The sequence below is a fragment of the Ranitomeya variabilis genome, chromosome 3, assembly GCF_051348905.1.
Source record: "Ranitomeya variabilis isolate aRanVar5 chromosome 3, aRanVar5.hap1, whole genome shotgun sequence".
Lineage (NCBI taxonomy): Eukaryota > Metazoa > Chordata > Amphibia > Anura > Dendrobatidae > Ranitomeya > Ranitomeya variabilis.
In genome coordinates, this window is record NC_135234.1 from 446,521,399 (window position 1) to 446,665,577 (window position 144,179).

Here is a 144,179-nt window from a genome sequence, read left to right on the forward strand (position 1 = left end):
CAAAAGTTTGGCAATTTCAAGACTGCTGCATCCCTCTGCAAGACATCTCATAATTTTGGACTTTTTAGAGCCCGTCAAATCTCTCTTCTGACCCATTTTGCCAAAGGAAAGGAAGTTGCCTAATAATTAAGCACACCTTATATAGGGATTTGATGTCATTAGAGAACACTCCTCCTCATTACAGAGATGCACATCACCTAATTTACTTAATTGGTAGTTGGCTCTCAAGCCTAAACAGCTTGGAGTAGGACAACATGTATAAAAAGTATCATGTGATCAAAATACAACTTGCCTAATAATTCTGCACACAGTGTACAACAAAAATACATATGATTTGTTATATTTCAGGCACATCCTCATTTATCCCCAACCTGCACAAACTCATGCTGCTATCAATTTAAACCAGAGGTGTAGATATGTTTTGGTTCATGGGGGGGGGGCAAAGCTTCTGAGTGGGCCCCTAACTAGGGAACCCTGATTACAGGTAGGTGGGGCACTCTAATAGTGGATGTACTAAAAAATCTCTATACAAAGACTAGCACAGATAATACCACCGTATGGAGACTATGTAGTGGTAGATACCAGTACTGCTGAACATATAAGGGATTACAGTACAGCTATTCATGCTGACTTACAGCGTATCTTCTTTCTGGTGGAGTCATTTACTTTTTCTCGTCTTTTCCATCTGGCCCAGACAGACATGACAACTACTCCAGCCAGGACTCGGCTGCAGAGATTACAACAAAAATACATATGATTTGTCACATTTCAGGCACCATCAACATCTAACCCCGAGCTGCACAAACTCCTTATCCTGTGATAACCCAATGCTGAGCCGCTGCTGCTGTATGTGTCCCTATTTTTGCACCTACTGCATGGTACTGTGTACCCTCTAATTTTCCTCCTATTTGAGCCCTAGATTCCCCTTTCATTGTACTCAAAGTATGATATCAAAAGGCGTGCCCCACCAACATTGTAAGATACCTCCACAGTGAATTCCTCCAAAATACCCTCCACACACACAGTATAATGACCCTACTGTACTCACCTCCCCTGGAAAAGTATGGTGACCACAAGATCATATGATCACCGATCTGTGACCCTCACATAGCCCTCCATACAGTGTAATGCAGTCCTCTGTATAGTATAATGCAGCCCGTATTACTCTGAATAGTATAATGCATGCCATAGTCCATACAGCATAATGCACCCCGTAGTCCATACAGCATAATGCACCTCATAATCCATATAGTATAATGCACCCCATAGTCCTGTATACAGTGTAATAAACCCCATAGTCCTCCATACAGTATATTTCCCACAGTCCATACAGCAACATGCAACCCATGGTCCATAGAGTATAATGCACCCCATAGTCCATAGATTATAATGCACTCCATAGTCCTCTGTATAGTATACTTCACCCTACAGTCCTCCATACAGTATATTGCCCATGGTTCATACAGCAAAATGCAGCCCAAAGTCCATACAGTATAATGCACCCCATAATCCATACAAGATAAAGCACCCCACAGTCCATACAGCATAATGCACCCCATTGTCCTATGTACAGTATACTGCAGTCCATAGTCCATACAGCATAATGCATCACATAGTCCTATGTATAGTATAATGCACCCTATAGTTCATACAGAATAATGTATCCCATAATCTTCTGTATAGTACAATGCACCACATATTCTTCCATACACTATTATGCACCCCATAGTCCTCTGTATAGTATAATGCACCCTACAGTCCAAACAGCGTAATGCATCCCATAGTCCTCCATACGGTATTCTAGCAACCACAATGTTCTAAAAAAAATAAAATAAAATACAATACTCACCTCTCTTCCTTGCTCTCCCACTTTCTCTGCAGCGAGCGCTCTGAATCTCAGGTTAGCAGGCGCCATGTACTGACATCATCGCGCCTGCTTTGCTGACAAGTCAGACGACAAGGAAGAATGATGGAGAGGAAGTGTCAGCTGACACTCCCTCCTTAATCATTGCTTTCAACTGTAGTGGAATATAGGATGCCAACGTAGTTGAAATGGAAATGACAAGCGGGGTGCCGGGTTCTAGTGCTGGCACTGGGCCTTCCTCTCGGCTCATGGCCCCATAGCGGCAGTGCATTGAAATTAGGTCTCCCTGCTCTTCCGGAGAGTTTAACTGTATCGGCGCACCACGCAGACCGATACAGTTAAAAATAGCATAGCTCAAAGTGAGATCCTCAGAGAGCCGGGCCCAGGACGACCGCCCCCTCTGCACCCCCTATAGCGATGCTGCAGGCTTAAACTTGTGCTCCATTTTTCATACATTTACTTAAGTATTTTTTTCTTTACCCAGATGTGTTAACTCAGAACACTTGACATGTGTGGTATCACTGTAATCGTACTGATGAGCAGATTCTTTCATGCTCTGAAGTCATAATTACCACAAAAGGTACACCATAAAACAAAAAAACAATGTAAGAATTACAAAGCTTTTTTTTTAACAATTTCTCCTCCCTTGGAATTTTTTTCCAGCTTTTCTGTATATTATGTGGTGAAGTAAATGGTGTCATTCAAAAGTACAACATGTCCTGCAAGAAACAAGCCCTCATATGGCTATGTGGACAGAAAAATAAAAAAGTTGTGAGTTTGGGAAAAAAGGAGGAAGAAACGAAGATGCAAAAACGGAGATTGACCTTGTTGTTGTAGGGGTTAAATAATGACTTTAAGGGAGTGAGAAAGCAGATGACAATTATTCTCTTACTCCATACACAATGGACGATCTAGTGAACATGTTACACCTCACACTTCTCTCTTCATATGACTTTGGTGTCATCATTATTACATGCGGCTTTCATTGCTGCCATTTCCCAAACATCAGTTAATAAATTGAATAACATGATAACTTCCTCAAATAACACTAATTGGAATAAAGAGGAAAACTACAAATATAGATATAAAAGTAATACACTGTATCTCCTTATAACATTACAAGAATGCGCTTTCCCCTTAAATTTAGCGCCGCAGGCATCATAATGTGCCTCAACCATCAAGCAATAGAATCGCAGGATTTGAACTCAAAGAATGAAAAAAACCGTCAGTTGGTGCCAGTCTACGATACCTCTGTTAGAGATAAGACAGGCTCCTTATTGATTCCCAGAAGCGACACTTTTTGGATTTGTACCCGGATCATTACCTGCTGATTGGGAGACAACCGCTACCGGCCGCTCTACAGAGGTGAGAATCATTGTGTGATGAATAAACTGCCGCTTTATGTCATTCCAGATACTGACAGTTGGGATCTATACTGAAAGCAATCACACATAAAAAAGCAAATGATTTCACCATAAATCCCAGATATAGATAACAGGGTGATTATGGATAAACGGGATAAAATTTGGTGACTTTGAATAAATATTTAAAACTAGATGGTGGCCCGATTCTAACGTATCGGGTATTCTAGAATATACATGTCCACGTAGTATATTGCACAGCCCACGTAGTATATTGCCCAGCCCACATAGTATATTGTCCAGCCCACGTAGTATATTGCCCAGCCACGTAGTATATTGCCCAGCCATGTAGTATATTGCCCAGCCACGTAGTATATTGCCCAGTGATGTAGTATATTGCCCAGTGACTTAGTATATTGCCCAGCCACGTAGTATATTGCCCAGTAACATAGTATATTGCCCAGTGACGTAGTATACAGCACAGAGCCACGTAGTATATTGCACAGCGACGTAGTATACAGCACAGAGCCACGTAGTATATTGCCCAGCCACATAGTATATTGCCCAGCCACGTAGTATATTGGCCAGTCACATAGTATAATGCACAGCGATGTAGTATACAGCACAGAGCCACGTAGTATATTGCACAGTTGCGTAGTATCTTGCCCAGTGACGTAGTATATTGCCCAGCCACGTAGTATATTGCCCAGTTACATAGTATATTGCCCAGTGACGTAGTATACAGCACAGAGCCACGTAGTATATTGCACAGCGACGTAGTATGCAGCACAGAGCCACGTAGTATATTAGCCAGTCACGTAGTATATTGCCCAGCTGCGTAGTATATTGCCCAGCCACGTATGTGACAGGTTAAAAAATAAAAAATAAACATATACTAACCTTCCGAGGGCCCCTTGTAGTTCTGTCACCCCCTTCTCACGCAGGCGCGCAGGACCTGTGATGACATCGCGGTCACATGACCGTGTCGCGGTCACATGACCGTGATGTCATGGCAGGTCCTTCTCGCTGACCATCCTTGCCACCGGAACCTGCCGCTTGCATGGACCGGTCACTGGAGCGTTGCGAGGAGCGGGAAAGGCGGCGGAAGGTGAGTATATAATGATTTTTTATTTTTTTTATTATTTTTAACATTAGATGTTTTTACTATTGACGCTGCATAGGCAGCATCAATAGTAAAAACTTGGTCACACAGGGTTAATAGCGGCGGTAACGGAGTGAGTTACCCGCGGCATAACGCGGTCCGTTACTGCTGGCATTAACCCTGTGTGAGCGGTGACTGCAGGGAGTATGGAGCGGGCGCCGGGCACTGACTGCAGGAGAGTAGGGAGGGACTAATCGGACTGTGGCTGTCGCTGATTGGTCGCGGCAGCCATGACAGGCAGCTGGCGAGACCAATCAGACTTGGATTCCATGACAGACAGAGGCCGCGACCAATGAATATCCGTGACAGACAGAAAGACAGACAGAAGGACAGACAGACAGATGGAAGTGACCATTAGACAATTATATAGTAGATGTGGATAATGATGTGTTAATATTAATCTGAAAACACGGGGCATCATATTTCTCCTAGAAATTCCCAGATCCAATATTTAGAAGTGCATGGCCATTATTAGCCTGTATATAATAGTTATATCATACATGTAGTGGAGATATGAAGACTATTGTACTGGATCATCAGTCACTATACAGGGAGGTAGCGGATATATGCAGAGGTTTATATGGCGGGTCACAATGCAGTCAGTATAATGTAGATATGTGTAGTCTTTCCTTATCATAGGACACGAAATCAATCTGGTAGGCATCAATGACCGATTATATATTTTTGTTTTTTTAAAGCACCACTGCAGCGGTTTTTTTTACTGCACCGCGGGAGTGGTGCTTTTTATGTAATCCTGCTGGCCCCTGTCTTACAGTCCCCTGCCGCCCCTTCATCCTTTTCCAGTGTTGCTCCTATCAGTCTCCGGTGAATTGTGACCGGCCATCGGCTCCAGTGATTCATGGAGCGGCGCAGACGTCACTTTTCAATACCTCTCTATGAGAGCCTCGTTCTGGCTCTCATATATTTGCATTAAACTCTTGTTACGTAACTTCTCACTTGCGGCTAGTCAGAAGCTACAGGCACAAGATGGCACCAAGTATAAGAATGTGGGCAGGGGGCTTACATTAAAAGTGCCACTCCAGCAGTACAAACAAAACAAAATGCTGGAGTGGTGCTTTAAGTAGAAAATAGGGTTTGTTTAGTTTATTAGCTACAGCGCCACTTCTGTGAATGGGTCATGTTGGGTATTACAACTCAGCAGTAGAGATGAGCGGTGTTCGAGTCGAACTGTTCGCCAATTTCAAATTCAAGCTGTTTTGGGCGGTGTTCGAGTCGTTTGACGAACCCGAACAATTTGCTTAAAATTCGGCTGTTCGAGTTTCTGTTCGATAACTGTTCGTTCACCAAAAGCCTAGCTTGATTTGCACATTAAAACTGTTTATCATTGTTAATGGACTGTTTCAGTGTATAGTGGGCGGGGGATAGATCTGTGCTGAAACAACGCCGATCTCCATTTTTTTTTTCTTTCCCGCATTTACAGAGGGGCGGTGCAGTCTCTCAGCCTATCAGCAGTGCGCACACACACAGCAACGTGCATGTGATGCACACAAGCAAGGGCATGTGTCATTGGCTGTGTGTGTCACATGTCCTTGCCCTATAAGAACCAGCCATTTGCCCCGTCACCACCATTTCCTCACTGCTGCAGCTTAGTGTTAGACGGCACCGCTGCTGCTGTGGGCGCTATACAGACTAAGAGTGTTTTTTTGGAGCGAATTGTCAGAGAGATAGGCTTAGGGAGTCTGGATGAGTCGGGACTAGTTGTAATATCAGCCCTTTTCAGGGTAGGTTACAGCAGTTCATAGCACTGTTTGCCAGGCAGGTCTGAGCCAGTGCTGTGCAAGTGTTAGTCACAGCATTTGGTGTAATCTAGCTCAGCCAATCCTTTTGGGCTAGTAGCATTGTCTGATAGTCATCTGAGTAGCCCGCCTGTGAAGCTACCTACACCGCCTGTGTATCTCAATTTTTACTGCATCTAGCCCAGTAAATCGTTTTGGGGTTTTGGGCTTAGTAGCAGTGTCTGCGCGTCAGCAGAGTAGCCTACCTGTGAAACTAACTACACCGCCTTTGTATCTCAATTTTTACTGCATCTAATCCAGTTAATAGTTTTGGGCCTAGGAGCAGTGCCTGCACGTCAGCAGAGTAGCCTGCCTGTGAAACAAACTATACCGACTGTGTATCTCAATTTTTACTGCATCTAATCCAGTTAATAGTTTTGGGCCTAGGAGCAGTGTCTGCACGTCAGTCAGCAGAGTAGCCCACCTGTGAAATAAACTATACCACCTATGTATCTCTACTTTTACTGCATCTAATCCAGTTAATAGTTTTGGGCCTAGGAGCAGTCTCTGCACGTCAGCAGAGTAGCCAGCCTGTGAAACTAACTATACCGCCTGTGTATCTCAATTTTTACTGCATCTAATCCAGTTAATAGTTTTGGGCCTAGGAGCAGTGTCTGCACGTCAGCAGAGTAGCCAGCCTGTGAAACAAACTATACCGCCTGTGTATCTCAATTTTTACTGCATCTAATCCAGTTAATAGTTTGGGGCCTAGAAGCAGTGACTGCACTGTCCGACGAGCCCTGGTGCAATACGTTATGACATATAAACTGGGCCAACGAGCTCAAGAGGTGGGGCAAATCACGCTGCAGGATTGGTCTCAGATCAGGGACCTATGCACCCTTCTGCACAGTTTTGAAATAGCAACAAAGATGTTTAGTGCTAACGATGCCATTATCAGCATGACCATTCCGGTGATTTACATGCTGGAGCACACCTTACACAGTGTTCGGAGTCAGGGGGTGGAACAAGAGGAGGAGGAGGAACAAGAGGAGGAGGAGGAACAGGAGGAGTCATGTGCGGAAGGGATCATATCTCCAAGGTCAAGAAGGTTGGCAGCACCAAGGCGGCTGGCATTGGAGGCTGGGGGAGAGGGATTACCGCCGAGGGCGCATGGTAGCAGCCAAACTGTTGAGGAAGGTGCAGGAGGTGAGGAAGAAGTGGAGGACGAACTGGCGCTGGGCATGGAAGACTCATCAGATGAGGGAGACCTTGATCAAATTTCTGTTGTGCGAGGTTGGGGGGAGAGGGCAGACGAAGGAAGCATGATTCTCACCTAGCCACCACCAAGACAACAAGGACTTGGTCCTCCTGGATGCGCAAGACACATGAGTGCTTTCTTGCGGAACTACCTGCAACATGACCCTCGGATTGTCAGAATCCGAAGTAATGCCGACTACTGGGTTGCCACACTCTCAGATCCCCGGTACAAAAGCAAATTTGGCAAAATAATTCCTGCCATAGAAAGGGATTCACGCATGCAGGAGTATCAGCAGAGACTGTTACAGAATCTAACATCTGCTTTTCCACAAAACACTAGTGGTGCACGTAGTCAATCTTTGAGTTCTAACTTGCCAACCGTGGGACTATCAAGTCATCACTCTAACCATAACAGTAACATCGTATCTGGTGGTAACAGCAATTTTTTCCAATTGTTTCAAGATTTTTTTAGACCATCCTTTGCAAGGCCACAGGAGACAAGAAGTCTGACGCACAGCCAGCGCCTAGAGAGAATGGTACAAGAGTATCTCCAAGTTAACATCGATGCCATGACTGTGGAACTGGACCCTTGCTCATTTTTGGCTTCCAATCTTGAAAAATGGCCTGAGCTCACCACTCACGCCTTGGGGATCTTGTCGTGCCCCGCAGCCAATGTTCTCTCCGAACGTGTGTTCAGCGCTGCTGGTGGTGTGCTGACAGATAAGCGCATGCGGCTGTCCAGTGACAATGTAGACAGACTAACGTTCATCAAGATGAACAAATCCTGGATCTGCAAGGAATTTTCTACCCCTGTGACATCTTGGGGAGACTAAAAGCTTGATGATTTTTGAAAATCACCTCAACAACCGTTTTAAAAAACTGTTTACCTAAGTACTATTTTTAATGGCATCTGGCCCAGGAAATCCTTTTGGGCCTAGTAGAATTTGATGCTACTCAGCAGTGTACTTCACCCATGAAGCAAGCTACACCGACTGTTTACCTAAGTACTATTTTTTACGGCATCTGGCCCAGGAAATCCTTTTGGGCCTAGTAGAATTTGGTGCTACTCAGCAGCGTACCCCACCCATGAAGCAAGCTACACTGCCTGTTTACCTAAGTACTATTTTTTAACGGCATCTAGACCAGGAAATCCTTTTGAGCCTAGCAGAATTTAGTGCTACTCAGCAGCGTACCCCACCCATGAAGCAAGCTACACCGCCTGTTTACCTAACTACTATTTTGTAACGGCATCTAGCATGGAAAATCCTTTTGGGCCTAGTAGAATTTAGTGCAACTCAGCAGCGTACCCCACCCATGAAGCAAGCTACACTGCCTGTTGATCTAATTACTAATTTTTAACTGCATCTAGCCCAGGAAATCGTTTTGTACCTAATAGCATTTTGTGATACTCAGCACAGTACCCCACCCATGAAGCAAGCTACACCACCTGTTTACCTAAGTACTATTTTTAACGGCATCTGGCACAGGAAATTCTTTTGGGCCTAGTAGAATTTGGTGCTACTCAGCAGCGTACCCCACCCATGAAGCAAGCTACACCGCCTGTTTACCTAACTACTATTTTGTAACGGCATCTAGCCCGGGAAATCATTTTGGGCCTAGTAGAATATAGTGCTACTCAGAAGCGTACCCCACCCATGAAGCAAGCTACACCGCCTGTTTACCTAACTACTATTTTGTAACGGCATCTAGCCCAGGAAATCCTTTTGGGCCTAGTAGAATTTAGTGCTACTCAGCAGAGTACCCCACCCATGAAGAAAGTTACACCGCCTGTTTACCTAAGTACTATTTTTAACATCATCTGGCCAAGGAAATCCTTTTGGGCCTAGTAGAATTTGGTGCTGCTCAGCAGCGTACCCCACCCATGAAGCAAGCTACACCGCCTGTTTACCTAACTACTATTTTGTAACGGCATCTAGCCCGGGAAAACCTTTTGTGCCTAGGAGAATTTAGTGATACTCAGCAGCGTACCCCACACATGAAGCAAGCTACACCGCCTGTTTACCTAAGTACTAATTTTAACGGCATCTGGCCCAGGAAATCCTTTTGGGCCTAGTAGAATTTGGTGCTACTCAGCAGTGTACCCCACCCATGAAGCAAGCTACACCGCCTGTTTACCTAACTACTATTTTGCAACGGCATCTAGCCCGGGAAATCCTTTTGGGCCTAGTAGAATTTAGTGCTACTCAGCAGCGTACCCCACCCATGAAGCAAGCTACACCGCCTGTTTACCTAACTACTATTTTGTAACGGCATCTAGCCCGGGAAATCCTTTTGGGCCTAGTAGAATTTAGTGCTACTCAGCAGCGTACCCCACCCATGAAGCAAGCTACACCGCCTGTTTACCCAAGTACTATTTTTAATGGCATCTGGCCCAGGAAATCCTTTTGGGCCTAGTAGAATTTGGTGCTACTCAGCAGCGTACCCCACCCATGAAACAAGCTACACCGCCTGTTTACCTAACTACTATTTTTAACGGCATCTGGCCCAGGAAATCCTTTTGGGCCTAGTAGAATTTGGTGCTACTCAGCAGCGTACCCCACCCATGAAGCAAGCTACACTGCCTGTTTACCTAACTACTATTTTGTAACGGCATCTAGCCCAGGAAATCTTTTTGGGCCTAGTAGAATTTAGTGCTACTCGGCAGCGTACCCCACCCATGAAGCAAGCTACACCGCCTGTTTACCTAAGTACTATATTTAATGGCATCTGGCCCAGGAAATCCTTTTGGGCCTAGTAGAATTTGGTGCTACTCAGCAGCGTACCCCACCCATGAAGCAAGCTACACCGCCTGTTTACCTAACTACTATTTTTTAATGGCATCTTGCCTGGGAAATCCTTTTGGGCCTAGTAGAATTTAGTGCTACTAAGCAGCGTACCCCACCCATGAAGCCAGCTACACCGCCTGTTTACATAACTACTATTTTGTAATGGCATCTAGCCCGGGAAATCCTTTTGGGCCTAGTAGAATTTGGTGCTACTCAGCAGCGTACCCCACCCATGAAGCAAGCTACATCACCTGTTTACCTAACTACTATTTTGTAACGGCATCTAGCCCGGGAAATCCTTTTGGTCCTAGTAGAATTTAGTGCTACTCAGCAGCCTATCCCACGCATGAAGCAAGCTACACCGCCTGTTTACCTAAGTACTATTTTTAACGGCACCTGGCCCAGGAAAACCTTTTGGGCCTAGTAGAATTGGTGCTACTCAGCAGCGTACCCCACCCATGAAGCAAGCTACACCGCCTGTTTACCTAACTACTGTTTTGTAACGGCATGTAGCCCAGGAAATCCTTTTGGGCCTAGTAGAATTTAGTGCTATTCAGCAGCGTACCCCACCCATGAAGCAAGCTACATCGCCTGTTTACCTAACTACTATTTTGTAACGGCATCTAGCCAGGGAAATCCTTTTGGGCCTAGTAGAATTTAGTGCTACTCAGCAGCGTATCCCACCCATGAAGCAAGCTACACCACCTGTTTACCTAAGTACTATTTTTAACGGCATCTGGCCCAGGAAATAATTTTGGGCCTAGTAGAATTGGTGCAACTCAGCAGCGTACCCCACCCATGAAGCAAGCTACACCGCCTGTTTACCTAACTACTATTTTGTAACGGCATCTAGCCCGGGAAATACTTTTGGGCCTAGTAGAATTTACTGCTACTCAGAAGCGTACCCCACCCATGAAGCAAGCTACACTGCCTGTTTACCTAAGTCCTATTTTTAACGGCATCTGGCCCAGGAAATCCTTTTGGGCCTAGTAGAATTTAGTGCTACTCAGCAGCGTACACCACCCATGAAGCAAGCTACATCGCCTGTTACCTAACTGCTATTTTGTAACTGTTCCGTGTTGGCTGGTCATCCTGGTATTTTTGGTACCAGAGATTTGGTTGGTAGGTCCTTTTGGTGGCCTTCCTTGTCACGTGATGTGCGTTCTTTTGTGCAGTCCTGTGGGACTTGTGCGCGGGCCAAGCCTTGTTGTTCCCGTGCTAGTGGGTTACTTTTGCCACTGCCGGTCCCTGAGAGGCCCTGGACGCATATTTCTATGGATTTTATTTCTGATCTTCCGGTTTCCCAGAGGATGTCGGTTATCTGGGTTGTTTGTGACCGGTTTTCTAAGATGGTTCATTTGGTGCCTTTGCCTAAATTGCCTTTCTCTTCAGATTTGGTTCCGTTGTTTTTTCAGCATGTGGTTCGTTTGCATGGTATTCCGGAGAATATTGTGTCCGACAGAGGTTCCCAGTTTGTTTCTTGGTTTTGGCGGGCCTTTTGTGCTAGGCTGGGCATTGATTTGTCTTTTTCTTCTGCATTTCATCCTCAGACAAATGGCCAGACCAAGCGAACTAATCAGACCTTGGAGACCTATTTGAGATGCTTTGTGTCTGCTGATCAGGATGATTGGGTGGCCTTTTTGCCATTGGCCGAGTTTGCCCTTAATAATCGGGCTAGTTCAGCTACTTTGGTTTCACCTTTCTTTTGTAATTTTGGTTTTCATCCTCGTTTTTCTTCTGAGCAGGTTGAGCCTTCTGACTGTCCTGGTGTGGATTCTGTGGTTGACGGGTTGCAGCAGATTTGGGCTCATGTGGTGGACAATTTGGTGTTGTCTCAGGAGGAGGCTCAACGTTTTGCTAACCGTCGTCAGTGTGTTGGTTCCCGGCTTCGGGTTGGGGATCTGGTTTGGTTGTCTTCCCGTCATGTTCCTATGAAGGTTTCTTCGGTTTATTGGTCCTTATAGGATTTCTGGGATTATTAATCCGGTGTCTTTTCGATTGGCGCTTCCGGCCTCTTTTGCTATCCATAATGTCTTCCATAGATCTTTATTGCGGAAATATGTGGTGCCCGTTGTTCCCTCTGTTGATCCTCCGGCCCCTGTGTTGGTTGATGGGGAGTTGGAGTATGTGGTTGAGAAGATTTTGGATTCTCATTTTTCGAGGCGGAGGCTTCAGTACCTTGTCAAATGGAAGGGTTATGGCCAGGAGGATAATTCTTGGGTTTTTGCTTCTGATGTCCATGCTGCTGATTTGGTCCGTGCCTTTCATCTGGCTCGTCCTGATCAGCCTGGGGGCGCTGGTGAGGGTTCGGTGACCCCTCCTCAAGGGGGGTACTGTTGTGAATTCTGCTTTTGGGTTCCCTCCGGTGGTGGTAGGTGGTAATGCAGTTGTCTCTGGGTTTCAGTCCTGGTCAGGTGTTTCTGCTGATTGCAGTTCTGACTGGGGTATTTAGGTGTGCAGGATTCATTAGTCCTTGCCAGTTGTCAATTGTTGTTGGGAGGTGTTGGACCTCTGCCTGGTTCCTCCTGCCTTTCTGCCAAATCAGCAAAGATAAGTGTCTAGTTTTTTTTTCTGTGGCACACATGCTGTGTGCTTCATGATTCAGTGCTATTCTTTTGTGTTTTCTTGTCCAGCTTAGATTGTGTCAGTATTTTCTCAGTCTTGTTGGATTCTCTGGAGTGGCAGATATACATTCCATGTCTTTAGTTAGATTGTGGAACTTTTTGTATTATCTGCTGTGGATATTTTTGGAAGGGTTTTAATACTGACCGCTTAGTATTCTGTCCTATCTTTCCCTATTTAGCTAGAGTGGCCTCTTTTGCTGAATCCTGTTTTCTGCCTGTGTGTGTCTTTCCTCTCCTACTCACAGTCAATATTCATGGGGGGCTGCCTATCCTTTGGGGTTCTGCTCTGAGGCAAGGTAGTATTCCTATTTCCATCTATAGGGGTATTTAGTCCTCCGGCTGTGTCGAGGTGTCTAGGGTTTGTTAGGCACACCCCACGGCTACTTCTAGTTGCGGTGTTAGTTCAGGATCTGCGGTCAGTAAAGTTTCCACCTACTCCAGAGAAAGTTTCATGCGGCTCCAAGGTCACCGGTTCATAACAGTATCTGTTGTGGATTCTGTTTTTGGGCTCCCTCTGGTGGTTACAACTGGTACTGGGTGACTTTGGTGGGTTGCGGTCTCTGGTTTCCACCTGTCCATCAGAGGCTGGGTGTTTCCTATTTAACCTGGCTTTCCTGTCATTCCCTTGCCGGCTATCAATGTATCAGTGTGTCTCTGTTACCTTTGCTACCTGCTCCTAGGCCTTCAAGACAAGCTAAGTCTGGATTTCCCTGTTTCATGTTTGCTTTCATGTTTTTAGTCCAGCTTGCAGATATGTAATTCTCTGCTGCTGGTTGCTCTAGTGGGCTGAAATTACCACTCATGTACCATGAGTTGGCACATGAGTTCAAGTAATTTCAGGATGGTATTTTGAAGGGTTTTAAGCTGACCGCGCAGTTCACCTTTTGTATCCTCTGCTATCTAGCTTTAGCGGGCCTCATTTTGCTGAATCTGTTTTCATAACTACGTTTGTGCCTTCCTCTCATTTCACCGTCATTATATGTGGGGGGCTGCTATTTCTGTGGGAATATTTCTCTGGAGGCAAGATAGGTCTGTGATTCTTCTGATAGGGGTAGCTAGATCTCCGGCTGGCGCGAGACGTCTAGAGTCCCCCCAGGAACGTTCCCCGGCTGCTGTTAGTTGAGTGTTGAGGTTCAGGATCGCGGTCAGCTCAGGTTCCATCACCCTAGAGCTCGTCCTGTTTTTGCCCGTGTTATGTGTTTAATTCCCTGCCATTGGGACCATGACAGTATAGCCGGCCCACAAAGTGTTAATTGTTTGGGCTGAAGCAGGAGAAAAAGAAGTGTTGAAGGGAATTTTTTTTTTTTTTTCCCTCAGAGTTTTGCTGCCTAGCCCTTAATTGCTGTCTAGCTGCTTCTTACCTCCTCTTAACCCTTGAATGGCTCTGACCTTAGCTGTTTAACATGGATGTCCAGAGTTTGGCTTCCAGCCTGAATAATCTTGCTGCAAAAGTTCAAAACATACAGGATTTTGTTGTTCACACTCCTATGTCTGAACCTAGAATTCCTATTCCAGAGTTTTTTTCTGGAGATAGATCTACCTTCCTGAATTTCAGGAACAATTGCAAATTGTTTCTTTCTTTGAAATCTCGCTCCTCTGGAGACCCTGTTCAGCAGGTCAAGATTGTAATATCTTTCCTGCGGGGCGACCCTCAGAATTGGGCATTTGCATTGGCACCAGGGGATCCTGCATTGCTCAGTGTGGATGCGTTTTTTCTGGCACTGGGATTGCTCTATGAGGAACCTAACCTGGAGATTGAGGCTGAAAAGGCTTTATTAGCCCTCTCTCAGGGGCATGATGAAGCGGAAGTATATTGTCAAAAATTTCGGAAATGGTCGGTGCTTACTCAGTGGAATGAGTGCGCCCTGGCTGCAAACTTCAGAGATGGTCTTTCTGAGGCCATTAAGGATATTATGGTGGGGTTCCCTGCGCCTACAGGTCTGAATGAGTCTATGGCTATGGCCATTCAGATTGATCGGCGTTTACGGGAGCGCAAACCTGTGCACCAGTTGGCGGTGTCTTCTGAACAGGCACCTGAGACTATGCAATGTGATAGAATTCAGTCCAGAAGTGAACGGCAAAATTATAGGCGGAAAAATGGATTGTGTTTTTATTGTGGTGATTCAGCTCATGTTATATCAGCATGCTCTAAACGCACAAAAAAGGTTGATAAATCTTTTGCCATTAGTACTCTGCAGTCTAAGTTCATTTTGTCTGTAACTCTGATTTGTTCACTGTCATCCATTTCCGTCGATGCCTATGTGGATTCGGGCGCTGCCCTGAGTCTTATGGATTGGTCATTTGCCAAACGCTGCGGTTTTAGTCTGGAGCCTCTGGAAGTTCCTATTCCTTTTAAGGGAATTGACTCTACACCATTGGCTATGAATAAACCGCAGTACTGGACACAAGTGACCATGCGCATGACTCCCGTTCATCAGGAGGTGATTCGCTTCCTTGTACTGTATAATTTACATGATGTACTAGTGCTTGGTCTGCCATGGTTACAAACTCATAATCCAGTCCTGGATTGGAAAACAATGTCTGTGTTAAGCTGGGGATGTCAGGGGGTTCATGATGATGCACCTCTGATTTCAATCGCTTCATCTACTCCTTCTGAGGTCCCTGCGTTTTTGTCTGACTATCGGGATGTTTTTGAGGAGCCTAAGCTCAATTCGCTCCCTCCTCATAGGGATTGTGACTGTGCTATAGAATTAATTCCTGGCAGTAAGTTCCCTAAGGGTCGTTTATTTAATCTGTCAGTGCCAGAGCATACTGCTATGCGGAATTATATTAAGGAGTCCTTGGAAAAGGGACATATTCGTCCATCTTCGTCCCCTCTGGGAGCAGGTTTTTTTTTCGTGGCAAAAAAAAGATGGTTCCCTGAGGCCTTGTATAGATTATCGCCTTCTGAATAAGATTACAGTCAAATATCAGTATCCATTGCCATTATTGACTGATTTGTTTGCTCGCATTAAGGGGGCTAGGTGGTTCACTAAGATAGATCTTCGCGGTGCGTATAATCTTGTGCGGATAAAGCAGGGTGATGAGTGGAAAACCGCATTTAATACGCCTGAGGGCCATTTTGAGTATTTGGTAATGCCTTTTGGAGTTTCTAATGCTCCTTCAGTCTTTCAGTCCTTTATGCACAATATTTTCCGTGAATATCTGGATAAGTTTATGATTGTGTATTTGGATGATATTTTGGTGTTTTCTGATGACTGGGAGTCTCATGTTCTACAGGTCAGGAAGGTGTTTCAAGTCCTGCGGGCCAATTCTCTTTTTGTGAAGGGCTCAAAATGTCTCTTCGGAGTCCAGAAGATTTCTTTTTTGGGGTACATTTTTTCTCCTTCTACTATTGAGATGGATCCCGTCAAGGTTCAGGCGATTTGTGACTGGACACAACCTACATCTGTTAAGAGTCTTCAGAAGTTCTTGGGTTTTGCTAATTTTTATCGTCGGTTCATTACTAATTTTTCCAGTGTTGTTAAACCTTTGACTGATTTGACTAAAAAGGGTGCTGATGTTGCTAATTGGTCTCCTACGGCTGTGGAGGCCTTTCAGGAACTTAAGCGCCGGTTTTCTTCTGCTCCTGTGTTATGTCAACCAGATGTTTCACTTCCTTTTCAGGTTGAGGTTGATGCTTCCGAGATTGGAGCGGGGGCGGTTTTGTCACAGAGAAGTTCCGATGGCTCGGTGATGAAGCCATGTGCGTTCTTTTCTAGAAAATTCTCACCCGCCGAGCGCAATTATGATGTGGGTAATCGGGAGCTTTTGGCCATGAAGTGGGCATTTGAGGAGTGGCGTCATTGGCTTGAGGGTGCTAGACATCGTGTGGTGGTCTTGACTGATCACAAAAATCTGATTTACCTTGAGTCTGCCAGGCGTCTGAATCCTAGACAGGCTCGTTGGTCGTTGTTTTTTTCTCGTTTCAATTTTGTGGTTTCATACCTGCCAGGTTCAAAGAATGTGAAGGCAGATGCTCTTTCCAGGAGTTTTGTGCCTGACTCTCCTGGAGACTCTGGGCCTACTGGTATCCTTAGGGATGGGGTAATATTGTCCGCCGTCTCCCCAGACTTGCGACGTGCATTGCAGGAGTTTCAGGCGGATAAACCTGATCGTTGTCCACCAGAAAGACTGTTTGTTCCGGATGATTGGACCAGTAGAGTCATCTCCGAGGTCCATTCTTCTGTGTTGGCTGGTCATCCTGGAATATTTGGTACTAGAGACTTGGTGGCCAGGTCTTTTTGGTGGCCTTCCTTGTCAAGGGATGTGTGCACCTTTGTGCAGTCTTGTGAAGTGTGTGCTCGGGCTAAGCCTTGCTGTTCTCGGGCCAGTGGGTTGTTGTTATCCTTGCCTATCCTGAAGAGGCCTTGGACGCACATTTCCATGGATTTTATTTCAGATCTCCCTGTCTCACAGAAAATGTCCGTTATCTGGGTTGTGTGTGACCGCTTTTCTAAGATGGTTCATTTGGTACCCTTGCCTAAGTTGCCTTCCTCCTCTGAGTTGGTCCCTTTATTTTTTCAGAACGTGGTTCGTTTGCATGGGATTCCGGAGAATATCGTTTCTGACAGGGGATCCCAGTTTGTGTCTAGATTTTGGCGGACGTTTTGTGCTAAGATGGGCATTGATTTGTCTTTCTCGTCTGCATTCCATCCTCAGACGAATGGCCAGACGGAGCGAACTAATCAGACCTTGGAAACTTATTTAAGGTGTTTTGTTTCTGCTGATCAAGATGACTGGGTTGCCTTTTTGCCACTGGCCGAATTTGTCCTTAATAATCGGGCTAGTTCTGCTACTTTGGTTTCTCCTTTCTTTTGTAATTTGGGGTTTCATCCTCGTTTTTCCTCTGGTCAGGTGGAGCCTTCGGATTGTCCTGGAGTGGACGTGGTGGTGGACAGGCTACATCAGATTTGGAATCAGGTGGTGGACAATTTGAAGTTGTCTCAGGAGAAGACTCAGCAGTTTGCTAATCGCCGTCGCCGCGTGGGTCCCCGACTTCTTGTTGGGGACTTGGTGTGGTTGTCTTCTCGTTTTGTCCCTATGAAGGTCTCTTCTCCTAAGTTCAAGCCTCGGTTCATCGGTCCTTATAAGATCTTGGAGATTCTTAACCCTGTATCTTTTCGTTTGGATCTCCCAGCATCGTTTGCTATTCATAATGTGTTCCATCGGTCGTTATTGCGGAGGTATGAGGTGCCCGTTGTTCCTTCGGTTGAGCCTCCTGCTCCGGTGCTGGTGGAGGGAGAATTGGAGTATGTTGTTGAGAAGATCTTGGATTCTCGTGTTTCCAGACGTAAACTCCAGTATTTGGTTAAGTGGAAGGGTTATGGTCAGGAGGATAATTCCTGGGTGGTCGCCTCTGATGTTCATGCGACTGATTTGGTCCGCGCCTTCCATAGAGCTCATCCTGATCACCCTGGGGGTTCTCGTGAGGGTTCGGTGACCCCTCCTCAAGGGGGGGGTACTGTTGTGGATTCTGTTTTTGGGCTCCCTCTGGTGGTTACAACTGGTACTGGGTGACTTTGGTGGGTTGCGGTCTCTGGTTTCCACCTGTCCATCAGAGGCTGGGTGTTTCCTATTTAACCTGGCTTTCCTGTCATTCCCTTGCCGGCTATCAATGTATCAGTGTGTCTCTGTTACCTTTGCTACCTGCTCCTAGGCCTTCAAGACAAGCTAAGTCTGGATTTCCCTGTTTCATGTTTGCTTTCATGTTTTTAGTCCAGCTTGCAGATATGTAATTCTCTGCTGCTGGTTGCTCTAGTGGGCTGAAATTACCACTCATGTACCATGAGTTGGCACATGAGTTCAAGTAATTTCAGGATGGTATTTTGAAGGGTTTTAAGCTGACCGCGCAGTTCACCTTTTGTATCCTCTGCTATCTAGCTTTAGCGGGCCTCATTTTGCTGAATCTGTTTTCATAACTACGTTTGTGCCTTCCTCTCATTTCACCGTCATTATATGTGGGGGGCTGCTATTTCTGTGGGAATATTTCTCTGGAGGCAAGATAGGTCTGTGATTCTTCTGATAGGGGTAGCTAGATCTCCGGCTGGCGCGAGACGTCTAGAGTCCCCCCAGGAACGTTCCCCGGCTGCTGTTAGTTGAGTGTTGAGGTTCAGGATCGCGGTCAGCTCAGGTTCCATCACCCTAGAGCTCGTCCTGTTTTTGCCCGTGTTATGTGTTTAATTCCCTGCCATTGGGACCATGACAAGTATCCCACCCATGAAGCAAGCTACACCGCCTGTTTACCTAACTACTATTTTGTAACGGCATCTAGCCCGGGAAATCCTTTTGGGCCTAGTAGAATTTAGTACTACTCAGCAGCGTATCCCACCCATGAAGCAAGCTACACTGCCTGTTTACCTAACTACTATTTTTAACGGCATCTGGCCCAGGAAATCCTTTTGGGCCTAGTAGAATTTGGTGCTACTCGGCAGCGTACCCCACCCATGAAGCAAGCTACACCGCCTGTTTACCTAACTACTATTTTGTAATGGCATCTAGCCCGGGAAATCCTTTTGGGCCTAGTAGAATTTAGTGCTACTCAGAAGCGTACCTCACCCATGAAGCAAGCTACACTGCCTGTTTACCTAAGTACTATTTTTAACGGCATCTGGCCCAGAAAATCCTTTTGGGCCTAGTAGAATTTGGTGCTACTCAGCAGCGTACCCCACCCATGAAGCAAGCTACACCGCCTGTTTAGCTAAGTACTATTTTTAACGGCATCTGGCCCAGGAAATCCTTTTGGGCCTAGTAGAATTTGGTGCTACTCAGCAGCGTACCCCACCCATGAAGCAAGCTACACCGCCTGTTTACCTAAGTACTATTTTTTAACGGCATCTAGCCCAGGAAATCCTTTTGGGCCTAGTAGAATTTAGTGCTACTCAGCAGCGTACCCCACCCATGAAGCAAGCTACACCACCTGTTTACCTAACTACTATTTTGTAACGGCATCTAGCCCAGGAAATTGTTTTGTACCTAATAGCATTTTGTGCTACTCAGCACAGTACCCCACCCATGAAGCAAGGTACACCGCCTGTTTACCTAACTACTATTTTGTAACGGCATCTAGCCCAGGAAATCCTTTTGGGCCTAGTAGAATTTGGTGCTACTCAGCAGCGTACCCCACCCATGAAGCAAGCTACATCGCCTGTTTACCTAACTACTATTTTGTAATGGCATCTATCCCGGGAAATCCTTTTGGGCCTAGTAGAATTTAGTGCTACTCAGCAGTGTATCCCACCCATGAAGCAAGCTACACCGCCTGTTTACCTAAGTACTATTTTTAACGGCATCTGGCCCAGGAAATTCTTTTGGGCCTAGTAGAATTGGTGCTACTCAGCAGCATACCTCACCCATGAAGCAAGCTACACCGCCTGTTTACCTAACTACTATTTTGTAACGGCATCTAGCCCGGGAAATCCTTTTGGGCCTAGTAGAATTTAGTGCTACTCAGAAGCGTACCCCACCCATGAAGCAAGCTACACCGCCTGTTTACCTAACTACTATTTTGTAACGGCATCTAGCCCGGGAAATCCTTTTGGGCCTAGTAGAATTTAGCGCTACTCAGAAGCGTACCCCACCCATGAAGCAAGCTACACTGCCTGTTTACCTAAGTACTATTTTTAACGGCATCTGGCCCAGGAAATTCTTTTGGGCCTAGTAGAATTGGTGCTACTCAGCAGCATACCCCACCCATGAAGCAAGCTACACCGCCTGTTTACCTAACTACTATTTTGTAACGGCATCTAGCCCGGGAAATCCTTTTGGGCCTAGTAGAATTTAGTGCTACTCAGAAGCGTACCCCACCCATGAAGCAAGCTACACTGCCTGTTTACCTAAGTACTATTTTTAACGGCATCTGGCCCAGGGAAAACCTTTTGGGCCTAGTAGAATTTGGTGCTACTCAGCAGCGTACCCCACCCATGAAGCAAGCTACACCGCCTGTTTACCTAAGTACTAATTTTAACGGCATCTAGCCCAGGAAATCCTTTTGGGCCTAGTAGAATTTAGTGCTACTCAGCAGTGTACCCCACCCATGAAGCAAGCTACACTGCCTGTTTACCTAACTACTATTTTGTAACGGCATCTAGCCCGGGAAATCCTTTTGGTCAGTAGAATTTAGTGCTGCTCCGCAGCGTACCCCACCCATGAAGGAAGCTACACCGCCTGTTGACCTATTAACTAATTTTTAACTGCATCTAGCCCAGGAAATCATTTTGTACCTAATAGCATTTTGTGCTACTCAGCACAGTACCCCACCCATGAAGCAAGCTACACCGCCTTCTTTCTTTCTTAATCTAACCTCTCGGCTCTGGGGTGTCCACTCTCCCTCCAGCTCTCTCCTTCTCACAGGTGGACGACCCTGTGTTTTCACACTGTGGCGAATCTTTTGGGCCCAGGCATAAGAAGTCGTCGAGGTAATGGATATGTGCCGCCTTACAAACGTCCATGATGACACACTCGAGGAAGCAACTAAATGCCTCAAATAGTGAGCAGGATATGGAGCACCCCATGGGCAAACAGCAATCTATGTAGTATGCTCCTTCACAGAAGCAGCCCAATGGGAGGACACTATTTGGAGGCACAGGTAGTAACCGGAACGCCCCCTCAATGTCTGTTTTGGCCATTTGGGTGCCTCTTACCAACTTCTTGACCCGCCTGATTGCCTCGTTAAAGGAGGTACAGTACATAGTACTGTACTTGGTTCCGCGTCGATGTTGTCGTTTACTGACCTGCCCCTTGGATATGACAAATGGTGGATTAGTCTGAATGTATTGGGTTCATTTTTTGGCACAACTCCCAATGGGGGTACCACTACGTCTTCTAAGGAAAGTGTTCTGAATGGACCCACCGCCATTCTACCTAAAGATATTTATTTTTTTATTTTTTTTGTCAAGACGTCTGGCTGTTGGTAGAGTGAGTTTACATTTTTACTCCAGTGTTGTGAATTCTGCTCTTGGGTTCCCTCTGGTGGTTGTTGATAGTATTGCAGTTGTCCCTGGGTTGCAATCCTGGGCAGGTGTCCCTGCTGATTGCAGCGCTGACTGGGATATTTAGGTGTGCAAGATTCATTAGCCCTTGCCAGTTGTCCATTGTTCTTGGAGGTTTTGCATCTCTGTCTGGTTCCTCCTGCCCTGCTGCCAAATCAGCAAAAATAAGTGTCTGGTTTTTGTTTCTTCAGCACACATGCTGTGTGCTTTACAATTCAGTGCTATTTATGGTTTTTTCTTGTCCAGCTTAGACTGTGTTTGGATATTTTCAGTCAAGTTGGATTCTCAGGAGAAGCAGATATACACTCCATGTCTTTAGTTAGATGGTGGAATTTTTGTATTATCTGCTGTGGATATTTTTAGGGTTTTAATACTGACCGCTTAGTATTCTGTCCTATCCTTTCCTATTTAGCTAGCATGGCCTCTTTTGCTAAATCCTGGTATCTGCCTGCGTGTGTCTTTTCCTCTAATACTCACAGTCAATATTTGTGGGGGGCTGCCTATCCTTTGGGGTTCTGCTCTGAGGCAAGATAGAATTCCCATTTCCATCTATAGGGGTATTTAGTCCTCCGGCTGTGTCGAGGTGTCTAGGATGTGTTAGGTACACTGTTGTGAAATTGGATTTTGGGCTCCCCCGGTGGCCACTGGTGGAATTGAACTGGTGTGCATCATCCCCTCTGTTCACCTGTTTCCATCAGGATGTGGGAGTCGCTATTTAACCTTGCTCCTCTGTCACTTCCATGCCGGTCAACATTGTAATCAGAAGCCTTTCTGTGCATGTTCCTGCTTCTAGACAACTCCCAGCTAAGTTGGACTTTTGTCCTCGTTTGTTTTTGCATTTTGTTCCAGTTCACAGCTGTAGTTTCGTTTCTGTGTCTGGAAAGCTCTTGTGATCTGAAATTGCCACTCTGATGTTATGAGTTAATACTAGAGTCTTAAAGTAATTTCAGGATGGTATTTTGATAGGGTTTTCAGCTGACCATGAAAGTGCCCTTTCTGTCTTCCTGCTATCTAGTAAGCGGACCTCAATTTTGCTAAACCTATTTTCATACTACGTTTGTCATTTCATCTAAAATCACCGCCAATATATGTGGGGGCCTCTGTCTGCCTATCGGGGAAATTTCTCTAGAGGTGAGCGAGGACTATATTTTCCTCTGCCAGGATTAGTTAGTCCTCCGGCCGGCGCTGGGCGTCTAGGGATAAAAAACGTAGGCAACGCTACCCGGCTACTGTTAGTTGTGCGGCAGGTTTAGTTCATGGTCAGTTTAGTTTCCATCCTTCCAAGAGCTAGTACTTATGTTTGCTGGGCTATGTTCTCTTGCCATTGAGAACCATAACAGTTTGACCGGCCAGAAAGGGTTAAATTAATTGACAGAGAAAGGAGAGAAAAGAGAAGTCTGCTGAAGATTTTTTTTTTTTTTTTTTCCCCTTCCCTTCAGTTCTGAGTGTGCTTGTAATTGAATCTCTTGCAAGTCTGCCTATATTGCAGCCTTTCTCTCTCTCTCTCTCCTTCTAATCCTGGAATGGCTCTGTGTTCACCTGTTTAAAATGGATATTCAGAGTTTAGCTGCAGGTTTGAATAATCTCACCACGAAAGTTCAAAATTTACAAGATTTTGTTGTTCATGTTCCTATATCTGAACCTAGAATTCCTTTGCCTGAATTTTTCTCGGGGAATAGATCTTGCTTTCAAAATTTTAAAAATAATTGCAAGTTGTTTTTGTCCCTGAAATCTCGCTCTGCTGGAGATCCTGCTCAGCAGGTCAGGATTGTGATTTCCTTGCTCCGGGGCGACCCTCAGGATTGGGCTTTTGCATTGGCTCCAGGGGATCCTGCGTTGCTCAATGTGGATGCGTTTTTTCTGGCCTTGGGGTTGCTTTATGAGGAACCTCAGTTAGAGCTTCAGGCGGAAAAGGCCTTGATGTCCCTATCTCAGGGGCAAGACGAAGCTGAAATATACTGCCAGAAATTCCGTAAATGGGCTGTGCTTACTCAGTGGAATGAGTGCGCCCTGGCGGCGAATTTCAGAGAGGGTCTCTCTGATGCCATTAAGGATGTTATGGTGGGGTTCCCTGTGCCTGCGGGTCTGAATGAGTCCATGACAATGGCTATCCAGATCGATAGGCGTCTGCGGGAGCGCAAACCTGTGCACCATTTGGCGGTGTCTACTGAGAAGACGCCAGAGAATATGCAATGTGATAGAATTCTGTCCAGAAGTGAACGGCAGAATTTAAGACGAAAAAATGGGTTGTGCTTCTATTGCGGTGATTCAACTCATGTTATATCAGCATGCTCTAAGCGTACTAAGAAGCTTGATAAGTCTGTTTCAATTGGCACTTTACAGTCTAAGTTTATTCTATCTGTGACCCTGATTTGTTCTTTATCATCTATTACCGCGGATGCCTATGTCGACTCTGGCGCCGCTTTGAGTCTTATGGATTGGTCCTTTGCCAAACGCTGTGGGTATGATTTGGAGCCTCTTGAAACTCCTATACCCCTGAAGGGGATTGACTCCACCCCATTGGCTAGTAATAAACCACAATACTGGACACAAGTAACTATGCGGATTAATCCGGATCATCAGGAGATTATTCGCTTTCTTGTGCTGTATAACCTACATGATGTGTTGGTGCTTGGATTGCCATGGCTGCAATCTCATAACCCAGTCCTTGACTGGAAAGCTATGTCTGTGTTAAGCTGGGGATGTAAGGGGACGCATGGGGACGTACCTGTGGTTTCCATTTCATCATCTATTCCCTCTGAGATTCCTGAATTCTTGACTGAATTTCGTGACGTTTTTGAAGAACCTAAGCTTGGTTCATTACCTCCGCACCGGGAGTGCGATTGTGCCATAGATTTGATTCCGGGTAGTAAATACCCTAAGGGTCGTTTATTTAATCTGTCTGTGCCTGAACATGCTGCTATGCGAGAATATATAAAGGAGTCCTTGGAAAAGGGACATATTCGTCCTTCGTCATCTCCCTTAGGAGCCGGTTTTTTCTTTGTGGCTAAGAAAGATGGCTCTTTGAGACCGTGTATTGATTATCGGCTTTTGAATAAAATCACGGTTAAATATCAATATCCGTTGCCACTGCTGACTGATTTGTTTGCTCGCATAAAGGGGGCCAAGTGGTTCTCTAAGATAGATCTCCGTGGGGCGTATAATTTGGTGCGAATTAAGCAGGGGGATGAGTGGAAGACCGCATTTAATACGCCCGAGGGCCACTTTGAGTATTTGGTGATGCCTTTTGGTCTTTCAAATGCCCCTTCAGTCTTTCAGTCCTTTATGCATGACATTTTCCGTGATTATTTGGATAAATTTATGATTGTGTATCTGGATGATATTTTGATTTTTTCGGATGACTGGGACTCTCATGTCCAGCAGGTCAGGAGGGTTTTTCAGGTTTTGCGGTCTAATTCCTTGTGTGTGAAGGGTTCTAAGTGCGTTTTTGGGGTTCAAAAGATTTCCTTTTTGGGATATATTTTTTCCCCCTCTTCCATCGAGATGGATCCTGTCAAGGTTCAGGCTATTTGTGATTGGACGCAACCCTCTTCTCTTAAGAGTCTTCAGAAATTTTTGGGCTTTGCTAACTTTTATCGTCGATTTATTGCTGGTTTTTCTGATGTTGTTAAACCATTGACTGATTTGACTAAGAAGGGTGCTGATGTTGCTGATTGGTCCCCTGCTGCTGTGGAGGCCTTTCGGGAGCTTAAGCGCCGCTTTTCTTCCGCCCCTGTGTTGCGTCAGCCTGATGTTGCTCTTCCTTTTCAGGTTGAGGTCGACGCTTCTGAAATCGGAGCTGGGGCAGTTTTGTCGCAGAGAAGTTCCGATTGTTCCATGATGAGACCTTGTGCCTTTTTCTCGCGTAAATTTTCGCCCGCCGAGCGGAATTATGATGTTGGGAATCGGGAGCTTTTGGCCATGAAGTGGGCTTTTGAGGAGTGGCGTCATTGGCTTGAGGGGGCTAGACATCAGGTGGTGGTATTGACTGACCACAAAAATCTAATTTATCTTGAGTCCGCCAGACGCCTGAATCCTAGACAGGCGCGCTGGTCGTTGTTTTTCTCTCGGTTTAATTTTGTGGTGTCCTACCTGCCGGGTTCTAAGAATGTTAAGGCGGATGCCCTTTCTAGGAGTTTTGAGCCTGACTCCCCTGGTAACTCTGAACCTACAGGTATCCTTAAGGATGGAGTGATATTGTCTGCCGTTTCTCCAGACCTGCGGCGGGCCTTGCAGGAGTTTCAGGCGGATAGACCTGATCGTTGCCCACCTGGTAGACTGTTTGTTCCTGATGATTGGACCAGTAAAGTCATTTCTGAGGTTCATTCTTCTGCGTTGACGGGTCATCCTGGAATCTTTGGTACCAGGGATTTGGTGGCAAGGTCCTTCTGGTGGCCTTCCCTGTCTCGAGATGTGCGAGGCTTTGTGCAGTCTTGTGACGTTTGTGCTCGGGCCAAGCCTTGTTGTTCTCGGGCTAGTGGATTGTTGTTGCCCTTGCCTATCCTGAAGAGGCCCTGGACGCACATCTCGATGGATTTTATTTCGGATCTTCCTGTTTCTCAGAAGATGTCTGTCATCTGGGTGGTGTGTGACCGTTTCTCTAAGATGGTCCATTTGGTTCCCCTGCCTAAGTTGCCTTCTTCTTCCGAGTTGGTTCCTCTGTTTTTTCAAAATGTGGTCCGTTTGCATGGTATTCCGGAGAATATCGTTTCTGACAGAGGAACCCAGTTCGTGTCTAGATTTTGGCGAGCATTCTGTGCTAGGATGGGCATAGATTTGTCTTTCTCGTCTGCTTTCCATCCTCAGACTAATGGCCAGACCGAGCGGACGAATCAGACCTTGGAGACATATTTGAGGTGTTTTGTGTCTGCAGATCAGGATGATTGGGTTGCTTTTTTGCCTTTAGCGGAGTTTGCCCTCAATAATCGGGCCAGCTCTGCCACCTTGGTGTCTCCTTTTTTCTGTAATTCGGGGTTTCATCCTCGATTTTCTTCTGGTCAGGTGGAATCTTCGGATTGTCCTGCAGTGGATGCTGTGGTGGAGAGGTTGCATCAGATTTGGGGGCAGGTAGTGGACAATTTGAAGTTGTCCCAGGAGAAGACTCAGCTTTTTGCCAACCGCCGGCGTCGGGTTGGTCCTCGGCTTTGTGTTGGGGACTTGGTGTGGTTGTCTTCTCGTTTTGTCCCTATGAGGGTTTCTTCTCCTAAGTTTAAGCCTCGGTTCATCGGCCTGTACAAGATATTGGAGATTCTTAACCCTGTGTCCTTCCGTTTGGACCTCCCTGCATCTTTTTCTATTCATAATGTTTTTCATCGGTCATTGTTGCGCAGGTATGAGGTACCGGTTGTGCCTTCCGTTGAGCCTCCTGCTCCAGTGTTGGTTGAGGGCGAGTTGGAGTACGTTGTGGAAAAAATCTTGGACTCCCGTGTTTCCAGACGGAAACTCCAGTATCTGGTCAAATGGAAGGGATACGGTCAGGAGGATAATTCTTGGGTGACTGCCTCTGATGTTCATGCCTCCGATCTGGTCCGTGCCTTTCATAGGGCTCATCCTGATCGCCCTGGTGGTTCTGGTGAGGGTTCGGTGCCCCCTCCTTGAGGGGGGGGTACTGTTGTGAAATTGGATTTTGGGCTCCCCTGGTGGCCACTGGTGGAATTGAACTGGTGTGCATCATCCCCTCTGTTCACCTGTTTCCATCAGGATGTGGGAGTCGCTATTTAACCTTGCTCCTCTGTCACTTCCATGCCGGTCAACATTGTAATCAGAAGCCTTTCTGTGCATGTTCCTGCTTCTAGACAACTCCCAGCTAAGTTGGACTTTTGTCCTCGTTTGTTTTTGCATTTTGTTCCAGTTCACAGCTGTAGTTTCGTTTCTGTGTCTGGAAAGCTCTTGTGATCTGAAATTGCCACTCTGATGTTATGAGTTAATACTAGAGTCTTAAAGTAATTTCAGGATGGTATTTTGATAGGGTTTTCAGCTGACCATGAAAGTGCCCTTTCTGTCTTCCTGCTATCTAGTAAGCGGATCTCAATTTTGCTAAACCTATTTTCATACTACGTTTGTCATTTCATCTAAAATCACCGCCAATATATGTGGGGGCCTCTGTCTGCCTATCGGGGAAATTTCTCTAGAGGTGAGCCAGGACTATATTTTCCTCTGCCAGGATTAGTTAGTCCTCCGGCCGGCGCTGGGCGTCTAGGGATAAAAAACGTAGGCAACGCTACCCGGCTACTGTTAGTTGTGCGGCAGGTTTAGTTCATGGTCAGTTTAGTTTCCATCCTTCCAAGAGCTAGTACTTATGTTTGCTGGGCTATGTTCTCTTGCCATTGAGAACCATAACAGTACACCCCACGGCTACTTCTAGTTGCGGTGTCACTTTAGGGTTTGCGGTCAGTACAGTTTCCACTTACTGCTGAGAAAGTTCCATGCGGCTCCAAGGTCACCAGATCATAACAGTACAACTGGCCAACAATGAGTTAAATGCATCTCAGAAGAAGGGAAGAAAGGTGTTGAGCCATTTTTTTTCTGTAGCCTGCTTTGTCTTTTCTTCCCTCTTTTTCTCTGGGTGACTGAGGAGTCTTGTGCTAGCATGGATGTTCAGGGATTAGCTTCTCGTGTAGACCAGCTTGCTGCTAGGGTACAGAGTATTTCTGATTATATTGTTCAGACTCCAGTTTTAGAGCCTAAGATTCCTACTCCTGATTTGTTTTTTGGGGATAGGTCCAAATTTTTGAGTTTTAAAAACAACTGTAAACTGTTTTTTGCTCTGAGACCTCGATCCTCTGGTGATTCCATTCAGCAGGTTAAAATTGTCATCTCCCTGCTGCGTGGTGATCCTCAGGATTGGGCATTTTCCCTGGAATCTGGGAATCTGGCCTTACTTAATGTAGACGCCTTTTTTCAGGCTTTAGGATTATTATATGATGAACCAAATTCTGTGGATCAAGCGGAGAAGACCTTGTTGGCCCTGTCTCAGGGTCAAGAAGCGGCAGAATTGTATTGTCAGAAATTTAGAAAATGGTCTGTGTTGACCAAATGGAATGATGATGCTTTGGCGGCAATTTTCAGAAAGGGTATTTCTGAATCCGTTAAAGATGTTATGGTGGGGTTTCCCACGCCTTTCGGTCTGAGTGATTCTATGTCTCTGGCCATTCAGATTGATCGGCGCTTGTGGGAGCGCAGAACTGTGCGCGCTGTGGCGTTGTCCTCAGAGCAGATGCCTGAGCCAATGCAGTGTGATAGGATTCTGTCTAGAACGGAACAACGGGGATTCAGACGTCAGAATAGGTTGTGTTTTTATTGTGGCGATGCTTCTCATGTCATTTCAGTCTGCCCCAAGCGTACCAAGAGGATCGCTACCATCAGTACTGTACAACCTAAATTTCTGTTATCTGTGTCCTTGATTTGCTCATTGTCATCATTTTCTGTCATGGGGGCGTTTGTGGATTCAGGCGCCACTTTGAACTTAATGGACTTTGAGTTTGCCAGGCATTGTGGTTTTCCCTTACAGTCTTTGCAGAACCCTATTCCTTTAAGGGGCATCGATGCTACACCTTTGGCTAAAAATAAGCCCCAGTTCTGGACACAGGTGACCATGTGCATGGCGCCAGCCCATCAGGAAGATTGTCGATTTCTGGTGTTGCATAATTTGCATGATGCTATCGTGCTGGGTTTTCTGTGGTTGCAGGTACATAATCCTGTGTTGGATTGGAAGTCTATGTCTGTGAGTCTGTGACTATTGGGGATGTCAGGGGGTTCATAATGACGTTCCTTTGATGTCAATCTCCTCTTCTTCCTCTTCTGAAATTCCAGAGTTTTTGTCTGATTTTCAGGATGTATTTGATGAGCCCAAGTCCAGTTCCCTTCCACCGCATAGGGACTGTGATTGTGCTATTGACTTGATTCCAGGCTGTAAGTTTCCTAAGGGCCGACTTTTCAACCTGTCTGTGCCTGAACATACCGCCATACTGAGTTATGTTAAGGAGTCTTTGGAGAAAGGGCATATTCGGCCATCTTCTTCACCGTTGGGAGCAGGATTTTTTTTTGTTGCTAAGAAGGATGGTTCCTTGAGACCCTGTATTGATTATCGCCTCTTGAATAAGATCACGGTCAAGTTTCAATACCCTTTACCTCTGCTTTCCGATTTGTTTGCTAGGATTAAGGGGGCAAGTTGGTTTACGAAGATTGACCTTCGGGGGGCATATAATCTTGTTCGTATTAAGCAGGGTGATGAATGGAAAACTGCGTTTAATACGCCCGAAGGCCATTTTGAATACCTTGTTATGCCATTCGGGCTCTCTAATGCTCCATCTGTTTTTCAGTCCTTCATGCACGATATCTTCCAGACTTACCTTGATAAATTCATGATTGTATACTTGGATGACATTTTAATTTTTTCCGATGATTGGGAGTCTCATGTGAAACAGGTCAGGATGGTATTTCAGATCCTTCGTGATAATGGTATGCATTGATTTTCCCCAGCTCTCCATGGCTCCTGAATGTCTCTGTATATTGCATTGAATTTCCATGGTATGCATTGATTTTCCCCAGCTCTCCCTGGCTCCTGAATGTCTCTGTATATTGCATTGAATTTCCATGGTATGCATTGATTTTCCCCAGCTCTCCCTGGCTCCTGAATGTCTCTGTATATTGCATTGAATTTCCATGGTATGCATTGATTTTCCCCAGCTCTCCCTGGCTCCTGAATGTCTCTGTATATTGCATTGAATTTCCATGGTATGCATTGATTTTCCCCAGCTCTCCCTGGCTCCTGAATGTCTCTGTATATTGCATTGAATTTCCATGGTATGCATTGATTTTCCCCAGCTCTCCCTGGCTCCTGAATGTCTCTGTATATTGCATTGAATTTCCATGGTATGCATTGATTTTCCCCAGCTCTCCCTGGCTCCTGAATGTCTCTGTATATTGCATTGAATTTCCATGGTATGCATTGATTTTCCCCAGCTCTCCCTGGCTCCTGAATGTCTCTGTATATTGCATTGAATTTCCATGGTATGCATTGATTTTCCCCAGCTCTCCCTGGCTCCTGAATGTCTCTGTATATTGCATTGAATTTCCATGGTATGCATTGATTTTCCCCAGCTCTCCCTGGCTCCTGAATGTCTCTGCATATTGCATTGAATTTTCTATGCCTTCCCTGGATCTGAGTGTCTTGGTGCAGCACATATAATCCTTTTTAGTATGCTTTCTTACCTATCAGCCTGTTTCCATGACCTGTTTCATGTCCCTCATTATGTTATTCTGGCATCTCTCTGAGTGGTCAGTCTAACCCCTCCCTCTCTTTATGACCTCTGCTTAACTCGCTACATCTGGTCTCCCATACCCAGCCACCCCCTCATTCACACCTGATTGCCCTTAGCTGGGGATATATTCACATGCAGGCGTCTGCTACAGACGCAGTCTGCTGCATTTCATCTTTTAACTTCCATCTTTTAAATTACATATTTTTAATTATGAATTTGAATTAGACTGAATTGGACTGGAATTGACTGGAAGGTAACAGCACACCAACCTCTACAATGTTTCGGTTTCTTTTCTCATTCACCCCCATACTACTTTCCTTCTTACAATCTCCTGCAATCCCTCCACCTTGTAAGGAACTAGTCATTTCTTCCTCCATCCTCCCCAGCCATCTCACCTTCTCCTTAGAACTGTTCCTCCACATACAATCCTTTTTCTCCAGACACACACGGCCGCATCATGTCCTATCCTGCACCCACCTTCTAACGCTCTGTCTGCTACTCCTCATTGCCGGTGATGTATCCCCAAATCCCGGCCCTCCTCAACACATCCCCAAACTCGTTTCTAACCCCCTACCTCGATCCTCCGCACGTTTTCCCAACCATAACAACCTCATACCCATTCATCCAGCCCCCATTCCCCCAGTCCCCTTACCTGGAGCACTATGGAACGCACGCTCCGTCTGCAACAAACTGCCATTTATCCATGACCTCTTCATCACCAACAAACTCTCCTTCCTTGGCATCACGGAAACCTGGCTCACCCCCTCTGACTCAGCCTCTCCAGCTGCGCTTTCCTACGGCGGTCTCCACCTCTCTCACACCTCTCGCTCCACCAACAAACGTGGTGGAGGAGTTGGCTTGCTCCTGTCCGAGACCTGCTCCTTCACTCCAATCCCGCTACCACCCTCCGCTACTCTTCCCTCATTTGAGGTGCACTCCATCCGCATCTATTCCCCCTCCAACCTCCAGCTGGCTGTCATCTACCGCCCCCCAGAACTAGCCATCTCCACCTTTCTCGACCACTTCACCACATGGCTACTTCATTTCCTCTCTGTTGACATCCCCACTATCATCATGGGTGATTTCAACATCCCGATTGACACTTCCACCTCAGCTGCCTCTAAACTTTTATCACTGACTGCCTCCTTTGGCCTCACTCAATGGTCCTCTGAGGCCACTCACAAAGATGGCCACACGCTGGACCTCGTCTTCACCTGCCTCTGCTCCCTTACTAATCTCACTAACTCACCCCTCCCCCTGTCTGACCACAACCTACTGACATTCTCTTCCCTCTCCTCTCCTAGTGTGCAACCCCCACTCCATGAACTCCCTCGCAGAAATCTCAAACAACTCAACTTACAATCACTCTCTGAGTCCCTTCTCCCTCTTACCGACATAGCCTCCCTTCATGACACAGATGCTGCTGCTGCTTTTTATAACGCCACAATAACAGCAACACTCAATTCGGCCGCCCCGCTAATGCATAGCAAAACTCGTACAATCAACAGGCAGCCCTGGCTGACCAGCCTGACTAAAGAACTGAGACGGGCTTCCAGGATCGCTGAGCGGAAATGGAAGCGATCCCGCTCTGCTGACCACTTCACCGCATACAAGCAGTCCCTCGCCAGCTTCAAGTCCTCGCTCACTGCCGCAAAACAAACTTACTTCTCATCTCTCATATCCTCCCTGTCTCACAACCCTAAACAGCTTTTCAACACTTTCAATTCTCTACTCCGTCCCCCAGCACCCCCTCCCTCCCCTCTCATTTCTGCTGAAGACTTTGCCTCTTTCTTTAAACAGAAGATTGATACGATCAGAGAAAGCTTTGGCCCACAGCGCCCACTGCCCCTCTTAGCTGCTCACCCCTGCTCCTCCAAAACCAGCTTCTCCACCATGACAGAAGATCAGCTCTCCACCCTCCTGTCAAGATCACACCTCACCACCTGCACGCTCGACCCGCTCCCATCCCACCTCATCCCTAACCTTTCCACGGTCTTCATCCCAACCCTAACGCACCTCTTCAACCTCTCACTCACAACAGGTGTCTTCCCCTCATCCTTCAAGCATGCCAAGATCACACCCATCCTCAAAAAGCCCTCCCTCGACCCATCCTCTGTGTCTAGCTATCGCCCGATATCTCTTCTTCCTTATTCCTCTAAATTGCTGGAGCAACACGTCCATCTTGAACTGTCCTCTCACCTCTCCTCCTGCTCCCTCTTTGATCGATTACAATCTGGCTTCCGTTCCCATCACTCAACTGAAACTGCCCTAACTAAAGTCACCAATGACCTACTAACTGCCAGGAGCAAGCGACACTTCTCTGTCCTCCTTCTCCTGGACCTGTCTTCTGCCTTTGACACTGTGGACCACTCCCTTCTGCTACAAATCCTCTCATCTCTTGGCATCACAGACTTGGCCCTTTCCTGGATCTCATCATATCTGACAGATCGGACATTCAGTGTCTCCCTCCGCCACACCACCTCCTCACCTCGCCACTTGTCAGTCGGTGTTCCTCAAGGCTCTGTTCTAGGACCCCTTCTCTTCTCCATCTACACCTTCGGTCTGGGACAGCTCATAGAATCCCACGGTATGCAGTACCATCTCTATGCCGACGACACGCAGATCTACCTATCCAGACCTGACCTCACCTCCTTACTTACCAAAATCCCGCACTGTCTGTCTGCTATTTCAGCCTTCTTTTCTGCTCGCTTTCTACAACTGAACATGGACAAAACAGAATTCATCATCTTTCCCCCATCTCACTCTACCCCTCCACCCGACCTATCCATCAATGTCAATGGCTGCTCACTTTCCCCAGTCCCACACGCCCGGTGCCTCGGGGTGATCCTTGACTCTGCCCTCTCTTTCAAGCCACATATCCAAGCCCTTGCCTCCTCCTGCCGCCTCAAACTCAAAAACATTTCGAGGATCCGCGCAGTCCTTGACCGCGACACCGCAAAAACACTAGTGCATGCCCTTATCATCTCCCGCCTCGACTACTGCAACCTCCTACTCTCTGGATCATATAAGTAGAACTGGTGGCCTAGGTATATGACACTTCCATTAAGTCAGCACATTTCAAAAAAAGGAGAAAACGGAAGTCATTGTCATCAGATCTATAAATATCAAACTTTATTGAGTATTATAAAACAACACATAAATCCAAATATTAAAAAGTACCTAAAACTGGAGAATACATGCAAAAAAGACCGCACAAAGGCAGTAATGTAGCATATATTATGTAAATATGTGTATATCTTAGTCTTTATACATATGCATGGAATGTCTGTTGCACTGATATATTACTATTGGGATGTTAGATATATATATTATAAGTTGCTCATATACATAGACCTATCCCAGCACTATAGTAGTGCTTCACCACTTCTGTGGAGATATAATGGTTTGTATATACAAGAATAAAGTGCATAGTGCAATATATCCAACTACTGCTGCCATATAGCCACCAATTAAATGAAAGTGCATCTGCTACATAAGGGAGCATCTAGTTAATCAGCAGTCCTTAGGCCCCATATATTGATAGTGCATACAACAGTAATAGACAGATTTAAACACAAGATAAATATAAAGTGACTGTGCTACATAACCTGATTGTGCAGTCCTGAGCCCCAACGCGTGTTTCGCGTTTAGCTTCGTCCGGGGGAATGTATGTTGGGGTGTCAAATGTGGTGCTTTTTATAGTGGTTGGTTAATTAGGCCATAGGTGTGTTGGTAGTGTTGAGACCGGCCACCGCGCCTGCGCAGGTTGGCGTCCTGCGTCACTTCCTCTCTCCCTACCTGTGACATCAGGGGGAGGAGTCAACGGCGTCATGAACGCGTTGCCATAGCAGCGCGGCGACCCGTACAACCGCAAATAGTTATTATTGCCGAAGCGAGTCAACAAGATGTAGGAAGGGAGATACATGAGTGAGGGGTAGTTGTGCCTCTTATGTGGCTCCTAGATGGTTGTGGTAATCAGCCGCTTTCTCATGTGGCTGCGCACGCGCAGCTCGGCGCCCCACGCCACCGCCACACCCCCTAGTCCGACGCGTCAGGACCGGGGGCGGAGTCAGTGACGTCACGGACGCGTTGCCACAGCAACGCCGCAACACGATCCGCAGCAGGGAGACCTCCTCAAATGAGGCTATCACAGAGAGAAGACTGTTGTAGGGGTAAGTACCAAAGGTTACTACATGGATACAGCACATATGGTACATGTGCTGTGGGGTTGAATCTGGTAAGTAATATATAACAATACAGTTCATTTTAATAAATGAATCAAAAAACACAGTTGTGTGGTAAGTGATGAGGGAATGGTGTCCCCAAGGAGTATACAGTGAATCTATACAGTGCCTAGTGTATTCAAGGGTCCACACAGAACCCATACCATCTCGGGGGCAACATACCCCTCCTACACAGAAAAAATAAGGTTCAAGAATCCTATTTATATATATGTATATAGGCCCAAAAGGGGCCATAATACAGTAGTGAATGGACCTAGTGTGTGTTATATTATTATAATAAGGTGTAGTGAGTAGAGACCCTCTCAGGTCCGAGAATTATAGGAAAATAAGTTAATAAATACATTGTGCCAAAACTTAAAGTAGTGTCAGATTAATATAGTGAATAATGTGTACATATTAATATTACATATCAGTGCCCCCATGGTGAATAGGGAGATATTAATCCCAGTGGCCATTGTGATAAATCTGTGGCCCGCTCTTAATATATAAAGGTCCATATAGGGTCATGACCCATATATTGTATGTTCCCAATCTGTAAAACCTACATTATGGGAATCATATACCACCAATTGATAGGGCCAGATGTGCCCTTTAAAGTGGAGCAAGATCCCACTATTGTGAATAAGGGCCAATTAATATCTATAGCCTATAATTAAGCAGATGGGTGTCTGAGGTGAGCCAACTCCTGTTATGTAGACACAACATGTAAATAACAGAACATTACATTGAACATTGTTATACCCAGTTTATATTAAGTCAATGAAGTACAAGTATATATTCTGAGTGATACACACATATTGTGATGTAGCTTAATTGCTCACTGTTTAAGTCCCATAGTGGGTATGGCTCAAAATTAAAGTCCAAAGTCCATCACTCAGCCATATCCATTTAGTTGTACTAGATTTCCATTTTCCTTAAACATTGTTTACTTTTTTCTTCCTCTCTCTTTCAAGTTTTTTTCTCTATAGATTCCACGGAGGTCCCCCATCCGTCACCGTAAAGGCCCAGAAAAGGAATATTTCTCCAAGGGATAATATGCAACCCTCCAATCACCGCACTCTATATATCCAGCCCATTAACCAACAAATGGTAGGTAGTACCTAGATAGAACTAAAACAGACACAATTAAAAACTGTATATACAAATAAGCAAAATAAACAAAAACAACAACATACATAGAAACAATTTTAAAATTAAAGAAAAGGGGCATAACTCAATTTCTCATTTAACCCTTTCGGGTGGATGCAGTCAATCTTTTTAATCCATCTGGTTTCCAACTGTGCTAAAATTTTCCTCCAATTTCCACCTCGCTGATCAATAAAGACCTTATCAATCCCTGATACCCTCAGCAGACTCGCATTACAGTTATGAACTTGTTTAAAGTGCCTTGGTATTGGCTTGAGCACTGAAATATCATCTTCCTCTTGAGCATTGGTGATATCTCTGTAATGTTCTCTTACACGGATTTTTAGTGGTCTAGATGTAAGGCCAACGTAAATCTTCTCACATGGACATGTGGCATAGTATATAACACCCACCGTGTTACACGTTATATATTGTGTGATGGTAAAATTTTTTGTGCCATCACTAGATTTAAACGTTGAGGCCTTTTGCATATTTTGGCAGGCTATGCAGTCCTTGCAGGGGAAAAAACCCCATCTGGGTCCTCTCGAGCCAAACGCCTTGTTAGGTTCTTCACCAGGATAATAACTGTGTACCAGCATATCTTTTAAATTTTGCGATCTTCTATATGTGATGGATGAGGTGTTACCTATGTATTTTGTCAATACTCGGTCCGTTTTCAAAATTGCCCAGTATTTGTTAAGGGCCTTTTTCATGTCCATCCATTTCTCATTATATGTTGATATGAATCTGGTCACGTTGTCCTGTTTGTTAGATTTAGTTTTTGGCTGAAGAAGCTCCATCCGGTTTTCCACCGCTGCTCTTTTCCGGGCTCTCTTGATGCTCCTGTTTGAGTATCCCCGGTTTTTAAATCTCATAGCTAGATCATCGGCCTGCTTGTTAAATAGATAGTCATTCGAGCATATTCTCTTAATCCGCAGGAACTGACCGGTTGGTATGGCTTTTAATACCTGGTGAGGGTGGGAGGAAGAGGCGTGTAGGAGAGAATTTACAGCAGTCTCTTTACGAAATACATCTGTCTCCAATACATTTGATAGCCCCTTGAATATAAGGATGTCAAGGAATTCAATATTTTGCTGGCTATACTTACATGTTAGCCTTACGTTGATATTGTTGTTGTTCAGGGTACCTACAAAAGAGATAAGCTCTTGTTCAGTGCTCTGCCAGATCATAAAAATATCGTCTATAAATCTGGCCCAAAACAGAACCTTTTCAATGTCTGCCATAGGGTTGGTAAAGAAGATTCTCCTTTCCCATGCCCCCCAAAAAAGATTTGCATATGAGGGGGCAAAAGCCGCCCCCATAGCAGTACCCTGCTTTTGTAGATATACAGTGTTTTTAAAGATAAAATAATTATGTTCAAGTGCAAATCTTAATAGGGACATGAGAAGGTCAATCAATTTTGTGTCATAGTTGGACATTGTGAGGAACGTTTGAACTGCATGTATACCGTCATTATGTTGGATCGAGGTATATAACGATTCCACGTCGAGTGTGACAAGCCACATGTCCTCCTCCATTGGAATACCCTCAATTTTTCCCAAAACATCACCAGTATCTTTAATATGTGACGGTAAGTTTTGAACAATGGGTTTCAGATGGTGGTCTAGGTACTTACATGTGACTTCACATAGACTTCCGTTCCCTGAGACGATTGGTCATCCTGGTGGATTAGACAGACTCTTGTGTACTTTTGGTATAAAGTATATACATGCCGTTCTTGGGTAGGTGGGTATCAGATTGTCCCTTAGCTCTTTAGTTATTGTTCCTTCCTGATAGGCTCTGTCCAGTATGTTGTAGAGCTCACTCTGAAACGCAGATGTTGGATTATACGTTAATCTCTTGTAACAGGTAGTGTCCCTGAGTTGTCTAAAAGCCTCTTTCTCATATTGCTTTCGAGGCCATACGACAACATTGCCCCCTTTATCAGAGGGTTTGATGACTATCTCCCTCATGTTTTTGAGTTCACGCAATGCTTTCCTTTGGTTTTCAGACATATTGTCATTAGATATACCACCGGCAATTTTTTCAAATTCTTCCGTAACCAATTTTACAAATATTTCAATGTTTGGGTAGATGTTTAAAGATGGAAATTTTTGGGGGACTGGTACTATAAACTTACTTCCTGCTGATGATTCATTCTGTTCTCCACTCAATTCTTCCAATATTTTTATAGTCTCCAGTTCCTCCACACTCCATTCTTCACCTCTTTCTGATTTATCATGTAGTTTTTTAAGGACCAATTTTCGTGCAAATAAATGCAAATCCTTTATGGCTACAAAGGAGTCAAAAGGGGAGGTAGGAGAAAAAGTTAGACCCAAACTTAATACTACAAAATTGCCGTGTGCACTACTGGAAGGAGTGGTGCTAAGGTTAGGTTCCCACACCTTCTTAAACCATAATCAAAAAGAACCTAGCACTCAACTTGATGCCTTTAGAGTGAGTTTTATTGTAGTGGTACACAATAAACGTTTCGGTCCTACACCTGGACCTTCGTCAGTAACTACATGTGAAACATAACAAAATGTGAAGAAAATATAACAAAAACCATAACAAAGTAAAAAAACATTTTACACAAACAGAGGTATATACATAAATGCTGAGGAGAAAATTCTAGCATCCATATCAAAAATGGTCAAATGTATCACAGAAATATATGCTGAAGAGAGATCCAAAGTATCTAGGCTAAAGAGTTCCACTTATATTAAGAGGTGTGGGTCCCCCCATGTGATAGAACAGTGAGGAGAGGTACATACCGTACTGCAGAGTAGAAGGGGACAAAAAAGGTCAAACGACACACTGAAGCGGCGTCTGCAGATGTATAAACAAAGTTCCGAGGGGGATAGTGAGAAATGCAAAACGGTCAGTGGGTATGAGGAAAGGAAAGGCATGTAAATGGACCATACCTTATAGCTGAACCACACAGGAGCGGTGCTGTGGGTGTAAAAATAGAGAGACAGAGGAGGGGTCTTTCCTTTCCTCATACCCACTGACCGTTTTGCATTTCTCACTATCCCCCTCGGAACTTTGTTTATACATCTGCAGACGCCGCTTCAGTGTGTCGTTTGACCTTTTTTGTCCCCTTCTACTCTGCAGTACGGTATGTACCTCTCCTCACTGTTCTATCACATGGGGGGACCCACACCTCTTAATATAAGTGGAACTCTTTAGCCTAGATACTTTGGATCTCTCTTCAGCATATATTTCTGTGATACATTTGACCATTTTTGATATGGATGCTAGAATTTTCTCCTCAGCATTTATGTATATACCTCTGTTTGTGTAAAATGTTTTTTTACTTTGTTATGGTTTTTGTTATATTTTCTTCACATTTTGTTATGTTTCACATGTAGTTACTGACGAAGGTCCAGGTGTAGGACCGAAACGTTTATTGTGTACCACTACAATAAAACTCACTCTAAAGGCATCAAGTTGAGTGCTAGGTTCTTTTTGATTATAGACCCAAACTTAAGACATCCACTTGATCCTCAGATAAATTAATTTCTGATAAATTGATTACCTGCAATTTGGATGGAGGATTCTCATTTCTCTTGTCACCTTTCTTTTTGTAATTATTTCCTTTTCTATTATAGTTGTTTTTCCTCAGGTTATAGGGACGATATCTTGCTCCTGTGTCTCCTTCTTCATCTCTTGATGACATAGATGAAAACGATGAAGATCTGGATCTCTGTTCTCTTGTTGTTCCCAAACGCCACCTATACACGGTGCCATTTTTAAAGTCATTTAAATCCCTTTGGAATTTTTTTGTTTTTATTTCTTTAACTTCTTTCTCCCAGATTTGAAATTGGGTATCTATATCCTTGTTCAGCATATCCAATTCAGATGTCGTGAGGGATTCTGTCAGTTTTTTCTGTGTGTTTTCAATGTCAAGATCAAATTTCTCTAAATTTTTCTTATTGTTACTTATCAATAATTCAATGAGTGATCTTGAACACTGATTACAGACCTCCTCCCACTTGGTTTTAAATGCATTGTCATCTATGGGAAATGAGGGCATAATTCTCCTACTCTCTGGACTCCCCTCTAGCACTCTGGCACCACTCCAATCCATCCTACACTCTGCTGCTCGACTAATCTACCTGTCTCCCCGCTATTCCCCAGCCTCTCCCCTATGCCAAGCCCTTCACTGGCTTCCTATCGCCCAGAGACTCCAGTTCAAAACCCTCACAATGACCTATAAAGCCATCCACAAACTATCTCCTCCATACATCTGTGACATGATCTCCCGCTACCTACCAACACGCAACCTCCGATCCTCTCAAGACCTCCTTCTCTACTCCCCCCTCATCTCTTCTTCCCACAACCTCTTCAAAGACTTCTCCCGTGCTTCCCCCATACTCTGGAACTCTCTACCCCAGCACATCAGACTCTCGACTACCATAGAAACTTTCAAAAAGAGCCTGAAGACTCACCTCTTCCGACAAGCCTACAGCCTGCAGTGATCCTGAACCTACTGAACCGCCGCACAACCAGCTCTACCCTCTCCTAGTGTATCATCACCCATCCCCTGCAGACTGTGAGCCCTCGCGGGCAGGGTCCTCCCTCCTTATGTACCCGTGTGCCTTGTTTTTGCTCATGTTTAATGTGTTTGTCTATATTTGCCCCGTATTTCACATGTAAAGCGCCATGGCATAAATGGCGCTATAAAAATGAATAATAATAATAATAAAAATAATAATAATAATGCTCTGTTTGTGAAGGGGTCTAAGTGTCTCTTTGGAGTGCAGAAGGTTTCTTTTTTGGGCTTCATTTTTCTTCCTCATCTATAGAGATGGATCCGGTTAAGGTTCAGGCCATTCATGATTAGATTCAACCCACATCCGTGAAGAGCTTTCAGAAATTTTTGGGCTTTGCTAATTTTTATCGCCGTTTCATTGCTAACTTCTCCAGTGTGGTTAAACCCTTGACCGATTTGACGAAGAAAGGCGCTGATGTGACGAATTGGTCCTCTGCGGCTGTCTCTGCCTTTCAGGAGCTTAAACGCCGATTTACTTCTGCCCTGGTGTTGCGTCAACCGGATGTTTCTCTTCCGTTCCGTGTGCCTTCTTTTCCCGTAAGTTTTCGCCTGCTGAACGCAATTATGATGTCGGCAATCGGGAGTTGTTGGCTATGAAGTGGGCGTTTGAGGAGTGGCGACATTGGCTTGAGGGAGCTAAGCACCGTATTGTGGTCTTGACCGATCATAAAAATCTGATTTACCTCGAGTCTGCCAGACGGCTGAATCCTAGACAGGCTCGATGGTCCTTGTTTGTTTTTCCGTTTTGATTTCGTGGTCTCGTATCTTCCGGGTTCTAAGAATATTAAGGCTGATGCCCTCTCTAGGAGTTTTTTGCCTGATTCTCCTGAGGTCCTTGAACCGGTCGGCATTCTGAAAGAAGGGGTGGTCCTTTCTGCCATTTCCCCTGATTTACGACGGGTTCTTCAGGAATTTCAGGCTGACAAAACTGATCGCTGTCCAGTGGGGAAACTGTTTGTTCCTGATAGATGGACTAGTAGAGTGATTTCTGAGGTTCATTGTTCTGTGTTGGCTGGCCATCCTGGTATTTTTGGTACCAGAGAATTGGTTGGTAGGTCCTTTTGGTGGCCTTCTTTGTCACGTGATGTGCGTTCTTTTGTGCAGTCCTGTGGGACTTGTGCGCGGGCCAAGCCTTGTTGTTCCCGTGCTAGTGGGTTGCTTTTGCCCTTGCCGGTCCCTGAGAGGCCCTGGACGCATATTTCTATGGATTTTATTTCTGATCTTCCGGTTTCCCAGAAGATGTCGGTCATCTGGGTTGTTTGTGACCGGTTCTCTAAGATGGTCCATTTGGTGCCTTTGCCTAAATTGCCTTCCTCTTCTGATTTGGTTCCGTTGTTTTTTCAGCATGTGGTTCGTTTGCATGGTATTCTGGAGAATATTGTGTCCGACAGAGGTTCCCAGTTTGTTTCTAGGTTTTGGCGGGCCTTTTGTGCTAGGCTGGGCATTGATTTGTCTTTTTCTTCCGCATTTCATCCTCAGACAAATGGCCAGACCGAGCGAACTAATCAGACTTTAGAAACTTATCTGAGATGCTTTGTGTCTGCTGATCAGGATGATTGGGTGGCTTTCTTGCCATTGGCCGAGTTTGCCCTTAATAATCGGGCTAGTTCGGCTACCTTGGTTTCGCCATTCTTTTGTAATTTTGGTTTTCATCCTCGTTTTTCTTCGGGGCAGGTTGAGCCTTCTGACTGTCCTGGTGTGGATTCTGTGGTTGACAGGTTGCAGCAGATTTGGGCTCATGTGGTGGACAATTTGGTATTGTCTCAGGAGGAGGCTCAACGTTTTGCTAACCGTCGTCGGTGTGTTGGTTCCCGGCTTCGGGTTGGGGATTTGGTCTGGTTGTCTTCCCGTCATGTTCCTATGAAGGTTTCTTCCCCGAAGTTTAAGCCTCACTTTATTGATCCTTATAGGATTTCTGAGATTATTAATCCGGTGTCTTTTCGATTGGCCCTTCCGGCTTCTTTTGCTATCCATAATGTCTTCCATAGATCTTTAATGCGGAAATATGTGGTGCCCGTTGTTCCCTCTGTTGATCCTCTGGCCCCTGTGTTGGTTGATGGGGAGTTGGAGTATGTGGTTGAGAAGATTTTGGATTCCCGCTTTTCGAGGTGGAGGCTTCAGTACCTTGTCAAATGGAAGGGTTATGGCCAGGAGGATAATTCTTGGGTTTTTGCCTCTGATGTCCATGCTGCTGATTTGGTCCGTGCCTTTCATCTGGCTCGTCCTGATCGGCCTGGGGGCTCTGGTGAGGGTTCGGTGACCCCTCCTCAAGGGGGGGTACTGTTGTGAATTCTGCTCTTGGGTTCCCTCCGGTGGTTGTTGATAGTAATGCAGTTGTCCCTGGGATGCAATCCTGGGCAGGTGTCCCTGCTGATTGCAGCTCTGACTGGGATATTTAGGTGTGCAGGATTCATTAGCCCTTGCCAGTTGTCCATTGTTCTTGGAGGTTTTGCATCTCTGTCTGGTTCTGTTGTGAATTTGCTTTTTGGCTCCCTCTAGTGGTTACTAGTGATTTGACTCTGGGTATGTCAGTCATCCCTTGTATGCTCACCTGGGCCGTTAGTTCAGGGGTGTTGCTATATAAGCTCCCTGGACCTTCAGTTCAATGCCTGGCAACGTTGTAATCAGAGCTAATCTGTTGTGCTCTTGTCTACTGATCCTGGTTCCTGCTAGATTAAGCTAAGTCTGCTTTCTTGCTTTTTGCTATTTGTTTTTGTTTGCATTTTTGTCCAGCTTGTACATAATCTGTATCCTAACCTTGCTGGAAGCTCTAGGGAGGCTGGAGTTCTCCCCCCGGGCCGTTAGACGGTTCGGGGGTTCTTGAATTTCCAGTGTGGAATTTTGATAGGGTTTTTGTTGACCATATAAGTTATCTTACTACATTCTGCTATTAGTAAGTGGGCCTCTCTTTGCTAAACCTAGTTCATCTCTGTGTTTGTCATTTCCTCTTACCTCACCGTTATTATTTGTGGGGGGCTTGTATCCAACTTTTGGGGTCTATTATCTGGAGGCAAGAGAGGTCTTTGTTTTCCTCTTCTAGGGGTAGTTAGTCCTCCGGCTGGCGCGAGACATCTAGCGACCAACGTAGGCATGTTCCCCGGCTACTTCTAGTGTTGGCGTTAGGAGTAGATATATGGTCAACCCAGTTACCACTGCCCTATGAGCTGGATTTTTGTACTTCGCAGACTTACTTGTTCCTCTGAGACCCTCGCCATTGGGGTCATAACAGTTTGCCAGGCCAGTATTAAATGTTAAATGCATTGCAGAAGCGGGATTATAAGAAAGAAAATTCTGAGTTTTTTTTTTCTTTTTCTCATTTTTTTTTTTCTTTTCCCCTTTACCTCTGAGTGGCTTGTGTTTGCTGCAGACATGAATGTCCAGACCTTGATTACAGGTGTGGACCAGCTTACTGCTCGTGTGCAGGGCATACAAGATTATGTTATCAGAAATCCTATGTCAGAACCTAAGATACCGATTCCTGAACTGTTTTCCGGAGACCGATTTAAATTTAGAAATTTCAGGAATAATTGTAAATTGTTTTTGTCCCTGAGACCCTGTTCATCTGGAGACTCCGCTCAGCAAGTGAAAATTGTTATTTCTTTTTTACGGGGCGACCCTCAGGATTGGGCCTTCTCGCTGGCGCCAGGAGATCCGGCATTGGCTGATATTGATGCGTTTTTTCTGGCGCTCGGTTTGCTTTATGAGGAACCCAATCTTGAGATTCAGGCAGAAAAAGCCTTGCTGGCTATGTCTCAGGGCCAGGACGAGGCTGAAGTGTATTGCCAAAAATTTCAGAAATGGTCCGTGCTGACCCAGTGGAACGAGTGTGCATTGGCTGCAAATTTCAGAAATGGCCTTTCTGAAGCCATTAAGAATGTGATGGTGGGTTTTCCCATTCCCACAGGTCTGAATGATTCCATGGCCCTGGCAATTCAAATCGACCGGCGGTTGCGGGAGCGCAAAACCGCAAATTCCCTCATGGTGTTGTCTGAACAGGCACCTGATTTAATGCAATGTGATAGAATCCTGACTAGAAATGAGCGGAAAATTCATAGACGGCAGAATGGCTTGTGTTACTACTGTGGTGATTCTACACATGTTATCTCAGCATGCTCTAAACGTCTTACTAGGGTTGTTAGTCCTGTCGCCATTGGTAATTTGCAACCTAAATTTATTCTATCTGTAACTTTGATTTGCTCACTGTCATCGTATCCTGTCATGGCATTTGTAGACTCAGGTGCTGCCCTGAGTCTGATGGATCTGTCATTTGCCAAGCGCTGCGGTTTTGTTCTGGAGCCATTAGAAAATCCTATCCCTCTTAGGGGTATTGATGCTACGCCTTTGGCAAAAAATAAACCGCAGTTTTGGACACAGGTTACCATGTGCATGACTCCCGAACATCGGGAGGTGATACGTTTTCTTGTTCTGCATAAGATGCATGATTTGGTTGTTTTGGGTTTGCCATGGTTACAGACCCATAATCCAGTCTTGGACTGGAAGGCAATGTCGGTGTCAAGTTGGGGCTGCCATGGAATTCATGGAGATTCCCTGCCCTTGTCTATTGCTTCTTCTACGCCTTCGGAAGTTCCGGCGTATTTGTCTGATTATCAGGATGTCTTCAGCGAGTCTAAGTCCAGTGCACTGCCTCCTCATAGGGAATGTGACTGTGCAATAGATTTGATTCCTGGCAGTAAGTTTCCTAAGGGGAGACTGTTTAATTTGTCGGTACCTGAACATACCGCGATGCGTTCATATATCAAGGAGTCTCTTGAGAAGGGGCATATCCGTCCTTCTTCTTCCCCTCTTGGTGCGGGATTCTTTTTTGTGGCCAAAAAGGATGGATCTTTGAGGCCTTGTATTGACTATCGGCTTTTAAACAAGATCACTGTCAAATTTCAGTATCCTTTGCCGCTGTTGTCAGACTTGTTTGCCCGGATTAAAGGTGCCAAGTGGTTCACCAAGATAGACCTTCGTGGTGCGTACAACTTTGTGCGCATTAAGCAAGGCGATGAATGGAAAACCGCATTCAATACGCCCGAAGGTCATTTTGAGTACTGGTGATGCCATTTGGGCTCTCTAATGCACCTTCAGTTTTTCAGTCCTTCATGCATGACATTTTCCGGAAGTATCTGGACAAATTTTGGATTGTTTATCTGGATGATATTCTGGTTTTTTCTGATGATTGGGACTCGCATGTGGAGCAGGTCAGGATAGTTTTTAAGATTTTGCGTGAAAATTCTTTGTTTGTTAAAGGCTCAAAGTGTCTCTTTGGTGTACAGAGGGTTCCCTTTTTGGGGTTCATTTTTTCCCCTTCTGCTGTGGAGATGGACCCAGTCAAGGTCCGAGCTATTCATGATTGGACTCAACCCTCGTCAGTTAAGAGTCTTCAGAAGTTCTTGGGTTTTGCTAACTTCTACCGTCGTTTTATCGCAAATTTTTCTAGCGTTGTTAAACCATTGACGGATATGACCAAGAAAGGCTCTGATGTAGCTAACTGGGCTCCTGCTGCCGTGGAGGCTTTCCAGGAGTTGAAACGCCGGTTTACTTCGGCGCCTGTTTTGTGCCAACCTGACACCTCACTTCCCTTTCAGGTGGAGGTGGATGCTTCGGAGATTGGGGCAGGGGCCGTTTTGTCGCAGAGAGGCCCTGGTTGCTCTACTATGAGACCTTGTGCCTTTTTCTCCAGGAAGTTTTCGCCGGCAGAGCGAAATTATGATGTGGGCAATCGGGAGTTGTTGGCCATGAAGTGGGCATTTGAGGAGTGGCGTCATTGGCTCGAGGGTGCTAAGCATCGTGTGGTGGTCTTGACTGATCACAAAAATCTGATGTATCTCGAGTCTGCTAAACGCCTGAATCCTAGACAGGCCCGCTGGTCATTGTTTTTCTCCCGTTTTGACTTTGTGGTCTCGTATTTACCAGGTTCTAAGAATGTGAAGGCCGATGCTCTGTCTAGGAGCTTTGTGCCTGATGCTCCTGGAGTCGCTGAACCTGTGGGTATTCTTAAGGAAGGAGTTATCTTGTCAGCTATTTCTCCTGATCTGCGGCGTGTGTTGCAGAGATTTCAGGCTGGTAGGCCTGACTCTTGTCCATCTGACAGATTGTTTGTGCCTGCTAAATGGACCAGCAGAGTCATTTCCGAGGTTCATTCCTCAGTGTTGGCAGGGCACCCGGGAATTTTTGGCACCAGAGATCTGGTGGCCAGGTCCTTTTGGTGGCCTTCCTTGTCAAGGGATGTGCGGTCATTTGTGCAGTCCTGTGGAACTTGTGCTCGAGCTAAGCCTTGCTGTTCTCGTGCCAGCGGGTTGCTCTTGCCCTTGCCTGTCCCGAAGAGACCTTGGACACACATCTCTATGGATTTCATTTCTGATCTTCCGGTGTCTCAGGGCATGTCTGTCATCTGGGTGATATGTGATCGTTTCTCCAAGATGGTCCATTTGGTTCCTTTACCTAAGCTGCCCTCCTCTTCTGATCTGGTTCCTGTGTTCTTCCAGAACGTGGTTCGTTTGCACGGCATTCCTGAGAATATTGTGTCGGACAGAGGATCCCAGTTTGTTTCCAGGTTCTGGCGATCCTTTTGTGGTAGGATGGGCATTGATTTGTTGTTTTCGTCCGCTTTTCATCCCCAGACTAACGGACAAACGGAGCGAACTAATCAGACTCTGGAGGCTTATTTGAGGTGTTTTGTCTCTTCTGATCAGGATGATTGGGTGACCTTCTTGCCGTTGGCTGAATTTGCCCTTAATAATCGGGCTAGTTCCGCCACCTTGGTTTCGCCATTTTTCTGCAACTCTGGTTTCCATCCTCGTTTTTCCTCGGGACATGTGGAGCCTTCTGACTGTCCTGGGGTGGATTCTGTGGTGGATAGGTTGCAGCGGATCTGGAGTCATGTGGTGGACAACTTGAAGTTGTCACAGGAGAAGGCTCAGCGTTTTGCCAACCGTCGCCGCGGTGTGGGTCCCCGACTTCGCGTTGGGGATTTGGTATGGCTGTCTTCTCGATTTGTTCCTATGAAGGTCTCCTCTCCCAAATTTAAGCCTCGCTTCATTGGTCCTTACAAGATATTGGAAATCCTTAATCCTGTATCCTTTCGCCTGGATCTTCCGGTGTCGTTTGCCATTCACAACGTATTTCATAGGTCCTTGTTGCGGCGGTACGTTGTGCCTGTGGTCCCTTCTGCGGAGCCTCCTGCTCCGGTGTTGGTTGAGGGCGAGTTGGAGTACGTGGTGGAGAAGATCTTGGATTCTCGTCTCTCCAGGCGGAGGCTTCAGTACCTGGTCAAGTGGAAGGGCTATGGTCAGGAGGATAATTCCTGGGTGGTCGCCTCTGATGTGCATGCGGCCGATTTGGTTCGTGCCTTTCACGCCGCTCATCCTGATCGCCCTGGTGGTCTTGGTGAGGGTTCGGTGACCCCTCACTAAGGGGGGGGTACTGTTGTGAATTTGCTTTTTGGCTCCCTCTAGTGGTTACTAGTGATTTGACTCTGGGTATGTCAGTCATCCCTTGTATGCTCACCTGGGCCGTTAGTTCAGGGGTGTTGCTATATAAGCTCCCTGGACCTTCAGTTCAATGCCTGGCAATGTTGTAATCAGAGCTAATCTGTTGTGCTCTTGTCTACTGATCCTGGTTCCTGCTAGATTAAGCTAAGTCTGCTTTCTTGCTTTTTGCTATTTGTTTTTGTTTGCATTTTTGTCCAGCTTGTACATAATCTGTATCCTAACCTTGCTGGAAGCTCTAGGGAGGCTGGAGTTCTCCCCCCGGGCCGTTAGACGGTTCGGGGGTTCTTGAATTTCCAGTGTGGAATTTTGATAGGGTTTTTGTTGACCATATAAGTTATCTTACTACATTCTGCTATTAGTAAGTGGGCCTCTCTTTGCTAAACCTAGTTCATCTCTGTGTTTGTCATTTCCTCTTACCTCACCGTTATTATTTGTGGGGGGCTTGTATCCAACTTTTGGGGTCTATTATCTGGAGGCAAAAGAGGTCTTTGTTTTCCTCTTCTAGGGGTAGTTAGTCCTCCGGCTGGCGCGAGACATCTAGCGACCAACGTAGGCATGTTCCCCGGCTACTTCTAGTGTTGGCGTTAGGAGTAGATATATGGTCAACCCAGTTACCACTGCCCTATGAGCTGGATTTTTGTACTTCGCAGACTTACTTGTTCCTCTGAGACCCTCGCCATTGGGGTCATAACAGGTTCCTCCTGCCCTGCTGCCAAATCAGCAAAGATAAGTGTCTGGTTTTTGTTTCTTCAGCACACATGCTGTGTGCTTTACAATTCAGTGCTATTCATGGTTTTTTCTTGTCCAGCTTAGACTGTGTTTGGATATTTTCAATCAAGTTGGATTCTCAGGAGAAGCAGATATACACTCCATGTCTTTAGTTAGATGGTGGAATTTTTGTATTATCTGCTGTGGATATTTTTAGGGTTTTAATACTGACCGCTTAGTATTCTGTCCTATCCTTTCCTATTTAGCTAGCGTGGCCTCTTTTGCTAAATCCTGATTTCTGCCTGCGTGTGTCTTTTCCTCTAATACTCACAGTCAATATTTGTAAGGGGCTGCCTATCCTTTGGGGTTCTGCTCTGAGGCAAGATAGAATTCCCATTTCCATCTATAGGGGTATTTAGTCCTCCGGCTGTGTCGAGGTGTCTAGGATGTGTTAGGTACACCCCACGGCTACTTCTAGTTGCGGTGTCAGTTTAGGATTTGCGGTCAGTACAGTTTCCACCTACTCCTGAGAAAGTTCCATGCGGCTCCAAGGTCACCAGATCATAACACTCCAGCCTTTCTTGATTTTTGAAGGGCATGACATGCCTATATCTGTGTCTCCTCCTCCTTTTAGTCCTCCACCTCTTTTCTTTTCGCATGACTATATGCAGCTGTGACTTTTCCATGTGTTTGTTGTGTCTTCTGGGCAGTTTGTCAGCTTTTGAACACCTTTGAAGGTGTTTTCTATGTGTTTTCTATGTGTTTGTATGTGTTTGTGTTTGTCTGCCATTGGTTTCAATGGGGTTCGACGGTATTCGTCGAACGTTCGATGAACAGTTCGTCGAACATGTCTCTGTTCGACGAACCAAACCCAAACACTAGGGAGGTGGCTCATCTCTACTCAGCACCAATCAAGTCAATAAAGCTGCAATACTGCAACCCATGTAATGCAGGCTGTGGTAGTTAGGTTTTGGGTTACACATTAGGTTGGTAGTATTACTCTACTAGGGATCCTATAGACAGAGCCATTCTCTGCATATTCAGGTTTTTCCTTTTTCTGTATGTTAGTTTCCAGGAAGAAGAGTAGAGATGGCCATGAGAAAGCGGAAGAGGGAACTGATCGCCCAGTATGAAGAGGAGTGGTAAGTAGATGAGGTTACATCACTGCAGTCTTCACAATCCATACACTTACAGCGGCAAATCCATAGTGACCATTACACATCATCACTACACATATTTATACCATTTACAGCACAAAACTAATGTCAGATCCCCATGAGGAGAACACCCAGCAGGATGTAAGTGAATTATGTGTAGCCATAGAACGACCATGTGCATGAGGCCTAATACTATATTATCTACCTCTTCTACCACAGTTCACTGTCTGCCACCCAGGAAGAAGCCAAGAGGAGGAAGACAGAAGATGACATCCCCCAGCCAGAAGAGCGGGCAGCTTTCGTCGCACTCCTTGGTTAGACTCATTGCACATTGCAAGGTTTCCAGATATAAAGTATTAGATTATATGGCATGTATTTTTATATTAATCTATTTTATGTGTATAATGGTAGAGAAACATGTAGGGAAGTGTTCTCCCTCAGCCTCCTGTAATTATACCTAGTATGACACAGCAGACAGGAGCGGTCACTATGTGGTGGTGAGCAGTGTTGTGGCTTTGGTTTCACCTCAATAGTGATGGCATATCTTTTGGACAATTCTTCAGCATCTGATCAGTGGGTGTCAGGGGCCAAATCTCCATCAATCTGATATTGATGAGCTATCCTGAGGATAATCCATCATTAATAAAGAGCTCTACAACCCCAACAATTTAACATTAATAGCATTAAAAAGGTATTCATTCCAAAGTTCATAGTGAAATAATTCTATTTTCTCATTTTTGTAGAAGAAGAATATATCAGATCTTTGCAAGCCAGGGACAGCTGTCTTAAGATTTCGGACAAGGTATTATTGTAGTGAAGGATAAGAAATCATCCAAATTTGAGAAGATCCATCAAAGGGAAATAAAGGGCTTATTCTTATATAATAGTGGCCAGATATTACCAAACATAGGAATATACAGCTATATATGTTCTGTATTATATATACCCTCTAACTCTGCTTCTCATCCCTCTAGTATCTCCTCACCATGGTCGTCACTTACTTCAGGAGAGCAGGACTGCGATCTTCAGAATATGGAACCTTCTTCTTTCCAGCTCTGTGAGTCTCTTTTATTATTACACATTTATGTATATAAATAACTTTATTTTATTTTATTGTAAAACCAAAATATCTTTTCTATCACTCATGTAAATACACGATAATTGTATTTGTTGCTATATTTCTGTATTTTCTTCTGAAGTGGATTCTAATTTATTTGGATTCATTTTTCTTCCATCCAGGTTTTTAGCCAACCAGTTTGAAGAAGACGTGCCATATCAACAGGAGATCTACCGCTGGGCCCTCGGATGGACGTGGAGCATGAAGAAGGACCGACTTCTACAATTCCGCAATGTTCTTCTCACCAGGATGGGATTTCGGGCTTGGGTGAATCGGGCCACCTGTGATCTGGTTAGCAATATAAACAGTAATAATATAAAGCTGATCTGTAAATAGGTATCACAACGTAAACAGTGTACATAAATAAATCCCTTAGACCTGATGGGGTGGTTGTACTTACTTTGAAAAGCCACGTCAAAATGGTCTTGTAATCCGTATGTTAGGTAGAGCATTTTATGAATGCAGCCATAGCTGGACTCATGAAATGCTTGTTTTAATGTCAAGGAAGAAATCTTTAATAAGTAATTATGCAGTCATTCTGCCATGGCTTTTCAGTCATTACATCAATATCATCAGGTCTAAAATAAGTGCAAATTGGATTATGATTAATGGAGATATATTCCGTTTAAACTCTGATTATAATCACTTATTTCATTCTAGATCATGGCACAAGACCCTGACCACTGGGCATGGAAGAGAGACAGGAATATCCATCACAGCTGGGCAATTCATTGGTTCAGGAGGAATAATGCCCTACCCTGCTCTCTCTGTAACATCGTTCCATGCAAGAAGGAGGAAGATACGAATATCTAATGCCTGGAAGAGGAGCTGCTGGACCCACAAGGAGATGAACATGGCTGGAAGAGGAACATACTGTGGCTGCTGGACCTAGAAGGAGAAGAACATGGCTGGAAGAGGAACATAGCTGCTGGACCTTAAAGGAGAAGAACATAGCTGGAAGGAAAACTTAGCTGCTGGTCCTGCAAGAAGAACAGCGAGAAGACGTGACAGATGAAGAACTGAAGAAAGGAGATAAGTATTCTTAAAGGAAACCTGCCACCCCCAAAATCGAAGATGAGCTAATCCCACTGGCATCAGGGGCTTATCTACAGCATTCTGTAGTGCTGTAGATAAGCCCCCGATGTATCCTGAAAGATGAGAAAAAGAGGTTAGATTATACTCACCTGGGGGGTGGTCCGGTCCGATGGGCGTCGCTGTCCGGGGCCTCCCATCTTGTTACGATGACGTCCTCTTCTTGTATTCATGCTGCGGCTCCAGCACAGGCGTACTTTGTCTGCCCTGTTGAGGGTAGAGCAAAGTACTGCAGTGCGCAGGCGCTGGGAAAAGTCAGAGAGGCCCGGCGCCTGCGCACTGCAGTACTTTGCTCTGCCCTCAACAGGGCAGACAAAGTACGCATGCACCGGAGCCGCAACATGAAGACAAGAAGAGGATGTGATTCTTTGAAGATAGGAGGCCCTGGACCAGACCGCGACACCCATCGGACCGCCACCCCCCCAGGTGAGTATAATCTAACCTCTTTCTATCATCTTTCAGGATACATCGGGGGCTTATCTAAAGCATTCTGTAATGCTGTAGATAAGCCCCTGATGCTGGTGGGCTTCGCTCATCTTCGATTTTGGGGGTGACAGGTTCCCTTTAATAGACACAGACAGAACATGCACATCCCACTATACACAGACAACATACACACAGACACCCCATATGCTGTACACATAGACACACTGTATACTTTACACATAATTGTTATTTTTTCACAGTTGTTATATTTTATAGTGGTAACCTCCCTTAGTATGCCCGGAGGAAGGGCAGTAAAGCAGCCATGGTTTCCCTACAGGTTTCCACCACTGGGGGGTTTTCCTGTCCTGAGTGTTGCTGTACGCTCTTTGTGAGTGATGGGAGGTAACCAGCACATATAAAGCATATAATAAACTTCACACTATTTAAACTTTCAATGATGTGTCTGAGTCTTTATTTTATACCTTCATGTGTGGAAAGGACCACCATCACATCATTACTGCCCCTACTGGTTTATGGGACCTGGTGTTTTCTGCTGTTTTCCTTGCAAAGATCTTTTATGTGTCTAAGAAATTCTGATGGTTGTTCTGGTGCTGAAAATGTTTGCATTCCTCCTTCAGGTGAAAATACTTTAAGATTCGCTGGGAAATGTAATGAGAAGCGGACCTTTTTCTTTACTAGTTTAGTGCATATTCCACTAAAGGCGCCTCTTTTCTTTGTCACTTCCACCGAGTAGTCACTGAAAATTAACACTCTATGTCCAGTTAGCACTGGGGTGAAGAGGATTTTCTGTACCTTTGTAAGATGTCCGCTTTGTCTGCATAGTTCAGGTATTTCACAATACCAGGCCTGGGCTTATAAGCAGAAGATGGTGGTGGGCTACTCTGTGAGCGTGTTTCACTTTCAATGGTGTATTAATGCCCAGAGCTTTTGGTAGGTCTAGTGTGCATATACTTGTGAGCTGGCTACGGGTAATAGATTCTGGTAAACCAATGATCCTAAGATTGATTCTCCGGGATCTATTCTCCAGATCATCAAATGCAGTAAGATCACATTTTTAATATGAATTTAATTACTTAATTTGCTGATATAAATTTATTCTGATAAAAATACAATTCTCTCTCAAAATTGCATCAGCCCGCCTGCGCAGTAGCATCTATCGAATCGCTGGTAGATGCTACTGCGCAGGCACCGCTGGCGCCATCTTGGTGGAGACAATTTTTTTTTCTCTAGCAAACCGCCGGTGCCTGCCTGCTGAATGTGATTTTTTTTTTTCAAAGCATATTATTGTCGCTGTGTAAAATAGGGGGTGACCTGACATAAGCCATCAGTATGAATAGCTAAGAAGAGCACCACATAAAGACCTCCACCACACACCACCCTGGAGCATGAGAATCTCATTAACTGAAAACTGAAAATAAAGATTAAACAACAACCACAAGACGGATTTCATCAACCTAGTTATCATTCGGATCAATAGTATGACGCCAACCTGACACTGTCTGTAGGCTCCTCAGCACAATCCTGCTGACAGGTTCCCTTTAAACATTTCTTGAAATATCCAAGACTCTTTCTAAATATATTTTTATTTATTTTTCTTTAAGGGAATGTGTGACATACATTATTTTAAATGACCAATAATACCACATAGAAGGGACAAATACCATCACACCATGGCAGTACCACATATTACCACCGCATAGTGACCAAATAATACCATATACAGGGACAAATACCATCACATCATGACCATACCAAATATTACCACGACATAGTAACCGAATACTACAATACTGATCATTAATAAAAAAATTACTCATATTACTGTAAGTGCCATTATACACAGGAGATCTGTATATAGTGTCAGTGGGTAGGTAATACAGTGATCACTAGTGACATTATGCACAGGAGCTGTGTATATAGTGTCAATGGGCAGGTAATACAAGGATCACTAGTGACATCATGCACAGTAGCTCTGTATATAGTGTCAGTGTACAGGTTATACGATGATCACCGATGACATTATATACAGGTGCTCTGTACGTAGTATACAGTGTATAGTGTAAGTGTACAGGTAGTACACTGACTCATCGATGATGTCTCTAGTTGAAGTCCTTCATCTTCGCTTTTCTACTTCATTCTGCATAGACCATCATCACTTCTTCCAGCCAGGACTTGTCTTTGCAGAAAGTAACACACAGTTATCTAAAGCACTGCTTCCAGAGCACACTCCCCATCTTCTACACTACACAGTTGAATACAGATGTGCACCCACCATTAATATAAAATTAGTTATTATGCAACCCACCTTTCCAAATATAAATTGTAATCCACCAATGTACCTCCAGTACCTATAAGGCTCAACAAAACAAAAGGAGGACTTAAAAAATCCTCCAAAATTGTTTCAAAAAGTCACAAAGAAAAAAGCAGAGATGATTACCTGCTCAGGCCTCCAGAACAAATGCACTGGCAGGGAGCAGGGGACCCAATTAATGATAGCAGAATCACAGGTGCAGCAATACCGATGAAACAACCACTTTCAATCTAGTGTTGGCTGTTTGGTATTTAAGTGCACAAAAAGATACAAGATAATAGTCTGTATGTGGCATTACTCACACAAGCAAAGCAGAGCATCTGGCTTACAGCCTATTACTAATGCACATACAGTCCGGCTGCCCAGTGCTACAAAATGCATGCTGTGCGAACAGAGGCCACAGTTTACAGAGCCATCTTGGTCCTACTGCACCCTGCAAGATAAAGTGCAAAAAAAATCAATGTATGTAAGGTATTGGTTAATATTGGGGCCACAATACATAAGCTGGCAACCCACGTCAAGGGTCCTTACGTTTTGCCAGTCCTAACGCTAAACATCTAACGCAAAATGTAAGGACCCATGATTTTTTTGCACTTTATCTTGCAGGGTGCAGTTAGACCAAGATGGCTCTGTAAACTGTGGCCTCTGTTCGCACAGCATGCATTTTGTGGCACTGGGCAGCCCGCCTGTATGTGCTTTAGTAATAGGCTGTAAGCCAGATGCTCTGCATTGCCTGTGTGAATAATGCCACATACAGACTATTATCGCTTATCTTTTTGTGTACTTAAATACCAAACAGCCAACACTGGTTTGAAAGTGGTTGTTTCATCGGTATTGCTGCACCTATGTTTCTGCCATCATTAATCGGGTCCGCTGCACCCTGCTAGTGCATTTGTTTTGGAGGCCTGAGCAGGTAATTACCTCTGCTTTTTTCTCTGTGACTTTTTTCCAGTACCTATAAATAGCCACTTTCCCCATCCAATAAATATGTAAATTAATTAGCAACTGATCTCTTTCCCCAATTCAATGCCAGTCACACGCCTGCATCATCAATTCATCATTATTTGCGTTCCCTCATCTAAATATATCATGATTCATGGTTCCCCTTTCCACACCCTCAATTCATCATTTGCTCTCCTTCATTTACTTAATTTTATTTAAAAAAAATAAAGTTTTTCATGCTTACCTCACATACGATTCCCTGTAGGCATAGCTTCACTTTGGGTGTCATGGAGAGTGGCGTGTACATGTCGGCACTTATGTGAAGCACGTAACAGAAGAGGCGGAGTGACTCCTTCGGAGCTACGTTGCTGTTCCGTGCAGCCCAGGAAGCTTATTCGCGCTGAGGTGTGCGGAGCACGCGCACACATTACTTTATTATACCCAGGGACATAGGGAGCAAAAACACTGGGTCTGCCCCCTCTTCTTATATATATATATATATATATATATATATATATATATATATATATATTTATTTATCAAATAGTAGGGAAGTAGACAGACTTCCCATAGGTGTGTGAAAAAAAGTGAAGAAACGCTACAAATATTGACTCTGTCTATAGTGCAATTCTCTAAGTTGGAGAAAGTTGTCTGTTTTTTCTTTGGTTGTGGTGTTTGTTATTTTCACACCCTATGATTGTTATATTAACTTGACTACGGTATTATAAAGCTACAGTGACGGCAAAAAAAATCTTTACAAGACTGCCAAATAGCAAAACCGGCTGAGCTGCACATAGCAACCAATCAGAGGGCAGCTTTCGCTTTACCAGAGAAGTGAAAACTGAGCGTTGATTGATTGATATTTGCAACAAAGCCAGCTTTAATATTAGACAGTTTTTTATTATCTCCCCCATTGTGAGTGCAGCGCCCCAGAGTCCTGGTCGTTGCAGTACTGTGGCTCCGCCACTAAGGGGAGCCATGGTACGTTCGATGGCACTGAAGGAGTTCCTCCAATCAGGTATCACAGACACCAATATGTTTCACAGCTGGGCCTCCGGGGGGAGCAAAGGGTGCTATTCATTAGGCCACTCCCCACCATAGTGGGTAAACTGGGGGTCAGGCAGGAAGTTAGGGAGAACGCTGACGGGATTGAACGGAGCAACACCCTGTGGCAGGGGGTGTTGTGAAGGGAGAGACTGTAGGGTCTCTGCCAGGGGTGGGATCCTGGCAGAGGCTTGGCATTGAGAGAACGTAACGGGTCCGCGCAGGCTCCTGGAAGCGGCGGGACTCAAGAAAGGACTAGAAGCGAGATAGATTGTGCTGAGTGAGAAACGAGATCAAGCAGAAGGAGAATACCAGCAGGGGTTTTGTTGAAAGAGGCAGCACCCTGCTGAGGCGCAATACCGGTGGCCGGAACGCCGAGGGAGTGGATTAGAATACAGCTTCAAGCCATACTCCAAACAGCGGCAGGACAGTCGGTCTCAGGCGGGCTGTCTACCACATATCACCTATGAAGTCTTGGGGGGCAATTGCGGGAGAGGGGCGACTCTAGGGTCCCGGAAGAACTCCAGGCCTACCTGACAAACGGGTGCCATTCCAACCTGAATACAGGGAAGGGGTGGATTACAGAGGAACATCAAATCGAGTTGTGAGGGAACTTAAGAAACAGACACAACCGTTGTGGGGTTACTTTCCGTGAGCACAGCAGGGAAGGACTACAACACATAGCGCTAGAAGGAAGGCACAGATTTCCACCTGAGAGGAGAACTCTGGAGGTGCCATTGGACCGGCCGGACTTGCGTAGCCTGGTGAACCGTGTTCTGGACTGAGGACTCAGAGATCTCCAGTAAAGAGGTAAAGAGACTGCAACCTGGTGTCCTCGTTATTTACCGCGACTTACACCCCACAACCGCACCGCTACATCGCTACCATTACTACCACCTATTTCACCGGACGTCCCCCACTGACGGACAGGGCCACGGACCGGGTCTAGCCACCGTGACAACCCCGAGACTGAGAACTAGAGGCCCGGCTCCGGGTACCCCTCGGCCCTGCGGCGGTGTGGGGGCGCGCCGCAGACTTGGCGTCACGAACAGGATCTACTTAAGCCTGAAGAATCAGGTCATGTGTGCCTAGAGACTGTGATTTGTTGTGCTTGGACTGTACTTTATTGTAAGACTGTGCTGCGCCATTAGCCGCCAAAAGTTCCCGCCAAAAGGCGCCGCCATTGCTACACCCAAGGGGAAGGAGGGCGTGTTATGGGCGGAGACTCCCAGTGTGGCGCGAGAAATGGCTACCGCCCCCTGCACTTCTGGCTGCAGAGGAATGACCTGCCCCAAAGCAGAAGAGAAACACCCCTTGATATGCAACGGCGAGAGGCTGGTGACGGAGAAGCCCGACCTCAGAGAAATGGCGGAGTTAGGTGCATGCACTGCCACCGACTATCGGGCAGCGATGATGAACGGCGAGTGCCTGAGCGAGGAGGAAGCGATTCCGGCTTGTCCTCCTTCACCAACGATGGACCGGAAGCCTGCGGACCCGACAGCGGGGCTACGTCCACCAATCCTGACTTCGGAGTTAGAGGAGGAGGAACTGCAGCAAGCGGAGCCGAATCCGAGAATCCTATTGGAGGAGCCGCAGTCCGGGCTGCAGCAGACTCCAGCGTCCTCGTTAACGGACCAGAGCGACGCCGGTGGAACCACATCAGGCGCAGGTATGGGCGGCGCCCCTACTCCCCTGGACGGTTCTGCTCTCCCGACCGATCCTCCCCACAACAGTAACCCCGCGTTTACAATCGACCGGGCGGTTCTCACCCCCGGCGCGTTGGGGAAGTTGTTACCACCATTGCCAACCAGGTGGGGAGAGCCCATAGAAATGGACCCAGGAGGGGTGATGTTCTGATGGGATGTTCCCTGGGTCGAGCAGGATGGGATTCCAATGGAAGGTCTCACTATTGCGATACTTACCTGGGACCAATACAAACAATGCGTGCTCCAGCATTGGGGGCAGCGCACTGAAGTTGAAAAACGGGAACTGCAGGGCAAAAAAATGATCTATGATGGGACGGATGCTGTCAGGCGAGGGACGGTGGCGGCATTCCACCCAAAGAAGGGGTGGGGTTCCATTTGGGAGTCGGGTCTACCTACTGGCATCTTCGTTGCCGGCTACGATGTGGAGACTCCCTGCTGTGATCGAGAAGGTGAACCACTCCGGGAGGGGGATCAGGTGACGTATACCCGTCACTGGAACACACAAGGATGGCGTGCCCGGAAAGTTCAGCGATACGAGTCTGAGAGAATGGCACCTGTGGCCCCAACTGTGGTCAATCCAGGGCTGCCAGACCTTGTTACTGTTTCTACTGTACGCTTTGTAGCAGCTCCTGAACTTGCCGACAGAGTTAGGCTTCAAATTCAGACAGCAGGCGACCAGGTGGTCCCTGCGGAGCTTGCCGCTGGTGTCGGCGCTGCAGTGACCGGGGCCCCAGAACCCAAGCCACCAGAAGAAGAATAAACCTCGATACCATGAAAAATGTAAATAGTTACTGTTTGTTCTTTAAGTTGCTGCTAAACCCGTCCAGGGTAAACTTTAAAAGGTGACCCCTTTGTTGACCCGGGGTCACTATTGTTTTCCTTTTTCCTTGAAGTTGTTGCACAAAAGTTACACAAACTGTGAAATCATGGACTGTGCATGATTCGAACTTTCTTTTGTAAATAGTTTGCACCTTCTTAAAGGTGCTCCCTACTGGTTTTAGCCAAAGACACTTTGCGAAGATATTTGCCCTATTGGTTTGAGCCAAAGACACTTTGCGAAGATACCGTTCCTACTGATTCTAATTAAAGACACTTTGCGAAGATACCATACCGGAACCTTTGCATGGACTGGTAGGCTGAGAAGACGAGCTACCTCAGAAAGACTTGGTCCCCTCTTAAAGGGGATGTGAAGAATTGAACTTGAGAAAGATACTGTTGCAGAACAGTAATGCCATGATGATGCTTTGAAAAGAAATGTAACTGTTTTACATGCTAAGTTATATGTGTTGAATTTGTTGAAATGTGAAATCTAAATAATGTTTTGTGAAAAGAAAAGATGCAGAGAGCCCGTAGGGGTAGGGATAGAGATCTGCATAGCTGAAAGTAAGGAAGTAATGATGAAGGTGAGGATAGAAGGTAAACCCTGCGTCCCCATAGAAAGATACTTTGTTGCTAAGGACAGAAAGCGAACCCGTAGGGGTTAGAGAGTGAGTCCTTAAAGGAGCCGAGTAGAGCTGGCTCAGAGTTCTTTAAACGAAAGGAATGTTATGTCTATACTATGTATAGTAGCGAAAGGCAGTAGGCCCTGGCTGAACGGGGCGGTCCTGTAAAAGAAAGGAGAGGCAGTAGGTCTGGTGCCATAGGGACAGGCGGTCCTGCAGGTTCAAAGTAGGAGAATGTGAAGTTACCCCGCCCTGTAATGTGATTATAGGAAGGCCTTTAGTGAACTAAGAGTGTACGTTTCTTAAAGGCAATGTTAATTTATTGTTCTAGAGTTTGCACTAAGTAGAATACCCGGTTGGGTAACAGGAGTTATGTATAGCCTGTAATTTATAATGTTGACTATGTTTGTAACGTTAAAAGTGTCCTCACCTCCCATAAAGGGAAGCCTGTTCAAGTATACTTATTGTTTTGCACTCAACAAAATTGTATGTCTGTTTACTAATCTGTATTGTTGTTTTTCTTCCCAGTCCCGGAGTACTGTGTTTAACCAGGGGGGAGTGCAGCGCCCCAGAGTCCTGGTCGTTGCAGTACTGTGGCTCCGCCACTAAGGGGAGCCATGGTACGTTCGATGGCACTGAAGGAGTTCCTCCAATCAGGTATCACAGACACCAATATGTTTCACAGCTGGGCCTCCGGGGGGAGCTAAGGGTGCTATTCATTAGGCCACTCCCCACCATAGTGGGTAAACTGGGGGTCAGGCAGGAAGTTAGGGAGAACGCTGACGGGATTGAACGGAGCAACACCCTGTGGCAGGGGGTGTTGTGAAGGGAGAGACTGTAGGGTCTCTGCCAGGGGTGGGATCCTGGCAGAGGCTTGGCATTGAGAGAACGTAACGGGTCCGCGCAGGCTCCTGGAAGCGGCGGGACTCAAGAAAGGACTAGAAGTGAGATAGATTATGCTGAGTGAGAAACGAGATCAAGCAGAAGGAGAATACCAGCAGGGGTTTTGTTGAAAGAGGCAGCACCCTGCTGAGGCGCAATACCGGTGGCCGGAACGCCGAGGGAGTGGATTAGAATACAGCTTCAAGCCATACTCCAAACAGCGGCAGGACAGTCGGTCTCAGGCGGGCTGTCTACCACATATCACCTATGAAGTCTTGGGGGGCAATTGCGGGAGAGGGGCGACTCTAGGGTCCCGGAAGAACTCCAGGCCTACCTGACAAACGGGTGCCATTCCAACCTGAATACAGGGAAGGGGTGGATTACAGAGGAACATCAAATCGAGTTGTGAGGGAACTTAAGAAACAGACACAACCGTTGTGGGGTTACTTTCCGTGAGCACAGCAGGGAAGGACTACAACACATAGCGCTAGAAGGAAGGCACAGATTTCCACCTGAGAGGAGAACTCTGGAGGTGCCATTGGACCGGCCGGACTTGCGTAGCCTGGTGAACCGTGTTCTGGACTGAGGACTCAGAGATCTCCAGTAAAGAAGTAAAGAGACTGCAACCTGGTGTCCTCGTTATTTACCGCGACTTACACCCCACAACCGCACCGCTACATCGCTACCATTACTACCACCTATTTCACCGGACGTCCCCCACTGACGGACAGGGCCACGGACCGGGTCTAGCCACCGTGACAACCCCGAGACTGAGAACTAGAGGCCCGGCTCCGGGTACCCCTCGGCCCTGCGGCGGTGTGGGGGCGCGCCGCATGTACACTTTTAAAAAGTGAAATTATGATGTGGATTTTATATGTAAAGGTTTTTTTTGCTGCGCAAATGTAAAGATTTTTTTTGCCGGCACTGTAATTACTTGGAATGTCAAAGGGCTACAGTCACCCTATAAGAGAATTATTATTATTTATTATTATTATTTATTGTTATAGCGCCATTTATTCCATGGCGCTTTACATGTGAGGAGGGGTATACATAATAAAAACAAGTACAATATTCTTAGACAATACAAGTCATAACTGGTACAGGAGGAGTGAGGACCCTGCCCGCGAAGGCTCACAATCTACAAGGGATGGGTGAGGATACAGTAGGTGAGAATGATTGTGGTGAAGACATTTGAAAACACTCAAAGTAGATATAGCATTCCTACAGTATAAGTATTGGCACCCATGCTAGAAAACACAAATGTTAAAGACGCCTGGTGCATCATTTACCACCTGGGCAGGGAATATACACATTTTTCCCATGTACATAATAATTGGTCTAGTATTGATTATTTTTTGGCTGCAGAAGATATTTTAAACAAAATCAGCCATGTCGCTATTAAAGATCTAGTTACCTCAGACCATACTCTGGAGAAGATAACTTAAGCCTTTCATGACCGTGGGATTTTTCGTTTTTCCGTGTTCGTTTTTCACTCCCCTCCTTCCCAGAGCCATAACTTTTTTATTTTTCCGTCAATTTGGCCATGTGAGGGCTTATTTTTTGCGGGACGAGTTGTACTTTTGAACGACAGCATTGGTTTTACCATGTCGTGTACTAGAAAACAAGAAAAAAATTCCAAGTGCGGTGAAATTGCAAAAAAAGTGCAATCCCACACTTGTTTTTTTTGCTTGGCTTTTTTGCTAGGTTCACTAAATGCTAAAACTGACATGCTATTATGATTCTCCAGGTCATTACGAGTTCATAGACACCTAACATGACTAGGTTATTTTTTACCTAAGTGGTGAAAAAAAATTCCAAACTTTGCTAAAAAAAAAATAATTGAGCCATTTTCCGATACTCGTAGCGTCTCCATTTTTCATGATCTGGGGTCGGTTGAGGGCTTATTTCTTGCGTGCCGAGCTGGCATTTTTAATGATTCCAATTCGGTGCAGATACATTCTTTTGATCACCCGTTATTGCATTTTAATGCAATGTCGCGGCGACCAAAAAAACGTAATTCTGGCGTTTCGATTTTTTTTCTCGTTACGCCGTTTAGCGATCAGGTTAATGCTTTTTTTTATTGATAGATCAGGCGATTCTGAATGTGGCAATATCAAATATGTGTAGATTTGATTTTTTTTTAATTGATTTATTTTGATTGGGGCGAAAGGGGGGTGATTTAAACTTTTATATTTTTTTTATTTTTTTCACATTTTTTTTAACTTTTGCCATGCTTCAATAGCCTCCATGGGAGGCTAGAAGCAGGCACAGCATGATCGCCTCTGCTACATAGCAGCGATCTGCTGTTCGCTGCTATGTAGTAGAATATCAGGTGTGCTGTGAGCGCCGACCACAGGGTGGCGCTTACAGCTACCGGCGATCAGTAACCATAGAGGTCTCAAGGACCTCTATGGTTACAATGGAGAAGCATCGCCGACCTCCGATCATGTGACGGGGGTCGGCGATGCCGTCATTTCCGGCCGCCCGGCCGGATGCGGTAGTTAAATGCCACTGTCTGCGTTTTACAGCGGCATTTAACTAGTTAATAGCGGCGGGTGAATCGCAATTTCACCCGCCGCTATTGCGGGCATATGTCAGCTGTTCAAAACAGCTGACATGTCCCGGCTTTGATGCGGGCTCACCGCGGAGCCCTGCATCAAAGCAGGGGAGCTGACATCGGATGCACTATCCCGTCCGATGTCAGTAAGGGGTTAAAACTGATGTTTTTCCAAAAGAATCAGATATTATTTGGAAATTCCCAAGTTTTCTGTCACAAGATGAAAACATTCAAAAACTACTGAAGGAATGGTGGTTGGAGTGTAATATGGATAACTGGGGTCATATACAGTAGATGATTCTCATCTCTTTTGGGATATAGCAAAGGCAGTGATTAGAGGACATATCATTGGATACATACAATTTCTCAAATCTATGACTAACACTAGCATATAATGAGGCTAATCAAAATCTAAGACTAACACTAGCATATAATGAGGCTAATAAAAATCTAAGATTTATAAGAGTCTAAATGCAAAATACTTGAAGGACTCAAACCCGATTAACTGGGAAAAATAAATTAAAGCTAAAGCAAAATTTGACTTATTGTTAGAAAGATTAGAAAGATTGAAAGGAAATCAAAAGACATTTGAATTTTTTAAATATGGCAATAAGGCCGGATCATTGCTAGCACGACTGGAAAAAGGTTAGACACCTACAACATTTATCGGCAGCTTACAAAGAGATCCAAAAATGATACACAATATTCTACTCCAATACCACAATACATTGTATAGACAAGAACCTATGGCAGAGGAGAAAGCCTGGATACATTATCCCTTCCATCAATTTCAGATAGTGAGAAAGTTTGAATGCCCTAATAAGTAATGAAGAAAAAATAATTATAATAAGTAATGAAATCCTTGAAAATCAACATGGCCCTGGGCCCACCCGGGCTCCCGGGAGAGTTCTACAAAATTTTGGTTGGGGAAATGACAACCCCATTAAGAGAAGTTTTTAATCGTATATTAAGAGAGAAGGTATATTTGCATAATCCTGGATGATATATATTTTTAATTAACCAAGATGTTAAAATTAATGTCTAAGATTATAGATGACCACTTATCATTCCTTTTACCTAATTTAGTAGGACCTTACCAGGTGGATTTGCAAAAAAGTGCTGAACGTCCATACAATACAGTTCTGGCAGTACAAGATGGAGTAAAACTAGAAGAAAAACTCAGGGAACCCGGCCTTACTTGCTTTAGATGCTGAAAAGGCTTTTTATAATGTTAATTGGAAATGGATGGATGTGGTTCTGGACAAATTTGGTATCACAGGTATATTTAGGAACAATCTAATAGCTCTCTATATATAAATCCTCAAGCCAGAATGTATACTCCAGGATTTATACCTCAACCATTCTCTTTAGAGAAGGGTACCAGACAAGGTTGCCCCCTCTCACCCTTGTTATTTGACCCACCGGTAGAACCTTTGTCTCAACATCTTATTGCTTTGTTCAAAGGTATCAAAATTGGAGATGAAGAGGTTCACATCCTTTGCAGATAACATGCTGCTCTTTCTTTCTGAACCAGAAAAGCAACTAGAAACTGCAATTCTTTGGTTCCTTTTTGGGATACAGGGAAAATATAGACAAATGTCAGCTATTGTTCTTGAGGCAGTCGGCTGTTAAAGCCAACTTGAGTATCAGAGTCAATGTGGCTGCCAAGATGGTGACTTATTTGGGTATCAAAATTGGCAAAGTCTCAGAATCGCTATACAGGTTAAATTTCCCACACGTGATAAATAAAATAAGTAAAGAGCTTGAAAAATGGAAAAATCTCCATCTCTCTCTGTTTGGAAGATCACAGTTGATAAAAATTAATAGCTTCTCTCGCATTCTATACCGTTTACAAACAATAACTTTGCTACTAAAGCACTTAGAGGTACAAAAATTACAATCAGTGTTTATAAAATTTCTATAGCAGGGTAAGGGGTCTAAGGGGTATCGTTTCTCCTTATGGAGAGTGACATACCATCTCTGGCTTGTCAAGGTAAGGAGGCTTATTCGCCGTGCAATGCTCCTCTGGGAAATATAATATGCAAATTGCCTCTTCTGAGAAAAAGAGGACTTAAACTCTATAGCGCCACCTGTTGGAAGTAGTGATCCTACAAGTCACAATCAACCCTTTAACGAGTCGTGCAATATGACTTAGGATAAAGGCTAAATCAGTATCTCAATTCGCAGACACGGTGTTTCGGGCTGTTGGCCCTCGTCAGTGCGAAGCATGAGAACTGATTTGGCTAGGTGAGAGGCTCTGGACTGGGGTCTAAGGGGTATCGTTTCTCCTTATGGAGAGTGACATACCATCTCTGGCTTGTCAAGGTAAGGAGGCTTATTCGCCGTGCAATGCTCCTCTGGGAAATATAATATGCAAATTGCCTCTTCTGAGAAAAAGAGGACTTAAACTCTATAGCGCCACCTGTTGGAAGTAGCGATCCTACAAGTCACAATCAACCCCTCTCACCTAGCCAAATCAGTTCTCATGCTTCGCACTGACGAGGGCCAACAACCCGAAACACCGTGTCTGCGAATTGAGATACTGATTTGGCTTTTATCCTAAGTCATATTGCACGGCTCGTTAAAGGGTTGATTGTGACTTGTAGGATCGCTACTTCCAACAGGTGGCGCTATAGAGTTTAAGTCCTCTTTTTCTCAGAAGAGGCAATTTGCATATAGCAGGGTAAAAGACCGAGAATTGTATATTGGAAGATGGCTTTGTTCAAATTGGAAGGAGGAATCCAACTGCCTCTTATACGAGATTATAACTTAGCGGCCTTAACAAGACATATCAGACACTGGGCTCCTGGGTCAAGTAGCTTTTCCAATACTATTTAAGAGAGGGAACTTGCTGCACCTAATGATCTCCTACATCTAAAATTTGGTGAACTACCCCCTCATGTCAAACATAGTGCCCTTTGGAAAGTCACTATAAGCGCATGGATAGCATTGAGAAAACGATATACAGTACATTACCATTTAGTTTATCTAAAATAGTGCCCTTATGGGAAAATCATAGATTTACTCAGGGAAAGCAAAATAAACTTTTTGAACAATGGGAACAGAAAGGGATTTTGTTGTGAGATTTAATAAGGGAAAATGAAGGGAGGTTACATACTTGGCAGGAATTATCAGAGATATATAAGCTAGGAAACCATCATTATTTACAATACAATCAACTGATCATTCATTATTAGTGATGAGCGTACATGCTCGCCACACTCGCTACTCGCCCGAGTATTGGGGTACTAGGGGTACTCGTTGAGCAGCGAGCATTTCCGGGATTATTCGGCGGTAACTGGTGTCTCCACCAAGCGTTTTTGGTGGACTTTAGAGACCCAATCATGGGGCACGGATTGTCTGCCAGGCCATGAAACGCCGCAGCCATCTTTGTTGTGGTCGTGTAGTGATTGGCTGGGCCGCACAGCATCATCCAGAGTATAAGAGACTCGCCGCATTCTGTTCCTGTTTCAGTGAGAGTAGGGAGAACTGCTGCCGAGATAGGGTCAGAATCGTGGTTTTAGAGTTAGTGTAGGTCTGCAACTCTTACATCCACAACTACTGAGAAACCAACAGTCCTTTTTAGGGCTAATTCGTGGGTCCCGATATTTGCAGCGCTAGGCAGGCAGGGCACAGCATATCCACATCAGTGCAAGGTCTGCAGGCACTGTATGAGCGTCCATTGGTTCCACTGCAGCCTTCCCAAAGCTCCATAACTGCCTGCTGCTGCTTATTTACTGTCTATATACCTATTTTTTTTATTTTTCATTTTCCACAAATTCCCTCCCCCTCCAAATAAAAAACAATATACAGTCTGTTCTGACAGACTGAGGCCTGTTGAAAAGTGATAGTTTGTCAGGCATATGTAGCATAGTTGTGTGTGCTACCCTTGTGTCCCTTTTTTTTTTGGTGTTTTAAATTCACCAAAAAAGGCCTCATATATCTCTTTGCTCTAAGATTGGGCTTGGGGGCTGGTGTACTTACTTTGTGGCTGTGTGAGCCTCAAATTCTATACAGTGCTATTCAGCCTAAAAAAAATTTGAAAGGCCACAGATTTGCCAGTGTGGTATTTCTGTTACAGCGTCATATATCTCTGCTCCAAGTTTTGCCATTGGAGGCCGGTGTACTTACTTTGTGGCTGTGTGATACTCAAATTCTGTACAGCGCTATTTAGCCCCCCCAAAATTTGAAAGGCCACAGATTTGCCAGTGTGGTATTTCTGTTACAGCAGTCATATATCTCTGCTCCAAGTTTTGCCATTGGAGGCCGGTGTATTTATTTTTTGGCTGTGTGATACTCAAATTCTATACAGCGCTATTTCACATAAATTAACTTTAAAAAAACAAACAAAAATTGAATACAGTCTGTTAGGTCAGGCTGAGGCCTGCCTGGTGTTTGGGTTTGAAAAATTGCAGATTTGCAGGCATACTGATCACATATTATTTCGCTACTAATAAAGACATTTGTGTTGAGCATTTGAAATAGTGCAGTAGTCCATTTAAAATGGGCAAGGCAAGGGGCAAGGGACGGGGAAGTGGACGTGATGCTGATGGTGCATCCGGAGGACGAGGCCGCGGGCAAGGTGAAAGTGGGCAACAACAAAGACCCACATCTTCTCGCTCAACCTTCCTGTCTCAGTTTCTGGGGGACCGCAACACACCACTATTGAAGCCAGAGCAGTGTGAAACGGTTGTTGGTTGGATCGCGGATAATGCTTCCAGTCACTTAGCCACCACCACCACCTTGTCTTCCACACGGTCAAGTCTGAGTTGCCATGAGTGTGGCCAGGATATTCCTCACCCTGATCCTCCTTCCTCCCATCATGCCGAGTGCCCTGAGACAACTGATCCCACACTTGGACACTCTGAAGAGCTGTTCAGTTTTCCATTTCAAGATTCAGAAATCTCTGCCGGTCAACTTGAAGTGGGGAAAGATGAGATTGCATGTAGAGCTGCCCAAAGCTTTGACCAGTCCCGGTGACAAGAAGGTGATGGTGGGAAAGTGTCACAAGAGGTGGATGATGATGAGACACAATTGCCAGAAAGTCAGGAGGAGGAGCAGGGTGCAGATGTGGAAGACGAGGTGTTGGATGACATAGCGACTGACCCAACCTGGCAGGAGGACATGCATAGAGAGGACAGCAGCACAAATGGGGAAGGAGGCATATCCCCCCAACAGGCAGGAAGAATCAGTGTGGTGGCCACAGACAGAAGTTGTGCATCCATTCACCGTAACACCAACATGAGTGAAGTTGCCATTCCACCTGTGAGATCTTCCCGAGTCTGGCTATTTTTTAAAGACTCTGCCGATAATCCCAAACAGGCCATTTGCAGCACCTGCCATGCCAGCACCAGCAGGGGTAGCATAACAACCAGCCTGACCACCACGAGCATGATCAGGCACATGCAAGCAAAGCACCCGACTTTGTGGGCTGAACCCCAGGCTCCAGGACCACTTCCTGCTTGTCACACCACTGCTTCTTCCACTGTTTTGCATAGAAGCCAATCCCCAGTACACCATGCATGTGAAGATGCCTCTAGCCCTGCACCTGTTGTGGCCCACAGTCAAGCAGCACCATCAGCAAGCGCGCCCATGTCCTTGTCCCAGCACAGTGTTCAGTTGTCTATAACCCAGTCTTTGGAACGCTAGTGGAAATACCCAGCCAACACCCCACAGGCCACAGTCCTCAATTCTAATATTTCTTTTCTGCTTGTGCTAGAAATGCTACCTTTTAGGCTTGTTGAGACGGAAGCTTTCCGCAACCTGATTAGCCGTGCCCTCAACAATGCTGTTACCGGGAAAGTCCACCTAACCATGGACACGTGGACAAGTGCTTGTGGGCTGGGACGATACATCTCAATGATAGCACACTGGGTTAACAAAGTGGAAGTCGGGACCCAGTCGGACCTTGGGAAGGAACACATCCTCCCCACACCGAGGATTGCTGGCCCTACGTCAATCAGGGTTGCCCCCTCAGTCTACAGCTCCTGCACCTCCTCCTCTTCATCCTCCATGTCTGAAATCAACACATCAGTCAGAAGCTGGAAGCACTGCAGCACTGCCTGAGCCAAGTGGCAACAGGCTGTGCTGAAGCTAATCTACATAGGTGACAAACCACACAATGCAGAAGAGTTGTGGACAGCGCTGAAAGAGCAGTCAGATGTTTGGATGACACCATTGAACCTATAGCCAGGCATGGTCGTGTGTGACAATGGCCGTAACGTGGTGGCGGCTCTGAGGCATGGTGAGCTCACACACGTACCTTGCTTAACTCATGTGCTTAACCTCGTGGTTCAACGTTTTCTGAAAAGCTACCCGGAGCTGCCGGATCTGCTAGTGAAAGTACTCCGTCTGTCTGCCCATTTTAGAAAGTCAGTTACAGCTTCAGCCGCCCTTGCCGTGCTTCAGCAGCGGTATCAGCTTCCAGCTCACCGACTGTTGTGTGATGTCCCCACGCGCTGGAACTCTACGCTGCATATGTTGGAAAGGATTTGTGAGCAGAAGAGGGCCATGTTGACTACCAAAATCGACAAGGCCGACGAATTTCAGGTCAGACTCCACACATTACAATGTCAGGAGTGGACATGAATGTCAGACATATGTAACATCCTCCAAAACTTTGAGGACTGCACCAAGATGGTGAGCGGCAATGACGCCATAATTAGCATCACCATCCCGCTTCTCAGCATTCTGAAAAACTCTCTGCTCACAATCAAAGAGGATGCATTGCAGGTGGAGCACGAGGACATGGAGGAAGGAAACATACAGGGGGATTATGCTCAGCCCAGCCTCATGTCTTCTCAACGGGGATTGGTAGGCAATGAGGAGGAAGAACAGGAGCTACTTTCATGTGCTATAGACGGTACTACAAACACATCTGTATTAGCTTCTGTTCAGCGAGGATGGCCTGAGGACAGGGAGGAGGAGGATGAGGATGAGGAGGAGGAGGACAGCATGGTCAGTCGTCCCGTTGGTGAGGACACGGAAGTCTTGCCTGTTAGCAGTCTGGCACGCATGTCTGACTTTATGTTGCGCTGCATTTTACGTGACCCTCGGATTATTACAATTTTGGGTGACACTCATTACTGGTTGGTGACACTTCTAGACCCACGCTACAAGGAGAACATTTAATCTATTCTGCCTGAGGCAGAGAGGTGTGCTAAAATGTTGCAGTACCAGGGGGCCGTTGTAGCGGAATTACTTAGAAAATTCCCATGTGAAAACACTGGTAGAAGACGTCAGAGTTTGTTGTACAACCAAGGACTCCAAGCGAGAGAGACAGAAATACAATCCAGGTCAGGCAGGGGAAAAATGGCCAAGTTCTGGGACAGTTTTCTCAGACCCTCCCATCGTGGCGGCACAGAGTCAAGTGCTGTCACAAGAAGTGCAATGTTTGGGAAGATGGTGAGGGAGTACCTTTCAGATTGTACAAACGTCCTCCGTGATTCCTCTGTGCCTTTTAATTATTGGGTATCCAAACTGGATAAGTGGCATGAACTGGCTCTCTATGCCTGCCCTGCTGCTAGCGTTCTGTCAGAGGGGGTTTTTAGTGCCGCTGGTGGAATTATAACAGATAAGCGCATCCGCCTGTCAACTGAAAATGCTGACAGGCTGACTCTTATCAAAATGAACAAGGCCTGGATTAGGAAAGACTTCTGTACATCACCAAGTGAAACCAGTGAAACATAACCTCAAATACATTCTGTTTTTGGGAGGTGTATTCTCATGCACCTCTTCACAACCACACATGGGTATACACTTCCAGATTTGGTCTGTTTGTTTTTATCCTCCTCCTTATCCTCATCCTCCTCATCCAGAACCACTATATCACCAGGGTGAACGTGGTCTGTACGGTGCATTGTGGCCAAGGATGCTATGATGGCACTCTTTTATTTTTTTTAAAAAGGACAACACATTGGGGAATTGGGCATGACATTACATTGGGCCAACTTCTTAACTCTGTCTCCTGTAATCAATCCTGTACCTGCCAGTAGATCACCAGGGTGAATGTGCTCTGTACGGTGCATGTTGGCCAAGGGGCCTGTGATGGCACTCTTTTTTTTTTTTTTTTTTAAAAAGGATTTTACATTGGGGAATTGGGCATGACATTACATTGGGCCTACTTCTTAACTCGGTCTCCTGCGATCTGTCCTGTACCTGTCACTAGATCACCAGGGTGAACGTGCTCTGTGTGGTGCATTTTGGCCAAGGGAGCTGTAATGGCACTACTTTAATCAGTCCAAAAAGGACACCACATTGGGGAATTGGGCATGGCATTCCATTGGGCCTATTTCTTAACTCGGTCTCCTGCAATCTGTCCTGTACCTGCCACTAGATCACCAGGGTCAACGTGCTCTGTACAGAGCATTTTGGCCAAGGGGGCTGTAATGGCACTATTTTAATCAGTCCAAAAAGGACACCACATTGGGGAATTGGGCATGACATTCCATTGGGCCTATTTCTTAACTCGGTCTCCTGCAATCTGTCCTGTACCTGCCACTAGATCACCAGGGTCAACGTGCTCTGTACGGTGCATGTTGGCCAAGGGGTCTGTGATGGCACTATTTTAATCAGTCCAAAAAGGACCCCACATTGGGGAATTGGGTATGGCATTCCATTTGGCCTACTTCTTAACTCTGTCTTGCAATGTCCCTTGTTTAACTGCCACTAGATCACCAGGGTGAACGTGCTTTGTACTGTTATAGGCCAGTGAAGTTTGGTCAAGGGGGGCTGTGATGGCACTAGTCTATTTTTGCAAAAGGTACCCCAATTGGTGAAATCACATCCTTGCTGGCAAACAGTTCATAACATTTGTGTACCTGAAAGAGCTCACTTGAAATTTGTGTTGCCTGGTTGTTAACATTGGACAAAATACACTTCATATAAATTTGATAAAGCAATGCTGTTACTTTGCCTCAGTAGTTCATTAAAAATATAGCTTTGTCCACTATATTTGTTTCCCTCCTTGCAAGCCTAAACTTTGTCTGCCTCAAATGTACAAATGCAGAATATACAAATGGCGATTTGTAAACAAGATTGAAATACTGTATACCGAATGCATTCAGACAATCACATAGCTGCATTTCTTGTAAAACACTTAAGGCCCCGTCACACTTAGCAACGCTGCAGCGATACAGACAACGATGCCGATCGCTGCAGCGTCGCTGTTTAGTCGCTGTGTGGTCGCTGGGGAGCTGTCACACAGACAGCTCTCCAGCGACCAACGATGCCGAGGTCCCCGGGTAACCAGGGTAAACATCGGGTTGCTAAGCGCAGGGCCGCGCTTAGTAACCCGATGTTTACCCTGGTTACCAGTGTAAAATGTAAAAAAACAAACACTACATACTCACCTTCGCGTCCCCCGGCGTCCGCTTCCTGCACTGACTGAGCGCCGGCCCTAACAGCAGAGCGGTGACGTCACCGCTGTGTTTTCACTTTACGGCCGGCAGTCAGTCAGTGCGGGAAGCAGAAGGCAAGGGACCTGACGGACACTGGAATGTGAGTATGTAGTGTTTGTTTTTTTTTACATTTACAATGGTAACCAGGGTAAACATCGGGCTACTAAGCGCGGCCCTGCGCTTAGTAACCCGATGTTTACCCTGGTTACCAGTGAAGACATCGCTGAATCCGTGTCACACACACCGATTCAGCGATGTCAGCGGGACCTCAACGATCAAAAAAAGGTCCAGGCCATTCCGACACGACCAGCGATCTCACAGCAGGGGCCTGGTCGCTGCTACGTGTCAAACATAGCGAGATCGCTACTGAGGTCGCTGTTGCGTCACAAAACTTGTGACTCAGCAGCGATCTTGCTAGCGACCTCGCTTAGTGTGACGGGGCTTTAGAGATGTGACAGGCAATGCTCATAGTGACACAATCTTGATAAATGTTTGTGTATTCACTTCGCAAACAGTTCAGAGCCTCTATATGTTTGCTTTTTGTCATAGTAAAACATTAAAGTTTACTGAAACTATGCCGGTGGTGGCTTTTATTTTCTAGGGGTTTATGGCCCCTAATCTGATGACTCCATGATATCTCAGTTTCATCCAACCTTGAAATGTGTACATTTGAAGGTGTGGGTGAAACTAGAGTTACTACATAATGTTATTCACTATATAAGACCAGAGAAACATGACTAAGACAGATGCCAAAACTGGGGTACCTCTACATGTACAGTGTACTGATATCTGCATAATTGGGGACAACCATGCAGTGTAGGTAATCTCCCAGGGGTGGGGTTCTCTGTCTTGGTGTTGCTTCTCTGATATTCCAGACGGATGATGTTTAAAAGCCTCTTGGTGATGATCTAACTATACTGTATGTAGTTAATAATCATATATATACGTAATCGCTATATTTATTTAATCCTGATATGTACTTATTAACCTGTGCATGTTAACACATACAAAAGTGTACGCACTCACACTATTCAATCATAGTATTCCTTGAATTTTGTAGTTTGCAATAAAATTGCCTTGTATTGCAAGTATTTGCCTTTTTTTAAAGCTGTATCTGAACCTTAGTGTTAAAAACATGTCAAATAAAATTTCAAAATTCTCCTGTAAATTATTGTGCAAAGAGGAAACCATCATACCATTAAAACATACTAGTGAATTTTCCTCGCCTTCCTGCAAATGTATAAAACAAAGGAGTATGGAGCACACAATGCATACTGTGAAGTGGATTTTCATGGGCCCATCCAGTTTGTGGGTTCCAAGGCCTAATGGGGTGCATATGACTATGCAGCAGGGCTGGCCTTGCCGCCAATGTATAAAACAAAGGAGTATGGAGCACAAAATGCATATTCTGAAGTGGATTTTCATGGGCACATCCAGTATGTGGGTTTCAAGGCCTAATGGGGTGCATATGGCTATGCAGCAGGGCTGGCCTTCCTGCCAATGTATAAAACAAAGGAGTATGGAGCACACAATGCATATTGTGAAGTGGATTTTCATGGGCCCATCCACTATGTGGGTTCCAAGGATAATGGGGTGCATATGACTATGCAGCAGGGCTCGCCTTCCTGCCAATGTATAAAACAAAGGAGTATGGTGCACAAAATGCATATTGTGAAGTGGATTTTCATGGGCACATCCACTATGTGGGTTCCAAGGCCTAATGGGGTGCATATGACTATGCAGCAGAGCTCACCTTGCCGCCAATGTATAAAACAAAGGAGTATGGAGCACAAAATGCAAATTGTGAAGTGGATTTTCATGGGCACATCCACTATGTGGGTTCCAAGGCCTAATGGGGTGCATATGACTGACTATGCAGCAGGGCTCGCCTTCCTGCCAAAGTATAAAACAAAGGAGTATGGAGCACAAAATGCATATTGTGAAGTGGATTTTCATGGGTCCATCCACTATGTGGGTTCCAAGGATAATGAGGTGCATATGACTGACTATGCAGCAGGGCTCGCCTTCCTGCCAATGTATAAAACAAAGGAGTATGGAGCACAAAATGCATATTGTGAAGTGGATTTTCATGGGTCCATCCACTATGTGGGTTCCAAGGATAATGGGGTGCATATGACTATGCAGCAGGGATCGGTCTGCCACCAATGTATAAAACAAAGGTAGTATGGAGCACAAAATGCATATTGTGAAGTGGATAGCGCTGTATAGAATTTGAGCATCACACAGCCACAAAGTAAGTACACCGGCCTCCAATGCCCAAACTTAGAGCACAGACATATATGATGGCTGTAACGGAAATTCCACACTGGCAAATCTGTGGCCTTTCAATTTTTTTGGATGCTAAATAGCGCTGTATAGAATTTGAGTATCACACAGCCACAAAGTAAGTACACCAGCCTCCAATGCCAAAACTTAGAGCACAGAGATATGGGACGGCTGTAACGGAAATACCACACTGGCAAATCTGTGGCCTTTCAATTTTTTTGGATGCTAAATAGCGCTGTATAGAATTTGAGTATCACACAGCCACAAAGTAAGAACACCGGCCTCCAATGACCAAACTTGGAGCACAGAGATATATGACGGTTCACAGCTGTAACGGAAATGCCACACTGGCAAATCTATGGCCTTTGAATTTTTTTTATGCTAAATAGCGCTGTATAGAATTTGAGGATCACATAGCCACAAAGTAAGTACACCGGCCTCCAATGACCTAACTTGGAGCACAGAGATATATGACGGTTGACGGCTGTAACGGAAATACCACACTGGCAAATCTGTGGCCTTTCAATTTTTTTTTAGGGTGAATAGCGCTGTATAGAATTTGAGTTTCACGCAGCCAAAAAATAAGTACACCGGCCTCCAATGACAAAACTTGGAGCAGAGATAAATGACGGCTGTAACAGAAATACCACACTGGAAAATCTGTGGCCTTTTGATTTTTTGGGATGCTAAATAGCACTGTATAGAATTTGAGTATCACACAGCCACAAAGTAAGTACACCGGCCTCCAATGACTTAACTTGGAGAACAGAGATATATGATGGCTGTAACGGAAATACCACACTGGCAAATCTGCGGCCTTTCAATTTTTTTGGATGCTAAATAGCGCTGTATAGAATTTGAGTATCATACAGCCACAAAATAAGTACACCGGCCTCCAATTACCTAACTTGGAGCACTGGGATATATGAGGCTTTTTTCGGTGAATTTAAAACACCCCCCCAAAAAAGGGGGGGGCACAAGCAGGGCTGCCACTAGAAATTTCGGGGCCCCATACTGGCAAAATTTCCGGGGCCCCCTTGAGACTCCGCCCAGGCTCCACCCCAGCCCCGCCTCCACGCTCCACCCCTCAAACTGTCCACAGTCCCACCGCTCTCTCTTGGAAAATCTCCACTTCTCACCTATCACACATTGACAGTTCCCATCACCAGATCACACATGTAGCCGGCAGCTTTTGTTTTGGCCAATAGATTTTTTTAAGCCACCAAAATGACAAGGTAGACACTTTTGGCCGGGCCCTACTCTACTGTAACCTATTAAATATTTGTTAAAATATGCAGTACAATTTAGGTATATTTTTATTTTTCAATTTTTAAAATGACCTATAATACCACATACAAGGAACAAATACCACAGCACCATGACCAGACACCATATTATCACCACAGTGACCTATAATACTATCTACAAGGCACAAATACCGCCACACCATGACCAGATGACATATTACCACCACAGTGATCGAATAATATCAAATACAAGGAACAAATACCACAACATCATGACCAGACCACATATTACCAACACATAGTGACTGAATACTACAATACTGATCAATAATAAAAAAAAACACAATACTATCACCATAAGTGCCATTATACACAGGAGATCTGTACTTAGTATGCAGTGTCTGTGTACAGGTAATACAGTGATCACCAGTGACATTATACATAGGAGCTCTGTATATAGTCTATAGGTAATCCAGTGATCACTGGTGATATTATACACAGGACCTCTGTATATAGTATACAGTGTATAGTGTCAATGTATAGGTAACACACTGACTCACCAGTGACGTCTCTAGGTGAAGTCCTTCATCTTTCATCCCGCACAGACCACCATCACTTCATGCAGCCAGGACTCGTTTCTGCAGGAAATAACAGTTATCTCGAGTTCCGCTTGCAGAACACATTACTTAATTTTTCCAACTTCTACATTACACCACATGAAGAAGGCGACATAGTGTCACTCTACACAGTAATAGGACCGCCCCTCCATTTAAAACAGTGTACTCAAAAAATAAAATAAATACATCACTGCAGTAATAATATCCCTTAATTAGCCCCTATGGTAATAATATTCGCCATCCTGGCCCCGTGTGTCTCATTACTGGCTCCAGCCATATGTTCTCCCATCCTGCCCTAATGAGTATCCATCCTGCCCCATATGATCTCCCCATCCTGCCCCATCTGTCTCCATCGTATCCATCCCGCCCCATGATCCTGCCCCATCTGTCTCCAATCCTGCCTCCAGTGTCTCCAATCATGCCCGTATCACCATTCTGCCCCGTCTCCAATCAGGCCCCCATTTCTCAATTCTGCCCCATCTGTTTCCATTCCTGCCCCAGTGTCTGTCATCCTGCCCCGTGTCTCCAATCATGCCCCGTTTCTCCTTTCTGCCCCACTGTGTCCAGCTTTCTGCCCCTGTGTCCAGCTTTCTGCCCCTGTGTCCAGCTTTCTGCCCCTGTGTCCAGCTTTCTGCCCCTGTGTCCAGCTTTCTGCCCGTGTCCAGCTTTCTGCCCGTGTCCAGCTTTCTGCCCCTGTGTCCAGCTTTCTGCCCCCCTGTGCCCAGCTTTCTGCCCCCCTGTGCCCAGCTTTCTGCCCCCGTGTCCAGCTTTCTGCCCCTGTGTCCAGCTTTCTGCCCGTGTCCAGCTTTCTGCCCCCCCGTGTCCAGTGTTCTGCCCCCCGTGTCCAGCGTTCTGCCCCCCCCTGTATCCAGCGCTCTGCCCCCCCTGTGTCCAGCGTTCTGCCCCCTCCTGTGTCCAGCTCTCTGCCCCCCCTGTGTCCAGCGCTCTGCCCCCTCCTGTGTCCAGCGCTCTGCCCCCTCCTGTGTCCAGCGCTCTGCCCCCCGCTGTGTCCAGCGTTCTGCCCCCTCCTGTGTCCAGCGCTCTGCCCCCTCCTGTGTCCAGCGCTCTGCCCCCTCCTGTGTCCAGCGCTCTGCCCCCTCCTGTGTCCAGCGCTCTGCCCCCTCCTGTGTCCAGCGCTCTGCCCTGGGCCCCCCCCCGGATCGCCGCTCTCAATTAAAAAAAAAAAAAAAAGTTCTACTTACCTCCCGTCCCGCGCTCCTGCTCTCTGCACGCAGCTGCAGCGTGCACTCGCCGGCGACTGACAATGAAGTCAGACGCCGGCAACATGCACGCTGCGGCTGACGTCAGCTGCCAGCCTCAGATTGGCTGGCGGCTGTTAACTATTGACGTGCGGGCTCGGGCCCGCACTTCAATAGCGCTGCAGCGCCGGCCGCAGCTAAGGGCCCGGTTCAGCCTGCGGCTGCCGGTAGGGGTCCGATGGGCAGATGAGACGGGGCCCGATGCGGGCCCCTCTGCCCACCGGGCCCCATACGCCAGTCACGGCTGTAATGCCCTGATGGCGGCCCTGGGCACAAGGGTAGCACACACAAATATGCTACGTATGCCTAACAAACTATCACCTTTCAAAAGGCCTCAGTCTGACAGAACAGACTGTATTTTGTTTTTTTTTGGGGGGGGGGGTTTGGAAAAAAAAATAGGTATATAGACAGTAAATAAGCAGCAGCAGGCAGTTATGGAGTTTGGGAAGGATGCATTGGGAGCAATGGACGCACATACAGTGCCTGCAGGCCTTGCACTGATGCGGATATGCTGTGCCCTGCCTGCCTAGCGCTGCAATATCGGGACCCACGATTTAGCCCTAAAAAAGGACTGTTGGTTTCTGAGGAGTTGTGGATGTAAGAGTTGCTGACGTCCACTAACTCTAAAACCACGATTCTGACCCTATCTCGGCAGCAGCTCTCCATACTCTTGCTGAAACAGGAACAGAATGTGGCGATCAGGGCGGCGCCTGGTCTCTTATACTCGGGATGATGCTGTACGGCCCAGCCAATCACTGCACAACCACAACAAAGATGGCTGCGGCGTTTCATGGCCTGGCAGAAAATCCCTACACCATGATTGGGTCTCTAAAGTCCTCCAAAACTGCTGGGTGGAGACTGCAGCTACCGCTGAATAATCCCGGAAATGCTCGCTACTCGCCGAGTACGCCAAGCCTAGCGATACTTGGGCGAGTAACGAGTAGTGGCCAGCACGTTCGCTCATCACTAGTCATCATCAATCTATACTGGAAAAGGTCAGAAAAATAGAAATGAAAGGTGATTTTGACTGGAACAGACATAGCTTCCCTGTCCACAATTTACCAAAAGATTTGAAAACAAACTCTATATGTGGTATCACATGGCATCTTCACTCATTGGAGTACAGAACTAAAAGATGACACTTCGGGAGAGAAGATTATATTGGGTTGGAGCAAGGTTAAGAAAAGCAATGATTAATGAGTAATGGAGAGAAATGCAATAGAAACTGGTACATAATGCAATTTATGCTTTCAATATTTCTTACAAGGATGCTCCATCTCATCATCTAAGAAACTGTCCAAAATGCTATTTGTCCAGGGCAAATCTGCTTCATGGCATCTGGGATTGCCCGTACACGCAGAGGGTTTGGGCTGAGGCTCTTGGATATATGAATAAAAATTGGAAAATCAAAGTTATTTATTTCATAGAATTGTATCCACTCAAATAATACACTTAGCTCTTCTTTTAGTCAAAAAGCGCATACTTCGATATTGGCTTGTGATGGTGTGATATGCTATGTGGGTATCATTTTTGTGTATATTTCTATTTTACTGATTATCATGGTGTTACTGTATCTTGTAGGATGAGTTGTTATTTGCCTTCTGATATTCTCCCCACAGTTCTGTATTGTTATCTCTCCACAGGGTCATTGAATAATGTTGTTTGCTAATATGCTAATGACATGTTGACCTAGCTTGTTGAAACAATGAGCCCCTGAGACCTTCCCCCTCCTGGCCTGTGAATGAGGGGGAAGACTTGTAAATATCAGGGAGGTGAGACACAGAGATCAGTCTTGTGTGGAACCTTGATGTGAAGAGCATATCAGAGAGAAAGAAGGGAATATGGACTGTTATCCTCTGTGCTGGATTGTTGGACATTTATTCTGTAACTGAACTGCATTCATGTTCTGGAATATTTAATCCTTTGTTTGATGTATCGTATATATGGACCTTTCCTGTTTTGCCTAAATAAAGGTCTTGGAATTGTTCACTATTCTCTTGCTCTGCTGATTGTGTGATACCGGAGAAGGAACCCGTGACAACTGGTGGCAAGCAGTGGGATCAACAGAGCGTAACCTAATGGAGAACCACACACAGAGTGAGTACAGAAATTGGACTGTATCCAGTTTACAGGAGAGAGCCAGAGACCTGGGACTGAACTACCAGGGACTGACTAAAGAGGCCTTAATCGATCTACTGGTGGGTGCTAGTCAGGCCACCTACTCCCATAAGTCTGAAGGACGAGCACTGGAGACAAGGATCCCCACCCCAAAAAGCCAGTGGTGGTGTTGTACGAAGAAGAGATGGCGGTTCTGGGCCCAGGCGTCTCTTAGGAGTACAAGGAGGAGGCTGCCCGCCGGGCACAGCGGAGACAAGAAGCAATGGAGCTTGAAAGAGGGAGTAACGCAATGTGGGATGTAAACCCAACGATCCGGGAGCCTGTTCGGATCACCCGGACAGAGTTTAAGCCATTTGATGAGGCTTCCGGAGATGTGGAGGGGTTCTTCAAGGACTTTGAGCAGCAGTGTGCTGTGATGGAGGTGCCCCACTCTGGCTGGATCGTTTGTTAGTGGGACTCCTGAACGGTAGCCTGGCGGAGGCTTACCGAACCATTGACTCACAGCGGAATCAGAATTATAACATTGTAAAGCAGACTATCCTGGATTACCATGCTATCACCCCAGACTCATATAGGGCCAAGTTCTGAGACCTCCCATGCACTACGGGGGGATGGTTTAGGATGTATGCACATAAAATGTCCCAGGCATGTCGGAGATGGCTGGAAGCAGAAAATGCCTTTACTGTGGAAGATGTTATACAGGCGTTCCTTATAGAACAATTTCTTGCCAAGTGCCCCGCAGAGGTACGGGAACGGGTCCGGGAGTGCACGCCGTGCACCGTGGATAGAGCTGCAGCTCTAGCCGATGAAGCCCTTACTATCCGACCGCAATGGAGGAGGCTTCTGGACAATGAACCACGGCCTTCGACCGCGCCCCGTCCCCCTCCGATTATATCTGCCCCTCCACCCAGCCGCAGGCTGATGACAATCACAGCTCACAATCCTGGGCCCCAACAGTTCCGACCACGACCTGGGGGTATCACAGAGAGGAGATGTTACGGGTGTGGGCAACCTGGATTTTTGCAGTCTGGCTGTCCCACAAGGATTCGGAGGGAGCCCCATGCAGCCCCACCTCGTCCAGTGCATCTTGTGCACTCCATCCCGCCTGAGGAAGAGGAATCACCACCCCTACCAGAGTGGACCACCGACCACGGCACCATAGATACCCCTCCTGGAGTGTACGGACTCTGGCCTTTGTCCATCAGAAATACACAGCAATGGCATTGCCACCTGCAGGATGTCTTAATTGATGGATACAAAGTGTCGGGATTTAGAGACACAGGGGCATTCCTGACTATCGCTGACCCCCGTATGGTTCGACCCGAGGCAATTCACCAGGGCCCAGAAATTCCCATTGTCCTGGTGGGGGGTGTCTGCAAATATATACAGAGAGCTTTGGTACATTTGGATTTCGGTTTTGGAGAAAAACTGTGTTGGATTGGCATTATGGGAGGACTTCCTTCAGATATCCTCCTTGGAAATGACATTGGGGAGTTGCAAAGTCATTTTGTGGGAGCAGAAGGTCCGTGGGCCTCTCCTTCTTCTGAAAGAACAATTGGAGGGAGATATCGCAGATACCGTAAAGCCCATAATTCCCTACGTTCTAGAATTCAGAGATTGTCTCGCCCAGCTAGCTACCTTGGCTAATGAACATCAGCGAACGGCCCAGTCCAGTCAAAAAGCCTGGTATGACCATAAAGCCAGGACCCGGGAATTTATGGACAAGTGCTCATGATTATTGCAACCCCTGCCACTGTACAAGGAACTATAAACAGTGGAGCAAAGTGGACTAAAGTGAGCAGGCCAGAGGTCTGTGTAGACCTAATGGCGTGCTCACTTATTATGAGGGGGGAGAGGTTGTGATGGTGTGATATGCTATGTGGGTATCATTTTTGTGTATATTTCTATTTTTTTTCTGATTATCATGGTGTTACTGTATCTTGTGAGACGAGTTGTTATTTGCCATCTGATATTCTCCCCACAGTTCTGTATTGTTATCTCTCCACAGGGTCAGTGAATAATGTTGTTTGCTAATATGCTAAAGACATGTTGACCTAGCTTGTTGAAACAATGAGCCCCTGAGACCTTCCCCCTCCTGGCCTGTGAATGAGGGGGGAGACTTGTAAATATCAGGGAGGTGAGACACAGAGATCAGTCTTGTGTGGAACCTTGATGTGAAGAGCATATCAGAGAGAAAGAAGGGAATATGGACTGTTATCCTCTGTGCTGGATTGTTGGACATTTATTCTGTAACTGAACTGCATTCATGTTCTGGAATATTTAATCCTTTGTTTGATGTATCGTATATATGGACCTTTCCTGTTTTGCCTAAATAAAGGTCTTGGAATTGTTCACTATTCTCTTGCTCTGCTGATTGTGTGATACCGGAGAAGGAACCCGTGACAACTGGTGGCAAGCAGTGGGATCAACAGAGCGTAACCTAATGGAGAACCACACACAGAGTGAGTACAGAAATTGGACTGTATCCAGTTTACAGGAGAGAGCCAGAGACCTGGGACTGAACTACCAGGGACTGACTAAAGAGGCCTTAATCGATCTACTGGTGGGTGCTAGTCAGGCCACCTACTCCTATAAGTCTGAAGGACGAGCACTGGAGACAAGGATCCCCACCCCAAAAAGCCAGTGGTGGTGTTGTACGAAGAAGAGATGGCGGTTCTGGGCCCAGGCGTCTCTTAGGAGTACAAGGAGGAGGCTGCCCGCCGGGCACAGCGGAGACAAGAAGCAATGGAGCTTGAAAGAGGGAGTAACGCAATGTGGGATGTAAACCCAACGATCCGGGAGCCTGTTCGGATCACCCGGACAGAGTTTAAGCCATTTGATGAGGCTTCCGGAGATGTGGAGGGGTTCTTCAAGGACTTTGAGCAGCAGTGTGCTGTGATGGAGGTGCCCCACTCTGGCTGGATCGTTTGTTAGTGGGACTCCTGAACGGTAGCCTGGCGGAGGCTTACCGAACCATTGACTCACAGCGGAATCAGAATTATAACATTGTAAAGCAGACTATCCTGGATTACCATGCTATCACCCCAGACTCATATAGGGCCAAGTTCTGAGACCTCCCATGCACTACAGGGGGGGATGGTTTAGGATGTATGCACATAAAATGTCCCAGGCATGTCGGAGATGGCTGGAAGCAGAAAATGCCTTTACTGTGGAAGATGTTATACAGGCGTTCCTTATAGAACAATTTCTTGCCAAGTGCCCCGCAGAGGTACGGGAACGGGTCCGGGAGTGCACGCCGTGCACCGTGGATAGAGCTGCAGCTCTAGCCGATGAAGCCCTTACTATCCGACCGCAATGGAGGAGGCTTCTGGACAATGAACCACGGCCTTCGACCGCGCCCCGTCCCCCTCCGATTATATCTGCCCCTCCACCCAGCCGCAGGCTGATGACAATCACAGCTCACAATCCTGGGCCCCAACAGTTCCGACCACGACCTGGGGGTATCACAGAGAGGAGATGTTACGGGTGTGGGCAACCTGGATTTTTGCAGTCTGGCTGTCCCACAAGGATTCGGAGGGAGCCCCATGCAGCCCCACCTCGTCCAGTGCATCTTGTGCACTCCATCCCGCCTGAGGAAGAGGAATCACCACCCCTACCAGAGTGGACCACCGACCACGGCACCATAGATACCCCTCCTGGAGTGTACGGACTCTGGCCTTTGTCCATCAGAAATACACAGCAATGGCATTGCCACCTGCAGGATGTCTTAATTGATGGATACAAAGTGTCGGGATTTAGAGACACAGGGGCATTCCTGACTATCGCTGACCCCCGTATGGTTCGACCCGAGGCAATTCACCAGGGCCCAGAAATTCCCATTGTCCTGGTGGGGGGTGTCTGCAAATATATACAGAGAGCTTTGGTACGTTTGGATTTCGGTTTTGGAGAAAAACTGTGTTGGATTGGCATTATGGGAGGACTTCCTTCAGATATCCTCCTTGGAAATGACATTGGGGAGTTGCAAAGTCATTTTGTGGGAGCAGAAGGTCCGTGGGCCTCTCCTTCTTCTGAAAGAACAATTGGAGGGAGATATCGCAGATACCGTAAAGCCCATAATTCCCTACGTTCTAGAATTCAGAGATTGTCTCGCCCAGCTAGCTACCTTGGCTAATGAACATCAGCGAACGGCCCAGTCCAGTCAAAAAGCCTGGTATGACCATAAAGCCAGGACCCGGGAATTTATGGACAAGTGCTCATGATTATTGCAACCCCTGCCACTGTACAAGGAACTATAAACAGTGGAGCAAAGTGGACTAAAGTGAGCAGGCCAGAGGTCTGTGTAGACCTAATGGCGTGCTCACTTATTATGAGGGGGGAGAGGTTGTGATGGTGTGATATGCTATGTGGGTATCATTTTTGTGTATATTTCTATTTTTTTTCTGATTATCATGGTGTTACTGTATCTTGTGAGATGAGTTGTTATTTGCCATCTGATATTCTCCCCACAGTTCTGTATTGTTATCTCTCCACAGGGTCAGTGAATAATGTTGTTTGCTAATATGCTAAAGACATGTTGACCTAGCTTGTTGAAACAATGAGCCCCTGAGACCTTCCCCCTCCTGGCCTGTGAATGAGGGGGGAGACTTGTAAATATCAGGGAGGTGAGACACAGAGATCAGTCTTGTGTGGAACCTTGATGTGAAGAGCATATCAGAGAGAAAGAAGGGAATGTGGACTGTTATCCTCTGTGCTGGATGGTTGGACTTTTATTCTGTAACTGAACTGCATTCGTGTTCTGGAATATTTAATCCTTTGTGTGATGGATCGTATATATGGACCTTTCGTGTTTTGCCTAAATAAAGGTCTTGGAATTGTTCACTATTCTCTTGCTCTGTTGATAAGGAGAAGGAACCCGTGACATGGCTAAAGGAAGTACCTCAAGTGTCTGAAATGATAAATGCTCTAAAAACTGGTATATGGCCAATTTGACTTAGAGAGACAAAAGGAAAAGTCAACAATCAAATTATTCCACAAATGGAGATCCTTTATGGACATAGATCTTTCTTAATTTGGTTTCAATTTGCTACTTAATGACCAAGCCACTTTTTACACTTCTGTCCACTGTCATTTTATGAAGTTATAGCACTGGAACACTTTCATGTATCCCACTGATTCTGAGATTGTTTTTTCATGACATATTGTACTTCATGTTAGTGGTAAAATCTCTTCAATATAACTTGCTTTTATTTATGAAAAAAAAAAATTTGGCAAAAGTTTAGAAAATTTAGCAATTTTCAAACTTTTAATTTTTGTACACTTAAATCAGAGAGTTAATATCAAAATGGTTAATATCATTTCCCACATGTCTACTTTACATCAGCACAATTTTGGAAACATAATTTTTTTGTTAGGACGTTATAAAAGTTAAAAGTTGACCAGCGATTTCTCATTTTTCCAACAAAATTTACAAAACCATTCTTTTAGGGACTACCTCACATTTGAAGTGAGTGAGTTTGGGGGGTGTCAATACAGGTCCTTCTCAAAAAATTAGCATATAGTGTTAAATTTCATTATTTACCATAATGTAATGATTACAATTAAACTTTCATATAGTATAGATTCATTATCCACCAACTGAAATTTGTCAGGTCTTTTATTGTTTTAATACTGATGATTTTGGCATACAACTCCTGATAACCCAAAAAACCTGTCTCAATAAATTAGCATATCAAGAAAAGGTTCTCTAAATGACCTATTACCCTAATCTTCTGAATCAACTAATTAACTCTAAACACATGCAAAAGATACCTGAGGCTTTTAAAAACTCCCTGCCTGGTTCATTACTCAAAACCCCCATCATGGGTAAGACTAGCGACCTGACAGATGTCAAGAAGGCCATCATTGACACCCTCAAGCAAGAGGGTAAGACCCAGAAAGAAATTTCTCAACAAATAGGCTGTTCCCAGAGTGCTGTATCAAGGCACCTCAATGGTAAGTCTGTTGGAAGGAAACAATGTGGCAGAAAACGCTGTACAACGAGAAGAGGTGACCGGACCCTGAGGAAGATTGTGGAGAAGGACCGATTCCAGACCTTGGGGAACCTGAGGAAGCAGTGGACTGAGTCTGGTGTGGAAACATCCAGAGCCACCGTGCACAGGCGTGTGCAGGAAATGGGCTACAGGTGCCGCATTCCCCAGGTAAAGCCACTTTTGAACCATAAACAGCGGCAGAAGCGCCTGACCTGGGCTACAGAGAAGCAGCACTGGACTGTTGCTAAGTGGTCCCAAGTACTTTTTTCTGATGAAAGCAAATTTTGCATGTCATTCGGAAATCAAGGTGCCAGAGCCTGGAGGAAGACTGGGGAGAAGGAAATTCCAAAATGCCTGAAGTCCAGTGTCAAGTACCCACAGTCAGTGATGGTGTGGGGTGCCATGTCAGCTGCTGGTGTTGGCCCACTGTGTTTCATCAAGGGCAGGGTCAATGCAGCTAGCTATCAGGAGATTTTGGAGCACTTCATGCTTCCATCGGCTGAAATGCTTTATGGAGATGAAGATTTCATTTTTCAGCACGACCTGGCACCTGCTCACAGTGCCAAAACCACTGGTAAATGGTTTACTGACCATGGTATTACTGTGCTCAATTGGCCTGCCAACTCTCCTGACCTGAACCCCATAGAGAATCTGTGGGATATTGTGAAGAGAAAGTTGAGAGACGCAAGACCCAACACTCTGGATGAGCTTAAGGCCGCTATTGAAGCATCCTGGGCCTCCATAACATCTCAGCAGTGTCACAGGCTGATTGCCTCCATGCCACGCCGCATTGAAGCAGTCATTTCTGCCAAAGGATTCCCGACCAAGTATTGAGTGCATAACTGAACATTATTATTTGATTTTTTTTTTGTTTGTTATTAAAAAACACTTTTATTTGATTGGACGGGTGAAATATGCTAATTTATTGAGACAGGTTTTTTGGGTTATCAGGAGTTGTATGCCAAAATCATCAGTATTAAAACAATAAAAGACCTGACAAATTTCAGTTGGTGGATAATGAATCTATAATATATGAAAGTTTAATTGTAATCATTACATTATGGTAAATAATGAAATTTAACACTATATGCTAATTTTTTGAGAAGGACCTGTATAACAGTTAGGGTATGTGTCCACGTTCAGGATTGCATAAGGATTTGGTCAGGTTTTTACATCAGTATTTGTAAGCCAAAACCAGGAGTGGGTGATAAATGCAGAAGTGGAGCATATGTTTCTATTATAATTTTCCTCTAATTGTTCCACTCCTGGTTTTGGCTTACAAATACTGATGTAAAATCCTGAACAAATCCTGATGCAATCCTGGACGTGGACACACCCTTAATACCCAAAAGTGACACCATTCTAAAAACAGCACTCCTCAAGGTGCGCAAAACCACATTCAAGAAGTTTATTAACCCTTCAAGTGTTCTCCGAGAGCAAAAAATAAATAAACATTGTTCTTTTTTCACCAAAAATTTACTTTGGAACTAATTTTATTTATTTTCACAACGGTATCGGGAGAAAATGGACCACAAAATTTGTTGTGCAATTTCTCCTATATGTGGGGGGGGCTATATGTGGGGGAAAGCCACTGTTTGGGCACATGGCAGGACTCAGAAGGGAGGAGCACCATTTGACTTTTTTAACACAAAATTGGATGGAATCAATGGTGGCGCCATGTCACGTTTGGAGACCCCCTGATGTACATAAAGAGTGGAATCCCCCAATTCTAACTCCAACCATAACCCCAACACACCCCTAACCCTAATCGCAACCCTAACCATAACCTTATCCACAACCCTAACCCCAACACACCCCTATCACTAATCCCAACCCTAACCATAACCCTAACCACAAACCTAACCCTACGCAGGTTGCTCTATGCCAGTGATTTTCAACCAGTGTTCCGCGGCACACTAGTGTGCCGCGACACATGGTCGGGTGTGCCGCGGGGAAAGTTCCCCAAACTATGGTGCCCCCTTTGTTTTGTTCCCCGGCAATGCGCAGCGATGAGCAGCGATGCGCAGTCACGGAATAACACATGCGCGAGCTATGAACGCTCGCGCGACTTAATGACGTCACCGAGGCCGGCGCGTCATCCTGAGAGCGGAGAGACTCTCGCATTTGCCCGCCGCCAAGGTAATGCCCGCCAATAATGCTGTGTATAATCATTAAGTCAGCAACAGCTCATTAACCCCTTCCCGACCTTTGACGCCACATAGGCGTCATGAAAGTCGGTGCCAATCCGACCCATGACGCCTATGTGGCGTCATGGAATGATCGCGTCCTTGCAGATCGGGTGAAAGGGTTAACTCCAATTTCACCCGATCTGCAGGGACAGGGGGAGTGGTACTTCACCCAAGGGGGGGTGGCTTCACCCCCTCGTGGCTACGATCGCTCTGATTGGCTGTTGAAAGTGAAACTGCCAATCAGAGCGATTTGTAATATTTCACCTAAAAAACTGGTGAAATATTACAATCCAGCCATGGCCGATGCTGCAATATAATCGGCCATGGCTGGAAACACTTATGTACCCCCCCACCACCACCGATCTCCTCTCCGGTCCTCCGTCCGGTGCTCCGCTCCCCTCCGTCGTCCTGTCCACTCCCCCGTCCTCCTGCCCGCTCCCCCGTGCTCCGATGCCACCCCCTGTCCTCCGATCCACCCCCCATGCTCAGATCCCCCCCCACTCATACTTACCGGGCCTCCCGGTGTCCGTCTGTCTTCTCCATGGGCGCCGCCATCTTCCAAAATTGGGGGCGCATGCGCAGTGCGCCCGACGAATCTGCCGGCTGGCAGATTCGTTCCAGGTATATTTTGATCACTGAGATATAACCTATCACAGTGATCAAAATAAAAAAAATAGTAAATGACCCCCCCCCCTTATCACCCCCATAGGTAGGGACAATAATAAAAAAAAAGAAAATATATTTTTTTCTTTTTCCACTAGGGTTAGGGTTAGAACTAGGGTTAGAACTAGGGTTAGGGGTAGGGTAGGGTTAGGGGTAGGGTAGGGTTAGGGGTAGGGTTAGGGGTAGGGTTAGGGCATGTGCACAAAAAAAAAATAAAAACAGGGAGAGACTGAGAACTGTTGAGGAAGAGCTTCGTGTGTGTCTTTCCACCATTCCTGCCAGGATATCCCTTTTGTTTTTATCGAAACAGGCCCAGGTTTCACACTGAGTGAGTATAAATACATTTAGAATCTATATTATTAACTATATGTAGAATATGTACTGTTTTAGTGTCATTTTGTGCCATTTTGGTTGGTGGTGTGCCCCGGGATTTTTTAAGTATAAAAATTGTGCCGCGGCTCAAAAAAGGTTGAAAATCACTGCTCTATACCATGTCATGTTACAGCTGTAAGTCATTATGGGAAAGCAAAGGTGAAACAGACTTTTTGTTGCCAATTTGGGCTTATGAAATGGCAAATTGTCTGAACTCTGCAACCTGCGAAATTCATAAAAGTTAACTCAATTTCAATATGCATCAAATTGCTTCACTCATCTCTAGTACCCAGTTTATGGTTTGTATAATCGCTAGACAGGAAGATTAGCCTGTCTGCTGCATTCATGAGTGCAAACATTTTGGGTTACTTTAACCCCTTAGTGACAGAGCCAATTTGGTACTTAATGACCGAGCCAATTTTTACAATTCTGACCAGTGTAACTTTAAGAGGTTATAACTCTGGAACGCTTTATCGGATCCCGCTGATTCTGAGATTGTTTTTTCGTGACATGTTGTACTTCAAGTTAGTGGTAACATTTCTTCGATATTACTTGCAATTATTTATGAAAAAAATGGAAATATGGCGAAAATGTTTAAAATTTTGCAATTTTCAAACTTTGTATTTTTATGCCCTTAAATCAGAGAGATATGTCACAAAAAATAGTTAATAAATAACATTTCTCACATGTCTACTTTACATCAGCACAATTTTGGAAACAATTTTTTTTTTTTGTTAGGGAGTTATAAGGGTTAAATTTGACCAGCAATTTCTCATTTTTACAACACCATGTTTTTTTTAGGGACCACATCACCTTTGAAGTGATTTTGAGGGGTCTATATGATAGAAAATAACCAAGTGTGACACCATTCTAAAAACTGCACCCCTCAAGCTGCTCAAAACCACATTCAAGAAGTTTATTAACCCTTTACGTACTTCACAGGAACTAAAACAATGTGGAAGAAAAAAATGAACATTTAACTTTTTTTTGCAAACATTTTACTTCAGAACCATTTTTTTTAACTTTCACAAGTGTAAAAACAGAAATTTAACCACAAATTTTGTTGTGCAATTTTTCCTGAGTACGCCGATACCCCATATGTGGAGGTAAACCACTGTTTGGGCGCACCGCACAGCTTGGAAGTGAAGGAGCACCGTTTGACTGTTTCAATGCAGAATTGGCTGGAATTGAGATCGGACGCCATGTCGCGTTTGGAGAGCCCCTAATGTGCCTAAACAGTGGAAACCCCCCACAAGTGACACCATTTTGGAAACTAGACCCCCAAGGAACTTATCTAGATGTGTGGTGAGCACTTTGAACCCCCAAGTGCTTCACAGAAGTTTATAACGTAGAGCCGTGAAAATAAAAAATCGCATTTGTTTTCACAAAAATGATTTTTTCGCCCACAAATTCTTATTTTCACAAGGGTAACAGGAGAAATTAGACCACAAAAGTTGTTGTGCAATTTCTCCTGAGTACGTCGATACCCCATATGTGGAGGTAAACCACTGTTTGGGCGCACCGCAGAGCTTGGAAGTGAAGGAGCACCGTTTGACTTTTTCAATGCAGAATTGGCTGGAATTGAGATCGGATGCCATGTCGCGTTTGGAGAGTCCCTGATGTGCCTAAACAGTGGAAACCCCCCACAAGTGATACCAATTTGGAAACTAGACCCCTTAAGGAACTTATCTAGATGTGTGGTGAGCACTTTGAACCCCCAGGTGCTTCACAGAAGTTTATAACGTAGAGCCGTGAAAATAAAAAAATCGCATTTTTTCTACAAAAGATCTTTTTGCCTCCAAATTTTTATTTTACCAAGGGTAACAGGAGAAAATGGACCCCAGAAGTTGTTGTACAATTTGTCTTCAGTACGCCGACACCCCATATGTGGGGGTAAACCACTGTTTGGGCGCATGACAGGGCTCGGAAGGGAAGGAGCGCCATTTGACTTTTCAATGCAAAATTGACTGGAATTGAGATCGGACGCCATGTCGCGTTTGGAGAGCCCCTGATGTGCCTAAACAGTAGAAACCCCCCAAAAGTGACCCCATTTTGGAAACTAGACCCCCCATGGAACTTATCTAGATGTGTAGTGAGAACTTTGAATGCCCAAGTGCATCACAGAAGTTTATAATGCAGAGTCGTGAAAATAAAAAATATATATTTTTTAACAATAAAGATTTTTTAGCCCCCAAGTTTTTATTTTCACAAGGGTAACAAGAGAAATTGGACACCAAAAGTTGTTGTCCAATTTGTCCTGAGTATGCTGGTACCCCATATGTGGGGGTAAACCACTGTTTGGGCGCACGGCAGAGCTCGGAAGGGAAGGAGCGCCATTTTGGAATGCAGACTTTGATAGAATTGTCTGCGGGCGTTATGTTGCGTTTGCAGACCCCTAATGTACCTAAACAGTAGAAACCCCCAACAAGTGACCCCATTTTGGAAAATAGACCCCCCAAGGAACTTATCTAGATATGTGGTGAGAACTTTGAATGCCCAAGTGCTTCACAGAAGTTTATAATGCAGAGTAGTGAAAATAAAAAATATTTTTTTTCCCACAAAAAAGATTTTTTTAGCCCCCAAATTTTTATTTTCACAAGGGTAACAAGAGAAATTGGACCCCAAAAGTTGTTGTCCAATTTGTCCTGAGTATGCTGGTACCCCATATGTGGGGGTAAACCACTGTTTGGGCGCACGGCAGAGCTCGGAAGGGAAGGAGCGCCATTTTGGAATGCAGACTTTGATAGAATTGTCTGCGGGCGTTATGTTGCGTTTGCAGACCCCTAATGTACATAAACAGTAGAAACCCCCAACAAGTGACCCCATTTTGGAAAATAGACCCCCCAAGGAACTTATCTAGATATGTGGTGAGAACTTTGAATGCCCAAGTGCTTCACAAAAGTTTATAATGCAGAGTAGTGAAAATAAAAAATATTTTTTTTCCCACAAAAAAGATTTTTTTAGCCTCCAAATTTTTATTTTCACAAAGGTAACAAGAGAAATTGGATGCTAATATTTGTTCTCCAATTTGTCCTGAGTATTCTGGTACCCCATATGTGGGGGTAAACCACTGTTTTGGCACACGGCAGAGCTCGGAAGAGAAGGAGCGCCATTTTGGAATTCAGACTTTGATAGAATTGTCTGTGGGTGTTATGTTGCGTTTGCAGAGCCCCTGATGTACCTAAACAGTAGAAACCCCCACAAGTGACCAAATTTTGGAAACTAGACCCCCTAAGGAACTTATCTAGATATGTGGTGAGAACTTTGAAAGCTCAAGTGCTTCACAGAAGTTTATAATGCAGAGTAGTGAAAATAAAAAAATATTTTTTTTTCCAACAAAAAAGATTTTTAGCCCCCAAGTTTTTATTTTCACAAGGGTAACAGGAGAAATTGGACCCCAAAAGTTGTTGTCCAATTTATCCCGAGTACGCTGATGCCCCATATTTGGGGGTAAACCACTGTTTGGGCGCACGGCAGAGCTCAGAAGGGAGGGAGTACCATTTGACTTTTTTAGCACAAAATTGGCTGTCGTGTTTGGAGACCCCCTGATGTACCTAAACAGTGGAAACCCCCAAATTATAACTCCAACCCTAACTCCAACACACCCCTAACCCTAATCTCAACCCGATCCATAATCCTAATCACAACCCTAACGATAATCACAACCCTAACCCCAAAACAGCCCTAATCTCAACCCTAACCATAACCCTAATCAAAACCCTAAATCCAACACACCCCTAACCCTAATCCCAAACGTAACACTAATCCCAACCCTAATCCAAACCCTAACCCTAATCCCAACTCTAACCCTAACTTTAGCCCCAACCCTAACTTTAGCCCCAACCCTAACCATAACTTTAGCCCCCGTCGTCACAAAAAAAGTTCAATGTAACCTTTTTTTTGTACGTCGCGTCAGCCATTTCCGCGCATGCGTGGCCGTAACTCTGCCCCCTCCTCCCCAGGACATAGACTGGGCAGCGGATGCGTTGAAAAACTGCATCCGCTGCCCACGTTGTGCACAATTTTCACAACGTGCGTCGGTACGTCGGGCCGACGCATTGCGACCGCCCCGTACCGACGCAAGTGTGAAAGAAGCCTAAGGCTACTTTCACACTAGCGTCGTACTCGGCCCATCGCAGTGTGTCGGGCCGACGTACCGACGCTAGCGTTGTAAGCGCCGCACAACGGGTGCAGCGGATGCTGTTTTTTCAACGCATCCGCTGCCCCATTGTGAGGTGCGGGGAGGCGGGGGCGGAGTTCCGGCCACGCATGCGCGGTCGGAAATGGCGGACACGTCGCACAAAAAAGTTACATGTATTTTTTTTTGTGTCGACGGTCCGCCAAAGCACGACGCATCCGTCGCACGACGGATGCGACATGTGGCAATCCGTCGCAATGCGTCGCTAATGCAAGCCAATGGAGAAAAAACGCATCCTGCAAGCACTTTTGCAGGATGCGTTTTTTCTCCAACGACGCATTGCGACGGAAGCCAAAAAACGCTAGTGTGAAAGTAGCCTAACCCTAACCCTAGCCCTAACCCTAAATTTAGCCCCAACCCTAACCCTAACTCTAACCCTAACCCTAACCCTAACTCTAACCCTAACCCTAACTCTAACCCTAACCCTAACCCTAATTTTAGCCCCAACTCATCTTCTCCTGCCGGCCGGCAGATGGCAGCAGATGGCGGGCGCACTGCACATGCGCCCGCCATTTTCTTTCCCGACGAAGAAGCCGGCCGGCAAGAGGAGACACAGAAGGACCCAGGGACACCGGGTGAGTATGTTAGGGTCCCCGAATCCCCCTATTTCTCTGTCCTCTGATGTGCGATCACATCAGAGGACAGAGAAATAACTGATCGCTTTTTTTTTTTTTTTTTGCGGTCGCCGGTAAACTGTTAATTACCGGCGATCGCAAAGCAGGGGTCGGTGCAAACCGACCCCGATCATGTTCTTTGGGGTCTCGGCTACCCCCGGCAGCCGAGACCCCAAAGATCTTCCGGGTGCCGGGCGGCGGGCGTACTGCGCGTGCGCCCGCCATTTTTTCCCGGAAAAAAGATGGCGGCGCCCATCGGGAGCCACGAGGAGCACCGGGGGAGGTAGGTAAGTATCGGGGGGCTATTGGGGGCCATCGGGGACCACATTTCTCTGTCCTCCGATGTGCGATCACATCGGAGGACAGAGAAATTAAACGGCAAATCGCGTTTTTTTTTTTTTGTTGCGACCGCCGGTAAACGGTTAATTACCGGCGATCGCAACTCGGGGGTCGGTAAAAAAACCCCGAATCATGTTCTCTGGGGTCTCGGCTACCCTCGGCAACCGAGACCCCAGAGAAAATCCGACTCTGGGGGGCGCTATTCACTTTTTCCACAGCGCCGTTAATTAACGGCGCTGTGGTTTAAGTACCCTTAGCGGCCGCCGTTAAAAGGCGTATCGGCGGTCGTTAAGGGGTTAAGCACCCGACAGGAAGGATATATATTAAAATTGATCATAATGAAGTCATCAGGATCTAAAAGCAAACTCAAATGTGAAAGAGGACACTTGATGTCTTCTTTTAGAGAAAAAAGTCCGGCATTTTCAGTTTGAATGAGTCTGATCTTTCATTAAACCAGGAGAGGCAAGACACTACAGCTACAACCTGTAACACTAAATATTAGTAAAACTTACCAGTTCTAAGTCTTGTCTGTTGAGAGTATCCGAGAAGAACTAGAGGAAAATTAAATGGTAGAAACCTCTTGGCAATCACTTTTGCCATCCCAATAACGGTGTCCTCTCTGATAGAATCTGAACTCAGAGTTGGCCTTATTAAAAACAGTCTCTAGATAATAATTTACATGTAAAGCGACTTATTTGGGTAATCAGAATTGTACACTCTACAAACAAATTATCTCTGTCAGCTTCTTCCCCACACCCCCGCAATAATCATAGTTTTTTTTATAAAATAAGAATTTTACACATAAACATGAACATAGATTGAATATTGATAAAAAATAATCAGGTACACAATATGCCTCTCTAAAATAAAACAAAACTAAAATATATATAAGGATGAGTTTTTTACTTTATGAAGGCTTTAGCTACCTTGCAGCTGCAAATAAGTCTGTAGCTTTAAAGATCGTTTCCACTACTGGACAACCCCTTTTTAAAGGGAATCTGTCACCACGTTTTTACTACCCCATCTGAAAACAGCATAATGTAGGGGCAGAGACCTTGATTCCAGTGATATGTAACTTACTGGATTTCTTGCTGTTATTTTTATAAAATCACTGTCTCATCTGATTGAGCTTTTACAGTTCTCTGAATGCTAAGCTCTGCATAAACCACTGACAGATTTCTGTGTACACTGTGCTTAAGTAGAAATCTGATAATCATCAATATTGGGGGCATAGCTATACAGAGCTCATGAATATGGAGGACTGCATGGCGTCAGGTTTACTAGGCTTTATAAGAGATGAGCAAACCTTTCAAGGTTCGGTTTGGTTCGCCAAATGTCCCAATGTTCGACGAACATGTTCAAAGTAGTCAGCCATGGCCCATGCATGAGGTTTAGTGTCTGGGTCAGCAATTACAGCTTTGAATTGAAGTCTCAATGAAGGCATAGTGGTTAAGGGAGTCATGGAAGCCTGCTGTACTGGAAGCCCTGATACCTCATGCAACAGGGGTTTTTTCCAGCCACACTTAGATGGCACAAACATCAGTTTCACAGAGTACTATTGGTAGAAAAATTTAACGAAAGTAACACAGGTAGTTGACTGATCAATTGACCCACAGAAGAACATTTTATAATGGCACAGATGCAGTCAGCCATGGGCCATGCATGAGGTACCAGGATCTGAGCCAGCATTTACAGCTTGGAATTGAAGTTTCAATGAAGACCTGGTGATTATGCGAACGGTGCAAGCCTTCTTTGCTGTGGGCCCTGATCCCTCAGGTAACTGCTCCAATTTTTTTTCACAGCCACACTCAGATGGCACAGACCTCAGTTTCATAGAGAATTATCAGTAGAAAAAGGTAATGATAGTAATACAGATCCTTGAGTGAAAGTAAGTGCTACCTGCCTGTCTGGGAGCCTTACTTCTACAGGCAACACACATGAAGGAGACCCAACTTGGAGTCTCCACATTTCAAAAAAATATTGTCACACACCACTAATGTAGCATCAATTTCCACAGAGTAGAAACAGTATAATAGGCCTCTGACACTCCTTCTGCAGCGCCCCAGAGTCCTGGTCGTTGCAGTAACGTCGCTCTGCCGCTAAGGGGAGTGATGTTACGTCTGATTGCACTAAAGGAGTTCACCTGATCAGGTAACACTCGCATTACACTTCACACTCCGGCCACCAGGGGGAGTGGTTCTATCTAGTAGGCCACTCCTCACACTCTGGTAAAACTGGGGGTTGGACAGGAAGACAGAGAGAAGTAACTGGGAAGAGCTAGTGAGAGGACCTGTCAGGGATGGGATCCTGGCAGACTCCTAAGAATAGCACAAACCAGTGAGCAACGGGGACACAGCTAAGAAGTGATAGAACCAGAAGGAGTCGTGCTGTAAGATCGAGGCAACATCCTTCTGAGGGGCAACAGTCGGTGGCCGGAACGCCGAGCAAGTAAGAGACTACAAGCATTACTTCAAACAACGGCCAGACAGCCAATTATAGGTTGGCTGTCTCACTAAAACACCTAAGCAGACAACGGAGGCAGCTGTGGGAGAGGGGCGACTCTAGAGTCCCGGAAGAACTCCAGGCCTACCCCGTCATACGGGTGCGTCCTAGCCATATCATCTGGGGGACGGAGAGAACGAGCATCAGAGACAGACAGAAGCAGTGGTGAGGACTATCCCGGGGTGCTCAGCAGGGAAGGACTACAACACACAGGTGCTAGAAGGTAGATGCTGATTCCCACCTGTGAAGGGGACTCCTGATGTGCCTTCAGACCGGCTGGTCTCAGACAGCCCGGTTAACAGTGCCCTGGATTGGACACCTGAAGCCTTCAGTAAAGAGGTAAAGAGACTGCAACCTGGTGTCCTCGTTATTAACTGCGACCGGCACTACACCGCACCACTACCACCATCCACATCTATTACTGTACGCCCCTCAGCAGGGTCACGGACCGGGTCTAGCCACCATGACAACCCCAGAGCAGAGACTCAGAGGCCCGGTACCGGGTACCCCTCGGCCCTGCGGCAGTGGGGGCGCTACAACTTGGCGTCACAAACAGGATCTACTTAAGCCTGAAGAATCAGGTCATGTGTGCCTTGGAACTACTGTGATTACTGTGCAAGGACTGTGTATTGTCATTTACCGCCAAAATTCGCCATTGCCGCGCACGGAAGGAGGAGCCTTAGCTTCGTGGGCGGAACCGGCCAAAAGAAGCGCGGAACGGAAAAGCGCGGTAAGGCGCCAATCCCGGAAGAGGAACTCCGACCTCCAGCAGGTTAGTGGGAGGAAGGGACAGTCGGGAGGAGAGGAGGTGGCGGCCGCAGCCGTGGATGCGGGGGCACCTCCGGTCCCCGCGGCGGACGAAGCCGCGGCCCTAATACCACCACTGGCAGCCCCGGAGCCCGCTGCCCCCATCAGCCAGTCGGACACCGCCGCTACCGCAAAGGCTATAATGCCCTTCTCTATGCCATACCTGCCCGGAGCGGCCTGGCTCCCACGATACTCCGGGGATTCACATACATTCACCGACTTTAAAGAAGGGATCTGCAGCCTGCTTGAGTTCTATCCCCTGACAGAGCCTCAGAAGGTTCATCTGATAACAAACCAACTCTTTGGGGCGGCTCTGAGAGAAATGAAATCCTGGCCCGCCGCGGATAAGGGAATGGCACAGCAGGTTTAGCTTAAAGCCACCTTTGATACCCGCACTGCTACCGAAATTAAACTGACTTTCTATGGGTGCAAGCAGAGGCCACAGGATAGCTTACGGGATTATGCCCTTAATCTTCAGGAGGCGATGCGGGCCATTAAGCAGAGTGACCCTGACAGCATGCAGGATGAGGATAAACTCCTGAAGGAGCGGTTCATTGAGGGGCTCCTGTGCAGCCAACAAAGGGGTCAACTACACTTCCTGGCCATGCAAAATCCAGACTTGACTTTTGCGCAATTCAAGGATAAAGCTATCCAGGCATGGCAGGAGCGACAGCCTAGCCGTGCAGCACCTCCCAGGCGTCCCGCTCTCACATACCACCAGGAGGTGGCGTCAGATGTTCCAGTCGCCGCCGAGGCCGATGCCCAGAGCCTAGAAGACGACTCCCCTGCAGGACTCCGCCTTCAGATGCAGGAGCTGACCAAGAGCGTTGCTGCCCTGGCCCGGACGGTGCGGTCCCTACAGGAGGCCCCCAAGGAGAAGATCCAGCTGGCCACCAGACCGGAGGATGTTCCTTGGATGCGACAGAGGAGGATCCCGCCGACCAGAGGCCTGTCCGACGATCGCTTCCATGAGGATGGACGACCCATCTGCCGCCGCTGTCATCAGGTGGGCCACCTTGCAAGGTACTGTCCTTTAAACGAGCAACCCCTGGGGCAAAGGGCCAACCCCCAGGAATAGGACAGTCAGGCCCATAGCATTGGAGAGCCAAATACATTGGAGGGCGACCAGTTCTTCCTGTAGTGGTTGACGGCATCCCCCTGAATGCTTTGCTGGACACCGGTTCTCAGGTGACGACTATGCCTTATGTACTCTATAAACGGTATTGGGAGGACACCGATATTACTCGTGGCCCCGATGACGATTTCACCATAATAGCCAGTAATGGTCAGCCATTGCCACAAGTGGGGTATAAAGAGGCCACTATCAAAGTGGGGCGGGTGGAATTGAAAGCCCAGGGGATTGTGATTGTTGATATTGACCGCCGAGAATGTAATCCCATGATGACTATCGGTACCAATGTTATAGAAAATTGTCTTGCAGAAGTTATTGTTTTGTTGCAACAGGTAGCCGAAACCGCTGGCCACAACGAACAACGTGCCCTGCAAAAAGAAATCAGAGCTCTGATGCAGAGACAGCAGGTAGAGCTGACTGGTGGTGAGATTGGCCGTGTCACTGTGAGTGATTCAAACCCCATTGCGATACCCCCCCAGAGTGAAATGTTAATATGGTGTCGGGCAGCCATAGGCCTCAGGGGAAAAGACTACCAGGCCTTGGTAGAACCCGTGTATTCAGACAATAGGCCTACTATTCTGACAGCCCGGGGGGTGGTCGACGTGCGCCAGGGGAGGGTGCCCGTACGTGTCCTCAATTGTGGGGAGGAAGAGGTTCATCTCACCAAGTATGCCACGCTCGCCAAACTGTTCACTGTTAACAATAGTGTGATACAGACACCTGAACCCTTGGTCCCGTCAGACGTGACGAAGGACAATGGTTCTGCAGGGCACACGAAAGATTGGTGTCGGGAATTGCATGTGGGCACTGACTCCACCCCATCTCATCAGAAACAGGGGGCCTACAGGGTGGTTCACGAGTACGAGCGGGTATTTAGCAAACACCCCTTAGATTTTGGACAAGTGAAGGGGATCCAACATCACATCCCCACGGGAGATCATCGGCCCATAAAAGAGAGGTATCGCCCTGTACCCCCAGCTCATTACCAGTGTGCCAAGGACATGTTGCGAGAAATGAAGGAGGCTGGGGTGGTGAGAGACAGTTGTAGCCCCTGGGCAGCTCCATTAGTCCTGGTTAAAAAGAAGGATGGTACAATGAGGATGTGTGTTGATTATAGACAGTTGAATCGCATTACACATAAAGACGCATACCCACTGCCCAGGGTAGAGGAGTCTCTGGCTGCCTTAAAATCTGCTAACTACTTCTCTACCTTAGATCTCACCAGTGGGTACTGGCAGGTTCCCGTGGCGGAGGCGGACAAAGAGAAGACGGCCTTCACGACACCGATGGGTCTCTGCGAATTCAACTACATGCCCTTTGGATTGTGCAACGCCCCGGGGACGTTCCAGAGGATGATGGAGTGCTGTCCGGGGCACAAGAACTTTGAAACTGTGCTGCTGTATTTGGATGATGTCATTGTCTTCTCTAAGACCTACAAAGACCATTTAAAACACCTGGCTGAGGTGTTTGAAGCCCTGTCCAACTTTGGCTTAAAGGTGAAACCATCCAAATGTCATCTGCTGAAACCTAAAGTGCAGTACCTGGGCCATGTGGTGAGCGCTGAAGGAGTGGCCCCAGACCCCGACAAGGTCACGGTGATCCAGGATTGGCCGAAGCCCAGCAACCTCCACGAAGTCCGGCAATTCCTCGGGCTGGTAGGCTATTACCGGAGGTTCATTAAGGACTTCACCAAGAAGGCCACGCCCTTGCAAGACCTGTTGGTGGGGCAATCAAAGAAGACCAAGGGGAAGAACACCCCATTTGATTGGAACGAGGGGCTGGAAGGGTCCTTCACTTGCTTGAAGTCGGCACTGACGGGAGAAGAGGTACTGGCCTACCCCGAATACGACCAACCGTTTGTGCTGTACACGGATGCCAGCAATGTAGGATTGGGAGCCGTGCTGTCCCAGGTCCAGAAGGGCAAGGAGAGGATAATCGCTTACGCCAGCAGGAAACTTCGTCCCACGGAAAGGAACCCTGACAACTACAGTTCCTTTAAGCTGGAATTCCTTGCCATCGTCTGGGCCGTGACAGAGAGGTTCAAACACTACCTGGCTTCAGCGAAGTTCACTGTCTTCACGGATAACAATCCGTTAACACATCTGGACACCGCCAAGCTCGGGGCCTTGGAACAGCGATGGATGGCCCGGCTGTCCAACTACAACTTCACCATCAAGTACCGGGCAGGACACAAGAATGCAAATGCTGATGCCTTGTCTCGAATGCCCAATTTGCCAGAAGCAGAGGAAGACCCGGAGGCACTTGAAGAGGTGGAGCTACCTGCATTCCATCGCCCTAAAGCCACTCAGAACTCCCATCATGTGAGGAACAGGCACAAAAACCAACCGGGTGCCACGCTGAACCCCCTGCCCCACCACGGGTGGGGCGGAAACCCAGGATGGTGACCCCATGGTCCGTCAAGTGAAAGAGCTCTTGACGCAGGCAGGGTTGCATCCCGGCCCAGATGATCCACAGGAGACCCAACAGCTGTGGCGGGGGAGAAGCAAACTGTTTATCCATGAGGGCAAGCTGTGCCAGAGGAGCATCGACCCACGTACTCATGAATTGGTGTGGCAGATAGTGGTACCGAGGCGGGATGCGCCCATGGTTCTGGGAGCCTACCACGATAGAGCTGGACACTTCGGATGGAGGAAGCTAGAGAGGCTGCTCCGAGGGAGGTTCTATTGGATTGGCATGAAGAGAGCCATTGAGAAGTGGTGTCGGGAGTGCGGTCCATGTAGCCTACGCCGGAAGGACCGTGACAGCCAACGGGCTCCCCTGCGGCCTATCATCACCAAACGGCCGCTCGAACTGGTCGTGCTGGATCATGTGAAGCTGACACCTAGCCGGTCAGGCTATATCTACGCTCTTACCATCGTAGATCACTACTCCAGATTTTTGGTGGTTGTACCTGTCAAGGATCTAACGGCCAGGACTGCCGCCAAGGCCTTCCAGCAGTACTTTTGTAGGCCCCATGGCTACCCGGAGAAGGTACTGACCGATCAGAGACCAGCCTTCGAAGCAGAAGTGTTACAAGAGTTCTGCCAACTGTACGGGTGTAAGAAGATCAGAACCACACCGTACCATCCTCAAACCAATGGGATGTGCGAAAAGATGAACAAAGTGGTGATTGACTTATTGAAGACCTTGCCCGTAGAGGAACGGAACCTGTGGCCGACAAAGTTGCCTGACTTGGTGGATATATACAATCACATCCCAGTAAATTCTACCAACTGCACTCCAGCGTACCTGATGCGAGGAAGGTCTAGCCAGTTACCCGTTGATCTGGACATGGGGGTCCTAGTCCCCGAAGATACCTCACCGGATGCAGATTGGGATGTAGAAAGGCAGCAAAGGTACCGCAAGGTACAGGAGTGCGTAGAGAGGAGTCTCGCCCAGGCTAGGCAAAAACAAGAAAGGGACTACAACCAGCACGCTCCTGCGATTCCCCTGTCACCTGGTGAGCAAGTACTCAAACGAAAGAGGAGACTACACAAGCTCGATGACCAATGGGAAGCGGAACCGTATACCATCCTGCCATCTGATTTCGACAACACGAAGGTCTGTCTCATCAGCAAGGACGGAGGGGAGACCTCAACGGCGATATCCAGGGATCACCTTAAGGTCTGCCCTGATAAGTTGAGAGAGAGGGAAACGGCTCCAGGAATCTCCCCACCTGAAGAAAAGGAGAAGATGATCCACACTGTCCTTGGTGACTTTCCCCAGTCCTGGACTCAGATAAATCAGGCCATCGTGGTACCTGTTCTAACGTTCCAACAGCCGGACCCACCAGAAACAATGGTGGTACCAGATCATCCGGCCCCACAGCCTCAGCCAGCTCAGCAGATCTGATCTGAAGATACCATGCCAACCGTTGAACCGGCAAGTCCTCCCTCTGCTATCGGCGAATCTGTCGTACCCACTGTTGGTAGCAGTAGCCCTGAGAGCTCTAGCCTGCCAGTGCTACCCAGACTCACTAGAAGTGTAGCCAGAAGACAGTGCACTACACCAGCGGTAGCAAGCATAGCGGGCCCTGTTAGGTCAATAGCGACCACTGCGCTGCGAAGGTCCACATGCAGCACTCAGAATCAAACTCCACTCTGCTACAAAACTTGGAGGTATTAATGAGGGCTGCTATTTAGTTGAAAATGTTTGTGTGCATATATTCTGTTACAGGTTTTAAAAATGGACAACGGGGTAATGGACAGTGAATTGCTCCAAAAACTTCTAAAAGGGGACCCCTTTGTTTACCCGGGGTCCCCGCTGTTTCAACCACTGAACTGAGAGTCATAAACTGTGCATGACCTAACTTTCGCAACGTTCAAGAGTCCTCACCTCCCATAGAGGGAAGCAATGTTACGTTTAATTGTGTATAATCTTTCAAAATGTTGTGTGTTTTCCTGTTAACATGTATTGTTGTTCTTATTTTCCCAGTCCGGGAGTACTGGATTTAACCGGGGGGGAGTGCAGCACCCCAGAGTCCTGGTCGTTGCAGTAACGTCGCTCTGCCGCTAAGGGGAGTGATGTTACGTCTGATTGCACTAAAGGAGTTCACCTGATCAGGTAACACTCGCATTACACTTCACACTCCGGCCACCAGGGGGAGTGGTTCTATCTAGTAGGCCACTCCTCACACTCTGGTAAAACTGGGGGTTGGACAGGAAGACAGAGAGAAGTAACTGGGAAGAGCTAGTGAGAGGACCTGTCAGGGATGGGATCCTGGCAGACTCCTAAGAATAGCACAAACCAGTGAGCAACGGGGACACAGCTAAGAAGTGATAGAACCAGAAGGAGTCATGCTGTAAGATCGAGGCAACATCCTTCTGAGGGGCAACAGTCGGTGGCCGGAACGCCGAGCAAGTAAGAGACTACAAGCATTACTTCAAACCACGGCCGGACAGCCAATTATAGGTTGGCTGTCTCACTAAAACACCTAAGCAGACAACGGAGGCAGCTGTGGGAGAGGGGCGACTCTAGAGTCCCGGAAGAACTCCAGGCCTACCCCGTCATACGGGTGCGTCCTAGCCATATCATCTGGAGGACGGAGAGAACGAGCATCAGAGACAGACAGAAGCAGTTGTGAGGACTATCCCGGGGTGCTCAGCAGGGAAGGACTACAACACACAGGCGCTAGAAGGTAGATGCTGATTCCCACCTGTGAAGGGGACTCCTGATGTGCCTTCAGACCGGCCGGTCTCAGACAGCCCGGTTAACAGTGCCCTGGATTGGACACCTGAAGCCTTCAGTAAAGAGGTAAAGAGACTGCAACCTGGTGTCCTCGTTATTAACTGCGACCGGCACTACACCGCACCACTACCACCATCCACATCTATTACTGTACGCCCCTCAGCAGGGTCACGGACCGGGTCTAGCCACCGTGACAACCCCAGAGCAGAGACTCAGAGGCCCGGTACCGGGTACCCCTCAGCCCTGCGGCAGTGGGGGCGCTACACTTCCACTACAGGCAGCCCACCAGATGGAGCCCCATCTTCGAGTCTCCATATTTCAAAAAATTGTTTGTAACATCAGCAGCAGTAGCAACAGCAGGCACAAAAGCCAAGAAAAAGGTGTCACAGACTGCAATAATGCTATATCAATGCATGACACTAAAAACAACACTGTCGACTAGTCTGCCCAGTCTGCGACTGGGGTGCAAAGTCATTAGAGATCCATGACTTGTTTATTTTGATGAAAGTTAGTCTACACTTTCAAGGGACAGCCATATGCGCTTGTCCGTCATGATACCACCAGCAGCACCGAAGACACGTTCTGAGAGAACGCTGGCTGCTGAGCATGACAAAACCTACAAAGAGTGACAGGTGAGCTCAGGCCACAGGGCCGGTTTTAGGCAAAGTGGGGCCCTAGGCAAAAGTTTAAAATGGGGCCCCAAATGCTAACATATTGCACCAACAGAAACATTTTGGTTGTAGCTACATGCGCTGATTTCAGGCCACTAAACGAGCGTGATCAACAATATTGAAGTCATTCGCCACTTGTTTCCAGCCTCTTTACACTGGCTGAGGAACAATGATGGGGACAGAATGATCACTAGTAAATCAATCTGTCCCCATACAGTATCATCTTGGCAGCATATCTGCAGTTTTAACTGGGCGTAGTGCTGATGAGAACAATGATTTTTGTTCCGGCATATACTGTACATACATACACCGTACATACACACAGATACACACACAGTACATACATACACAGACATACACCTTACATGCATACACACATACAGTTATATACACAGATAGTATACACATACCGTACATACATATACCATACATACACACAAATACACATACATACACCGTACGTACACACAGATACACATACAAATACAGTATATGCAAACACATACATATACCATACATACACACAGATACACATACATATACCATCATACATACACATACCGTACATACACACATGCATATACCGTACATTCACACAAATGCCGTACACACATATATCGTACATACACACACATATACCGTACATACACAGATACAGTTATATACATATAGTACACACATACCGTACATACATATAAAATACACCCAAATGCACATACCGTACATACATACATATACCGTACATGCATACACATACATATACCGTACATGCATACACACACATATACCGAACATACAGATACACATACACGTACCGTACATACACACATACAGTATATACACATACCGTACACACATATACATACACATATACTGTATGTACATGCACATAAACATACATATATACCATATATCCATACAAATTTATTTCACATACACAGATACACACATACTGTACATGCATACACACACAGCCATACAACTGTACCATACATACACACATATACTGTACATACACAGATACACACACAGATAGAAACATACACATAGATACACACAGATGCACACATACATATACAAGCATATACATACATACATACTAATCTTGTATAGATGATCAGATGAGCCCTGCAGGTCAGTTCAGCTGGAGAAGGCTGCAGACCCCACTGTGGGGGATGGGGCACAGAGCAGACAGCACCTGATGATAAATTCCCAGTAAGGGAGGAAAAGACTCAAATTCAAAAAGTTCCATGACTAAAATTATAAAGAGATAAGTTATAAAGAGCACTATAACTGCACATTACTTTTCAGGTCACTTCACAGCATACATTTTGCTGCCATGCTGCCCCTGCAGTGAGCTCCTCCCCCATCTCTTCTCTGTGAGGAGACGCTGCAGCCTGCTCTGAACAGAACAGTGGAGGGAGCAGAAGACCCCCTGTAAGTCCTGGGAGCAGAAGACCCCCTGTAAGTCCTGGGAGCAGAAGACCCCCTGTAAGTCCTGCTCTTCCTCCACTGATGTCTCTATGTGCTGTGCAGCCGGGGCCCCTGACTGTAGGCGAGTACTCACCATTGGGACGCGCCATGCAGGGGGACAGACGGCAGCCAGTGAGCGCTCTCCTCAGTCTGGTCACTGTGAGGTAAGGAAAGCGTTCATTGGCCAGCGCCTCTCCCTGCATGACACGCCCCCTTTTTGATCTCCTGCACTTCGCGCCCCGCTCTCTCCCCGACACTCGGTGTTCCATGATTACAGGAGGGAGAGAGAGGGGCCCGACCCTGCATGATACCGGGCCTGCCTGCAGGGGCCCCCCTCCACCTCTGGTCCCTGGAGCAGTGCCATCAACAGTATGTCTGCCCCTGGCTGGGGGCCCCTAGGGCAGCGGGGGCCCCAGGCAGCTGCCTAGTCTGCCTGCCCCTAACGCCGGCCCTGTCAGGCCACCCTACCATTTTTGAAGAACAAATTGAAAAAGGGTCCAAATTCCCCCCTGATGGCATTGATATTGAGCTCAAGATAATCCTGCACCATCCTCTCCAGTTGTTCACAATGTGTTAGACTTGTACTCTCGTCCTATTGTGCACAGGCTGGTCTAAAACACGTGTGAAATGACTCACAGAAATTGCTTCTGCCAATTACACTGCTGCTGATAATGTTTTTGCAATGATACCTTGAAGTTCCTGGGGTTGGAAGTCTAGAACTGCAATGCACACTGCGTGCCTCACTGCTGTCTTGGGGAAAAACAATCTTAAGATTGTCTACACGCATGTTTCGCATGCGTGCATCCCTTTCCAGGTGAGGAAGCATCAGCCAAATTTACAGTTGTACAGTGGATCTAACAGAGTGGCAAGGCAGTAGTCAGCACTATTTTTACCCCTAAGAATACAGGCATCATGTTGAAGATAGTGCAGCAAGAAGCTGCTCAGGGTCGGACTGGCCTGGCGGGGAATCGGGGAAATCACCGGTGGGCCCTTGCAGTGGACCATGGAAATGGTGGTGGGAAGGAGAGAAGAGAAGGAAAAAAATAGTCTGCGGTTTTTAGGGGCGTGGGACCTTTAAAAGCGCAGGCACAGTCTGTGCAGGGGCGCGCGCACGCAGCGTTCGTTACTTGAACCGCCCCAGCGCACGTCCCGATCAACACTGACTATTGTGCGCCTGCCATAACAGGTGCATGATGTCAGTGTCATGCGCCGCATGCGATGGGCGCACACAAGTCAGCTAGGTCAGTGGCCATCTTAATATGAGTGCGCCGGACCCGCAGAGGAAGAGGACGCCGCCTGGCGCTGGGAGCTCAGGCAGGTAAGAGGAATCTTTTTTTTTAATTTTCTTCTTGTGTCTATGCGGCCAGAACAAGTGACCAGGATGGATATATGGGGAGAGCAGCACAAAAGGCCAGGATGGATATATGGGAGGGAGCAGCACAAAAGGCCAGAATGGATATATGGGGGAGCAGCACATGGCACCAGGATGAATATATGGGGGAGCAGCACAAAAGACCAGAATGAATATATGGGGGGAGCAACACAAGGGGCCAGGATGAATATATGGGGGGAGCAGCACAACGGGCCAGGATGGATATATGGGGGGGGGGGAGCAGCACAACGGGCCAGGATGAATATATAGGGGGGATGGCAGCACAAAGGACCAGGATGGATATATGGGGGAGAAGCACATGGGCCCATGATTGATATATGGGGGGGAGCAGCACAAGGGACCAGGATGGATATATGGGGGGAGCAGCACAAGGGACCAGGATGGATATATGGGGTGAAGCAGCACAAAAGGCCAGGATGGATATATGGAGAGGTGGCAGCACAAAGGACTAGGATGGATATATGGGGGGAACAGCACATGGGTCCATGATTGATATATGGGGGGAGCAGCACAAGGGACCAGGATGGATATATGGGGGATGGAGCACATGGGGAAAAGATTGATTTATGGGAGGGAGCAGCACAAGGGACCAGGATGGATATATGGGGGGGAGCAGCACATGGGGCCATGATTGATATATGTAAGCAGGACAAGGGACCATGTTGAATATAAGGGGAGCCAGGATAGATATATGGGAGAGCAGAACAAGGGACATATGGGGGCCTGTATGGATAGCTGGGGCCAGAATGGATATCTGGGGCCCAAGCTGCAGATATTGGGGCAAGGCTAGACAAGGGACATGGGGGGCCAGGCTGGGGCATATTATAAAATAAAGGGTGCCAGGCTAGGCTAGATTATTAAATAAAGAAGGCCAGGGGGAGGGACTTAATTACCGTTTGGGGGCCAGAATGAGGAACATGCTGTATTAGTTTATGGTGACAAGTGGGGACCATAATTTCTGTAGGAAACTGTTTTCCATGGACGAAGCAAAATGGGGGTCCTTGTTACTGTGCAGTGCCGCACTATGTTGCTTTTTTTCTTCATCTAACTCATCTAACATAGTGTAGAAGTTGGGGAAAAAAGTGGGGAAAGTGATTTGGAAGGGATCAGCTATTGATGACTGTGTGTTATACTTTGCAGAAACGAGCCCCGGCTGCAAGAAGTGATGGCGATCTGTGCTGGATGAAGAAAAGCGAAGACGAAGGACTTCAACTACAGAAGTCACTGGTGAGTCAGTGTATTACATGTGCACGCACACTATACACTACACTGTGTTCCAAATTATTATGCAAATTGGATTTAAGTGTGATAAAGATTTAATTGTTTTGTTTTTCAAATAAACTCGTGGATGGTATTGTGTCTCAGGACTCAATGGATCACTGAAATCAATCTTAAACACATGGGATAATTAGTTTTCCAGGTGATTCTAATTAAAGAAAAACTACTTAAAAATGATGTTCCACATTATTAAGCAGGTCACAGTTTTCAAGTAACATGGGAAAGAAAAAGGATCTCTCTGCTGCTGAAAAGCATCAAATAGTGCAATGCCTTGGTGAAGGGATGAAAACATTAGAAATTTCCCGAAAACTTAAGCATGATCATCGTACTGTTAAGTTTGTGGCTGTATCTGAGCACAGATGTGTTTGTGCTGATAAAGGCATAATGAGGAAGATTTCTGCCAGGCAAGTTCATCGGATTAAGAGAGCAGCTGCTAAAAAGCCATTACAAAGCAACAAAAAGATATTTGAAGCTGCTGGTGCCTCTGGAGTCCCTCGAACCTCAAGGTGTAGGCTCCTTCAAAGGCTTGCTGTGGTGCATAAACCTACTATTCAGCCACCCTTAAACAGTGTTCACAAGCAGAAATGGTTGCATTGGGCCCACACATACATGAAGACTAATTTATAAACATTCTTGTTTACTGATAAGTGTTGAGCAACCCTGGATGGTCCAAATGGATGGAGTAGTGGATGGTTGGTGTATGGCCACCATGTCCCAACAAGGCTGCAGCAACAGCAAGGAGGTGAAGGAGTCATGTTTTGGGCCGGAATCATGGAGAAACAGCTGGTAGGGCCCTTTAAGGTTCCTGAAGGTGTGAAAATGACCTCTGCAAAGTATATAGAGTTTCTGACTGACAACTTTCCTCCATGGTATAAAAAGCAGAAATGTGCCTTCAGGAGCAAAATCATCTTCATGCTGACAATGCACCACCTCACGCTGCAAAGAATACCTCTGAGTCATTGGCTGCTATGGGCATAAAAGGAGAAAAACTCATGGTGTGGCCACCATCTTCCCCTGACCTCAACCCTATAGAGAACCTTTGGAGTATCATCAAGCAAAAGATCTATGAGGGTGGGAGGCAGTTCACATCAAAACAGCAGCTCTGGGAGGTTATTCTGACTTCATGCAAAGAAATACAAGCAGAAACTCTCCAAAAACTCACAAGTTCAATGGATGCAAGAATTGTGAAGGTGATATCAAAGAAGGGTTCCTATGTTAACATGCAACTTGGCCTGTTAGGATGTTTTGGAGTTAAATGGCTTTTTTGTTCAGTGGATGTGACCTCCTAATGCTGCAAATTAAACAAATGAGCATTTTCAGTTCTTTAACCCCTTCATGACCCAGCCTATTTTGGCCTTAATGACCTTGCCGTTTTTTGCAATTCTGACCAGTTATAGCGAACTAGAGAAAACTAGAGTGGACCCTCTGGACCATGGGGAGACCTACCCCTGGGCGAGCGGCCTAAGGTGAGGAACGACCCCTCTACAGGGACCGCAAGGAGCAAGCCCAGAGGTCACTTACCCACGGTGAAGATACCAGGAGGGACGGCTCCAGGAAGAAGGGCAGAAAGGAGACTGGATACGGAAGGATGTTACGGGTAACCGCTGAGGAAACAAACAAAACAATCGGTAAATATCAGGAGCAAGGAAATCAGCAAAAGCAGGGTAATAACCAAGGACAGGCAGGAACGGGAGGGAACCGAGAGCACAGACAAAAACGGAACGTGAACACTGAGCAGGGAACCAACGGAGGGAGCCAGACGCAATAGCAGAAATGCTAAAACAATCAGGCACCAGGAAGCAGGGGAGCCTACCTCTTATAGAAGAGACAGGAATGGGATTGGATGAGAAGAGTGACCTAGTGACCTCAGGAAGCGGTAACAGAGAAACTGCGCCTGCGCCCCTGAGGAAACCTAGAGCGCCGGCGCAGAGAGAGAGTACCTGCCGAGGATCTGGACACCGGAAGTGCAGGAGAAGCACAGAAGCGCGCAGACCCGGACGCGCAGCAGCAGGGAAGGAGGATCCGGTGTTCACCGGAACAGGAGCAGGACAGACGGAAGGAGGCGCCGGGACTGAGCGGAGAGAGCGGCGGGGACCAGGCAGAGTGGCGGGGGAGCGGCGCCGCAGGAGAGCGGCGTCGGTAACACCAGTGTCCCTTTATGAGGTAATAACTCAGGAACGCTTCAACGGATCCTAGCGATTCTGAGACTGTTTTTTCGTGACATATTGGGCTTCATGTTAGTGGTAAATTTAGGTCGATAATTTCTGAGTTCATTTGTGAAAAAAACGGAAATTTGGCAAAAATTTTGAAAATTTCGCAATTTTCACATTTTGAATTTTTATTCTGTTAAACCAGAGAGTTATGTGACACAAAATAGTTAATAAATAACATTTCCCACATGTCTACTTTACATCAGCACAATTTTGGAAACAAATTTTTTTTTTGCTAGGAAGTTATAAGGGTTAAAATTTGACCAGTGATTTCTCATTTTTACAACAAAATTTACAAAACCATTTTTTTTAGGGACCACCTCACATTTAAAGTCAGTTTGAGGGTTCTATATGGCTGAAAATACCCAAAAGTGACACCATTCTAAAAACTGCACCCCTCAAGGTGCTCTAAACCACATTCAAGAAGTTTATTAACCCTTCAGGTGTTTCACAGCAGCAGAAGCAACTTGGAAGTAAAAAATGAACATTTAACTTTTTAGTCACAAAAATGATCTTTTAGCAACAAGTTTTTTATTTTCCCAAGGGTAAAAGGAGAAACTGGACCACGAATGTTGTTGTCCAATTTGTCCTGAGTACACTGATACCTCATATGTGGGGGTAAACCACTGTTTGGGCGCACGACAGGGCTCGGAAGGGAAGGAGCGCCATTTGACTTTTTGAATGAAAAATTGGCTCCAATCTTTAGCGGACACCATGTCGCGTTTGGAGAGCCCCCGTGTGCCTAAACATTGGAGCTCCCCCACAAGTGACCCCATTTTGGAAACTAGACCCCCAAGGAACTTATCTAGAAGCATAGTGAGCACTTTAAACCCCCAGGTGCTTCACAAATTGATCCGTAAAAATAAAACAGTACTTTATTTTCACAAAAAAATTATTTTAGCCTCAATTTTTTCATTTTTACATGGGCAACAGGATAAAATGGATCCTAAAATTTGTTGGACAATTTCTCCTGAGTACACCGATACCTCACATGTGGGGGTAAACCACTGTTTGGGTGCACGGCAAGGCTCGGAAGGGGAGGCGTGCCATTTGACTTTTTGAATGGAAAATTAGCTCCAATCGTTAGCGGACACCATGTCGCGTTTGGAGAGCCCCTGTGTGCCTAAACATTGGAGCTCCCCTACAAGTGACCCCATTTTGGAAACTAGACCCCCCAAGGAACTTATCTAGATGCATAGTGAGCACTTATAACCCCCAGGTGCTTCACAGAAGTTTATAACGCAGAGCCATGAAAATAAAAAATAATTTTTCTTTCCTCAAAAATGATTTTTAACCCAGAATTTTTTATTTTCCCAAGGGTAACAGGAGAAATTGGACCTCAAATGTTGTTGTCCAGTTTGTCCTGAGTACGATGATACCCCATATGTGGGGGTAAACCACTGTTTGGGCGCACGGCAGGGCTCGGAAGGGAAGGCACGCCATTTGGCTTTTTGAATGGAAAATTAGCTCCAATCATTAGCGGACACCATGTCGCGTTTGGAGAGCCCCTGTTTGCCTAAACATTGGAGCTCCCGCACAAGTGACCCCATTTTGGAAACTAGACCTCCCAAGAAACTAATCTAGATGTGTGATGAGCACTTTGAACCCCCAAGTGCTTCACAGAAGTTTATAACGCAGAGCCACAAAAATAAAAAATAAATTTTCTTTTCTCAAAAATGATTTTTTAGCCCACAATTTTTTATTTTCCCAAGGGTAACAGGAGAAATTGGACCCAAAAGTTGTTGTCCAGTTTCTCCTGAGTACGCTGATACCCCATATGTGGGGGTAAACCACTGTTTGGGCACATGCCGGGGCTCGGAAGGGAAGTAGTGACGTTTTGGAATGCAGACTTTGATGGAATGGTCTGCGGGCATCATGTTACGTTTGCAGAGCCCCTGATATGCCTAAACAGTAGAAACCCCCCACAAGTGACCCCATTTTGGAAACTAGACCCCCAAGGAACTTATCTAGATGTGTGGTGAGCAGGTTCAACCCCCAAGTGCTTCACAGAAGTTTACAACGCAGAGCCGTGAAAATAAAAAATCATTTTTCTTTCCTCAAAAAAGATGTTTTAGCAAGCAATTTTTTATTTTGACAAGGGTAACAGGAGAAATTGGGCAACAATATTTGTTGCCCAGTTTGTTGTGAGTACGCTGATACCCCATATGTGGGGGTAAACCACTGTTTGGACACACGTCAGGGCTCGGAAGGGAAGTAGTGACATTTGAAATGCAGACTTTGATGGAATGGTCTGCGGGCGTCACATTGCATTTGCAGAGCCCCTGATGTGCCTAAACAGTAGAAACCCCCCACAAGTGACCCCATTTTGGAAACTAGACCCCCCAAGGAACTTATCTAGATGTGTGGTGAGCACTTTCAACCCCCAAGTGCTTCACAGAAGTTTATAACGCAGAGCCGTGAAAATAAAAATAATTGTTCTTTCCTCAAAAATTATGTTTTAGCAAGTAATTTTTTATTTTTGCAAGGGTAACAGGAGAAATTGACCCTGTTTGGGTGCACGTCGGGGCTTGGAAGGGAGGGAGCACCATTTGACTTTTTGAACGCAAGATTGGCTGGAATCAATGGTGGCGCCATGTTGCGTTTGGAGACCCCTGATGTGCCTAAACAGTGGAAACCCCTCAATTCTAACTTCAACACTAACCCCAACACACCCCTAATCCTAATCCCAACTGTAGCCATAACCCTAATCACAACCCTAACCCCAACACACCCCCAACCACAACCCTAACCCCAACACACCCGTAACCCTAATTCCAACCCTAACCCTAATCCTAACCCTAATCCCAACCCTAACCCTAATCCCAACCCTAACCACAACTGTAACCCAAACACACCCCTAACCCTATCCGTAACCCTAACCACAAGCCTAATCTTAACCCTATTTCCAACCCTAGCCCTAATTCCAACCCTAACTCTAATTCCAACCCTAACCCTAAGGCTATGTGCCCACGTTGCGGATTCGTGTGAGATTTTTCCGCACGATTTTTGAAAAATCTGCAGGTAAAAGGCACTGCCTTTTACCTGTGGATTTACAGCGGATTTCCAGTGTTTTTTTGTGCGGATTTCACCTGCGGATTCCTATTGAGGAACAGGTGTAAAACGCTGCAGAATCCGCACAAAGAATTGACATGCTGCGGAAAATACAACGCAGCGTTTCTGCACAGAATTTTCCGCACCATGGGCACAGCGGATTTGGTTTTCCATAGGTGTACATGGTACTGTAAACCTGATGGAAAACTGCTACGAATTCGCAGCGGCCAATCCGCTGCGGATCCGCGGCCAATCCGCTGCGAATCCGCGGCCAATCTGCTGCGGATCCACGGCCAATCCGCTGCGGATCCGCGGCCAAATCCGCACTGTGTGCACATGCCCTACCCCTAACCCTACCCCTAACCCTAACCCTTCCCCTAGTTCTAACCCTAGTTCTAACCCTAACCCTAGTGGAAAAAGAAAAAAAAATATTTTCTTTATTTTATTATTGTCCCTACCTATGGGGGTGATAAAGGGGGGGGTTTATTTATTATTTTTTTATTTTGATCGCTGTGATAGAACCTATCACAGCGACCAAAATGTACTTGTAACGAATCTGTCAGCCGGCAGATTCGGCTGGCGCACTGCGCACGCGCCCGCCATTTTGGAAGATGGCGGCGCCCATGGAGAAGACGCACGGACACCGGGAGCCTAAGTATAAGGGGGTGGAGATCGGGGCACGGGGGGGGCGTCGGAGCACGGGGGTTGGCATAGGAGCACGGGGGGAGCGGACAGGAGGATGGGGGAGCGGAGCACAAGACGGAGGGGAGCGGAGCACAGATCGGTGGCTTGGGGGGGCGATCGGTGGGGTGGGGGGGGTCACATAAGTGTTTCCAGCCATGGCCAATGATATTGCAGCATCGGCCATGGCTGGATTGTAATATTTCACCAGTTTTTTAGGTGAAATATTACAAATCGCTCTGATTGGCAGTTTCACTTTCAACAGCCAATCAGAGCGATCTTAGCCACGGGGAGGTGAAGCCACCCCCCCTGGGCTGAAGTACCACTCCCCCTGTCCCTGCAGATCGGGTGAAATTGGAGTTAACCCTTTCACCCGATCTGCAGGGACGCGATCATTCCATGACGCCACATAGGCGTCACAGGTCGGATTGGCACCGACTTTCATGACGACTACGTGGCGTCAAAGGTCGGGAAGGGATTAAAACATATCAAATGTTTAGAAATTCTACTGTGCCTAATAATTTGGAACAGTGCATTTTAAGTTTTTATTCATTTTGGAGATTATACTGTTATCATTGGGAGGTTTATTCAATAAAATTCGATGTATACTCTAACGGGTGATTACTTTTATTAGACTGACTGTAATTTGCACCAACCATTTAGGAAAAACAGAGAAAAATGTCATTTGCATAATAATTTGGAACATAGTGTATATACAGAGCTCCTGTGTACAATGTGATCACTGTATTACCTGTATACTGACACTATATACAGAGTTCCTGTGTATAATGTCACTGGTGTTCACTGTATTACCTGTACACTATACACTATACACTCCCTGACAGAAGCTATGTCGCTTATCCATGTTATGTAAATAAAGGCTTATAACCTGACGTTAAATTCATCCATTGGTTGTATAAATTATTCTTTTGAAAGCTGAAAACCTCCAAAATGTGGTTTAGGTTAAGAAAATAAATTGGCATCAATGCAGAAATATTGGTGTGGCGGTATTTGTCCCTAGTATGTGGTATTATTCGGTCACTATGAGGTGGAATATTGGGTCTAGTGATGGAGTGGCAGTATTTCTCCTTGTGCGTGTGTATGATTTGGTCACTAAGTGATGTGTTCATGGTGTGTTGGTATTTCTGCCCTATATGTGGTATTATTGGTCTTGGTATAGTGGATTGTGTTGTATATGGAGGTCATTTGTTCTCTCTGATATTAATTAGGAGAAGATTCTTTATTTCCAGTAGAGATTAGATACTTGGAACACAGCAGCAGAGATGCACTTACAGGGGTTCTCCTGTGGAAAAAGTAATCATCTCTCCACAGGATAAGTGATAACATATTGATTGGTGGTGGTCTGACTGCTGGGACCCAATCGGCAGAATGTGAAACTTTTATCCCGATTAGACTGGAGTGGTATGTACAACTCGACCACTGATCCATTCATTCCAAAAGGGGCTGCACTTGTTTTATATGGAAGCACCAAAGAGGATGAATGGAGCTGCGGTCAGATATCCCACCTGCCTCTAGATTTTAAAGTGGGCATAAAGGATAAAACTTTTTCATTCTTCTGATCGGTGTAGTTTTTAATGGTCGGACCTAAGAGATCACCTATCCTGTAGAGCCCATGCATCGTTGATAACTTGTTTTTTTTTTTAAATAACCTCTTTAACACCTTAATCCCATATGACGTACTATCCCGTCAAGGTGACCAGGGACTTAATTCCCAGTGATGGGATAGTACGTCATAGTCGATCGGCCGTGCTCACGAGGGGAGTGCGGCCAATCGCCGCCGGGTGTCAGCTGATTATTACAGCTGACATCCGGCACATTAACCCCCGAAACACTGCGATCCAGCATAGGGAAGCATCGCATCTCCCTGAGACCCTACCTCCTCTTTCCTGCAGGCCCGGATCCAAAATGGCGGTGGTGGGCCTTCCTTATAATGTGATGTCCCCCCCTGGGGCAATGTTATAAAGTGAAAAAAATAATATTTACATGTGTAAAAAAAAAAAAATCCTAAATAAAGAAAAAAATATATATATTGTTCCAATAAATACATTTCTTTATCTAAATAAAAAAAACAATAAAAGTACACATATTTAGTATCGCCCGTAACGACCCGACCTATAGAACTGTCCCACTAGTTAACCCCTTCAGTGAACACAGTAAAAAAAAAAAATGAGGCAAAAAACAACGCTTTATTATCATACCGCCAAACAAAAAGTGGAATAACACGCGATAAAAAGACAGATATAAATAACCATGGTACTGCTGAAAAGATCGTCTTGTCCCACAAAAAATGAGCCGCCATACAGCGTCATCAATTAAAAAATAAAAAAGTTATAGTCCTCAGAATAAAGCGATGCAAAAATAATTATTTTTTATATAAAATAGATTTTATCGTATAAAAGAGGCAAAACATAAAAAAAATGATATAAATGAGGTATCGCTGTAATCATTCTGACCCGAAGAATAAAAACTGCTTTATCAATTTTACCAAACGTGGAATGGTATAAGCGCCCCCCCAAAAGAAATTCATGAACAGCTGGTTTCTGTTCATTCTACCTCACAAAAATAGAAATAAAAAGCGATCAAAAAATGTCACGTGCCCGAAAATGGTACCAATAAATACGTCAACTCGTCCTGCAAAAAACAAGACCTCACATGACTCTGTGGACCAAAATATCGAAAAATTATAGCTCTCAAAATGTGGAGACACAAAAACTATTTTTTGCAATAAAAAGCGTCTTTTAGTGTGTGCCGGCTGCCAATTATAGAAAACTGCTAGAAAACCTGTTATAAAAGTAAATCAAACCCCCTTCATCACCCCCTTAGTTAGGGAAAAATAAAATTTAAAAAAATGTTTTTATTTCCATTTTCCCATTAGGGTTAGCGTTAGGGTTAGGGTTGGGCCTAAAGTTAGGGTTAGGGTTGGGGCTAAAGTTAGGGTTAGGGTTGGGGCTAAAGTTAGGGTTAGGGTTGGGGCTAAAGTTAGGGTTTGGGATTACATTTACGGTTGGGAGTAGGGTTGGGATTAGGGTTAGGGGTGTGGTTAGGTTTTGGTTGGGATTAGGGTTAGGGGTGGGTTGGGGCTAAAGTTAGGGTTAGGGCTACAGTTGTGTTGGGGTTAGGGTTAGGGTTGGGGTTAGGGTTGGGGCTAAAGTTAGGGTTAGGGTTGGGGCTAAAGTTAGGGTTAGGGTTGGGGCTAAAGTTAGGGTTGGGGATAAAGTTAGGGTTTGGATTACATTTACGGTTGGGATTAGGGTTGGGATTAGGGTTAGGGGTGTGGTTAGGGTTATGATTGGGATTAGGGTTAGGGATGTGTTTGGGTTAGGGTTTCAGTTAGAATTGGGGGGTTTCCACTGTTTAGGCACATCAGTGGCTCTCCAAACATGACATGGTGTCCAATGTCAATTCCAGACAATTCTGCGTTGAAAAAGTAAAACAGTGCTCCTTCCCTTCCGAGCTCTCCCGTGCACCCAAACAGGGGTTTATCCCAACATATGGGGTATCAGTGTACTCAGGACAAATTGGACAACAAATTTTGGGGTCCAATTTCTCCTGTTACCCTTGGAAAAATACAAAACCGGGGCTAAAAAATAATTTTTGTGGGAAAAAAATAATTTTTATTTTCACGGCTCTGTGTTATAAACTGTAGTGAAACACTTGGAGGTTCCAAGTTTTCACAACAAATCTAGATAAGTTCCTTAGGGGGTCTTCTTTCCAAAATGGTGTCACTTGTGGGGGTTTCAATGTTTAGGCACACCAGGGGCTCTTCAAACGCGACATGGTGTCCTATCTCAATTCCAGTCAATTTTGCATTGAAAAGTCAACCTGCGCTCCTTCCCTTCCGAGCTCTGCCATGTGCCCAAACAGTAGTTTACCCCAACATATGGGATATCAGCATACTCAGGACAAATTTTACAACAACTTTTTGGGCCCAATTTCGTCTGTTACCTTTGGTAAAATAAAACAAATTGGAGCTGAAATACATTTTTTGTGAAAAAAAGTAAAATTTTCATTTTTTTTTTAAACATTCCAAAAATTCCTGTGAAACACCTGAAGGGTTAATAAACTTCTTGAATGTGGTTTTGAGCACCTTGAGATGTGCAGTTTGTAGAATGGTGTCACACTTGGGTATTTTCTATCATATAGACCCCTCAAAGTGACTTCAAATGTGATGTAGTCCCTAAAAAAAAATGGTGTTGTAAAAATGAGAAATTGCTGGTCAAATTTTAACCCTTATAACTCCCTAACAAAAAAAAATTTGGGTTCCAAAATTGTGCTGATGTAAAGTAGACATGTGGGAAATGTTACTTATTAAGTATTTTGTGTGACATATCTCTGTGATCTAAGGGCATTTAATATTCAAAGTTGGAAAATTGCGAAATTTTCAACATTTTTGCCAAATTTCCATTTTTTTCACAAATAAACGCAGGTAATATCAAATAAATTTTATCACTATCATGAAGTACAAGTGGAGTTTCTGCAGCCGGAGACCTATGTGAGAACACTCGGTATGGTGACCAAGGAGGGGAAAGCAGCAGATGTGGTTAATGGAATGGCTGGTGGTTATCGAGGCCTGTTAGTCAGCATTTTAGCGCAGTGAGATTTCCACACTATGGCATGTTGATTGTGCATGTGCTGGTTCATGCATGTAGTTGTCAAATTTTAGCAATTTTTGCCTCTACTGAGCTTTCTTTCAAAATTTGGTAGATAACGTGAATTGGGTCGTCCTTTACAGTCTCAAAAAAGGTCCAGGCTAGGTAACCCTTGTGGACCCTGTGAACTGCTGTGCTTGTCATGGCTGCATCACTCCGTGTCTGTGTGGGAAGAAAACTTAACCTCCCGTAGTGCTCCTCCTCCACCTCCTCTGTTCAGGTACTCAGCTGCATACCTCGGTGTTCAAACCAAGTGGGATCTACAACCTCATCGTCATCCTCTCTGTTCTCCCATTCCTCACCACTGTCACACGTCCCTCGCCGTCTGTTTCCCGCACTGACTGTGAGCGCCGGCCGTAAAGTGAAAGCAGAGCACAGCAGTGACGTCACCGCTGTGCTGTACTTTACGGCCGGCAATCACAGTCAGTGCAGGAAGCAGACAGCAAGGGACGTGTAACAGACAGCAGAAGGTGAGTATGTACTGTTTGTTTCTTTTACTTTTACAATGGTAACCAGGGTAAACATCGGGTTACTAAGCGCGGCCCTGCGCTTAATAACCCGATGTTTACCCTGGTTACCCGGGGACCTCGGCATTGTTGGTCGCTAGAGAGCTGTCTGTGTGACAGCTCCCCAGCGACCACACAACGACTTACCAACGATCACGGCCAGGTCGTATCGCTGGTCGTGATCGTTGGCAAATCGTTTAGTGTGAAGGTACCTTTAGCCTAAAATCTTATGGGTCTACATAGTATTGATTTTAGTTTTTTATCACGATGTAATATGGGGATATAATTCAGTATGCAGGGGCGGATTATAATAGGGTCAATCTGGGCGGTAGCCCAGAGCCCAGTGGTGTGGGGGGCCCTGGGCTACCACTCAGATTGCCCGCCGCCATCAGGGCATTACTGCCCTGACTGGAGTATGGGCCCGGTGGGCAGAGGAGGCCCGCATCGGGCCCTGTCTCATCTGCTCACCGGGCCGCTACTGGCGCTGCGGCAGTTAAACGCTATTGATGTGCGGGCGCGTGCCCGCACGTCAATAGTTAACAGCCGCCAGCCAATCAGAGGCTGGTAACTGAGATCAGCCGCAGCGCGCAGGTCGCCGCCATGTGACGTCATTGTCAGTCGCTGGCGAGTGCGCGCTGCTAGAGGGAGCTTTGCTGCTGGAGCCCGGACAGGTGAGGATAACTCTTTTTTTTTTAATTGCGAACGGCAATCCGGGGGGCCCGGGCCAGTATGCTGGACACTGGGGGCAGAGATGCTGGACACACTGGGGGCAATATGCTGGAAACACTGGGACAGACTGCTGGACACAGTGGGGGCAATATGCTGGAGACACTAGGGCAGAATGCTGGACACACTGGGGGTAATATGCTGTACACACTGGAGGCAATATGCTGGACACACTGGGGGGGGGCAATATGCAGGACACACTGGGGGCAGGATGCTGGACACACTGGGGCAGAATGCTGGAAACAATGGGGGCAATATGCTGGACACACTGGGGGCAATATGCTGGACACACTGGGGGCAATATGCTGGACACACTGGGGGCAATATGCTGGAGACACGGGCAGATTGCTGGACACACTGGGGGCAATATGCTGGAGACACTGGGGCAGAATGCTGGACACACTGGGGGCAATATACTGGACACACTGGGGGCAGGATGCTGGACATTGTGGGCAGAGATGCTGGACACACTGGGGCAGGATGCTGGACACACTGGGGGCAGGATGCTGGACACATTGGGGCAGAATGCTGGACACACTTGGGGCAGAGATGCTGGACACTGGGGGCAGAGATGCTGGACATTGGGGGCAGGATGCTGGACACACTGGGGCAGAGATGCTGGACACTGGGGCAGATATGCTGGACACTGAGGGCAGAGATGCTGGACAGTGGGGGCAGAGATGCTTGACACTGGGGGCAGAGATGCTGGACACTGGGGGCAGAGATGCTGGACACACTGGGGGCAGGACTGGAGACAGATGGGGCAGGATTGGAGACATGGGCAGAATGTAGATACGGGGCATGATTAGAGACACGGGGCAGAATGAAAGACATGGGGCAGGATTGGAGACAGATCGTGCAGGATGGATACGATGGAGACTGATGGGGCAGGATGGGGAGATCATATGGGGCAGAATGGATACTCATGAGGGCAGGATGGGAGAACATATGGCTGGAGCCAGGAATGAGATACATGGGGCCAGGATGGGGGATATTATTATTACCATAGGGGCTAATTAAGGGATATTATTACTGCAATTATGTATTTATTTTATTTTTTGAGGACACTGTTTTAAATGGGGGGGCGGTCCTGTTACTGTGTAGAGTGACACTATGTCGCCTTTTTTTCTGCATGTGGTATAATATAGAAGTTGGGAAAAATTAGGTAATGTGTTCTGCAAGTGGAGCTCGAGATAACTGTGTTATTTCCTGCATAGACGAGTCCTGGCTGGATGAAGTGATGGCGGTCTGTGCTAGATGAAAGATGAAGGACTCCACCTAGAGGCGTCACTGGTGAGTCAAGTGTTACCTATACACTGACACTATACACTGTATACTATATACAGAGGTCCTGTGTGTAATGTCACCGGTGATCACTGTATTACCTCTACACAGACACTGCATACTAAGCACAGATCTCCTGTGAATACTGGCACTTATGGTGACAGTATTGTGTTGTTTTTTGTTTTTTTTTTCTTTCTAACTGAAGGGTAAATTGACTAGATCAATGGATGTTTGACAGGTTATAGTTTCACACAGCAACTATTTTACTGGAATAATCTGGTTCAGGTATAGCATGACCCCGTCACATGACCCCATCACATGACCCGGTCACATGACCGGGGGGCCCACAGTGTCTGAACAGCCCGGGGCCCTGGCTACCCTTAATCCACCCCTGTCAGTATGATTTTTTTAACGTCCATAAATTGTGGACTATATTGTGTCACAAATTAAATTTGATTTAATTCTTGTGATTTCTTAATTCTTTCTCTTAACATACAGCTCTGGCAAAAATTAAGAGACCACTGCAAAATGTTCAGTTTGTCTGATTTTTCTCTTTATAGGTATATTTTTGAGCAGAATGTAAATTGTTCATTTATTTTATAAAATGTCTGACAACATGTCTCCAAATTTAGAAGCAATAAATTTTGTATTTTTTTTTTTTTTTTTTTAAGAAGAAATGGTCAAAATAAAACAGCAACAGTGCTTTCAGACCTCAAATTATGCAAAGAAAACAAGTTCATAATCATTTAGAAACAATACCAATGTTTTAACTCAGGAAGAGTTCAAAAATCAATATTTTGTGGAATAACCATGATTTTTAATCACAGCTTTCATGCGTCTTGGCATGTTTCCACCAGTCTTTCACACTGCTTCTGGCGCAAAAATGTAAGCAGTCCTTCTTTGTTTGATGGCTTGTGACTATCCATCATCCTCTTGATTACATCCCAGAGGTTTTCAATGGGGTTCAGGTCTGGAGATTGGGCTGCCCATGACAGGATTTTGATATGGTGGTCTCTTAATTTTTGCCAGAGCTGTATGTCTATTTTTTTTTTTGCCCTTACAATTTAACCCCTTCCCGACATCGGACGTACTATACCGTCCGATGTCGGGTCCCCTGCTTTGATGTGCGCTCCGGCGGTGAGCGCACATCAAAGTCGCGACATGTCAGCTGTTTTTTACAGCTGACATGTGCGCGCAATAGCGGCGGGTGAAATCGCGATCACCCGCCGCTATTAACTAGTTAAATGCCGCTGTCAAACGCAGACAGCGGAATTTAACCACCGCATCCGGCCGGGCGGCCGGAAATGAGCGCATCGCCGAACCCCGTCACATGATCGGGGGTCGGCGATGAGTCAGGAAGGTAACCATAGAGGTCCTTGAGACCTCTATGGTTACTGATCGCCGGTGGCTGTGAGTGCCCCCCTGTGGTCGGCGCTCACAGCACACCTGCATTTTAGCTACATAACAGAGATCTGATGATCGCTGTTATGTAGCAGAGCCGATCGGGCTGTGCCTGCTTCTAGCCTCCCATGGAGGCTATAGAAGCATGGCAAAAGTAAAAAAAAAAAAGTTAAAAAAAATGTGAAAAAAATAAAAAAAATATAAAAGTTTAAATCACCCCCCTTTCGCCCCAATCAAAATAAATCAATAAAAAAAAAATCAAATCTACACATATTTGGTATCGCCGCGTTCAGAATCGCCCGATCTATCAATAAAAAAAAAGCATTAACCTGATCGCAAAACGGCGTAACGAGAAAAAAAATCGAAACGCCAGAATTACGTTTTTTTGGTCGCCGCGACATTGCATTAAAATGCAATAACGGGCGATCAAAAGAATGTATCTGCACCAAAATGCTATTATTAAAAACGCCAGCTCGGCACGCAAAAAATAAGCCCTCACCCGACTCCAGATCACGAAAAATGGAGACGCTACGGGTATCGGAAAATGGCGCAATTTTATTTTATTTTTTTTTTGCAAAGTTTGGAATTTTTTTCACCACTTAGGTAAAACATAACCTAGACATGTGAGGTGTCTATGAACTCGTACTGACCTGGAGAATCATAATGGCAGGTCAGTTTTATCATTTAGTGAACCTAGCAAAAAAAACAAACAAAAAACAAGTGTGGGATTGCACTTTTTTTGCAATTTCACCGCACTTGGAATTTTTTTCCCGTTTTCTAGTACACGCCATGGTAAAACCAATGGTGTCATTCAAAAGTACAACTCGTCCCGCAAAAAAATAAGCCCTCACATGGCCAAATTGACGGAAAAATAAAAAAGTTATGGCTCTGGGAAGGAGGGGAGTGAAAAACGAAAATGGAAAAACGAAAAATCCCACGGTCATGAAGGGGTTAAACTCCTTTTTGGGACTGGAGACATATATGCTGTATACTATTTTAAAGTATTTTTCAATAAACTACGAATTTTATGATACCAGTGGAGCTGGATATACCTTTTCCGTAATCCTTCACCTCTTGCAACCTGCTGTTTCACAACCTTATGTACACACCTGTCAGTCACCTGTCACTAAATTAACAATCACTATTTTTTTTATCTTAGATAGTGTGCCTGAATCACACTGTTATACCTAGCGATTTTTAAGAGGAAATGTGGCCTCCTGATTAGTGATGAGCGAGTATACGCGTTGCTCAGGTTTTCCTGAGCACGCTCGGGTTGTCTCTGAGTATTTGTGAGTGCTCGGAGATTTAGTTTTTGTCGAAGCAGCTGCATGATTTATGGCTGCTAGCCAGCCTGAATACATGTGGGGGTTGCCTGGTTGCTAGGGAATCCCCACATGTATTCAAGCTGTCAAGCAGCCTTAAATCATGCAGCTGCGTCGACAAAAACTGAATCTCCGAGCACTAACAAATACTTGTGTTACTGTGTGTGTAAGGCAGTGTGCAGTTCTGTGTGTGTCTCTGTGTGTGTGCGTGTGTCACTGTGTGTGTGTGTGTGTGTCTGTGTAAGCAGGCATTGTCTGATGGGACCAGGGCCGGACTGGGACTAAAATTCAGCCCTGGCATTTGAAGTTACACAGGCCCACTTGTCACATGGTGACTGTATAATATCTTTGTACACTTGTAGGCAGGGCCGGTTTTAGGCAAAGTGGGGCCCTAGGCAAAGTTTAAAATGGGTCCCCAAATGCTAACATATTGCACATCACACAGAAGCCTTTCTGTTGTATTTACGTGCGCTGAGTTCAGGCCGCTAAACGAGTTTGATCGACAATACTGAAGTTGTTCAACGCTTGTTTCCCGGCCTCTTTCCACCAGCTGAGGAATAATGATGAGACAGAACGATCACTAATAGATCACCATACAGTATCATGTTTTCAGCAGCACATCTACAGTTTACACTGGCAATGTGCTGCTGACAACAAGGCTTTTTGTTCCAGCAAAAACAATCCGAATATGCAGCATTTTACTTGTTTAGTAAAATACACCCCATAGTCCTCCATATATTATAATGTGCTCCATAGTCCTCCATATAGTATAATACACTCCCTATAGTCCTCCATATATTAAAATACACTGCTCAGTCCTCCACATAGTATAATACACTCCTCATAGTCCTCCATATAGCATAATACAATCCTCATAGTCCTCCATATAGCATAATGCAATCCTCATAGTGCTCCATATAGTATAATGCACCGCCACAGTCATCCATGTAGTACAATTCACTTCCCATAGTATAATGCACCCCATAGTTCTTCATATAGTATAACGTATTCCCCATAGTCCTCGATACAGTATAATGCAGCCCACATATAGTATAATGCAGCCACCCCAGAGTATAATGCAGCCACCCCAGAGTATAATGCAGCCACCCCAGAGTATAATGCAGCCACCCCACAGAGTATAATGCAGCCACCCCAGAGTATGTAACCCCCATAGAATATAATACAGCCCACCTCCCCATAATATATAATGTAGCCCCCCATAGAATATAACGCAGCCTCCCCCATAGAATATAATATACCCCCACAATAGTATATAACACAGCCACATAGTACATAACATGGCCTCCCCCATAGAATATAATATACTCCCCATAGTATATAGCAAAGCCCGCATATTATATAGCACAAACCGCATAGTATACAGCACAGCCTGCATACTATAGCACAGCTCGCGTAGTAGATAACACAGCCCACACAGCAGTATTCAGCACAGACCACACAGTAGTATACAGCACAGACCACACAGTAGTATACAGCACAGCCCACGTAGAAGTATACAGCACAGTCCACACAGTAGTATACAGCACAGCCCACAGAGTAATATATACAGCACAGCCCACAAAGTAATATATACAGCACAGCCCACAAAGTAATATATACAGCACAGCCCACAGAGAACTATATACAGCACAGCCCACAGAGAACTATATACAGCACAGCCCACAGAGAACTATATAAAGCACAGCCCAGAGTACTATATACAGCACAGCCCAGAGTACTATATAAAGCACAGCCCAGAGAGTACTATATACAGCACAGCCCAGAGAGTACTATATACAGCACAGCCCACAGAGTACTATATACAGCACAGCCCACAGAGTACTATATACAGCACAGCCCACAGAGTACTATACACAGCACAGCCCACAGAGTACTATATACAGCACAGCCCACAGAGTACTATATACAGCACAGGCCACAGAGTACTATATACAGCACAGCCCACAGAGTACTATATACAGCACAGCCCACAGAGAACTATATACAGCACACAGTAGTATACAGCACAGAGCACAGCCCACAGAGAACTATATACAGCCCACAGCAGTATACAGCACAGAGCACAGCCCACAGAGAACTATATACAGCCCACATCTCTTCTCTTCCTCCCCTCACCTCCTCCGAGAATGGCCCCACAGTCCAGAAAAAAAAAAAACTCTCCTCACCTCTCCTCGTGCCCAGCATTGCTTCCTGGTTCCTGCTCCTGTCTCAGCAGCTGCAGTCTGCCCGGGACACAGCAGGTGCGTGATATGACATCATCGCGCACCCGCAGTGTCAGAGGCAGAGCGGGGAATGATGGGAGAGGAGCGTCTGTGGACGCTCTCTCCTCCATCATTGCATTCAACTGTACCGGCGTCTATACGCCGGTATAGTTGAATGCGACGGCGGGGGCGGCGGATTGAGCGGCCCACCACTGGCACCGGCCCTTCTGGCATTTGCCAGAAGTGCCCTATGGCCAGTCCGGCCCTGGATGGGACTACTGCTCCCATGTGAGTATGAATGCTCACAGTGACAGCATTGCTGATGATGGGAAAGTAGTCCCATCAGACAATGCATGTGTTCAGTAGTAAAAAAAAACAAAGAAAAACATACAGAACATACAGCAGACATACAGGACATACATTACAGACAGTACATACAACATATAACATACAGTACATACTCACCAATCACCTAGTCCTGGAAGCCCTCAATCACCTGTAATAAAAAATAACATAACAAACCAACATTAACATTAAGTTATTAGAGAACAAAAAAAATTACACTCTGCCACTCAACCGACTTGGACACACCCCCTCCCCTCATAAAAATGCTCGGAAAACCAAACATGAATCCGAATGTGCTACGTTCGTGGCAAATTTGAGATAGGGAAATGTAAGTTCGCTCATCTCTACTGATAATCTCCTGCTGACACAACAGTGATTTTATTAAAATTACAGCAAGCAGCCCAGAAAGTGACAAATCTAAAGAGTCAGGATCTCTGCCTCTACATCATGCAATTCTCGAATTAGCTGGCAAAACCTTGTGACAGATTCCCTTTAACTGTTAAGAGCAGATGTCTGCTCTGATGGAATATGGAAGTCTGCAGACGATCAGTGGCTGCTGATTGGTTTCAGCAATCATGTATGATAACAGCATCACGTGATCGCCAGAAGTCACAGCCAACATCACTGGAACATAGCTGGTATGGGAGGCATGTCTATTTTTGGTTTTTACATTTTTCTTTTATATGGTGTACTTTTGGCATTTAGCATGAGATTGTTAAGTAGTATTTTCATCTATCAACTTAGGCTATGTTCACACATCCAGTACTCTCCGTTGAACATTGCATCAGGGTTTTGTAGGAATAAGCAATGATAGAGTCTGGAGTCAGTCAATACAATGAACCACCACATTATGGGTGTCAGGTCCGAGCATTCCTACATGAACAGTTTCCTGGAAAGTGAACTGGTTGACGTGGGCCAGTTAAATGGCCACCAAGGTCTCCCGATCTGACCCCCTTAGACTTTTATCTTTGGGGTCATCTGAAGGCAATTGTCTATGTTGTGAAGATACAAGATGTGCAGCATCTGAAACAACGGATACTGGATGCCTGTGCTAGCATTTCTTCTGCGGTGTTGCTATCAGTGTGTCAAGAGCGGGAGAAGAGGGTTGCATTGACAATCCAACACAATGGGCAGAAGTTTGAACACATTTTATAAGTGGTCATAAACTTGTAAATAACTCATGAAAGAATAAAGTTACGTTAAAACCAAGCACACCATTGTTTTTTTTTTTTAAATTCTCAATAAGTTTGTTGTGTCACATGACCCTCTTCCCTTTGGAAAAAATAAAGTTGGATCCAAAATGGCCAACTTTAAATTGCCTGCCATGGTCACCACTCATCTTGAAAAGTTTTCCCCCTCCCATATACTAATGTGCCACAAACAGGAAATTGATACCAACCATTCCTATTTTATGTAGGTGTATCCATATAAATGGCCCACCCTGTAGTAATTTTGGACCCTGTCTGGCTTCCCTTTGGCGAAAGTGACACTGTCAACCTCATAATAGTGAATGATTCCATCAAGCTTTCCGTCAGAATCTTGTTTTTCAGGGATGTCATATAACTAGTATATGAAACCAATAACTAACTGAGCAGAGGGTGTAATCACCATCACTCCTTTAAACAAGGGTACTGTGGTTCCTGTAGATATTTACTTTATAAACAAGTGCTACCAACAAGGTACTATAAATTGAAGACTCACATCATGTAGTTAAGTCCAAAAATGAAGAGCAGAGTGGCACTTGATATCATATAACAATGTCCTTTATTTGGAATCACATGTGACAAAAGCATGAGAGTTCACAGTGGAGTCGCACTTTTGGAAAAAGTGGAGGAAATTGGTGACATAGTAGCAAGGGGCCCATTGGTAACTAACAGAAGAACTGAAAACCTAAAAGATCTATTGGTGCAGAATAAAAAAATTGGATAAAGCATACCAGAGGGGAATTATAAGTGTGGTCACTCTTCCTTTTGTTCATTTCATTTGATTACAAAACAATTAAGAATAGGGGGCATTACACATACAGTACGAGATTTCATCTTATGCCACACGTGTAATGTGTTTTATTTTGCCCCTGTGGGTTCCATTACATTGGCAAACTATTCGCCCCCTTTTCATTCATTTCCGTGAACATTTTAATGCTATATTGTCTGGCAAAGGGGTCCCCAGATTGATTAATCATATCAGGGAGGTTCATGCCAGCAATCCAGAAGTATTGTGGTTTGCTGGGATTGAGAGAGTTAAATTACCTGCACAAGGAGGAGATCTTCACAAGATGCTACTTAGGAGAGAAGCCAGGTGGATCCTAAAGTCTCGAGTGCAGGGCGCATCAGGATTTAACGATAAGGTGGATACGTCTGTCTTTTTGTAACTTAAACAATGTTTTCAGATGGGATTTGTACATGATTTATTTTTTTCTTTGTGTTCGTGTGTTTTGTTGTTCATTCATTTGTTTTAAGGTGGTAGGAGGTCTCCAGCTACCTAGATGACGTCACAGAAGGGGAGGCTCTGTACTTGTATATGAGGCTCGTCATTTCCTTTCCACCTAGGACCTGTAGAGTGCACATCAGCGCAAAACGGCCATCGCCAGTGCGACTCCACAGTGAACTCTCCTGCTTTTGTTATATGTGATTCCAAATAAAGGACATTTTTATGGGATCGTGAGTGCCACTCTGCTCTTCATTTTTGGACTTGCATATTGCCTTGGCGTTTTTCTACAAAGTGGCACCCGAGATCCCCGAGCAGGTGTAGAGTCTTGGTCCTGGAACAGCATAGTTGTGCTGGCCACCTGTTTTCAATTCTAGCATTGATACATCATGTAGTCAGATTGGCCAAAATATGACTCTTGAACCACTCAAGGCTTGCAGGTTGTTTGGCTTCTGAATCCACCTTCAACAAACAAAAACCCATTACTTAGTAAGAAGGTTCCAAATTTCTGACTGTGGAATTCTCCAGTGCTGATCTCTGTTAATGAATTTCTCCCAGTACTGATCTCTATTAATGGATTTCTCCAGTGCTGATCTCTGTTAATGGATTTCTCCAGTGCTGATAAGTCAATAGATTTAGTATGTAAGTTTCGGATTAAGTTGCTGCTTTTCAGCCAAATCTATAATTATAATACAATAACATATAAATAAAGAAAACTCTTAGAAATAAAGTTAAAAATAAGTTAGGGCTGCACTGATAGTTAATCCTCTACTAGCCACCCTGGAAAATGTCTAGTAGGTGGTTTTGCTGAACCAGATGTGGATATTGTGTCAATGAGATGCGATTTTAATTCATATTAGACTTTTACATGTGCTTTATAATTGAGGAGATAAAAAATAAGTGAAATGACGAGGCATAGAAACAAATTACCAAACAATTAGACAAAAGTATGTGGTAAATCCAGTAGGTACATGGTTCAGTTCTAAATGATCATGGGAACATCCATTAAATTAACTTATCACCAACTATTGAGTCAATATGGATATAAACTGTACGATGATATAACAATGGTAGCCAATTCAGGGAAGGATGGACTGGAGATATTTGTAATGAGGTCAGGTTTGTGTAAGGTCCATAGATAATAGGTATATAACATCTGTGCCTAGTGTGGGCTGCTAGTGCATGGGGCTAGGCAAGTATTCTGCACCCCTAACCTGTCTTGCATCATTTCCACAAATTCAACATTTGAAACTCTTAGTCCCCATGAACATGAGTTGTATTTTAAGAAAATATTGATTTTATTAAAGTAAGGCTATGTTCACATTTCTGTATATTCCATTTGCCTGTCACATTTAGAGGACGAAACGGAATTCAAGTGCAAAAGTATACATGTTCATCATTTGGGCAAACAAAAGCTGAAAGGCCCCATTGATTATGTTCTACATAATTTGAAAACTTGTTAGGTTCAGTTATGAAATGAGCCATTTCTTAATAATGTTGACATCCTGAATTGAAATCTGACTATGAAAATTTTTAGTTGCTTTTTTTTTCTGGATCAAAGAATTTCCCTTTACTGCTACATATCATTAATGCATCAACATTTAATTACTTTGAAACACTATCATTTTTGCAAATATATAGATTGCTATGCCAATTTTTTGTTATTTTTTTCTGAGGAAACTCAGCAACAATTCAAATAACTAAAACATGTCTAAACACTGTTGTGAATTATAAACAGATACAGAAATTGCACTACAAAGTTTAGTCTTCATCTAGTGACAACTTTTTTGTTTGTCTTTTGTACTCCTGCATTGGATCATTCTGCACCCCCATTAGGTAGACAGTATAGTATAATGCACCCCCATTAGGCAGCTTGTATAGTATAATGCACCCCCATTAGGCAGCCAGTACAGTATAATGCACCCCCATTAGGCAGCCAGTACAGTATAATGTACCCCCATTAGGCAGCCAGTACAGTATAATGCACCCCTATTAGGCAGCCAGTACAGTATAATGCACCCTCATTAAGCAGCCAGTACAGTTTAATGCATCCCCTTTATGCAGCCAGTACAGTATAATGCACCCCATTAGGCAGCCAGTACAGTTTAATGCATCCCCTTTAGGCAGTCAGTACTGTATAATGCATCCCCATTAGGCAGCCAGTATAGTTTAATGAATCCCCTTTAGGCAGCCAGTACAGTATACTGCACCCCCATTAGGCAGCCAGTACAGTTTATTGCATCCCCTTTAGGCAGCCAATACTGTATAATGCAACCCCATTAGGCACCCATTACTGTATAATGCACCCCCATTAGGCATCCAGTACAGTATAATGCACCCCATTAGGCAGCCAGTACTGTAAAATGCACCCCCAATAGGCAGCCAGTACAGTATAATGCACCCCCATTAGGCAGCCAGTACTCTATAATGCACCCCATAGGCAGCCAGTATAGTATAATGCACCCCCATTAGGCAGCCTATATAGTATAATGCACCCCCATTAGGCAGCCAGTACTCTATAATGCACCCCATAGGCAGCCAGTATAGTATAATGCACCCCCATTAGGCAGCCTATATAGTATAATGCATCCCCATTAGGCAGACAGTAAAGTATAATAAAAAAAATCCAATACTCCCCACTCTTCCTCCTTATTCCTGCGGTGCTCTGAGCGCCCACTAATCTCCAGACAGCGGGCACTGAGTACTGACGTCATCGCGACCCCCTGTCAGTGTCAGTGACATCAGATGATGACAGGGGGATGATGGGAGGAGCATAACGCTCCCTCTCTCATCAATGCGGTCAGCTGTATCAGCATCCAGCCGATACAGCTGAACCTGCGATGACAGGCATGGGGCCCACTGCTGGCACCGGGCCCCCAACAACCTCCTCAGGGGCCCCATAGTGGCCAGGCGGCAGAGCAGGGAGACACGATGTCGCAGAATGTAACTGTATCGGCGCGCTGTGCACACCAATACAGTTACATAGCATAGCTCCGGGTGGGCCCCCTCAGAGCGCCGGGGCCGCTGCCCCCTCTGCACCCCCGGTAGCTACGCTACTGCTACTCACACAGAAAGCAGCAGTACTTTGAGTATCCACCATGGAGACCAAGTAAGAGGGCAAACACTTATAAATCATCTCAGAGGAGCCACAAATGTTGGTCATAGTTCAGGCACCTCAACAGCTGTTTATTTCATATGGACTGCAAAACCAACTGGAATTGGACCTAGTGCATTGCAATTATACTGTAAAGTCCATGTCTTCTTAATTGAAACTGCTTTCCTAATGGGGGGCACCAAGCAGAAATAGCAATTGGTGGTGTGATCGGTTGGCTCTCTCCAGATCACTAGGACTGCAAAAGGCATAGATTTCCCCTTCCCATACACATCTATTGCAGCATATGTGTGGAGTCCAAAACTTGTCTAAATCTATTCTGTAGCTTTATCATGGTAGACAAGTTTCATCTTTGTGACAAAAAAGTTATTTCTCTGCATTTGTAGCAAAGACTATCAGCTTTACTAATCCAAGAACGAGGCATATCTGGAAAAAACACATAGAAACATGTCAATATGCTAAGAAGCTGAGCTAAGAAATCATAAAACTGTATACCTTACACAGAGAGCATTTATAAAAGTAGGTGATGCAACTGTAATTAGGATTACATCATCAGAGCTGAGTTGGCGTTCTTTGATAGGTCTCCCTAAGATGATAGGATATTGAATGCTCAATAGACTAAGTAGATGTTGTACATAGTTATCCTAGCTACTAACAATGCAATAATGATGATGAAAAAATAAAGATGCACTTTTTCAATAAGCATGCATGAAAGATGTCATAAGTAATTACAATCTCTTCTGGATCTTGAAAATTAGAGCCAATCAGTAAATTTAAGCATCATATTTGTTTTCAGCAGCACAAAATTAGTTAGGTTCACCTATTGTCTCTGAACCAATTCGGCTGTAGAACAGTGTACAGGGTGGGCCATGTATATGGACACACCTAAATAAAATTGAAATGGTTGGTGATATCAGCTTCCTGTTTGTGGCACTTTAGTATAAGGGAGAGGGAAAACTTTTCAAGATGGGTGGTGACCATGGTGGCCATTTTGAAGTCGTCCATTTTGGATCCAACTTTATTTTTTCCAATGGGAAGAGGGTCATGTGACACATCAAACGTATTGAGAATTTCACACGAAAAACAATGATGTCCTTGGTTTTAACGTAACTTTATTCTTTCATGAGTTATTTACAAGTTTCACTTTGTTTACAGCCATTGACATGTCGCAGATGTTAACACCAGTTAACATCATTACCCAGGTCATTGCAGCAGATTTCAATGCAAGACACCCTACGCAAGAAAACTGTCACCATTCTCATTTTATTTAGGTGTATCCATATAAATGGCCCACCCAAAAAAGTTTGCCTCACAACTGAATATAATGTTCGGTGTAAACTGAGGGTCCTGTTCCAATTTTTGTTTGTCCCATTCTGCAAATTCAGCGTGCAGATCTGGGTCATCCTCATTGAGATGCTGCACCAACTGGATTTTGTAAGGGTGCCATTTGTGAGTAGCTAACATCTGCCGAAGGGATATTCGACTGATGCTAGATCGGCTCGCTGAATTTGCAGAATGAACCAAGCAAAAATTGGAACAGGAACCTCAGTTTACACGGAACATTATGGTCAGTGATGAGGGAAACTTTTTTGGGTGGGCCATTTATATGGATACACCTAAATAAAATGAGAATGATGACAGTTTTCTAGCGTAGGGTGTCTTGCATTGAAATCTGCTGCAATGACCCTGGTTCCGTATTCACCAGACATCAACACAATTTCTATCCACTGTCAATGGCTGTACAAAGAGAAACTTGTAAATAGCTCATGAAAGAATAGTTACGATAAAACCAAGCACACCATTTGATGTGTCACATGACCCTCTTCCCATTGGAAAAAATGGCCGACTTCAAAATGGCCGCCATGATCACCACCCATCTTGAAAAGTTTTCCGCCTCCCATATACTAACGTGCCACAAACAGGAAGTTGATATCACCAACCATTCCCATTTTATTTGGGTGTATCCATATAAATGCACCACCCTGTATTATTATTGGTATCACATAACGGCCTTGATATTTTTTCTTCTAGTTCTTTTATTGGCCTACAGGAAAGGAAATGACAATCTCTGCTGGGCCATTGGGAAGGCTGGACCAGACTGGGACTGAACAACAACCAAGAGATCAACATATTTAACTATCAAGTAGCTACTAAACAGCTTTTGTTTTGCTTCTTAGGCAAGTTATACTAGTATTCAAAGGAATGCTATTAGTTTAAACCAGAGGGGTAGCTAGGGGTTTGGTTTATGGGGGCAAAGTTTCTGAGTGGACACCAACCAGATAACCCTGATTACAACTATGTTGGCACACCCTAATAGTGGATGTAGGCGAACCTCAGTAGATGAGCCTGCTACTACAAAAAAAAAACTATCTACAGAAAGACCAACAAGGATAAAACCACCGTATGGTGACTATATAGTGGTAGACTAGTGTCCTGCAAAATATATAAGGGAATACAGTACAGTTATTGATGCTGACTTACAGCTGACGTTCTATATGGTGGAGTCATTTACTTTTCCCGTCTTTTCCATCTTGCCCAGATTGACATGACAACTATTCCAGCCAGGACTTGGCTGCAGAGATTACAACAAAATTACATATGATTTCTCCCATTTCAGGCACCATCTAAATCTAACCCCAACCTGAACAAAGCTTTTATCCTGCTGTACACCAATGTTGAGCTGCTGCTGCCGTATGTGTCCCTATTTCTGCACCCACTGTTTGGTACTGTGTGCCCTCTAATGTTCCTCCTACTGGAACCCTATCATTGCACTCAAAGTATGATATCAACAAAAGTGCCTCACAGACACTGTAAGATACCACCACAGTGGTATCCTCCAAAGTACCCCCACACGCACAGTAATTCGTATGATCACCCAACTGTGACCTTCATACAACCCTCCATACAGTATAATGCACCCCATACAATATAATGCTCCCCACAGTCCTCTGTATAATTAATGCACCTTATAGTCCTCTGTATAGTATAATGCATCCCATAGTCCATACAGCATATTGCACCTAATAATCCATACAGTATAATGCACCCTATTGTCCTTTGCATAGTATAATTCACCAGTCATCCACACAGTATAATGCACCCATAATCCATACAGCATAATGCACCCCGCAGTCCTCATACAGTATAATGCACCCTATAGTCCATACAACATAATTCACCCCATTGTCCATACAGTATAATGCAACCTATAGTCCATACAGCATAATGCATCCCATTGTCCATACAGCATAATGCACCCCGTAGTCAATACAGCATAATGCACCCAATAATAAAATACAATATAATACATTCCATTGTCCTTTGTATAGTATAATGCACCCTATAGTCCATATAGTATAATGTACCCCATAATCCTCTGAATAGTATAATGCACCTCATAATCTATACAGCATAATGCACCCCATGATCCATATAGCATAATGCACTCCATAGTCATTTGTATAGTATAATGCATCCCATAGTCCATACAGCATAATACATCACATAGTCATCTGTATAGTATAATGCACCCTATAGTCCATACAGAATAATGTATCCCATAGTCCTCTGCATAGTTTAATTCACCCCATAGTCCTCCATACATTATGATGCACCACATAATGCTCTATATAGTATAATGCACACTATAGTTCATACAGCATAATGCATCCTATAGTCATTTGTATGGTACAATGCATCCCAATAGACCCCCATACAATATTCAAGCCACCACAATGTTCTAAAAATATATAAAATACAATACTCACCTCTCTTTCTCGCTCTCCCGCTTTGCTGGTCTCTGCAGCAAGCAATGTGAATCTTTGCGTAGCAGGCGCCATGTAGTGACATCGACACGCCTGGTTCGCTGACAAACCAGACGCCGAGGAAAAATGATGGGGAGGAAACATCAGCTGATTGTTTTCAACTGTAGAGGCATCTAGGATACCAACACAGTTGAAGTTGCGATGACAAGCGGGGGTCCTGGTGCTGGGAGATCCCTGCCTCCATAGCGGCAGTGCAGGGAGATCGGATCTCCCTGCTCTGCCAGAGAGTTTAACTATATCGACCCACTGCTCAGGCCAATACAATTACAAGAAGCGTAGTTCCGAGTGAGCCCCTAAGAGCACGTGGACCCATGGCAGCCGCACTCTCTGCCCTCCGGTAGCGACGCTACTAGTATCTTTTTCTTTTCCTACATATGTTAACTCAGGACACTGGACATGTTTGGTATCGCTGTAATCATTCGTACTGATGAGCACATTCACATTCTGAAGTCATATTTTCCACAAAAAGTACACCGTAAAAACAATTCCCAAAAAGCAATGTCAAAATTCCTTTTTTGTTTTTTGCAAGATCTCCTTGCTTTGAATTTTTTTAAATGTTTTCTGGTACACTATGTGTTGAAATGAACGGAGTCATTCAAAAGTACAACTTGTCCCCCAGAAAACAAGCCCTCATATGGCTATGTGGACAGAAAAATAAAAAAGTTGTGAGTTTGGGAAGTGGAGGAACAAAGACGCAAAAATGAAAATTGACCTTGTCATTTAGGGGGTTAAATAATGACTTTACAGGGAGCAGGAAAGCAGATGACAATTATTCTCTTACTTCATATACAATGGACGATCTAGTGAACATGTTACACATCACATTTGTCTCATCACATGACTTTAGTATCATCATTATTACATGGGGCTTTCATTGCTGCCATTTCCCAAACATCAGTTAATAAATGGAATAACATGACAACTTCCCCAAATAACACGAATTGGAATAAAGAGGAAAACTACAAAGATAGATACAGTATAAAAGTAATACACTGTATCGCCTTATAACATTGCTAGAATGTGCTTTCCCTTTAAATTTAGCGCTGCGTGCCTCAACCATCAACCAACAGCATCTCAGGAATTGAACTCAAAGAAAGAAAAAAACGTCAGTTGGTGCCAGTCTGCGATAGCTCTATCTACTATATAATTGTCTAATGGTCAGTTCCATCTTTCTGTCTGTCCTGTCTGACTGTCACGGAAATCCCAACTCGCTGATTGTTCGTGGCAAAACAACCACGACCAATCAGCGATGGGCACAGTCCGGTGGCAAAATGGCCGCTCCTTACTCCCCGCAGTCAGTGCCCGCTCCATGCTCCCCTCCAGTCAGCGCTCACACAGGGTTAATGGCAGCGTTAACGGACTGCGTTATGCCGCGATGTAACGCACTCCGTTAACGCTGCTATTAAGCCTGTGTGACCAACGTTTTACTATTGATGCTGCCTATGCAGCATCAATAGTAAAAAAATCTAATGTTAAAGATAATAAAAAAAATAAAAAATATATACTCACCGTCCGTCGGCCCCTTGTTCCAGAACAGGCCTTTCCAGCTCCTCGCGACGCTCCGGTGACCGCTCCATGCACTGCGATCTCACGAGATGATGATGTAGCGATCTCGCGAGACCGCATTGCACTCTTGGGTTCGGAGCGCGCGAGGAGCATCGGTAAACACTTCGCCTGGATCCGGGGGCCAACGGAAGGTGAGTATATAACTATTTTTTATTTTAATTCTTTTTTTTAACAGGGATATGATGCCCATATTGCTATATACTACATGGGCTGTGCAATATACTACGTGGCTGTGCAATATACTACGTGGCTCTGCAATATACTACGTGGGCTGTACTATATACTATGTGGGCTGTGTTATACACTACATGGGCTGTTATATACTATGTGGCCTGTGTTATAAACTAGGTGGGCTGTGTTATACACTAAGTGGGCTGTGTTATACACTACGTGGGCTGTTATACAGTGTGTGGGCTGTGTTATATACTGCGTGCGTGGGCTGTTATATACTATGTGGCTGTGTTATATACTACGTAGGCTGTTATATACTATGTGTCTGTGCTATATACTACGTGGGCTGTGCTATATACTACGTGGGCTGTGTTATACACTATGTGGGCTGTGCTATATACTACGTGGCTATGCTATATACTCCATGGGCTGTGTTATATACTATGTGGTTGTGCTATATACTCCGTGGGCTGTGCTATATACTCCGTGGGCTGTGCTATATACTCCGTGGGCTGTGCTATATACTACATGGCTGTGCTATATACTATGTGGCTGTACAATATACTATGTGGCAGTGCTATGTACTATGTGGCTGTGCTATTTACTACGTGGGCTGTTATATACTACGTGGCTGTGCTATATACTACATGGCCGGCCGCGAACAATCAGCGACAGGCGCAGTCCGGCCGCGAATTGGCATGGAATTTGAACCACGCTTCGCTAATTGGTCACGGCCAGCCGAATCCTGTGTATTCAATGTATTATTCTAAAATCTTCATAAACTACATTGTTGTGAATTTGGATTCTGGGCTCCCCCGGTGGCTACTGGTGGAATTGAACTGGTGTCTTCATCTTCTCTGTTCACCTGTTTCCATCAAGATGTGGGAGTCGCTATATAACCTTGCTGCTCTGTTAGTTGCTTGCCGGTCAACAATGTTATCAGAAGCCTCTCTGTGCTTGTTCCTGCTCCTAGACAACTACTAGATAAGTTGGACTCTTGTCCATGTTTGTTTTTGCATTTTGTTCCAGTTCACAGCTGTAGTTTCGTTACTGTGTCTGGAAAGCTCTTGTGAACGGGAATTGCCACTCTGGTGTTATGAGTTAATGCCAGAGTTTTAAAGTAATTTCTGGATGGTGTTTTTGATAGGGTTTTCAGCTGACCATGAAAGTGTCCTTTCTGTCTTCTGCTATGTAGTAAGTGGACCTCAAATTTGCTAAACCTATTTTCATACTACGTTTGTTATTTCATCTCAACTCACCGCCAATACATGTGGGGGGCCTCTGTCTCCTTTCGGGGTATTTCTCTAGAGGTGAGCTAGGACTAATATTTTCCTCTGCTAGCTTTATTTAGTCCTCCGGCTGGGCTGGGCATCTAGAATCAACGTAGGCATGCTACCCGGCCACTGCTAGTTGTGCGTTAGGTTTAGTTCATGGTCAGCTCAGTTCCCATCTTCCAAGAGCTAGTTCCTATATATGCTTATGCTATGTTCTCTTGCCATTGAGATCATGACAGTTTGACCGGCCCGCAAAGTGTTAATTGTTTGGGCTGAAGCAGGAGAAAAAGAAGTGTTGAAGGGAAATTTATTTTTTTTTTTTCCCCTCAGAGTTTTGCTGCCTAGCCCTTAATTGCTGTCTAGCTGCTTCTTACCTCCTCTTAACCCTTGAATGGCTCTGTGTCCACCTGTTTGTAATGGATCTTCAGAGTGTAACTGCAGGTTTGAATAATCTCGCCACGAAGGTACAAAATTTGCAAGATTTTGTTTGTCATGCACCTGTATCTGAGCCGAGAATTCCTTTGCCGGAATTTTTCTCGGGGAATAGATCCGGGTTTCAGAATTTTCGAAATAATTGCAAATTATTTTTGTCTCTGAAATCTCGCTCTGCCGGAGACCCTGCACAGCAGGTCAGGATTGTGATTTCCTTGCTCCGGGGCGACCCTCAAGACTGGGCTTTTTCATTGACACCAGGAGATCCTGCGTTGCTCAATGTGGATGCGTTTTTTCTGGCCTTGGGGTTGCTTTATGACGAACCTCATTTGGAGCTTCAGGCAGAAAAAACTTTGATGTCCCTATCTCAGGGGCAAGATGAAGCGGAAATTTACTGCCAAAGATTCCGTAAATGGTCTGTGCTTACTCAGTGGAATGAGTGCGCCCTGGCGGCGACTTTCAGAGAGGGTCTCTCTGATGCCATTAAGGATGTTATGGTGGGGTTCCCTGTGCCTGCGGGTCTGAATGAGTCCATGACAATGGCTATTCAGATCGATAGGCGTTTGCGGGAGCGCAAACCAGTGCACCATCTGGCGGTGTCCACTGAGAAGTCGCCAGAGAGTATGCAGTGTGATAGAATTCTGTCCCGAAGCGAGCGGCAGAATTTTAGACGGAAAAATGGGTTGTGTTTCTATTGTGGTGATTCTACTCATGTTATATCAGCATGCTCTAAGCGCACTAACAAGCTTGGTAAATCTGTTTCCATTTGCACCTTACCGTCTAAATTTATTCTATCTGTGACCCTGATTTGCTCTTTGTCATCTATTACCACGGACGCCTATGTCGACTCTGGCGCCGCTTTGAGTCTTATGGATTGGTCCTTTGCCAAACGCTGTGGGTATGATTTAGAGCCTTTGGAGACTCCTATTCCTCTGAAGGGGATTGACTCCACCCCATTGGCTAATAATAAACCACAATACTGGACACAAGTAACTATGCGTATTAATCCGGATCACCAGGAGATTATTCGCTTTCTGGTGCTGTATAATCTACATGATGATTTGGTGCTAGGATTGCCTTGGCTGCAATCTCACAACCCAGTCCTCGACTGGAGAGCTATGTCTGTGTTGAGCTGGGGATGTAAGGGGGCTCATGGGGATGTACCTGTGGTTTCCATTTCATCATCCATTCCCTCTGAAATTCCTGAGTTCCTGTCTGACTATCGTGACGTCTTTGAAGAATCCAAGCTTGGTTCGTTACCTCCGCACCGAGAGTGCGATTGTGCCATAGATTTAATCCCGGGTAGTAAATACCCAAAGGGTCGTTTATTTAATCTGTCTGTGCCTGAACATGCTGCTATGCGAGAATATATAAAGGAGTCCTTGGAAAAGGGACATATTCGTCCATCGTCATCTCCCTTAGGAGCCGGTTTTTTCTTTGTGTCAAAAAAAGACGGCTCTTTGAGACCATGTATTGATTATCGGCTTTTGAATAAAATCACTGTTAAATATCAATACCCATTGCCGTTGCTGACTGATTTGTTTGCTCGCATAAAGGGGGCCAAGTGGTTCTCTAAGATTGACCTTCGTGGGGCGTATAATTTGGTGCGAATCAGGCAGGGGGATGAGTGGAAAACCGCATTTAATACGCCCGAGGGCCACTTTGAGTATTTAGTGATGCCTTTTGGTCTTTCTAATGCTCCGTCAGTTTTCCAGTCCTTTATGCATGATATTTTTCGCGATTATTTGGATAAATTTATGATTGTGTATCTGGATGATATTCTGATTTTTTCGGATGACTGGGACTCTCATGTCCAGCAAGTCAGGAGGGTTTTTCAGGTTTTGCGGTCTAATTCTTTGTGTGTGAAGGGTTCTAAGTGTGTTTTTGGGGTACAGAGGATTTCCTTTTTGGGATATATTTTTTCCCCCTCTTCCATTGAAATGGATCCTGTCAAGGTTCAAGCTATTTGTGATTGGACGCAGCCCTCTTCTCTTAAGAGTCTTCAGAAATTTTTGGGCTTTGCTAACTTTTATCGTCGATTTATTGCTGGTTTTTCGGATATTGCTAAGCCATTGACCGATTTGACTAAGAAGGGTGCTGATGTTGCTGATTGGTCCCCTGATGCTGTGGAGGCCTTTCGGGAGCTTAAGCGCCGTTTTTCCTCTGCCCCTGTGTTGCGTCAGCCTGATGTTGCTCTACCTTTTCAGGTTGAGGTCGACGCTTCTGAGATCGGAGCTGGGGCAGTGTTGTCGCAGAAAAGTTCTGACTGCTCCGTGATGAGGCCTTGTGCCTTCTTTTCCCGTAAATTTTCGCCCGCTGAGCGGAATTATGATGTTGGGAATCGGGAGCTTTTGGCCATGAAGTGGGCTTTTGAGGAGTGGCGCCATTGGCTTGAGGGGGCCAGACATCAGGTGGTGGTATTGACTGACCACAAAAATTTGATTTATCTTGAGACCGCCAGGCGCCTGAATCCTAGACAGGCGCGCTGGTCATTATTTTTCTCTCGGTTTAATTTTGTGGTGTCATACCTACCGGGTTCTAAGAATGTTAAGGCGGATGCCCTTTCTAGGAGTTTTGAGCCTGACTCGCCTGGTAACTCTGAGCCCACAGGTATCCTTAAGGATGGAGTGGTATTGTCAGCCGTTTCTCCAGACCTGCGGCGGGCCTTGCAGGAGTTTCAGGCGGAGAGACCTGATCGTTGCCCACCTGATAAACTGTTTGTTCCTGATGATTGGACCAGTAGAGTCATCTCTGAGGTTCATTCTTCTGCGTTGGCAGGTCATCCTGGCATTTTTGGTACCAGGGATTTGGTGGCAAGGTCCTTCTGGTGGCCTTCCCTGTCACGAGATGTGCGAGGCTTTGTGCAGTCTTGTGACGTTTGTGCTCGGGCCAAGCCTTGTTGTTCTCGGGCTAGTGGATTATTGTTGCCCTTGCCTATTCCTAAGAGGCCTTGGACGCACATCTCGATGGATTTTATTTCAGATCTGCCTGTTTCTCAGAAGATGTCTGTCATCTGGGTGGTGTGTGACCGTTTTTCTAAGATGGTCCATTTGGTTCCTCTGCCCAAGTTACCTTCTTCTTCCGAGTTGGTTCCTCTGTTTTTTCAAAATGTTGTTCGTTTGCATGGTATTCCTGAGAATATCGTTTCTGACAGAGGGACCCAATTCGTGTCTAGATTTTGGCGGGCATTCTGTGCTAGGATGGGCATAGATTTATCTTTTTCGTCCGCTTTCCATCCTCAGACGAATGGCCAGACCGAGCGGATTAATCAGACCCTGGAGACATATCTGAGGTGTTTTGTGTCTGCTGACCAGGATGATTGGGTTGCTTTTTTGCCATTGGCGGAGTTCGCTC